Source organism: Pogona vitticeps, chromosome 6 (assembly GCF_051106095.1).
Source record: "Pogona vitticeps strain Pit_001003342236 chromosome 6, PviZW2.1, whole genome shotgun sequence".
NCBI classification, from domain to species: Eukaryota; Metazoa; Chordata; class Lepidosauria; order Squamata; family Agamidae; genus Pogona; species Pogona vitticeps.
The window spans coordinates 111,301,618-111,409,806 of record NC_135788.1 but is presented as its reverse complement, the minus strand read 5'-3'; the positions used below and the strand labels follow the sequence as shown (position 1 = coordinate 111,409,806).

The following is a 108,189-nucleotide window of genomic DNA, read 5'->3' as shown; positions in this document are numbered from 1 at the left end:
CAATGGAAGCAGGTGAATGCTTCAGCACAGGAGATTTTTCAACAGAGGTTTGGCAGCTATCTGTGAGAGATGCTTTAGCTACAGATTGATTGATTCAATTTTTATATTGCCCATCTGACCAATGATCACTCTGGGCAGTGAGCAATCGATAAACATAACATTCCCTCCATCACCAGGAGCTTCAACCTCACTCCTTAAGTCTCTTCAAGCTACAGTATATAATTATGATTCCTTTAAAAAAAAAGAAAACAAGGGGGTTGCAGTAATTTCTAGTAGCATAGTGACTCAGTTTTCCCCAGTAGTAGTTCTACTTCATTAGAAGTAGTGAAGAAAAAAAGACAACCAGGACAAAGATCAAACATTCTCCTTTAAAATTGAGTTCTGAAACGTTGCAAAGAAAGAAGCGACAACAGGATAGTGCAGGTATTATGATTTTTGTCTTAATTAGCAAGCCCCCCCTTTTTTTAATGATTTTTGTCCTAATTAGCAAGCTCTCTTTGAGGAGGAGGATCCTGGAATACAATGTGGTTTTAGAAGAGGTAGCCCTCTTAGTCTGTGCAACCATATCAGGTAAAATCGAAAGAAACAAAACAAAACAAAATTAAAAAACGAAAAAAGGAGACAAAAACATGTGGCGCCTAAAGACTAACTGATAGTATTAAAGACTGGCTAAAAGTTGGTCTTGCCACATGTTTTTGTCTTTTTCAAAATTATGTGGCAGCTGAGGAACACAAACGCAGCTTAAGAACATCAGTACAAAAGCTTCTGGGAATTTTGGTCAAGCTCTTCTATGAAACGTTACAGGCAGTAGTTTTTGAAATATTATTCCTAATAAACGCTTGCAATTCGCCAACCGACGCCCAGTCGCCTCGCCCCTCCACCATTGCTCCCTTATTGACACCTGACGGTGACACTCACGTAATTTTCTCAACTTCAATTTTGATTGGCTGAAGTCCATCATGCATGGAAGCTTGGACGTTATTGGCTAGTTCGGCACAACTTCACATACCCACAAGAAGGGCTTCTCGACTTTTCGTTGGATTGGTCAAAGTCAGAAAAGTCCGTGCCCTTAACCTATAACGTCTTCCGATTGGCTCACAAGCATGCCACTCAAAACCTCGGTCCTACTGCCGCTTGGCTTGACCGGAATTGCAGCTGTTCCTCCCTGTTGGCCGCTTATAAATGTCACGTGCATTCCGGTCTTTGACGGGTCACATTTTGGTATCTTGTTGGTGATTGGAGAATCCTTGCCGGTTATTCTTCCCATTGGCTGGGCATTCGCTTAACTACAGCCTTCCCCCCGCTTCCGAGTATTATTGAAGTCAGCTGTATTCTAATTGGCTTAGCTCGCCGGACAAAAGGAGCGGAATTCTGGTTCTGTGTCACTATCCTTGATTGGTAGGTCCTTCCCATTAGTCCCGCCTTTTGACTCAAGTTCCTCGTCACCGCCCTTCCTCATTTTGATCGCCGTCTCCCGAGTCCCTTTCTCGATTGGCTGCGTACGATGTCCCATTCTGCTCCGATTGGCTGCTTCACCTCCGATACCTACTTTCGTCACCAGGAGCCGACCGCTCCGTTTGTCTTCTCTTTTGCGATTGGGCAAATTCCTCTTCCTCCTTGACGCCCATTGGCTGAATTTCGGTCTGGGCCGCTCGGGGTTGCGCGCGCAGGTAGGGGTGGTTGCCTCTCGTATTGCTGCCGCCGTCTAGGCAGGCGGGGGGAGCGCGAGGCTTTCTGCTTCCTCTCCCCGTTTTCCCTCCCCCCCCATAACTATAGCCCAGGCTTTGGCTGGGTTACTAGGCCGCATCCCCCCTTTGGGGGGGAGGGGGGCCGTTGCTATAATGGAGACTGGCTCTGGGGATCTCCCATTACCCCCACCTCGGAATAATGCCCCTCGTTCAGTGTTTTATACTCTCAATGGGATGGGCACCACGCCTGTGCCATCGGAGGTCTCTACGGCCAGCATGTCAGCTTCTGGCCTGGTAACAGTCAACACTAGAACAATGGAAGCTGTGGAAGCCACTGCCTTCTTGACCACCACGACAACAGCAGCATCAGCATCGTGCACGACTACAGAGGCGACTTTAGCCACGAAGACCGCGGAGATGTCTCTTGTGGCCAACGACAGTGGGAGCGTGGCCCCTCCAGCACCAGCAGCATCCAATGCCATAGCTGTGGATGTAATTCCAAAGGGACATGGACCTTCTGGGGAAATGATGTCTGTGATCAATTCTGTAGACCCCACACCTTCCATGGTAACAGTAAATGGAACAGCAGGTACATCGCCCCACGACGTTGGGCAGATATCCTCACCTGTGGCTCCACCAAAAGATACGACGACGAAATCCCTCCCGATTCCACCAGCATCGCCAACGGTGGTTGTAGTGGCTCCTAGCCCTGTGACACCCCCGGAGAAGGCTTCACCCACAACTCCCGAAGGTTTGGCAACTCGTGATCTCCCTGCCCGGCCACCCCCCCAGGAAATGGGTTCACAATCCAGTCTGGGCACTGTGGCATCCAAGGCCCCTCCAGCTCCCGACACCTTGAGTTACTTGGATTCAGTCAGTCTCATGTCAGGCACGCTGGAGTCACTGACTGGCCCAGGATTCATTGATGATGCTAGCTCTCTTGGTTCAGATTCTGAGATCAATGGATTGGCATATCGTAAGACCGACAAGTATGGCTTCTTAGGGGGCAGCCAGTATTCTGTTCAACTGTAAGTATTGGCACCAAGCTGATGGTCATGGTGGGGCAAATGGTTTTAGTCTTATATTCAGCTTAGGCTGCATCAGCAAGATGTCAAAGTTATGGGTGCTGCGCCCACTTGGGTGTAGGATTTAGAATACATGGGCTTCTCTCCTAGGAGGCACTAGTTTCTGTAGAAGACAGGGTCTGGATGAATGCACCTGTCAGAAATACAGAGCTGGGAAGTATTCTTTCCTAATTTACTGTTCCATTCTTTTCCAACCTGATGTGTGACAGCTGTAGTCTCACATATCTGAAGGCCACTAAATTGAGGGGCAGGGTGCTGAGATACACTGATATGATAGACCCCACCTAAACATGACTCATAAATACCTGTCCTTCCACCTTTCCAGATTGAAGAAGGCTGACTTCAGTCTGATTTCCTGAGAGTACAGCATATACATTTTTCACCCTTGTTTGGCATTCTGAAGCCATCTCTCTTCAGGCAAAATTCTTGTTTGCTTCTGACTCTCATTTGGTCTCTTGCCTATGCTATATTTTGTTTGGTTGGCCTCTAACAAGTACAGGTGGCATCTTCCACAGAAATGGGCATAGCTCGTTGATTTGTTTGTTTTCAGGTGGGATGGGGCAAAGAATCTGTATATACAGTGGAGATACCTCTTGTTGTTCTGGGAACCTGCCATATGCATTATGTGGGAATCACTGATTTCCTGACTTGTTTTGCGAGTACTCTTATTTATTTATGTCTTCCTGAAACCAAATGGTAACATTTTAGCACAAGCATTCTGTTGCGCTGAGTGATTCATTTCTCCAGACCATATATGACAGGGATCTCATCTTTGTCCTTTTTTCCATCTGTGTTTTTCCTCTTCAGTTTGGATGCTGCTCTTGTTGGACTGAAATCAGAAACGCTCTCTGGGTTTTCTGCTTTATTTAAAAGGTGCTGGGCTGGTCCTTTGGATTACTCATTTTGACTGGGCGCCAGTATGTCCTGCATGTTAGTCTTTGTCCCAAACATGTTTTGGTAGAGAGGGCAGGTTGTGCTCCAGCACTGGCCATACTAATGCGGACCCAGATGGTCTGTCTTTGGTTTTTCAGAAGTGTCTTCTGAAAATTTGCGTGTGTGCCCTGAGCACAGAAAGTTGATTCAGAGCAAATCAGGGCCTTAATCTATATAGCCCAATGTTGGGGACACTGATAGACATCAAGCATTTTAGACTGGAGTTGTTTTAGCCCTTCTTGAAGGTGTCAGGGATTAAACCTGGCATTTTCTCCATGCCAAGCTTATGCTTTACCACTGAGCAACAGCCTCTGTCTGTTTTGAGACTGAATCCCTTCTAACTAAACCCTGTTAATGACATGCATCTATGGCGGGTTGAGGAGGGAAAAGATAAGTAAACTCTTTGTTCCAGGCTGGGGCTTGGTAAGGATTAAACAGAGCCATGCGGGATCTCTACATTAGTGGTGGTTAACTTGCACAGACAAAGGAATCAACCATGTGCTCAGCTCTCCCTCTGTCTTCTAATTGCTGGGAGGAGACCAGATGATGAATTACTCAATTACCTCCCTGTCACATCCTCTCTTGGAGATGGGATGCAGGGAGAGATGGACCACTCGGCCTGGTTGCTCTTAATAGTTTTCTGGCACTTGGGAAATTATGCACAGCGAGAGATGGGAGACCCTGTGGGTTACCAGATATTGGGCTCAGATGTCCCAGCATAGCCAGTTTCTAGGATCGGTGAGAGTTATAGTCCAGCAACACCTGGAAGGTCATAGGTTCCACTCTCCCTGATGTTCTGCTTTAGTTACTGAAGAAGCATTCAGGTGCAGAATCTCCTAGGAAGTAGTCATTTACATAGGAAACTTGACTTCTGTTTGTGGTGTATGAATAATATCTTATTTCTTTGCCATTTTCAATGAGAAGCAGCTTTTAAAGCTCCAAATAGTTTTAAAGCAGCTTGCCATACACATGGGGCTGGATTTGGGATGAGGTTGCTACCAGAATGAATTTATGCTGAGTCTGGTGTGTTCTTTGCAATGATTTGTATATACTGTAGAGTGTTGCCCGAGAACAGCTTTCATGAGCTCTTTCAGTTGGAATGTGACCCCCTACTCTTCCCCCCCCCCCCCCACCCTACTGGCTCACACCATCTTAATTAGCTGCCTATCCTGTTCTTTGAAAGCCAGGAGATTCCAGGTGGATTCAAAAGCTTGCTTTGCAGGATGAGCAGTTCTGGAAAGAGTTGTTTGTCTCACACTTTCAATCACACAGTGAAGACTCAATTCTTTGATTATTAGGTGATTTTGCAAGCATATACTGTAGTGACTAGTAGAAAGTTAGAACAGAGCTTTGGAAAGTTACTTTCAACAACAACCACCACCACCAACAACAATCACTACCAACAACAATGTGCAATCAAGTCATTTCTTGCTGACAGTGACCCTTTTCAGGTTATTTTCTAGGTGGAGGGCAATCTGAAATGATTTGCCCATCCCTTCTTCTGGGGGCATCCTGGGATTGCACAGCTTGCCCAAGGCCACACAGGCTGGCTTTTCTAGGAGGCACAGTGAGAAATGAATTATCAAGCTCTACCTAACTCACTGATTATCCAGATTATAGGAGTTGTTCTTTTAAAACTACATTTCCTATAGCTGCCTCTCCCCCCCCCCCCCGAAAGCCGGCAAATTTGCCTTTGTGTCTCAAACTAGAGATCTGAGTAGTCCACTGTCGCCCTTAGCACTGTCAGATGTCCCAAGGAAGCCTGAAAGTTGGGTAAGGTAGGAGAAAAGAAATCTTTCTGCCCAACAGTTGGGCAAGCAGAGGTCCCCTCTTTTTGAACATGAGCGTCAGGTCTTGATGTTCCTCAGTGTCCTCTCCGAAAGATATTTGGGCTAATGAAAAGAGCTTGGAAAGGTTACTTCCCGAAGGAGCCTGTGAGCTACAGTTTAAAAAAAGCAAAGCTGTCAAGTTGTGCTAACCACTGATAACTGTTTTCTCCCAGGAATTTGCTGATGATTCCTTAATAAAGCACTTTATTAGGCATGGCGGTATTGTGCAAAATGGAAAGCTATTTTTGTGCTGTCGGTCCAAGAGACTATAGAGACCAGTCCGATTTGGGTCGCAGAAGATGCTTTTAGATGCTAGGTTACCAAGTGCAAATACTTGGTGGTTTGGCAGTCTGCTTCTGTAGGTTTGTTCATCTACTAGTGAGTGCATTACTGTACAGTGCATTTGTCTCAGGGAATCAGTTTTTCCTCCCAGTTTAATTTCAGCTAGTGTCTGGGAGGGGGTGAAGGCTTTGTTTTCATCGCCTGCGGGGTGGGTGGAGGTGGAAATGATTGTTCAAAGGGTTTCTTCTTGGGTGTGGATTAGCTGCAGTTCTCCTGGACCATCTGTATTCCCTTCTGTCATCGTTCAGCTGCCTTACGGAGCTGGAACCCTCAAGGAAAGGCAGTTATTGTGAGAGGACGAACACTGGAAAAATAATTTTAGGTCTTTGGAGCCAAACTGAGTTAGAACTGAAGAAAAGAAGAATGTTTTGGAAAAAATGAACCAACTCCCACTATGCTTTTCAGTTTATTAACTTCAGTTCAGCCAGGACAGGCTCAAATTGAAACAGAGTGGTTAGGATTTTCCTGAGTTACTCAGGAGAATCAGAGTCCGGTTTTGGAATTCATTGCTACACATTTATTTTTCTTGTCTGCATATGTTAAAATTTCTACATGTTTTAGGCCAGGAGGATTACGCTGGCTTTTTTGTTTTGCTGCATAAATGATGATTTCATTTGTCCAGTGACAATTGTGGGGGTCATCTTTTGTTTTTCATTTGCTAGTTGAAGACCTGTGGTCACTCTGAGACTTAGGCCAAAAACAACAACAACAACAACACTGTTGCAGGAATGGAAGACTGATCTTGAACAGGGAGAAATGTGACCAGCAGTATGACACCTGCTTCAGACAATGAAATAGGGTCTCTCCATTTCTGAAATGTTTCAGTAATTTTTGAGCCATTTTGACCTATGGCTCAGATATTGGGTATGGATACAAATGATCATGATTCAGATTGCTGTGTAGTTGCTCCACACACACAGTCTTGGATGGCCTTGTGTGAGTTTCTTGCAAGGGTGTCATGTGGATAAAAAAAATAAAATTTGCTGCTCGGATTTCCGTGGTGGAAAAAAAATAGGACGTTATTTATTTATAGCATTTACACCCTGCTCATCAGCCAAAAAGACTCACAGATAATCAAAATGAGGGCCTTTCAGCTTCACATCTAAAAAGCCGTGACACGAAAGGAACAACAGATGGGCGTGGGAGTGAAGGAAAACTAGGCAGCTTGAGTGCTTTAAATAAAAAAAAAATTGCAAGGTTCTTACAGCTACTGGACACTGTTGGTCTTATTATAATGACCATTTAGAATGGGAACAGCCCACAGAGAAGAGGAACCAAATGTTGGTAGTCTTTGAGCCGAGCCAGTGGCATCGCCCTGTCTCTGTTTCTTTTTCTTCCGAATGTCAAGGGTGGGCAGTCGTGAAGGAGGCAAAGCCCACTGAGACTGTCCACCACTGGCCAGATGCTCTCACTCACCTGACAAGGCAATACTGGCAGAGTCCAGGGCTCCATCACTTACAAGTGGATGGAGGCTGGTTGGTTGGGCTCCTGGACCCCCTGCAAGTGGGCTAGAACCCAGCCTCTTTGCCTTGGAAGCTCCTGGTTTGCCTGGCCTAGAAAAGAAGGCCATTAGAAGGACCAGCTGTTGGCTTCCTCCTGTGCACATGTCTTCTTCCTCTTCTCTCCTACCCAAGCCCTTTCTTATCTTCCCTAGTCAATGAAGCAGCTCTGCCACTTCCTGTTTGGCAAGCCACCCTTCCTGTTTCCTGCAGGGTTCTGTTATAAGGAGCTTGCCCTGCCTAGTTCCTCCTATGTACAGTATTCACCTTCCCCAAGGTCCCTCGTCTGAAGCTGGGGCAGGGGGCGAGGGGCAGATGGAATCCAGCCCCACACAGGTCTCTGCTTTTAAAGCAAGAACCTTCTCCTGTGGCTTCAACAGGGCCCAGCTAACTCTGAGTCACAGCTTGAGGAAGGGCTTTCCAGTTTCCTTCATGGTAGCCCTGTCATCGCCCTGACGTGCTTGTTTTGTTCTGTGTTTGCCTTTGGAGGTTGGACGCATGATGAGGCTTGCATGAATCTGCTTGCGTACACAGTTCATGAGCCAGGCGGCAGGCAGGGATAGTGAGAAACCACAAGGGTTCTGATGCAGAGACCTGTCGGCGCTATAAGATGAAGAGGGCTGGGTGGATGACGTAGAGGGGACATTGCGTTGGAGAGTGCCAGGGTCCTGTTCCCACAACTTTCCTGGGAGGCCCCCACAAGGCCAGGACAGAGAACTAGGCCGAAGCCTAATTCAGGGTTTATTGTTCAAGGGAATTGTATTTGTCTGCCTTCTCGTTCGCTAAATATAGTTTAATTTGCAAAGATGGGCCAAGTTCAGGGAGCTGAGTACACCCTAGCTCGGGAAAATTGTTCATGGACTGTCTGGTAGATTTGTCCTGCTCTTCTGAGCAGAAGAGATTAGGTGGAAGGAGACTCTGAATCTAGGAAATGAGGTCGTAATTTGGATGGAAATAGTTTGGCACCATCACAGAGCCTTGTCTGCAATGTTTTCTTCGCTCTGCTCCTCCGTCTGGCTGCAACACACGCGTCCTTTGAGAATAGTCTTGTAACTACATCCCTGTGAAACTGCAAGGGCCAGAGAAGAAGCTGGGGTTTTGGTGTATTATACAGAGTATTTGCTAAAGCACACAAACAGCACCGTTTATGCCAGATTAAGCATATTTGCATGATTTTTATAGACTTGCTATATTCTGCCCAGGGCAGCTCTTGAAATCCTTCTCTTCTTAGTTCATTATTGGCTTCCTCATCCATTTTGTTGCTGCAGCGAAAGCACCATCCCTGTGGATGTGGCCAGACAGAGGGAACTCAAATGGCTGGACATGTTTTCCCACTGGGACAAATGGCTGTCGCGCAGATTCCAAAAGGTGAGCAGAGATCTGTCTCTTCTAAGTGCTACCTTCCTGGGTGCTAAAAGGAAGGCTCTCGGCTGGCATTTTGCTTGTTCTAAGTTTTGTGTGTGTATGTTTACTGTATGCTTTAATGATTCTCTCCATCCCCTTGCAGGTGAAATTGCGCTGCCGGAAGGGGATTCCTTCTTCCCTCCGTGCCAAAGCATGGCAGCTTCTCTCCAACAGCAAGGATCTTTTGGATCAGAACCCAGGGAAATTCGAGGTATTTCTGAATGCTGTTTTTTGGAACTCTGAACCAGTGAAACAGGATTTACTCTCTTGACAGCTGGGAGAAGATAGAGCAATGTTCGCTTCTTTTAGTACTGACATTTATATCCCATTTTTCAAGATACAATTTTTCCTAAAGTGGCTTCGGTGTAACATCACCTTTCATTAACAATATCATGAGAAACATTATTAATAAATAAAAAATCATCAGGATCTTTCCTGTGAGAAAGCTGCTGATATGGCAGCCCATGCAGGAAAGGGAGAACCTCTTTGGAACAGGAGCAGGCATTGATATCTGTCTTAGCTGCCTGTGTTTCTGTTCTGGAAAACTTCTCACAAGTTGGTCGATAGTGGGTGGTCTGAGAGGGATGACAGTAGAAGAAAACTCCTGCTTTCACACTTTCCTCCTTGATTTGCAGACCTTAGGAAAGTTGCTTTCTCTAGATAAGCATGTCTAGAAGTTATAGTCAAAAGCTCTGCTGTCTTTAAATTTCCCTGATTTCCAAGTTTTGCTTTTCCACAGTCTCAGTCTTTCTGTGTCTGTTTCTTTCCTTAGGACCTGGAGCGTCAGCCTGGAGATCCTAAGTGGCTCGATGTAATTGAAAAAGATCTACATAGGCAGTTCCCTTTCCATGAGATGTTTGCAGCTCGGGGAGGTCACGGGTGAGACAGTTGGAAGAAGGGGAGGTTTTTGCTCTGCCATCTAAATGATATTGTCTAGTGTTGGAAAATTGCCATACTCCTCTTGTCTGTTATGAAATTTCACCCACTCTGTATGCTAAGTTACCCTCCCATTGTAATGTCTGGTTAGTTCCTCCTGGCACTGCTATCTTTGTCTCCTCAGCAATTACCACTTGCTACTACCATCCTCATACCATGTTCCTTTCCTTGCACCTCCACATCCTAGTATGAGATCCACCCCACCCCCCAACAGAGAGGGGTTCATGACTCACAGTCAGAGCAAGGAGGCAGCACATTAATGCCTCAGTCTTGACACTTTTGGATGAAACAAGAGGACAAGGCAATTGATGCATCTAGAAAGCAGTGATTAAAAGCAACTATTTTACTGCTAATATGTTGCTTTTAAAATGTTGTTTTCACAAGACTTGATGCGTCCCTTCCATTTAACACCAAAGGGAACTATTTTAAATTAACCCATTACTTCCGAACTCTGCCCCTGCCCCTGTCTTTCAGCGATCCAAGAATGTTGTGAGTCAAGGGGCTGACTCTTGTCTGTGACTTAAGAAAACACCCACATGTGGAGGAAAAAAGGGACAAGATGACATGCAATGATGTTTATTTTTCAAATGCCTGATAATTCCTTCCTGTTACCGTTTTAAGGCCTCCTTCTGGGAGATTAAGAAAATACCCTGCAGAATTTTGGGTTCTGTTGCTAGTCAGTCTTAGCAGAGAATTTCAACAGACATTTCTGCAGTCAGACTTAAAATAATAATACAGTGGTGCCTCGCTTAACGAGCACCCCATTTAATGACGAATCCGCATAGCGATGAGGTTTTTGCGATTGCAAAATCGATCGCATTGCGATGTTTTATATGGCAAAACACCGCTTTGCGATGTTCGGTAAGCGTTTCGCTTACCGATTTTTGCATAGCGATGTTTTAAAAACAGCTGATCGGCAGTTCCAAAACGGCCGCCGGAAAAAATGGCCACCCGCAGTGTTTTCGCGCCCTTTCCTCGCTTACCGGGCAGCGAAAATGGCGGCCGGGTGGAGGATTTCCGCATAGCGGTGAGTTTTTCCCCCACAGAAACGCATTAAACATGTTTTAATGCATTCCTATGGGTTTTTTTCCCCCGCATAGTGACGAATCTGGATAGCGACGATTTTTTCGGCACGGATTATCATTGCTATGCAGGGCACCGCTGTAGACCAAAATGTATGGGATATTTTATCAATAAACATCACTGGATAGCATGTTATGAAGACATAGCTCTTCTGTGCGTCTAATTTTGATGCTTGCTATTTTGTGTTTGTTTGCTTACTAATAAATTGCATCCGGTGAAATGTGCAGTGCAGATGAACTGCTTTGCCGAGTGATCTTGGGTGGTTGTGCCCCAGATGGACATCTTCAGGCCTGCCCCAAGCTCACAAGTACCAAGGTTGTATCAGATGCATCTTCTTCATCCTTCTTCTCTGTCACAGGCAGCAGGACCTCTACCGCATTCTGAAAGCTTATACTATCTACCGGCCAGAGGAAGGTTACTGCCAGGCTCAGGCACCTGTTGCTGCAGTGTTGCTGATGCATATGCCTGCTGAGGTGAGGAGCTGCATCGTCCTGTTGATGTGGTGGGAAGTTCCTTGCATGGGCAGAGGACTTCAGCAGACTGAAAGAAATGTGCCCGGCTTTTATAAGTCTGAAGCTTCTGGTGGTGGGAAAAAGTGACTTTTAAAAGTAATTAGAAAATGTTAACATTATGCTAATTAAGGAGCTTTGTTCCTACTCCTTGCATTACTTTTGAAATGTAACTTTATTACACCCTTGTTAGCCCCCGCCCACGGTAACCTACTTGTTGGTAACTACACTGCTTGTAACTTCTTGCTTCCAAACTCTGGCTGTTGTGTATATGTGGCTTTGAAATATGGTATTTTTAACTTGGCCACATGAGGTCTACAGCTGTTCATGAATGGTGGATCATGTTCATTCATTTCTTGTGGCCTTGTCTTGAGTCTCAGCACTTGGGTCTCATTGTGCAGTGTCGTAAAGGGAACATGGTATCCAGGACAGGAATGAAAGGTCTTGAGATCAAACATTGGCCTTCCTTAATCAACCAGGACTACCCTGTTTCCCAGAAAATAAGACCTAACCTGAAAATAAGCTCTAGTGTGATTTTTCAGGATGCTTGTCATATAAGCCCTACCCCAAAAATAAGCCCCCGTTAAGTGAAACCCCGCCCTCTACCTTTGTGCAGCAACCAGAAGAAGATAACATGACTGTATTTGAATAAATGTAGGTTGTTGTACATGAAAAGATAAAATAAAACATCCCTTGAAAATAAGCCCTAATGGGTTTTTTGGAGCAAAAATTAATATAAGGCCTTGTTTGATTTTCGGGGAAACAGGGTATCTTATTTTGTGTGTGTGTAGGAAACAAGCCACGGTCCTAGGAAAGAGTGCCTGGAGCACACACGTGTTCCAGTCCAGATGGCCCATGTTGAGAATTTCTCCCATTTCTCTCCACAGCAAGCTTTCTGGTGCCTGGTGCAAATCTGTGAGAAGTATCTCCCTGGCTATTACAGTGCTGGACTGGTGAGTCTGGCTGCATTCCTGGAAGGAAAGGAAGTAGACCTTTTTGTGTTTAGGCAGAGATTATACACAGGAAAGTCTATACAGAAGACGGGCACAAACTCCCCGGTTTGGCTGTTTGTGCCAGCTTATTTATTGGCCGAGCCAGTGTTTGACGCTTTCTAGACCCCCTTTTCTGCCAGGTACCCACTCAGAGGCAGCACCTCAGCACGAACAGCCTCTGAGCGAGTGCCCTCCAGAGCCAGGTGGTGCTGGGAAGCGCCAGATACGCCTGTTTGGCTACTAAATAAACTGGCACAAACTGGTGAACCAGCATTTTGTGCCCATCTCTATACTGCAGAAAAGTCACTTATTGGTGGGAGTTTCCCCTTGTCTGCTAGTTTACCAGAAATGTATTGTGTATAGTGATGCTATGCCGGTGTATTTGCTTTTTTAGAGATAAAAAAAATCCTGTTGCAGGGTTCTTGGGAAGCGTGAGACCCATAATGTAGGAACTTTCAACAGTTGGAATATATACTTCATAAAGAGGAATAAATATGCCTCTTTGTGTCCCATTTTCATTTCTCCATTGCCTTTGGTCATCTGAGTAGATCTATAGGATTCCCAACAATTTTTTGTTTCTTTCTTTCACTTCTCTTTTCTCAAACATACTTAAATTTCAGTTCCTCTATCTGGTTGAAATTCACCTCACTCTCCCTGCTAAAGAAACCTTTTTTCCCCTGGTTTTCTATTTCTTACCCACCATTGTATAAGTTGGCAATGAATGGGCCACCTGCAACCCCACCTAGTTTTGAAGATCCTGAAAAATAAAATAAAACCTCCAGTTAAAAAATAAATAAATAATGGGATTGCTTTTCTGAAAAGTACAGCTTTTACAAAACAAGAAGCAAATGTTCATCCACACCTGGTTTCATTTTGAAGAGGGGATGTGGCCTGCAGCAGGACATAGAAGAGAATTGCTATCCTGCATTAAAGTCACAGATAAAAACGTGGCAATCTTTCTTGCTCCGTGAAGACTCAAATTGTAGTCCAAGAGTTTCTACTTCTTGTCTTCTGGGTCATGGGCAGATGTTACAAGCTCCACGCATGGGAGGAGGCCTACCGGGGCTATTCTTTGGCTTTGTTCCCAGAAGAAGACATTGAAGGGGAGAAAGGGAAAAGGATATGGAAATGAGGGTGGGGAGACATCTTCAGTGGCGGTATGATTGAAGACGGCACCTTCCGTACTTCTCTGAGTTCATCTTTTTTTTTCTCCTTTGGTGTCTTGTTCATCTTACGCAGGAGGCAATCCAGCTGGATGGGGAGATTTTCTTTGCTTTGCTACGCCGAGCATCTCCCATTGCCTACCGGCACCTGAAGAGATACAAGATTGACCCCATCTTATACATGACCGAGTGGTTTATGTGCATCTTCTCCCGGACCTTGCCCTGGTGCTCCGTGTTGCGTGTCTGGGATATGTTCTTCTGTGAGGGTGAGTCTCTTCCTTAGGTTTTCCCCTTTGCTGTCTGTCAAGCACTGCACGTCTGGGTGTTCTCTTCTCAGCCGTCTCCCTTACCCGGTCAGGAGGAAAGAGTGCAGAAGAAGGGCAGTGATTCTGTCCTTGATGGTAGAAATGTTTTCCTTTTCCTCCTTCCATTCTGAACTGTTTCTCTGTTTCTGAATGGAAGGTAATCTCCTGAGCAATTGCACACATCATTATCATCATGAGCTGTCATGGTTTTCCAGGTACAGAATACTCAGAAGTGGTTTATCATCTCCCCTCCCTTTCTGGGGACACCCTGAGACTGTGCAGTTTCTCCAAAGCCACACAGTCTGACTCCACTCACAGGACGCACAGTGGCGCATTGAACTCTCAACCTCTGGCTCTGAAGCCAGATGCCTAAATCACTGTAACAGATACTTTGCGGATCCATGAGGGCTAGAAACTTGAGAGTAAGATTTTGTTTTATCTGCTGTGAGCTGCTTTGGGTCCCCTATAGCTGGGAACTGGACTGGACCATGGACACAGATCTCCCACCCACCCCCGCATGCATGGACGGGTGCCCCGCCCACTTTAGCATTGGCCCTGCCCCATGCACGTGTGTGCACGCCCCCCCCGCCTCGCACGCACCCTGCCTCCCCACTCGTGTGGGCCCCGCCCACCTGCGCATGTGTGCACAGATGACCCATATAACTGCACAGGCCCCTGCACCCCATGGATGTGTGTGCATGCCCCCGCCCACCCCCACGTGTGCCCTGCACACCCGCGCATGGACACACACATGCCAAAACCGGTCCGTGGTTTGGAAAAATGTTGGGGACCACTGCCCTGTAGGGAGTACAGCGGGAAGCAAGCAAGCAAATAAATAAACAAACAAACAAGATCTGTTGTGCTGCCCCATTTCATTCTGTAGTGTTTGCTCACTAGCAAATATATTCAAGTTTTACATCCTCATAATGCTCTGACTAGAGCTATCTTGTAAAGTTGACTCCATCAGATGTTCAGGACAGACAAAAACCTGTCTTCATGTTTATGGAAATCACTTTCACAGAATGTGATGATAGTCGGTAGGTTCCATCGCTCCAGAAGCGCTTGTCTGATTAGGAGCCCCATCTGCAGCAACTCAGCTTAATCGCCAGTGGCCAGCCTCAAACCCACGATAGCTCTACCACTTTCAGGATCAATGTATCATTTGCTGGGGATACCGCAGGGAAGGGCTGCCTACCAAACTGCTTGTGATCTTCCCAGATGTATCTGGCTAGCTGCTATGGGAATCCATATGTTTGTCTTGAAATACAGATTTTAAACCTTTCATATTGCTGACTTCTTCTGCCCACATCCCTATGCTCATACATTGCCCAGGTCTTCCCATTATCTTGCTAGAGGAGCTTCTTACTTCATATGTTCTTTGCAGCATCAAAGCTCATTGACTGGGGAATTCTTTGAGCTGCGATCCAAACAGGATCTTTTCCAAGCTGTGAATATAAGCTCTGCTAGATCAGACCAAAGGGCCATTTAGTCTACTATTCAGTTCACACAGTGGCCAATCCGTGGCATACAGTGGAACCCACCAGACGTGGGTGCACCTCCATCTCATGTTCCTGAGGAACTGAAAAACAGAGGCATTTTGCCTCCCGGTCCTGGAGGTGATACGTAGCTATCCTGACTAGTCGCCATTTATGGCCCTAACCACCATACCTTTATCTAGGCACCATTCAGGTTGGCAACCATCACCTATCTCTTGTGTTGAATTCCTCTAGCAACCTTTCTTCCTCTTGCCATCTGATTCATCCCGGTTTCCTGCTTGCAGGGGTAAAGATCATCTTCCGGGTGGGCCTGGTGCTGCTCCGGAACACACTGGGCTCAGTAGACAAACTGCGCTCGTGCCAAGGCATGTACGAGACGATGGAAAAGCTACGCAACCTGCCCGTCGAAGCCATGCATGAAGACTTCCTGGTCCATGAGGTGAGAGTCCCATCTTCTTTAGATAGCCATATCATAACACTAGTTTCCTGGGCAGTACACAAGCTCATACAGCATTAAAAATGTAGTCAAGCAGGCAGCAGCAATTGTGAAAACTTAAAACACTCTTGAATCAGAAACAAGGAGTCCGTGACTAGAGGAGGGGAAACAGCGAAGAGTATGCATTGTCTGTTTGATCAAAAATGAAAAAAGCCACGTGGGTCCTGTAAACAATTCAAAGGTAAAAGTGGGTGGTGCTTACAAAATCATGCAGAAAATAAGCTAAGGAAGTTTTAATGAAGGATAGAAGATCACAGTGATTGTAAGAGATAAGAAATTGAAACAAGAAACCGTTGGGTATGCCTATCTTGGAAACAGGTTCTATAAAACTTTGATGAGCCCTGGAATGCTTCTTCTTTTTCTTGTCCCAAATCTAGAGTTGAGGACAGAAGCCTTTAAGAAGAGCTGCTGGCAACAAGTTATATGGGATGCTATGAATTTTTCACTTTGTAGTGTTATTAATTTTTTTTTAACCAGGAAACCAAAATTGAATTGGGTGGGCTGTGAGTTGACATGGAAGAAAGAGTGGACAGGACTATGCTGTTCAGACTTCTTCTCTTACTTTTCAAAATACAGTGGTGCCTCGCTTAACAGGTGCCCCGTTTAACGATGAATTCGCATAGCGACGAAGATTTTGCGATCGCATTGCGATGTTTTAAATGGGTAAAAATCGCTTTGTGATGATCGGTACCCTGTTTCGCTTACCGATCATCGCAAAGTGATGATTTTTTAACAGCTGATCGGTGGTTCCAAAATGGCCACCGGGTAAACAAAATGGCGCCGATTCCTCGCTTACCAGGCAGCGAAAATGGCGGCCATATGGAAGATTTTCGCTTTAAGGTGAGTTTTAAGCCCATAGGAATGCATTGAAGGGGTTTCAATGCATTCCTATGGGCTTTTTATTTTCGCATAGAGACGAAATCGCTTTGCAACGATTTTTGCTGCACGGATTATTGTCGCTATGCGGGGCACCACTGTATAAACTCATTCCCTCTTACCCACCCAGCTACATTTTCAGACACTGAAAAGGCTGAATCTAGTCTCACCAGATGAATTTTCAAAACACACACAGAATCACAGAAGAACTGTGTGTAGTGTTCAGTTTCCACCTCAGCTGACCTGTATGCTTTTATGGGGTAGCAGCACAGCCTTTATGCTCCTGGTATAGGTGCAGATGATTACTGCACAAAGGAGTGTGAGGTGGTTGCTGAGCCTGCAATGCTTGAAATACTTTACAAAGGATGGCATGTGTCTGTTCTTCTCACCCCTGCTTCTGTTGCCCGTTCTGCTTAGGTGATTAATCTCCCTGTAACAGAAGCCCTGATCGAGCGGGAGAACGCTACTCAGCTGAAGAAATGGCGGGAGACACGGGGCGAGCTCCAGTACAAGCCCTCCCGCCGACTCCATGGTTCTCGTGCCATCCACGAGGAGCGGTACCGCATGAACCCACCCCTGTCAGCCAGCGCCAGCCTCTTGAGTCTCACCGGCCTGAAGCAAAGGGTTTCCCTCAGCAGCGCCAGTGGCCCCTCGTTCTCCCCAGTGCACTCCACGGGCACCTTGGCGGTGTCGGCCGCCCCGCCTCCTGCCCCTTCTGCAGCCCAGAGCCCGGTGGTGGTCTCCGAAGGCCTCCGTCCGGTCCTGCCTTCTCCCACCGGGAACAACACGCCCCTAGGAGGCCCGAAGAAAACCGGGGTCAGCAGCAAAGAGGAGAAGCGGAAAGAGAAGGAGCGGGAGAAGCAAGAGAGGCTGGAGAAGGAGAGGCGGAAGCAAGAGAAAGAGCGGGAGAAGAAGATGCAGAAGGAGCGGGAGAAGCAGGAGAAGGAGAGGGAGAAGAAAGAGCAGAAGGAACGAGCCAAAGAGGAAGCCAAGCTGAAGAAGGAGAGGAAGTTGTCCCTGAGAAAAAAGGAGTCCAGATCAGCTCCTCTGCCACCTCCTGATGAGGGGAAAGATGGGGAACCCCCAGGGGCATCAGTGCTGCAAGACACATACTTTTGAATAGGGCTCACGCTTGTCGTTGGCAACACAAGCTCCAGCAACTCCCACCGCCACCACCACCCGGTCAGCCAAGGACCAAGATGGGGGCTGCTCCCAGAGACTTTCTGTGGTAGGGGACCCAGAGGGCAGGAGGAGATGTGCCAAGGGGGAATTGCTGCTGTGCACTGAACCACCTGACTTAGGGCTACAGAGGAGGTCAGGGGATTATATTATTTTGTACACCCCTTTTTTCGTGCCTGAGGTGGATTTGACACTCCCCCCCCCTTTCACTCTCCTCCTCCTGAATGAAGAGGGCCAAAACAAAACGGCCCCTGCACTCTGTGGGGTGATGGGAGACGGCTGCCCCAGGCAGACTTCACTGAAACCAATAGGTGCAGCTGCCCAGCCCCACCCCACCCCAGCTTCCCCTAAAGCTTGGAGTCTTAACCAAGGAGCTAATTGTATCATTAATAGTAACTCCCAACAACATCCTTCGCTCAAGAACTGTATGTAGAATCGTCTGTCCTTAAAACTATTTAACCACTCCAGGCTTCATAGACCACCTCTTTCCAGAGAGGCTAGTTTTAAGAGGAGTGTATAGTCTTGCCTCCTCCCTGTTCCGAAAATTTAACAAACTCTTCCGTTACAGACTGGGTTGGCCCTCATAATACCACCTTGTATTGTTTCTTAGCCCCAAATTTGGTGGGTTCCCAAAAGAAATCCACCTCGTCTTCCTCCTATGGACAGAGAGACACAGACATGGAGGGGGGCTTCCTGCAGCGTAGAGATGGAGCCAGCAGGAAAGCTGCACCTGTTGGCTTTCTTCCTCTTACGCAGCTATGAGAGGCAGGACGTCTATGCCTAGAGGGTCAAGGGGAAGAGGCAAGAGACCCTGCTACCCACTGATGCAGCCATTTTGCTGTTCCTATGCAAGGGGTTCTCGGCAATGGTCAAGGGGTGGGTGCGGGTGGGTGGGAACAAAACAGCTTCTTGGTGCCTGGAAATGTCTGTCAGAATTGTTGAGCAAAAACTAACAATAGTTGGGTTAATGAGGAGTGGAGACACGTTTTGTGAGTCCCCCCCCCTTTTTCCCCCCGTTGGCTGGCAAAAGAGGTTCCTGTTTCTGAGTAAGAAGAGTGATCCATTCTGCTGCTGTTCAGCGTTATCGGTCTGGTCCAAACATTCCCGAGATGCAAGGCAGGAGGCGGATCTTTATGTGTGGCTTTTTGTTGCTTGTAAGCAAGAAAGGCAAACCCATTCCTTCGGCGCTTCTGCCCCTAAGGGAAAGACTCAGGTACCAAGTACGGGTGCCCTTGTGCTATAGTACCAGATTGAGAAGGCTTTTGCCCTTCATTGTTACAAAGGCATCTAAGCCTCCTCCTCTTCCCTCCTACCCATCTTTTGTTGGATGTAAAGGGCACAGAATACGTTTCAACCAGTTGAGAATTTCTTCTTCTTCTTCTTCTTATCTGCATGGTTTTTGCCCAGAGGCTCCCTTGGGAACCACAGTGTTGAGAAGGTCCTGCCAATGGTTTTTTTTTCCAGTTTTAGGAGCTGCACAGTCTCTTTGTGGAATTGACAGGGCTTCTGGAGCTGTGGTGGTTGGAACTGGTTTGAAGAGAGGGTTTTAATTTGTTCGTGTCAATCTACATTCCTAAATGGTGCATGCTCTATTCCCTTTTTTGTTGATAAAAAGCAAACGGATCCATTTTAAAAAAAGCAATGACTGGAATGTATTTACTCTCTTTTTTCCTCTGTGGTACGCTGTGCGGCCACAAAAGGATCCCCTTTTTGTTTCCATGTGCTGGCAAGTGGCTCATTCCACCTAGGATGGTACAGCAGAAGAGAGCCAGTGACATTCCTGGCTTCAGTCCTATGTTGTCTAAGGAGGCTCAGTGTGCAAGTAGTGTACCAGATTATTGGGACTGTGGATCCAGACTTTAGGACTTTTTGGGGGAAATGTGTCACAGGAAGCTAGCAGCTAGGAGTCTGAACCTTTTCGTGGACGTTCAGACGTCTTTCTCTTGGCCGTTCTGCGACATCATTTGCCCTACCTAGGTCATATCTCCTGCGCTTTGGAAATGAAGGTTCTGAAGTTTGCTTCCCAGAAATACATCTGCCCTGGCTTTTTCTTAAGTCCACAGACCGACCCACAACTCAATGTGAGAAAGGCTCAATTTGCTCATCTTCATCTCTGTACATAACTTTTCTCTATAACACATATATTATATATATGTTTCAGTATTGTAATTATGTATACAGATACCCGGGATTTTTTTTAATCTTGTGCTCTTATTTAATGGGACAGACACTGGAAAATTAGGAATTCATATTCTCCCCTTACCTTTTAAAGATTTTTTTTTAGTTTTTTACCATTACCCCTAATCAGGAAGAGCAAAAAAAATTGGAAGTTTACAGCTGACATCTCTTTGCTGTCCTACTTGTTAATAATTTTCTTCCTTTTGTCATTTGTGCCTCATTCTCATTGGATTCTCCCTTTCCCCGTTGCTTTGTTTAAAAATGTTAACAAAACAAAATGAAGTTCCAAGTTTGTCAAGTGTCTTCATTAACCCAGGATGGAGTTGGACTGTTTGTAGTGGGTTGGGGGGTATCCAGATCATTGGAGGGTGGGAAGGGTTTCTCCACTATAGGGTTGTAGCGTCTTTCTTGGCATACTGCAAAATCACTTTCCCCCAAGAAGTCACCCTCTAGCTGTGCTGGACTACAGGTCCCATTAATACAAGATCTGGTGCATTTTAGGGGTTACCAGTTTGAGGAAAGTTCCATGAAATTAGTTTGGGTCAGCTATTAGAAAAGGGATGTAGAATCATTTTAGCTATTTAGGCTGGCATTTTGGTTCATATTTGCTCTTCACAGACATACCCCTTCCTTCTACTGAGAAGTTTGTAGATGATGAGCAGGCAAATGCTGACCAGATAGCTCAGTGAGTTAGATATCTGACGGTGGAGCCAGAGGTTGGGAGTTCAATTCCCCACTGTGCCTCCAGTGAGTAGAGCCAGCCTGTGTGGCCTTGGGCAACCTACAGAGTCCTGGGGTGCCCCCAGAAGAAGGGAATGGTAAGCCACTTCTAATTATTCCCTGCTAGAAAATCCTGAAAGGGGTAACCATAAGTCAACATTGACTTGATGGCACATTATTGTAGATGGCATACTTCAGGGGTCTCAAACTCAATTTACCTGGGGGCCGCTGGAGGCAGAGTCTGGGTGAGACTGGGCCGCATCAGATTTTCCGCCAAGCAGAGCAAGAGCCTGAAGAAGCCGCCCAGAAGTTTCCTTAGCCCAGCTGGGGCTTCAAGGAGGAGGAGGAGGGGCGCGCAAGCCCTCATCGCCAGCCACGACCCCCTCCGGCTCCTCCTTCACTATCACCACCACCGGCAGGACAAAGAAGCGGAGAAGGGAGGGAGTGCCAGTGACCACCTAGCGGGGGGGGGAGGAGGGCACAACATAAAATTTAAAAAAAACCTCACAGAATTTGCCTTGCCAAAGGAGAAAAGCCCCCACCGGTACCTGCGAAATTAAACAGAGCGGGGCAGGGGGCCCCCCACATGTGCACACACACACACACACACACACAGACGTCCAGCAACCTTCCTCTGAGAGCCCCCCCCCCTAAAAAAAGGCGCACTCAGCAGCAGCAGCTACCCCCATCACGACAGAGGAGCAAACTGCGAGGCGAGCCCAGGCAGCCTCCAGAGCCGAGGCGGCTGAAGCAGGAGGAGGAGGAGGAGGAAGCACTGCCAGGCGCTGAGGCAGCCACTGGCCGGGCTGGTGCTGGGGGTGCCGAAAAAGAGAGAGCCAGAGAGCTGCTTCCCTGGAAGAGGCGACGGCAGCAGCTGCTGTTGGAAGCGCTCTTCGAGGACGGGCCAGAAGCGAGCTCTACTCTCATGCATTGCTCGGCAGCGGCTCGGGCGCTCGGGGAAAAGGGCCAGCAGCGCACCTCACTCACCAGATCTCCCCCAAGACAGCATTTCTTGCACCATCTGGAACTGTGCAAGAGGCGCTATCTTGGGAGAGAGCCGTCGAGCAAGGCAAGGCTTTTTTGTCTCTTGATAGCAGAGGATGCGTGGGCACTTGAAGGGGGACAGGCAAGGCGTGGGCCACAAACTATCGTCTGGCAGGCCGCAAATGGCCTGCGGGTTGCATGTTTGAGGCCCCTGATACAGTACTTGGATTTTATCCTATTTTATCTTCACAGTAATTCAGCAAACTAGATTGGACTGGATGAGAATGTGGTCCATAATCACTGAGTGAGCATCAGCCCCAAATAGAGATCTGAACTCTTTATTCCCTACTCTTTTCTACAGCATCCTATAGTCCGTCTCTCCTGGTAGTCTTAATCTTACCAGGCCAAAAAAGTGTAAGTTGAACTGGGTATGGCCAGTTCCATGTGGAACATAACTGAAAATGTTCCTCCCAACTTGCAGAATCCCTCAGCCACAACATGGCCAGCTGGGGCCCATGTTAGCTTAGGGAGATTCCAGTAGCAAAATAACTCCCATGCTCAGCTCCTGAGCAAAGGAGCAAGTGAACATAACACAGTGGGTTCTTAATATTTAACTCACTGCTGCTTAGCAGATACCAAACATTATCACCAAATGTCAGGCACATGCTCTTAGCTGCTGTAATAGAGAGATAGGATGTGAGCTGCTGAATTCTGAAAGCTCATACAGACAATATAAACACTAGTTAGACTGCAATCCTCAGCTAATTTGGACCTGCCACCCTCCTTATGGAGCAAATACATATTTGGGGGCCTGAGGCCTATATTTTCCTCTTACATGCTGCTGTAAACTTAAATCAGATTGCAGTCCTCTGAATCCTGATCATAACTTAGAAATATTCCTTCTTTCCACCGTAACTCTTAGAATCTCCATGCTGGCTGGAGACCAGCTAGTTGTGCCTGACTAAATACTAAAAAGAATTACTATAATGCATAAATCACGAATTTCGGGTGTTTGGGGCCGCACATGGTGTTGGCTGGGGAAGGAATGCCTGAATGTGTAGATACACTCTCCCTCTCAGACTGGGTGAGGTGCAGGCAGTTTCAGAGTCACTGAGGGAGGTAAAGGCTAAAGTTTTGCCCCTCCTGACCAGCAACCTTTACTTCTAGTACTGCTGTAGTGTAAAACTTAAGAGTTGTGCAGATTTGTAGTTTTGAACTACAGTACCAGAATTCCTAAGGCAGCCTGGGGATTTACAATAATTGTAATCGAAATCCATAAATCTGCAAACTTCCAGGAGAGGTAGAAATCCTGATGCGGTGGGGATGTACAACACTCTCTCCCCTCACTGATCAGGGAGTAGAGGTGCCCTCCAGGCTCTGCATCCCTAATATAATGGCAAATGGGCACCTACCCACAAACAAGCATTCACCCAAATATCCTTCTGCTAGGATATTAAGAAAAAGCAATTTCTTAAATGTGGCTACTGCAACAAGCACACACAAAATATACAGCTCAAACTGTCTTAAAAATATAAGTTTATTAAAACTTTCACAATTTAAAAGGAAACAGATGGCGAGATGTGTATGTTTCACGGATCCTCTCTTGCCACAAACATTGGATTGTAATTTCCGCAAAACTCACTAGTTGCAGTCAACCAGTGTTGATTACTCAAAATTTATCAAGCTCTCATCCTCAGGTTGCTGTTTTCTTCTTCTCTCCTCCTGCCACATACGTCTCACTCTCAAAATGTCCTCCCCAAATTCCTGATGGAGCCGAGTAAAGTCCATAATGGGGGATTCCATTTCTACCACTGTTGTTGATGAAGTTTGATTCGAGTCTGTTAAGAATCTTGGTCCTCCCTCCAACTTGGGACGTTGCTGTCTCTTCAGCCTCTGAAACTGCTCTTCCAGATCAGCAACCAAGACCCGGAGATACCCGATTCCTGCTGAACTGAGAGCTCGCACCCACCCCTCCATGGTCTCTTGGTTCTCAGCTGCCCACTTGTAGGATCGGCTGCCAGGAACTCCGCCAGGATAAGAGATTTCAAAGGTGTATGGTTCCGATGCAGATTCCTGCAGTTCCACCGTGCAGCCTTCCAGGATAATGAGCTGAACTGGACCACGATCCCCACTTCGTTCCCGGTAGAAAAGAAGATTACCCCGGAGCTCACACCAACATGGCTGGTAGGATGTACTGCGGGAGCTCTTCTTATATAGTAGGCCCTGGCGGTCTGCAGGGGGTTCCAGAACGGAAGACACCATGGTGCTGGACATAAGGAGCTTCATAGTGACAAACCCTGAAAAAGAACCCAAGGTGTCTTCTATCAGACCATGTTTAAAAGCTAAAAACAGCGAGTGTACAAACATTGGAAATAAAGAAATACCATACTCCTGTCCTCTGAAGAGGCCGGTCACAGAGACTGGCGAAACATTAAGAAGAAAAATCTCCAGAATACAGCCAAAAATCCCAGAAAGCCTACAACAACCAAATACCGTACTGTTTGTATGGCACAGTGGTTAAATACTGCAGCCAAAACTCTGGTCACGACCTGGGGTTCAATCCCAGATAGCCAGCTCAAGATTAACTCAGCCTCCCATCATGACTTCGAAACCCCCGCTGGGGGTTGTGTGGGCGGGAGCGCAATGTGTAGGCTGAATAATTAGCTTGTAAACCACCTAGAAAGTGCTTTAAGTGCTATGGGGCTGTAGATAAGCAGCACAATTTTCTTTTTTTTTAATGGTACGCAAAATAAATATCAAAAACACATACAAAGCAAGAAGGCATGACAGTACATTTGAAAACCCCTCTCAGTCAGTCTGTAAGGGAAAGTCTGACTGAAGAAAAAGGTCTTTCCTTGTAGGAGGACAGCAAAGATGGGGCCAGCTTGGCCTCCAGTGGGAGGGAGTTCCAAAGTCTGGGAGCGGCAGCAGAGAAAGCCCTCTCCTGCGTCCCCACCAAACGTACCTATGAAGGTGGTGGGACCAAGAGGAAGGCATGGACATCACAGCAAAGAATGGGAAAGAGGAAGAATATGGGACAGGAAGAGAAACTGCAAATAGATGAATGAACAACTGAGAAAAGCAAAACAAAATATAATAAAAGCAGAGATTATGGTGCCATGCGAAACAGAGGGTAAAAATAATGGGAGTAAAGAATACTGAATAAAACAAATTGAGCAAGGGAACAAAACTGCAGGATAAAGAAGTGGGAGGAAAGTGAAAGACCCAGGAATGGACCACATGGAAGGGGGAGAGATTAGTATTTTGAGTTGGAAAATAGAAGTCTACAATTTAGAAACAAGGTTTGGCAATGAAGCAGGACTGGGAGATAATCTTCACTTCCATTCTTAAGAAGTAGACAGGTCATGAGGCATGGAGGGACAAGGCGTATGCAGCCCTGGGAATATATATATATATATAAAATCTTTTGAACAAGGCAGGAAAAGAAGGAGTGTGAAGGTAATGCCTTAAACTGAGTGGAAAGTTGGACAGAAAAAAAGGCTCCTGTTATGCAAGAGAAAAAAATGGAGGGAGAGACTTTCCTTCTGGAAAGTTTCAAGGTGGAGCGGTTTGCAATCTGGTAAGAATGAACATTTTTAGAATATCCTTGAAGGAAACCATCAGAGTTCCAGGTAAACCTGAGGCTAGTGAGAGAGAAAACAGCCCTTACCTTGCTAAATGTATCAGGTCTTCCTCTTAAGAGTTCTGTTGCAGGTTACTTTGCCCCTCCTTCATTGTTTGAGAGCGGCAGCTTCCCAGGTATGGTGTGGGGGGGTGGAGCTTGCCTTCACCTGCCTTTTTCCATCCAGGTACTTCCAGAAGTCACTTGCTGCTCTGTTCCAGGAAGGGTGGCGGGATTGACTCATAGCCGCATTGATCAGTTTCTGCCTTTTTTGGCACTTACAGTTCCTCTCCAACAGCAGGAAGAACAAATGGTTAGAAAGAGGAAGTAAGGAAACCCAAATGAGCTCTTTTGAGCACCAACGTAAGTTCTCTCTCTGGTCCTAAAGAGAACCACTGCAAGAAGGGAATGAATTAGCTGCAGGAACACTGAAGAAGAGATGGCACAGGGATTTGAGTTCAGGTTCCCACACTTGTAAAAGGCCCATTAGTCTGAGCTTGCCTGACTATACCCAGTGTATCATATGCTCTCTGCATTGTCTTTAGTTAACGGCAGATGGGAGATACCTGGTACACGGCCTTATTACTGATGTCGTTTGGCGAATCTTTCCTTGCCCTCCTTAAGGTGGTCGCAATGACCAGATAGGCGAGATATAAATAGAATAAATAAATAAATAAATAAATAAATAAATAAATAAATACAGTAAATAAAAATAGATGACAATGCCATCATCTCTTCCCACATCCCATCTTTAGACTATGGCTAAATGTAGAATTTATGGCTTTAACATCAGCCAAGTTCCCCTGCCCCCACCCATTTTGTCTGCAACCTAGCCTGTTTACTAGATGTAGACTACTGGTGAACAGAATATAGTACATTGTTTTGTGACTTTTGGTCAAGTAGACCTAATCCTCTAATGGTTGTTGTGGGTTTTTCGGGCTCTTTGGCCGTGTTCTGAAGGTTGTTCTTCCTAACGTTTCATCAGTCTCCTGAAAAAACCCACAACAACCATTAGATCCCGGCTGTGAAAGCCTTTGCAAATACACTAATCCTCTAACATGGCTGTTTTATGTACAAGTCTCTTTGAACTCTCCTTGATTGTTGTAAAAACTTTGCTTCATTTATCATTACATTTCTGTATATCCCGTTCTTTGGTCATAAAGTTCCAGATGAGGTGCAACCTTGTTCCCCCACATCATTTTATCCATATAACAATCCGGTGGCTGGTTGGAGGTGGTGGAATTGTTGTACTCTACAATCAGATATAAGGTGTAGCACTACAACATCTAGAGAACAACAGGTCCCCTAGTCTTCCTAGATCCTGCTTAGCTCAGTTTCACCAGTGCTGAACAGAGATTATTTTTGCACTGTAACAAATATTTGATTAACAAGGCGCTGGTTAGATAACTGATCAGGATAGAGCACCTCAGGATTTTATTCCTTGGTGTGCCTCCTAGGAAAAGAGCCAACAAGATATGTTGTCACAGAGCACCTCCAGATGGGGCTATAAACCACTTGTGAATACAGTATTTTATAGCTAGGAATGATTGCCATAAATCAGAACAGATTTGACAGCACACTATTATTTGCTAGGGAAGGATTCAGCAGGCTTAGTTCTTTGATCTGAAGACATACCCATTGCAACTCTAATATATGGCAGTGACAGGGCCACACGTAGTAGCAGGAAAAGGTAGCAGCCCTACCAGTATGCTTTAAAAAAGGTATGAAGGTTAGGAAAATTTTTCTTCTCATGGGGACATAGCAACAGGGAACATAAAGAAGATACTGAGACCCTGGCAAGGCTTTATTTTCAAGATTTGCCACTTGTTAAAAGTTTCTGTGCTTTATACTGGACTTTGTAATTCCCACTTAACCAATATAAAAGGTAGATCCAGAAAAACTACTGTGCTGCTTTGTTCTAACAATGACCTGCTCTGTATTTTAGTACAAATGACAGAGATGAGCTGTTTTATTGTTTCCTACATCTTGTATAGATTAAGGGCAGCAAGTGTTACAGAACTTTCAGGGGGCAATTTTTGTTTTTGCATGTCTAGGCAGAAACAAGTCCCATTGAATCCATTTACCTGGAATTTCCAGGTATGCTGAAATCCTATTCAAATTTATCAGATTTAGTCGAGCACAAACATTTGAAGGCTACAGCCTATTTGTCAAACCCTGATGAAACAGTTTTTTTTCCTCCTGCTTAAGTAAACAGATGAAAATTGCCATAATGACTATCCTATTTTCTTTCTGCAAAAATAAATAAATAAATAAATAAATAAAAACCCTCCAATTTCTTGAACAACATCCTAATCCAGAGGTGTTGCCATGCAGGTGACAGCAGGCTAGAATGAATTACAGTAAGCATGGGAAGCTGTACTTTCTGTGACTCGTGGAACCAGACGGAATTAGGTATCAGAACCTGTGAAGGCCACTACTAAATCAGACCAAGTCTAGGATCACCTAGTTTGGATTCTGTTCCTAAAAGGGCGGGGGGATGAGCAAGCTCAGAAACAAGACATCATAGCTAAGGCTATTCTTCTTTATTGGCTATACTGTGCCTGAGATTCCATTTAACCTCACTGCTGCTTCTAGAATGGGTCGCCAATCCTTTCCGAACTTTGGGTTCAAGGTTATCGCTGCCTTTTGTGGAAGTTCAACATGCATCATAAAATTAAGTACATATCATTAAACAATTAAAAATATGTGAGGACCAACATGGTCTGGAGAAGAACTATATTATTCTGATTAACTGGTCAGGCTCGAATAGGACAGCAGTCTAACATGGGGCAGGGAAAGTCCAATTAAAAAAAACAAAAAAACCCTGCTACTACGATGCGTCTTAATCAAGGGAAGCCGGGAGGCGTTTAATTTTAAACGGACATCCTACACCTTTAAGCTTTGCCCACACTTCTTGGAGCCCCCATGAGTGACATAATCTTCCGCCAGTAGTTACGTCACTTCCTGCGCGCCGCGGGAATTCTATTCTGTTCGCGTGCCGTCGCGTCAGCTTCGAATTGCGGCAGGACCCGGATGTTGATTCCTTCACCGTGACGGCGGCGAGCGGGTTGAAAATCTTTCAGGAGGGGAGTCGGTTGGGAAAGTGGAAAAAAGAAGAACGGGTACTAATAGTTGCTTTTTATGGCTGGTTTTGGACTTCCAGGGAGGCTGTTTAGGGGGTGAGAAGAAAAGGTGGTTGTGTGTGTGCGCGCGCGCGTGCACAAGTAGCTGCGCTACATCTTCTCGAATTAATTGCTACTCTTAGGCTGCGGTAGAGATGTAAATTTCCGAAAATTTCCATTCTTTCCGGGGGGGGGGAACTACGCTTAGAAGTGTTTTCATTTTGTATTTTCTTATTATAAGAACTCTGGTGTTTTTTTAGAGGTGTGAAATTTCAAAAAAATAAAAATAAAAAATAATCAAATTTTTTCCGGGTGGAGAAAAAAATGTTTCTTTCCCAGATTTTTTCCGGAAAAAAATGGATTTTGGGGGGAAAATTTTACATAACTAAGCTGGGGGAAGTCAGGGGGAGTCTCCCTCTCTGTGCTGTAGTATAAAGCAACTTTATTGGTAGTTAGTAGTTTCTTTACTGACTTACAAGATCAAGGTTACCTCGGGTTCATTCGCATGCATGGTTGACGGTGATGTGATTTAAAAGGGGCAAAGTTGTTACCCACAGTGAAAAGTAAAGCCTATTAAAAATGATAGCTTTTAGTTCTTACGGAGGCGGCTTGTTGCACCTTTTTCAGAACATGCCTCTTATCATGCTGAAATAAAGTTTTTAAATGCATGAACATGCCACTTTCGGAAGTAAGGAAATTGTGCAGGCATTTAAAAGCTACATCCTTTTAATTATTGGCAAGAAAAGTGGGCTCTCTTGAGTGCAAATATCATCAGCGATTGTGGTAGAACAGACAGTAGGACGTATGTGTCTAGGGCTTTGGCTTCAACATTATAGAAGTGGATGGATGGATTTAAGTCATGTTTGTAAACGCATGCCTTTGCACACGTGGGCAGCAAAGATGGTGCCAGAAATTATTTGTTTACAGACTTTCTCCTAAGATCTGCTTGGTGGAGATAAGCACCTTATCAGCAGTAGAACCAGCATTTTGCTGGTACTGGTTTCCTAAACCTATCAGAATAGCCAAGTCTTTCAGCAGAAAGCTGTGTAGTCTCCACACAGGTCTCTCAGTGCTTGAGATCCTCTCACTCTCTCTATGTACTTTTGAGTACGTATCTTTGTATAATTTTCCTTAGGGCCATCATGTCAAAACGCAAAGTAACTTTTGAAGACCAAGGAGATGAGGATGAAGAAGAAATGAGTTTGCCAAAAAAGAAGGTAAGAGAGGGAGAGAAAAAAATGCAGCTGATTTTGTAACATCTTGGAAACATGACTGCTTGCCTTCTATATATGTTAATGAATTTAAAATGCAATTCTAAAGATGGCAGGGTCCATGGGATATTGTAGGCAAACAGTAGGAGAGACCTTGGTTAGGATCACTGTTCTGTAGCTTGATGTCTAGAGAGAATAAAGCCAACATGAAAGTGTTTGTAGCATTGTCTTATGATATTGACACTGAAAGGCTGTATTTATTTGAAGACTTATCCCATCTTATTTCTGAAGATTATCACCAGTTTGGATCTGCTTAAAGGGAATGGAGGAAAGAACTATTGTTAACTTATATTACTTCTAGTATCAGAGACAGCATGCCTGTAAATGGATGCTGCCAATGAACAAAAGGGACAGTGCATTTGAGCTTGTGAGACGCATTTCGTGAACTGCTGTCACAAGAAGATCCTGCACTTAAGGCTGATCTAGCAGGGGTTTCCTTTTCGTTCTTATTCAGGGCAGCTTCCAACGAGGTGAACTGCCAAATTAGATGAATCTGCAAACTAGCAACTGTCAGAGAATGGGAAAGAAATATATTCTCTTTAAAAAATATTGACTTTATTCACTGTTTGTCTCCTCGTTAGCTGGTTGAACCGGCCATTGGAGGGCCAGGCAGCCGCTTTAAGGGCAAACACTCATTGGACAGTGATGAAGAAGATGATGAGGATGATGAAGGGCGAGGCAGTAAATATGACATTTTGGCATCAGATGATGTGGAAGGTAAGAAAAGGACTCTTTGGGTAAATTGTGATACTGGAATTCAGCATTATGAAATTCTTGATTTTAGAAGTAGCAAGAGCTGATTGTGCTTGAGATACTAGTACCATGTGTATAAGTGCTTTGGTGGGAATGGACTATTTGAATGCCTAAAATCACAGAAAGGTTAACCATTCACAATTTATGCTACATACTGTGTCAGTGATTTTTAAATCATCCTTGTTATTTTATTAATATCCTCTTTGCCCAAAGTAGTACCTAAGGTGAATTGAACCAGATAAGCTAAAAAATTGTGACATAAAAATCCTCCGTTAAATAGATTTTCATATGAAAAGTAAGGTTGCGATTACAACAGTGCAAAAGCCTTTAAGAATACAAGAGAAGAAAAACAAGCAAAATGAACGCAAGAGAAAAAAGCATGCAAAATACAAAAAAATACACACCATTAAAAGACCAATTATCAGCAACCAGTTAATGACCAAAGTCTGGCTAAATAAAATGGTCTTTGCCTTCCAGTGGAAGAAGAACAGAGAGGGATCAGCCTAGCTTCCTGTGGGAGGAAACTCCACAGCTTAGAACTAGCTACTGAGAACACTCTGTCTTGTATCTTCACAAATTGTACTTGTGAGTGTGGCAGGACGTTCACCCTAAGATTCAAGACCTGGTAGGTTTATATGAGAGGATACACCCCCTCAGGTTGTCTTAACCCAAGCACTACATGCTAGTGAGAGGTTAGTCAGAGCACATACTCTCTCTCTCTGTGTAAAAATGTGGGGATCTACAGACTTCAGCTGGACTTGGTAGCCAAGCCAAATGTTCTGGTTGTTAGGACCTTCCATTTTTGCTTGAGCACAGTTTACTTGGTTAAATGGAGATGTTGTGCTAAGCGAGGCTTGCTCCAGGTATGTTACGAAGTATTGCAGCTTTAGCACATGATCTGGAGGAAGTATGTTGGCCACCTGGCATTAAACTGGTCCTCCCATCTCCTCATCTGAAGCCCAAAGCAAAGGCTATATGGCCTGTTTTTGTGTGGGCCTTGTGGTGCTCTAAGAATCTTGGCAGTCCACTAGTGAGCGTTCCATAACCCCGGGGAGGGTGGCAAACGAAACATGGCACACACAGAAATACAGACAGTAGCGTGGAATCCAAAGAGAGCAGAATGATTGCAAAATAGAAGGATGCATGGCTTTTCATTCATCCTACTCCATTGATAAGCATGCTAAACATGTAACAATTTCTGTCCAGTATTAAAGGAAGCTGTTCCGTCAGAAACTGTTTTCCTCCTTTCACTCTTAACAGGGCAGGAATCTGCCACTATTGATTATGAAGATGGTGTCCGAATCACCCCATTCAACTTGCAGGAGGAGATGGAAGAAGGCCATTTTGATTCTGAAGGCAACTACTTCTTAAAGAAAGAGGCGATGATTCGGGATAACTGGTTGGACAACATTGATTGGGTAAGCATGCATGAAACATAGATTCTATGGCTAGCAAGGTCTTGTCACTATTCTGAGTGAAGAAACATTGCTATCTTTATTGTATTTTGGGAGGCTCTCTGGGTCTCTGATCACACAATACAATTGCAGGGAATCGTACTAAGTGCAAAAAGAGATATTGTACACCTAAATTATGGTAAACAGAGACTCTGAAATGACCCGTAGAGGGAGCTATAGTGGAGCAAAAGACATGACTGTATGCTCCAGTGGCTAGGACATTAGTTAATTACATTTCTTTAGTTTGCATTTCATGGTAAAACTTAAATTTTTTCTTCCTGAAACTAAACATGTTTGTTTCTTTATATCGGAGCACTGCACAATTTAAAATTATGGACATAGATGAATTGTAGGTGAAATTAAAAATAAATTAAAATGTTAAAATAATTTAACTACTTTTGACCAGAAACAGGCTCCTTCAGTAGCATTATCTTGGCCATTTGCTGCCCTTTGGAAGCAAATTAAACATAAAGAGACTACCTAACACTTTGAAATTTTTTATTTTGCAAGCATTTACAGTGCAATCTTGTAAAAATGTGTAAGCATTTGTAGTGTAACCAGCCTTGTGGTGCAGTGGTTAAACTGCTGTACTGTAGCCAAAACTCTGCTCATAATCCGGGGTTCAATCCCAGGCAGCAGACTAAAGGTTGACTCAGCCTTCTATCCTTCCGAGGTCGGTAAAATGAGTACTGGGGGGGATGTGTAGCCTTCATAATTAACTTGTAAACTGCCCAGAGAATGCTTGAAGCGCCGTGGGGCGGTATATAAGCAGCACATTTTGCTTTTTTAGTGTATATAAAATGCAAAATATTTGAGAAATGCACATAAACACTTTTCTACTGGGGAATTTTTTAAGTGCATGTCAATTTATATATTAAAACATAAAATAACATGTAGGTTGAAAAATATGAACAAGAACATGTATGTATTTTAACACAGAGCAGGAAGAAACATACAGTCAAATGCAGACACAGGATGACATTAACTTAATGTAATAACCCAAATGTAGTGGCCTGTTACTAGAGTGAACTGGGTTCTTGGCTCATCTCACTTTGGTTTTTTAAATGAACCTTAAATAAACCTTATTAATTTCAATTTCTGTGAGCTAATAATGTTACAGTCAGAACAATTCTCAGAAACATTTGAATATTCACATTTGCTGACACTGGATTGGTTAAAGATGAACTTGTCAATGCCTAACCTCTCCTTTAGGGAGTTATGAGGCTGAATAGAGATTGGCAGGTGGGAGATTCCATCAGCAAACCCAACACTTTAGTCCCAAAATCATACATAAAGGATGCTATTTTAGGCTGCATTATTAGAGGTATAGTCTCCAAATCCCATAAAGTGCTAGTTCTCTTCTACTCAATGCTGTATTTGCCTCATCTTGAGTTCTGTGACACTTTAAGAAGGATGCAGACAAACTGGAAAATGTTCAAAAGAGGGCAACAAAGATGATTAGGGAACTGGAAACTATGAGGAAAGAATCAGAAATGTTTAGCTTTGAGAAAAGAAGACTATGGGGATACAGTATATGATGGCACTCTTCAAACATTTGAAGAGGGAAGGGCAGGATTTGTTCTCTGTCATTTCTGAGTGCAGGGCACATAACAATGAGTTCATATTAGATGAAGGCAAATCTTGGTTAAATGTCAGGAAAAACTTTCTAATAGAGCAGTATGATAAAGGAACCAATTTCCTTGGGAGGTGGTGAGCTCTCCAGCGTTTGGAGGCATTCAAGAAAAAGTTAGACAACCATCTGTCAGATATAGTTAAACTTGGATTCCTGCATTGAGCAAGGGGTTTGACTTGATGGCTTCATAGGGCCCTACATTCTGCTATGTTTCTATGAAGGAATAAGCACAGGGACAAATGTGACGAGGTGAAATGGAAAAATGAGTTTGAATGTGAATTTCCAATAGTTATACTTAATTATTGCTATTATAACTTCAGGAAATGTTAGGTTTTTTAAAAAAATTATTCACAGTCTTAAATATGGCTGGGCATAAATGAGATGGAAAGAATGTTGCTGTTGACTAACTTTATATGTTGTCCTGGTCTACCTCAAGGATCACTTTGCTCAACTAGTACTGGAACATTGTCCTGAACAACTGCATAATATTATTCTTGGAAATATTATAAATGACCACCACAGTTTTCTGTCCGGACCTGAAAATCTATACATTTGGCATTGTACTGTATCCATTTTTTTTCCTAACAGCTTCACCTATTCTTCTCTGTCTCCTTCCTTCCTACTAGGTCAGGATAAAGGAACAGCCACCAGGTCGGAAGAAGGTACCAACAGATTCTGTGGAAGACAATAATGAGGATGAAGGTGATGACCTTGAAGATGTCCAGGTACCTCTGGAGAAGAAGGAATTGCTGGAAGGAATGGTGGATTTAGTGCAACCTGGAGAGACAGTTGCTAGAGCCATCCAAAGGCTGGGTGACAAGGGTGGACCCAAGAACAGTGGGCGTCAGAGGAAGCCCTGGAGTCGCCTTAAAGCCAGTGAAACAGAACCAGCAGAGGAAGGGGAGACCCAGAAGCTTGGGTCACCAGAACGGAAAGAGCAACTGGAACGCCTGTCAGGGCTGGCAGACCAGATGGTGGCACGAGGTGTGTACGAGATCTATGGAGAGACCCGGGAGAAGCTGGCACTGAGGCTCCAGGCATTGCAACATCCTCCTGCAGCATCTGCTGCTGCTGAACCCGAACTCGATATGTTTGCTGAGGATATTGATGAAGCAAAACTGGGGGAGAAGAAGTCAGCTGGTGAGAGTCCTTGCGGGGACTGAGGAGGGACTGGAGTGGAATGTGGGAACACATAATCCAGAGAATCCCAAAGTGCAATTTTTTGCAGAGTTTTTATGACTGTAGGTGAGAAATCCAATGATGGAATGCATTTCCTTGCCTGTAGAAAGTGAAGAGGAAAGGCCACAAAGCCCAGTATGGTTGCCGATGCAGTGTTTCTGCATGCAGGGTGTATATATGGGAAAGCGTTCAAACATGCAGTTCTCTTCAGACTGAGGTTTTGAGGCAGTAGAATCCAACTGTAGCTGCACCATATGATGGTCTTGACTGTGTGTTTTACTTCCAGGAAGTAGAGTTTCCAACTGTGTATATTCTTATGTTCTTCCTCAGCAGGAAGTGAGGAGCAGCAGGTGGGCGATGACAATGCTATTTCTGAGGTGATGTGGGAATACAAGTGGGAGAACACAAACACATCTGAACTCTATGGGCCATTTAGCAGCTCTCAGATGCAGGTAAGAGACTGAAGGTGGGACAGACAAAGTTTTAGTTGTTAATGCACTTCCAGATTTGTTTGTGCATTCTCTCTCATCTTCCAAGTGCGTGTTCGTTCATTCTTGTCTGCGCCTTTCTACCTATTCTTCCTTCTTTGTTGATTGTTTCCTTCTTTTTTCTTTCTCCAAGCTTTCATTTTCTTTGTTCTGTTCGTCCCTTAAATGTTTATAAACTACCTTTTATATATAACTTGGTTTAATTTTTTTTGTCTTTGTGTTCATATCTATATATTTATTGTTGCTCATGATGCCTGTTTGCCACAATTTCCTTGTGGGGCAAGGCAGATGGCATGAGTGTACCTTTGAGGATGTTTGAAGGTTTCCAGTGCGCACCTGACTGCAATCCTGTCTCTTAATGGGGATGGGCTGCGGTGACCAGATTAAGCAAGCGAGAAGATTGTGTGACTGGGAAGGTTTCCTTATTTGGAGTAGCTTCTGTCAAATTGTATCAGGGGCTTTTGAACCCTGATCATTTGTCAAAATGTTTGCTCGTGTTTTACTAATTTATTTATTTTATTTATGTGACTTCTATGCCACCCATCTGGCTGCCAAGGCCACTCTGGGCGGTTTACATATTAAACATGAACAATTCAAAGCAATAAACATAATAGTTATAAAATCAAAGTAAACACACAAACAACAAACATTTGAAGTAAGAATAATTAAAACAATATAAAAGCAGGACAGCAAGACTAATAATGCAAAAGTTAAGACCAATCAGTGTATTAAGGTGTTGTAAGGTCCGGGAAGGCCTGTCGGAAAAAAAACATGTTTTTAACAATTGCTTGAAAATTCCCAGTGAAGGGGCCAGACAGTTTCGGGCAGGAGGTTATTCCAGAGTTGAGGAGCAACTGCCAAGAAGGTCCGGTTTCTGGTTCTCTCTTTCCTGCCCTCCCTCGGGGTCAATCCTCTCAACCACCTGGCCTGAGAAGATCGTATAGGGCAGGCAGATCTCATCAGGAGGTGGCATTCTGTCAGGTATTGAGGTCCCTAAATAATCCAGCTCCTCATTCAGTGTTTGTTACTGTGGGCTTTGGTGATGGTGGCAATAAAAGATTTAGGTTAATTTTACACTTGTCACCCAGAGTTCATGCTAGTATGTCACAGAAGACTTGCCCCTCACATACATTGAGCAAAGCAAAATAAACATTAAAAAAGGAAAAACATTGTGGCACCTTAAAGACTTAACTACTATATTGTAACGTGAGCTTTTATGAACAAGTTCCACTTCCTCAGTCCCAAGACTGGGACTACATGGCAAATATTTGCACATATATTAGAATCTGTTCCATCCTGGCACCTGATCACAGTCTCAAAAGCGAGAGATAGTGTAGCTTTTTTTAAAAAGCAACACCAGCTATCTACTAGAGGTGGGATATTCATATTTGTTTTCTAAGGGAGACAGATACGAATATTGCCACCACAGATGGCTGGGCTGATTGGACCGTTCCCAGCCCCCAGAGCCGGGCCGTCCACTTACTGCTGCTTGTGTCACGGTGTGTATGGCCCGACATAGTTCACACTTTGCTAATTGCAGAAGTAGCCCAGCCGGGACTTGCCTGCTTCCCTCCACTCCTGACCACTGAACTGGCTGAAGGGGGAGGCTCGTCATTCCGCCTCCTCGCTGGAATAGTCAGCACTGCAGGGAGACAGGGCAGCCCCAGCCAGTTTACTTCTGCAATTGACACAGTTCCAGTGATGACAGCTGTGTGTGCCACACCGTGATCAGTAAGTGGACAGCCTGGTTCTGGGGGAGAAGGTCTGATTGATTCTGCCTCCTGTGGTGGCGATATTCGTATTTGTCTCTCTCCCCCCCCCAAGAGACAAATACAAATACCCCAACTCTACTAGCTACCAGGTTTTAAAATCAGAGGTACAGTATTTTTCGGGTGCTCTGGATGGCTCCCTCTGCCTTCCATTACAGACCTGTTTTCCATTTAGGCTTCAGAAGGACCTGTTCCAGAAATAGCATAACTTGCGGCTGTGTTGTGTAGTTTCAGACATAGAACTGATATAAAATCCTGCTTCTTGAGAACTTCCTGTTCCATCAAAAACAAAGTTTCTAGCTCCTGGTAATGTTATTGCTTCTTGTTTGTTTTTGTAGGGGATTTAAGATATTTGAGTGGTTCCTGTGCTCCTTGGCTTATTCAGACCAGTATTGATTCAGTGTATCTTCTGGCTTCATCACTTTGGTGCTTCTCTGTTTTAATTATGATTAGCCCCTTTGGTATTTTCATATTGGAGCATTTGGACGCAATATAAATTGGTCATGTTCATTTCTGGATTCCGTGTTCCTTGGTTCCCATTTTTTTAGTTTCCACATTGTCAGTTTCATATTTTCTGCCACATAATTCCTTTTTCTTTCTCTGTATCTTTTTCTAGGACTGGGTATCCCAGGGGTACTTCCCTGATGGGGTTTACTGCCGGAAAGCAGATAATTCTGAAGGCCAGTTCTACAATTCCAAGCGCATTGATTTTGACCTCTACACGTGATTGGAGCCCGCCTCATGGCCCGCAAGAGAGATGGAACTTGATGCAGACCTGAAAGAACTTGGTGGACATTAGGGGCTGGAGGCCGGGGGAAGGGAGGGTGTTTGTGTGTGTGTGTGTGTGTGTTTGCGTGCTTGCTGAGAAGAAGAAGAGGAGGTTTGATCCATCACCTAATTCTGAAGATACTTCAGATTATGGGAGAAATAAAGGAATCAACCTTATATTGGGCTGGTTGGTTCTCTCTCTCACTTCCATTTCTCTGCTTATATTCAGAGCCTGTCATTCCCTAAAAATTGAAGACAGAATAGGGGTATAGTGTGCTAACCCCTATAGATTCTTCTGCCGTTTTTGATGTCCAGAAAAGGTGTCAAAATAGACTTAGAAGGGAATTTTTCATTGCAAGCTCTAGTGGTGCCTCTTTTTAATTCTATTATTTTTAATTATATGCCCGTTGATGCCTTGGATGCATCCACTGGAGAGATGTTGCTATAATGGAAATACTTTTGTCTTTGATCACTGTTTGGCTCAGATTTTCCTCAAGTATTATTTTATTCTCAGGCATTTCATCTTTCAGCTGTTTCTTTTTCTTTTCTTTTTAACTTGCTGGTCCTGAATGGATCTTTACACCTTATTCAAACAAATCATGAATTCTAACCTGAATTGGTTTGATTTGCCTGAATGTATGAGTTCTGGATTGCGGTGGAATGGCCAGATTTTGTTCCAGAATGAAGCACATTTATAAATCCATTAATGTCTAGAGCACAAACCAAATTGGATGGGGCAAAAATAATAATCATAATAACATCAGCCCTAATTTGGGGGTGGAGAACCCCTTCAAAGTTACTTAGTATGCAAATTCCTGAGCATGACATTTGGGAGGTTTACTCCCTTCTTCAGGAGTCTTATTATCTCTTGAAATGTATGTAAATGCAAAAACAAGTTATAGCTGGTTGTTTTTTTCAGTGCAAGTCGGTGGGTGTGTGGCAGTTTGAATTCACAGATCAGTAGAGATCTGGAGAACAAATTGGATTGAATGGGGCCTGGGTCAGGATAAATCCCAAAGCCCCAAACTGGCCTCTAAATCAGCTTGGGAAACTTGTGCACAACTCCAGTCATAAGCAGCCTCCAGAGACCTCATACCTGTGGCACTTCTCTTCCTTGCGTAGCACAAAAAAACTACTGTTGGAGGCAGGATCACAAGTCCTTCACCCTGGCGTGAAGGAACAGAAACTGAGCACCCTGTGGTTAAGGTTTGCATGTCTTAAACAGTAAGGATCTGGTTCCCCTGATAAATAGCTGAGGAAGTCACTTAAGCGGCTTAATGATCCTCCATGAGTCCCCCCACACACACCCACACACCCTAGGAAGGAAGATTCTAATCCAGTGTATCTTCCTGGCAAATTCATTTTGCACATACTACTCTACATGCTGAGAGAAAAGATTCTAATTTAGCATTTCCCTGTAAAACATTTGTTTTCTGTGTATGAAGAGCTTTACTCCTTGCATTTAAAAAAAACATTTTTATGATCTAACACCTGCATATTGACATGGTACAGTGGAGAGAGAAGGTTGCTGCCTCCATGTCTTATGCCATATGAACCTCCTAGTTCCAGGCGGCTCAGGGTGCATTCACTCTTCAAATACTGGTTTGTTATAAGTGATCCCCTTTTCTGAGTCCATGATATGCATGTTTAAGCCTCTTTAAAGTTGCCTTAGCTTTCCTCAAGCCAGAGTTTTTGAAGTATGCTGGACTACAACTCTGGCAATCCCACAGCCAGCTACGTTGGCTGTGCAGTCATGGGCGATGTAGGTCTAAAAGACATTGTGCTGCCATGTTAGGAAGGCTGCCTTAACTGGATTATGGTAAAGCTCTGAAGTTTTACTGTGGGTGGCAGCCACATTTTCTCTGGGCAACTAGAGCTTGGAAATGGTGGATGTCAATTTGTGTGCTCCAGCCTGTGGTATTCAGAGTAGACGGTCTTGGTGAGAAAGGAGCTCTTTAGTTATAATATCTATGGTAAGCCCTCACCCTGGACCCTTTGGATTGAAAGGCGGTTAAGAAGTATTGGTTGTGAGTGATGTGCCATTAAGTCAAGGTGACCCTAATAGTGTTTTTCAGGAGATTTTGAAGAAATGGTTTTATCATTGCTTCTCCACAGTGTCTTTCCATGACTGAGCAAGGGATTTGACACTTTGTCTGCTAGACCACACTGACTTGCTAGGGATGAACCTGTCCCCTGACCATTTCTTTTACACTTCTGGGGTAAAACGTTCTGAGAGGAGAGCTGCAGTAGTAGGAGCCGGTGTGGTGCAGCAGTTAAGAGTGTTGGGCTGGACCTGGGGAGATTTCAGATTCAAGTTCTGGCTGAACCAGGAAAGTCAACGGGGTGATCTTGGGCCAGTCCTGCTGTCTGCCTGGCTCACCTTGCCAGGTTGTCGTGAGGTTAAAGTGGGGAAGAGGTGAGCCCTTCGAGCTCATTGGAGGAACAATGAGATGTCAACGTATCAAACAAATGGTTGACCTGCTGGATTTCTTCTAGTGAAAAGGAGCAAAGTCTTGTACATGAAGGGAAAAGACAGGAAAGCACACTCCGTTAACTCTGTTTATGGAAAATCCCCTTAACGCTTAGTATAGAAAATAACTTGAAAACCTCCCTGGGCTCCTTGGGTTCAAACACAGTTAAGAAATCCTGGAAATGGATGAGCCTGCAACAATATGTGATCAAAGCAGAAGGGGGAGGGAAGAAAATATTGCAGGCAGACACTGGTGTGGTCAGAGTAGGAAATGAGATGCAAAGTTCTGCAACAGAAAGTGTTGAGAGAAAGCCACAGAGGGATTGAACCAAGCCTCACGTTCAGACCTACAGGCAAAATGAAGCTGACCCTTCCAGCCGTGTTCCTTGTCTGGATTGGGTGGTGTAAGTACAGTACTGGTGAACTGCTTTGGCTTGTAGATGAAAAGTCGGTTGCGAACTAACCAGAAAGGAACCGGGTGGCTTGCTTTGAGCTCTGTCTGCTGGAACTTTGCATGCAAAGCTCTTCCCACCCCGCTTGCGATAGGAAGAGTTTTGCATTTCTTCATTATTTCTTCATCGAGTTGTATTGAAAGATGGAGGGGTGACGTAAGATAAAATATATCGGCAGCCCTCCAAAAGTTCAGGTTGGCTTGGGATAGGCTGAAGGGATTGTAGGGTAGAGGGGGACTAGAAAAAGTCAAGTCCCAAGCTGGCTACTTGACCAGTTTTTGGGGACTTGGTGATCATGGCTCAATCTTCATTTATTGGATTGTGGTTTTATTTTGCTTAGAAGTATTCAAATTATGTCAAAGTTCTTTTACTTAATACACCACACCGTAGATCTTTGGGTACAAGACAGGACAGAAATGTTAAATAATAAGTTGAATAAGAGCCTTGCAGGAAAACTTGCCCAGTGGTACATTGAATGAGGGTCTTTTTACTGGTAATGTAGTATTTGAAATATGTGACACCTCTAGCAATTGTAAATGATTGCTAGCTAATATGAAGCCCAACACTGTGAGATAGGACAAAGTGCAGATTTGATCTTGGCCATGAATTAACTTTTTCTTTTTTGACTGATATGCCTTGTATCGACCAACAGGAAACCTAAGCAGTAATATGGGCAGCAATATCTTGAATAGGCTGTTTTTTTTCCCCTCTCAGCTTCTGTATCTGTGCAGCATGAGCTGATTAATTAGTCCTGGCAGCACTCTGCAAGGCTTTTGTAAGAATTACAAAAGCTGTGTCTACACATTCAGCAGACAATCCTGCACCAGGCTGCTACATCACCTTATGCACAATTCCCTGAATCTAACTGGTAGCTTCAGTGAGTCCAAAATATGGCAGCACATTTGCGAACCAGAATGTAATGGAAGTAAAAATGTTACACTATTGTTTTATTTTAGTGATGCCTGTACTTAACTTGAACGTTGTATTCTCTTTTTTTTAATTGCTGTATTATCCAATTGATTGTGTGTCTTCATAATATCTCCTTTTATTTGTCAAAAACATAAGTTTCAATGTAAGCCCACCTGTGACATTCTTTCTGAATCTAAAGCTGTTGTACAAATAAGTAACCGAGGTGGTAGAATACTGTGTTCATACTATACAGTGAGAGGTTGCACATGGTGTGTAGGGGACAGAGTGACAGATTAGAACTCTGGGTTTGAATCCTGGCTTGGCCAGAGAAACTCATGGGGGGCATGACACTGGCAATCCCCTTCCTTAAATATCTTTAAAATCCTGCTTAAATTTGCTATTAGTCAGTTATGACTTGATGGCACATAGCACACACAATGTACATGGGGCCGTATACCTTGAGACTGAAGATATACTGCAGTATCTTTTAACAACATTCCCATATCTATTTCTGCTACTAAAAATATATATAAAAACAGAAACAATAAGGAGGGTAGTAAACTTGAACCTTCTTCTTTAAAGTGTTTTACCGTATATTCTGAATTTATTTTTAACACAGGGGATATAAAACTATGCTGTTTTATCTGCTACAAGTGGTACAGTCAATTTTACTACATCTGGATTTACCACATTAGTCTTGTACATGTGTATTAGTGATTTCTAAATTTCTAGGTATTGCAAGCCCTTTTTACTTTTTTTAGAAAGCCTTACACTGCCTAATTTCTGCCATACTCATCCAACACTGTAAGGGGGAAAAACAATTCATAATTTTAAACTAAATGTAATCACAAAACCCCCACATCTATCGAGCCTGTGTCCTGAGCACACTCCTGTACTGCAGTGAGTCCTTGACCCTTTGTGCACGGTAGGAGAGAAAGCTGAACATGTTTCATATGCGTTGTCTCCGGCAGATTTTTGGTATCACCTGGCAGGACAAAGTTCCAGAGTACAGTAATCCTAGATCGATCTGGAATTTTTTAGCATGTGTACATGACGTTACTGAAACAGTGACGTCTACGTTGGTTTGTTGTGAGAATGGCTGATGGTCGGATTCCAAAAGACCTGTATTAGTGCAGGGAAATCGCCCCAGAGGGAGACCACAGCTGCAATACAAGTGAATCTGCAAGCGGGATCTGAAGGCCTTAGGAATGGACCTCAACAGATGGGAAACCCTGACATCTGAGCATTCAGCCTGGAGGCAAGTGGTGCATCACTGCCTCTCCCAATTTGAAGAGACCCTTGTCCAGCAGGCCGAGGCAAAGAGGCAGTCCTGAAAGCAGCAAAATCAGGGAGCTGGACAGGTGACAGATTGTATTTGTCCTCAGTGTGGAAGAGATTGCCACCCTCGAATTGGCCTTCTCAGCCACACTAGATGCTGTTCCCAGTCCTCCATGCAGAGCACGATACCATCGTCTCTCGAGACTGAAGGATGCCTAATCTAATCTAGTAACTACTATTTAAAATTATTTTCAAAGTACTGTATGACATTTGAAAATCCTAAAAAATCATGAAAACCAGACCATCTTGCAACCTCCTTGGAGTTTCTTCACATCCTACGAGGGGATTCCACCCTTAATTTGGGAACCGTAGTGGTATATGAAGGAATCACCTGGAATATTATTTTCATGAGCTGCGAGTAGCAGATAACAGTTTTTTTTGAATGTTGGGATATGTGAACTGGGACAATCTAGCTCACCTCTTGCTATTGATGTGTGGAACAGTCATGCACGCATACTCACATACAGCTGCATTTAACTCAAGTGTGAAGAGATCCTATAGCAGCTGTCTTCAGTCCTGGTTGCCAATTGCCATGCTGGCTGAAACAATTGGGACTTGTTGTCTAATTAATATATCTAGAAGTGATCCAGAAGGTTATTCTTGATGGGTACTGAGCTCCTTAATGTGAACTGTTGGCCCTGGTCCTCTACCCCAGATGTGAAGAAACTTCATACCATTTGGAGCAAGGCACAGAGTGAGCTCAAGTACTATGACTCATGAGCCTTCTTGTGGAATAAGACTGCATTCTCAACATGATCTTTGGAAAAAGACCCCCTCCGTGACTCAGTAGTGAACCTTCTACATACAGCAGCATCATAGGGCCTAGAAAATCTCTCCATGTGCCATATCTATGGTCAGTAAGGCTTAGCAGGAACATCAGCAGTTACTCTACTTGCTAGACACATGTTACCATCTGTCTAGATAGAAGCTGAAAAATTGTTTATTATTGGCTCTGGATATTTTGCTTGGTTATTGACACAACACCCCTCTGGACTCTTCTGCAGTCTGCTGGCCACAAAGCAGTTCTAACCCCCTTTCAGCTTGTTCTTGTTCTGCCTTAGTGACATCTAAGTGATCTCTGGTCTTACAATTTTGGCTCTGAGACCTCAGTGCATGGGGTGGTGGCTAACCTGGCAGTCCAAGCTCTGAAATAGTGCCCTCCACCACTCAGCTGCCTAAATTCAACTCTGTTGGGAGATGCTGTAACCTCACATACAATAATTACAGGGACGGCAATGGTTAAAAGAGTGGATAAGACTGGAGGATGAAAAAAATATTCATCCTGTACTAGAAAGCAAAGATTTAAAATAGGGACTTCATGCATACTTATGATATGGGAAAAAAGTGGACAAAGCTTTTGATAAAAATATAAGAAAAGCATTAATGAGAGAGAGTATGGGAGAAATATAAAGGAAAATTTTATTGTGGGATTCCAATGTGGATGTCCCCCCATGAAGCTCTCTCAAAGGAAATTGACATAAAGAATGATAGATGGTTAACATATAAAGATCTACTCTTAGAGGAAGATGATAGACAACTAAGATTAATAACAAGACAAGAAATGAATCAAGTAGGAATAATATGCCAGTGATTTCCACACAGACAGCTATCAGAAAGAATGAAAACAGATAATAAATTAATTGGATTGGTTAAAGAACCTACGGAACTAGACAAGATAATATGGGGAAAAGAAAATCATCAAATCACAATGTTGTATAAACTATTATTGGAAAGAAATATGGAACAGGAAGTAATTAAAGAAAATATGATAAAATGGATGCAGGAATGAGGTAGAACAATTCAGACAGGATTGGTGTACAGCATGGAATGACAGCCACAAACTATTAATAAGTACAGATTTGAAATAAAATAATATGAAAATATTATATAGATGGTATGTGACACCAGAGAAATTGGCAAAGGTGAAGAAAAATAAGGATAAATGTTGGAGATGTAAGACAATAAAAGGAAGTGTATGTGGTGTGGTTGTGCATTTATTGGGAAATTTTTGGAAAGAAATAGAAAAAAATAATAACCATAGATTTAAAAATAAAAATGGAGATGAAACCTGAAACTTATTTGTTCAATATGGTAAAGTTAAACTCAAGACAAGAGACAAAAATTTGTTTATATTTATTAGGCGCAGTCAGAATTCAAGTGACAAAACAATGGAAAAACAAGGAGGAACCTTCAGTGGAGGATTGTTTAATAAAATTACAAGAACTAATATTAATGGACAAACTAACAGACTCATTGAAAGGAAAGAGTAGAATGGAGCATGAATCTCAATGGCGGAAATTAAATAATTATCTCAGAGAGAAAGGGAAGAAAGATTCCAAACCTGTACTAAGTGACTTAGGCTTAAATTAGAAGCAGAACTGCTCTCGACAGAAGTAAAAACAAAGTAAAGCAGATTGTTAATATGGATGTAAAATAAGAATTAAGAAAGGCATTATTAAGATTGTGGAGAAAATAAATGTCTGGTAGAAAATAAGGAAGTAAAAAATGTTAAAGGATTTACTGTTTTGCGAAAGAGATAATAGAAAGTTATTTTGAATATGTGCTAATATTGTGATAATTAGTTACTTATTTTTATAATTTATTTTTTTAAATGCAATAAAGATTAAAAGTTTTAAAAAAATTCCAGGGAGGGAAAGCTTAAATTGAAGAGCTAATGGGAACTATCTCTTAATTTCGGGACTCCATAACATGTGAACCTAGTCTATACTCTTCTGTCTTTCCTCTGTTTTGAATCCAACAAAAAGTTTGACATGTGAGCTGCTGCAGATTATCATTATTATTTTTTTTAATTTTAATTGATTTAAAACCTTTGTCGCCCACCTTCCATGGCAAGATCTCAGAGTGGATTACAGAACCATACAAAAGAATTTAAAATTATAAAAACAATTTAAAATTATACATTTGTGAAACATGTAAAATAAAAATATTAAAACCTGTGCAGGCCAAACTTTTCAACCCCCATGGGGTCCAAGTTAATTAGCATGTTTTGGTGCCCAAATGATGCCAATGTTAGTGCCAGTTGAGCCACCAAGGGGGGGGGGTATTCCATAATAGGGGGTCTGCCCCCTCCCATATCTCCATATAATAAACAGAGCTTAATAGTGGGACACAGAGGAGGGACTCTCCAGCAGGTCTTAGAGACAGGGCACATTTCTATAGGCAGAGACATTTCCGCAAATGTCTGAGTCCTGACCTATTCAGGGCTGGATAGCTCAGTAGTTTAGGTAAGGTTGGGAGTTCGATTCCCCACTGTGCCTCCCAGAAGAGCCAGCCTGTGTGGCTTTGGGCCAGCTTGCCAAAGACTAAGCTAAGGGCCAATTCACTTTGGCTCCTACGCCATAGTGGCCTTACCCAACCACGTGGGGTGGCTACTGTGGACGAGTGTTTCTCCATAGCTGCTCCACTCATTTATCAAAAACCCACATCTTTTAATACTCTTCATTTTCTTCAAAATGGGGGAAGCTGCTGTGTGACAGGTTACGGAGGGCAAGAAGAACCAGTTTTGATTCCCCCCCCTCTCTCTTTTTTTGTTTAAGGAAGTTCATTAGTCACGGCACTCTGAACTCTTTCCCCCGACCCCTTTCCACTCTGTTTGGAATTTCTGACACATTTTATGTCAAAATCAGGACATGACGTGATGTTGAGGGGGGGGGAATCATTGACTGGGTAAAAGGCACTAAACTCTCACACTGTTAGGAGAGGGTACAGCTCAAGGTAGTGTGATGCCTGAGGCGAAAGAAAGGCTATAGATCACTCTCTCTTGTGTGAAGACTTAGCAGGTCAGCTGTGGGAGCCGAGGGCAGGTCTGAAGGGCTCCTTTTGCCGCCCCCCAGTATTTGCTGTCTGAGGCAATTGCCTCACTCTGTCTAATGTTAGCGCCAGCTCTCCTTTCCAGCAGTTGAGGGGAAAGAATGAGTGTTGTGGAAAAGAAGGAGGGACAAATGAACGTGCAAAAATAACTTTTGGATAGAAAACGTTGAAGTGAGAGGAAGATGCCCAGATTACTCCTACTTCCTTTCTACTGGGTACACTAGCAAATAAACAAAAACATAATGAGGCCTAAAGCAGACCTAAATACTAACTGATGGGATGTAGAGGAATTTTTCTTTGCTCCCCCCCTCCCCGTTCGATCCTGACATAGCTGGTTCATCATACATAATAATAATTTTCATTTGCACATTACCATGTACTGTTCAAAGTCTGTCACATAGTTTATTTTCTAAATACAGTAAGCCCCTCCCCCGATCCATGGGATCAGTATCAACTTATTCACTTATCCACAATCTGAATATATTAAAAATATTAAAAGGAAAAAAAAACCCAGAAAAAAACTATTTTCACATGTATTACCAGAACCATGTACTAGAAGGAGCCAGAGACTGTGCTATGAATACTTGTTAGTGAAGAATAGATTTTTTCTGGTTTTTTTCTTTTTACCATTCTATCCGTCTATCCGTCTGTCTATCTGTCTTTCATTTTTTATTAGCAGTGGTTGTTTGGAGCTTGGAACCAATACCCAGTGGAAAAGGGGGGGGGGGGGAATCCTACTATATCTGGAAGTCACTTCATAGACTTGGCAGCAAAGTAGGACAATCAAAGAATAATCAAGTAAAACAGGGCTACTTGGATACAGGTCAAATTTTCTGTGACTGTAGGGAAATTAAATCAATGTGTATAAAATTTATGCCCCACCATGTGCACAAAGGAAGATCCAGCAAATGGCCAAAATAACACTATTGAAGTAGGCCACCTGCAAAAAAATAGTCTAATTATCTTAACATTTTAATTTGTTTTTTTAATTTTACCTATATTTCATATATGTTGATCATTTTAAATTGAGCAACACTCTGATATGAATTTTAAAAAGAGAACAACCCTGTAAAGCAGATATGTATTATCACCCTCATTTTGTAAAGGAGGGTTTTTTGGCTAAGGCTACCACCCAGTACACTGTTGGTAGATGCAAGATTTCAGCCTGATGCTTCCTGCTTCAAAGTTAAGTGTTCAACAACACTTTTTTATGTAGCTTTCTTTGAGAGTATTGGCTACAAACCTCCATCTAAGCATGTAGAAAGTTGTTCAAAGCACAGTGTGAATGACATCCATGGTAATTTGAGTTGTGTCCTGTCCAAAGTGATAATATTAGCAGAGAAAAGAAAACAACAACGGCAAAAGGTAAAAAACAACAACCCTAAAGCATTGTGGCACCTTAAAGACTTAACTGTTTTATTACAATGTGAGCTTCCATGGCTCAAGTGTACTTCCACAGGCTTGAATTTGGTTGAATGGAGAGTGGGATCCAATCCATATAATAAACATCAGAATAGAAATGTCCCAATGCAGCATTCTTGCAATGAAGAATGTAATGTGCAATAAAAAGTATGAATTTGACTTTGCAAATGCATATTATAGAGTTATATGTGTTTTCAGTTCTAACATATGGCAGGAACTCATGGAGCTTAATAGGTGGCTATAAAAAGACTGAAGTATTTGAAAGAAAGGATCTTATTGCAGGATGCTAAGAATTTCTGGATCCAGAGTGTGAGGCTCCCAAGATGGAGGCAATGATAGGAGTGCCGTCGCTCCCGAAGAGTACCCATCACACCCAGACATCTCCCCCACCATCCCCACCGCGGCGGGAAGAGAAAGGTGTGGAGACCCCAGATTGGGGGAAGGAGAGCGTCGGATCCCTTACCCTGAACAAAGGGGTAGACACCCACGATTTGGAGGTGGTCATGAAGGAGTTAAGCATCACCCGGGAACTGGGGCGAGTTCTGGCGGGAAACCGAGGGGTGGAGATTGAGGCTGGGGTAGGGGATATAAGGGGAAAGCCCAGGGATATACCGGGAGGTTGGGAGTGGGTATGGATGGAGGATCCCTGGACCCATAAATGGGAACAGGTCCGGGTTCCTCATGAGGAGGCCGAGAAGCGTCGGCAATTGGGACTAAAACCCCGGCCTTCGTATTGGGGGGAAACGGAGGCAAAGGAGTGGAGGAGGAAGCTTTGCGAGGAGAGGGAAGCCGTTGCCCGGGAGTTGGAGAGGAAGAAGCAATGGCATATCGCCGAACTGAGGAAGCTGGGGGGTTACCCGGCCCCTGGGGGGCAGAAGGAGGAGATGGGTCATCCTGGGATGGCTGGAGCGGAGATGAGGAGACATTACCGTTGATTTCTTTTGAAGAAGATATGGACCCTGGGCTGGGATCTGTGCCGCTTACAACAGGTCCCTGGAACCCAGAGACTACGAACCCGTTTGTAAATAGTTTGTGGACACCGTTGAAACCGAGCCATGTTTTGCAAGAGTCCCTGAATCCCTTTGTAGGGGGAAATCCTGTTGGTGTTGGTGCAGAAATAAATACAGAACCTTTCGATCTACCTCCACCGTCTCGTCCATTTATTGGGGAACAAACAGCCCTTCCAAACGAACCCTCACATAGAGTGATCAGTGAACCAAAACATCATAAAGCATGTAAGGCCGTATCCTGTTCAGGTATTAACATTCTTGCAATAATGTAATGTTTCTTTCTGTGGTGTGTGCACCTTTGAACAACCCATTGTGCAACTTCACCACTATGATCACATCTGGGAAATCTCCTAATCCAGCCTTGATTTTTATGTGTGCTGAGGATATGAACTTGCCTTTTGACATTCTCCTCCTCCTGTTGTCCATTCTAGGTTTTTCTCTGTCTTCAAGTTTCAGCATGATCGATACAGAGACCCCAGTGATTTTCAAAGGCAACAAGGCTGATCAGTTTGGCTATCGTGTCATCCAGACAAGATCAAACAGGGCACCTTGGTGAGAGAAGCAAACTAAAAAATGTTTAACAGAGTTTAGTTTTGTTCCAATCAGCTTTGAAATAAACATTTTTGACACCTCCTACCTCCTGCAGGTTAATAGTGAGTGCCCCCCTCTCAGGCAACCGGACGGGCTCCCTTTTCCGCTGCTCGTATGATACAGAGAAGTGCCAGCCACTCATTCTTCACCATAACTGTAAGTTAGAACATTTGTATGGCTTGGTGAAGGTTCCCCTTGACATTTAGTCCAGTTGCGTCCGACTCTAGGGAGCGGTGCTCATCCCCGTCTCCAAGTCGTAGAGCCAGCGTTTGTCCATAGACAGTTTCCGTGGTCACGTGGCCAGCGCAACTAGACACGGAATGCCTTTACTTGAATCAAGAGTACTGTATATTTAATTATTTTTGTTCACAATAAGATAGTTATCTTTGACAGCATATGTACTTGGAAAGTGTCTGCTGCTTTTATACACTCTAGTGAACTGAAGTTTGGTGACAGTCCTCAGGACTTCCATAGTAACTCTTCCTACTGAACTACTGTTTAGGTGTTCCCTGGGAAGAAGGTATGGCTATTAATTCAGCTTATATCTACAGTGGGAGTATTGCTCTTATCTTGTGCTGAGATTAGGAGCATTGTAGTCAAACACGGCAATAGGGTGCTAGGTCTGGGAACAGTGATGAATGCTCATGAGATAAATCTGTGATTCTCATATTCCAAACCAGAATGTTGAAAAGTTGCTTTTTAAAAAGACTACAACTCCCTGAAAATGAGAGATTTGAATAGCTAAAACTGTGACTCTTGTCGAGGTTTGTTTCTAATATCCTTTATCTTTGTCTTCTGTTTGTCCATCTTTCCCTCTCCTGACCCTCTCTTTTCTTACATCAAAGACACTCCTGGTATATCCTTGGGCTTCTCGCTGGCAGCTGATGAAGTGACTGATTCCAAAATTGTGGTAAGAGAGATTGGACGAGTTTCAAATACAATAGTCCTGCAAACCCAGGATTTGACGGGGCTTGCCAAGAACCTGAGCCCCTTGGTCAGAGAAGAAGTGGAAGTTGCTTCTCTAAATGTGCCTGAGACCGGCTTTCCTCGATTGGGGAAGGTTGGCCTGAAATGATCTCAGTTAATCAACTGGAGAGCCCAAGAACATATGGCGGTTCATCCTTTATTTTCTACAGGCCTGTGGCCCAACTTGGGAGCGCCGGTGTGGAGAATTTGATTATTTGAATGGTGTCTGCTACATCATGAACAATTTTGATCAAAACTTGAAAGTGGTCCGTCCAGCTTTCCAAGGTGAGATCCGGAAATAAGAACTTTGTTTACCTCCTAGCATAGTACTTCTCAAGCAGTGATATATATCTCTGTGGTGAGATGCGAAGTAGTTTAGTTCAGGAGCAGGTGTATTATTTCTTACAAAGAAGAATTTTTTCTCCAATCCATGCAGACTGCAAATGTGATAAATTGTGTCATGTAACAGTTTTCAACCATTGATGGAATTATTGTTTTTATTTATTTATGTTTACTCCCAACAATACTCCCTTCCTTCCTTCCTCCACCTTTCTCCCAGGGCAGTGACCCAAGATGGCAGTCATTTTAGATTCTTAAAATTTACTAATAACAATAAAGACAGAAGAACTGTATGCCACCAGCAAAGAGGGGCAACATCAAACTGAGGAGGGGAAGGAAATGGAACCAGAACCAGCTATACTTGATGTGGGCAATGAACCAACTGCCAAATAACTAAATCCCAGGGGTTGATGACATCTTGGTAGAATTGCTGAGGCCAGTACCAACAGCAATTATCAAAATCTTGTGCCAGAAAATTTGAGAAACCAACACATGGCCACAAAACTGGAAACAATCTGTGTTTATTCCATTACCAAAAAAAGGAGGATTCAAAGGATTGGTCTAACTACCACACAATTGCTCTCATCTCTCCTCCTAGTAAGATCTTACTGAAAATTATATAAAAACACCTGTCACCAGTCATAAAAAGGGAATTGCCAGATGTTCAAGCTGGATTGCATCATGGTCTTGGCACCGGTGATCGCATTGCAAACGTGTGATGGATAATGGAAATATGTTATGAATATCAAAAGAACATATACATGTGCTTCATCGATTATAGGAAAGCTTTTGACTGTGTTGACCATGACAAAATATGGAGAACCCATGAAAACCTTGGAGTGCCAATACATTTGGTGAAGTTGCTGAAATCACTGTTTGAAAATCAGGAAGCCAGCGTATGAATTAACCCAATATGGAGATTCGCGAAGGCTTTCACGGCCGGGATCTAATGGTTGTTGTGGGTTTTTTGGGCTCTTTGGCCGTGTTCTGAAGGTTGTTCTTCCTAATGTTTCGCCAGTCTCTGTGGCCGGCATCTTCAGAGGACAGCACTCTGCGCTCTGGTGTAGTTAGCTTTGGGAGTGCAGTATTTATGGCTGTGAGCTAGGCTTTTGTCTTTTTCTGTAGACGGATGATTAGTGTGTATTGTTGTGGGTGCATTGTTGTGCTAAGGAGAAGAGATTATCAGTTCCTGTGGTTGATGGGTGTCATTAGTTGGTCTTTTGTGTGTAGTGATCCCCTGTCCTTGTGGCTCTGAAAATCTTATTAGGGTCATCGTAAGTCCGGTGCAACTTGGTGGTACATAATACACATAATAAAATGCTTGTAAACATACAAATGTCCTTTTGGGTCAGGGGAGTGGAGTTTTAATTTCCATCATGATGGAACCCAAGTTCTTTGATTGACATGTGAAAGGACTGTATGAAAACCACTGGTCTGTCATACTCATACTTGTTTACTGAGTAGCATGGGTGTTGCCAAGGGAAATGGAGTCAGGAAAGTAGGTGGATGAAATTTTGGCTTAGGCTAGAATTTCCACTTCTTTTTCCTTGACATCATAAATACTCTGCCCTTAGGGTGCTGCTTCAGTTGCAGAAATGTAATAGGTGGGGTTTTTCGATATTGCTGAATGCTCTGTCAGTTAGGTGGCTATTGAAGGCACAAAACTTTTATTAAGGCTATAAATTGGCAGCTCTAGATTAAAAGAGTAGCAGAAGCCCTCAGAGAAAAGCAGAGTACTGTATAATAGAGCAGAGAGAGCCATGACTGGGCACTGGGATGTGGATTAAAGTCATAATTCGTGAGGGAGAGATAGATGGGAATGTATTTCTCTTCTTGGCATTTGGTAGACAGGTTCCAGCATCTTGACACACTGAGGTATTATTAGGCACTGTTGTTAATGTAGCAATCCTGCTTTTAATATCTTTGTACTCACAGTGTCTGTAGCCCCTTTAGAAAGAAAGAAGCTTCCAGTACAGTGGTGCCTCACATTCGCTAGACAGATGTGCTTCACAAAATGATTTTTCCTATGGACAATTGCTTCACAAAATGATTATTCATAGGGACAATTTCCGCTGGACCGTGTTTTGCCTCCGTAAGACAGTTTTTACCCGCAGCTGACTCTGTTTCTGCAAGATGTTTGGGTCCTTGACTCTACCACTGTTTCACAAGACCTGGTTGTTTTCCCCCAATTGGAACATATTAGTTACATAAGACCTATTTTTTTATCCCAAAGAAGATGGGGGAGAAAATATATGCTGCTGGCTTATATACTTTCTGAGGATAAGAAAGTAGATCTTACATAATTAACATGCTTCAATTGAGAAAAAACCATCACCAAAGGGACTATGACTATAAATTTAAATGGTAGAGGATGATGAAAGTAGCCAGGAATCAAAGGGAAAGAAATTGTTTTTTTTAAAAAAACAGAAATTACAAACAAAAAGTCTTCAGTAGCATAAATTCTATACTTGAGCTTCCCACATTTGGCAAATTCATAAGTGTCAATAACACAGCCAAAATGCTATATATAAACCTCCCCTAGAAAAGCCAATTTTATAACATGGCATTTCTTCTGCAAGGCATGAGCTGGATTAGCCCTTGCACCCCCCTAACCCCTTCTGTTCCCTGCCCCTCCAAGTCATGGTGACCCCCTGGCTGCACCTCCCATTCAGTACAGGGCTGCACAGCTCCAGTTCTGCTAGAGGCCAAGAGAGCTCCTCAGTGTTTTGGGGTGTCCTGCAGGACCCACATCAGGGGCTAGGTATTCCTCCCACAATCCTCTAGTGCAGAGGTATTAGCATATGCACCTTGTGCTAATATCTGTGCACTAGAGGATTGTGGGAGGAACACCTAGCCCCTAATGGGGGTCCTGCAGGATACCTCAAAACACCAAGGAGCTCTCTTGGCCTCTGGTGGAACTGGGACTATGCAGCCCTGTACTGAGTGGGAGGTGCAGTCGGGGGTCACCATGACTTGGAGGGGCAGGGAACAGAAGGGGGTATGGGGTGCAAAGATGAACATAACCAATGCCTTACAGAAGAAATGCCATGTTATAAAAGTGGTTTTCTTAGAGAGAGGCTTATCCGTTGCATTTTGGTTGTGTTATTGATCCCTATGATTTCTCCAAATGTGGGGAACTCAATTGCATAATTTATGTTGATAGGTAATTATACTTTAGATTACCCTGATTGCTTAGTTTTTTTCTTATCCTTGTTCCTTCTTATCAGGGTAAAAGCAGTAAGTGCTGGTGATGTGTTGCATTGTATTCTTTCTGTTCTTGATAGGTAAAAGGAGTCATCATTAGCAAATGCTCAGGTGAAAGGAGTCATCATTAGCGGGAGCTAGGGGACTGTTTTGACTCCTTTTACTCTCTTTGTTTCTGGCAAGAGAAAGAGGGGGAAGGCTGTCTGAGACCTATTGAATTTCCAAAGGCAATAAAGGGGAGGGGATTGCCTTTCCCCAGTATGGTATGGGGAACTGTGTTTTGAAAGACAATGTCTTCTATGGACAATTTTCACAAGACAGTGATTTTTTTCCCAATTGGAACACAATGGATTTCAATGCATTCCAATGGAGAAATGGGTTTTATAAGATGATTTTTTCACAGAATCACAGAATTAAAATCGTCTTGCGATGCACCACTTGTACATTTCTGGGCGTGACTCAAGGCCCTGACTGTTATTTTCAATAAATTTTAGGCAGGTTGGGGCCTTGGTTTTTCAAGAGCATTCTCCTCCCACATGCATCTACCACTGTCACAGAAGACACTGTCCCGGTTAAATGATTTGTGCTGGTCCAAATCTGAATTTGCCCTGTCAATTCCTTATTTGTAATTGCCATGGAAGGCAAATACACTGAGAAAATTATTGTATGGGTTTCAAAGGAGCCAGCCTCTACATGGGCTAAGGTGTGTTATGGAGTGGAAAGACATATATTGAGGTTGTTCAGTCATGACTTTTGAATCTTTGGAGGAACTGGGAATCAAGTCTAGCCTTATAAGTCCAGCATTATGCTTCAGAAGGGAGGAAATAGACTAGGAGGTGATTCAGAAGACTCCATATTCTCTTGAGGACTCTATCTATAAACAGTTTGGCTAGAACTGGGTGGGAAGAATGTGAACCACGTCTGCATGAAGCCATTAGTTGCATCAAACTCTTTCAACCCAACCTCACCATGGATTTCCTTGGGAAAAAAGGTAATCGCCACTCCTGGAACCCTCCAGAAGCACAGATTCTCCCTCAAATAGGTGACAACAGCACCACCGCCACCATCTTAAACACCAAAGTACAATCTTTTAAACCTGGACTTCGGTCTTAAAATTTGTTTTGTTGTTTCTTTTTTTTAAAAAAAATACACGTTTTTATTAACGTTCCATAGGAATAGGGGTTGAGGTACAGATAGGGGGTTGGGGTATAAAAAAGTGGGGGGATGGATGGATAGGAAAGAGTAAAATTCCAGAGAGTGAAATAGTATTCTTACATACACCTATACAGTTATGTTAAAAAGCGAAATCATACAAAGAGAAAACAATATAGCAATTTTCCAGCAGGTCTATAGTTACTAATCGTCCATTTCCTTGGATCTTCTCTTTCTTTTTTTATCTTAAAGCTTACTAATTTTGTAAGTTTAATATTCTGCCAAATTTGTGTCCACTGCTCTAAATCAATATTATAAGCTATATTTTGTGCCCATTTTATCATATAATCTTTCACCACAAAGTACCATCTTACATTTTACATTTCCAGCATTTGTTAGAAATATTTTCATACATTTTAGACAATTTAGTTGGAGTCGTATACCATCTATAAAACATCTTATCTGTATTTTCTTATTCTGCTAAGTTTGTGTCCACTGCTCTAAATCATTATTATAACCAATATTTTGTGCCATTTTATCATGTAATCTTTCATCACTTCATCTTCCATTTTATCAACCATTTATATATACATAATTAAATCTGCTCCCAAACACTTCATCAACTCCACACAGCATTTGTGTTGTTTCCATAGCTCTTTGTGACTGATGTGGACCCCAGATCTGCCAAATATACCCACTCTTACTCTAGGAGGGAGAGAATTAATCTGGCAGGGAGAGATTTTTTTTTGTCTATAATTACTGTATTGGGACAAGGAAAGGGGTGAAGTTCTCCCCGTTAAGATGTAGCGACTTGCTAAGCAGACCTAGTTGCATATCGGCTGTGCCACCACATCCATCATGGCTCTTGTCCACACAGAGTGTGTCTCCGGTGTGGATGCTGTGATCTTATATGATGACTCCGGGAGCATCAACGACGCTGCTTTCCAGACCATGCAGACCTTCTTCCTGAATCTAATCAATTCTGTGAATGACCTGGATGTACAGGTGAGATCAGAAATACGCATACAGGAGCAAAATACATGATTGATGGTAGTGACTGGTTTCTGGAACGTGACTGTGTGCATACACATATTGGTTTTCAATTAAAAGGAATCTTTAGTTATTAGAACCACAAAGTTACTGCAAGAAATGTTAACGTCAGTGTAGAAATTAAGGAGTGACTGCACTGACAATACGGGAAAGCCCCCAGGATTTGAAGATATATATTCAGCATGGGTGAATTTGTAGTCCTTGCAAAAGTTACTTATTTGGCCTGCAGCTGCATTTTGGTACTTAGAGTCCAAAGAAGGAACTTTCCTTATGTCTGGAAAAAACGTGTGCCTAACCTCTGCCATCCATTTCTCCCCTTCTCCTGACCAAATCCAGTTTGCTGTGGTCCAGTATTCCTCCGACCCCTTTCTTATTTTTGATTTCACTACATATAATAACACTGGAGGCCAAATAAAGAATACTCTTCATGGTGCCCAGCGGATCAGAGGAAACACTTTCACCCCTACAGCCATCCGCTTTGTGGTGTGAGTATTGAGGGGATTGGGCCTGGGATGATGGCAGGGAGAGGAGGGATAGTGGGCTTTCACCCTCTGCCTTTTTCAGAGCTGACCCAGATGCTGCTGCTGTCCTTGTAGGGAAAAGGTTTTTATTCCTGAGCGCGGCATGCGACCGGACAGCAAGAAACTCCTCATCGTTCTGACGGATGGCATCTCCAATGATCAACGTAGCACGTTCGAGGAAGCCAAGCAGGCTGCGGATGCAAAAGGCATCATCCGCTATGCCATCGGGGTATGTTGACTAAGTACAGTAGTGACACCACTCTTGACAAAGTTTTGGATGACAAGATGGAATATGTGGGGGAGTTTCGGAAAGCTGCTATTTTTGTATTACTTGTGGCAACTTCTCTCGTTCAAGATGTGTTTATGTTTATTCATTTTATATGCCACCTTTCAATTGGGGTTGGAACGCAAGGCAGGATACAATGCAGTTAAACGTGTTTATCACTAAAAACTTACAAACAAACAAGCCCACAATTACGTTTGTTATAGTATTAAACACAATTAAACAGATTTTAGGGAAACTAGATGGGGATTTTATCATACTTCTGGCTAGTGCTCCCAGACTTTGGAAGTCCCTCCCATGAGAGGCTAGATTGGCCCCATATTTCTTGTCCTTCCACAAGCAAAGACCTTTCTTTTCAGGCAAGCTTTTCCTGAGTGGGGGACTAAAGTTCACGCCTGGGTTCAAACCCTTACTTAGCCAAGGAAACTCACTAGTGGGAGCAGAACTGGTAAACCACTCCTTAAATATCTCACTTACCTTGAAAGCGATATCAGGATCACTATAACTAATAGAGTAAACTAATCATTTTGACTCTTGAGACAGTGGAAAATTCTTAAAGGGGATGTTTATTTTCAATAGCAGAAGCTGAAATTCCCTGCCTTGCTACCCCTCTCTGTAAATCTCTAATGTATATTTCAGGTTGGTCAGAACTTCGTTGAAGGACAAGATGAGCTACATAAAATTGCCTCATCAGCTCGCAATATTTTCTCAGTAAAGAGTTTTGACGCACTTCATAGCCTTCAGGAAGAGCTGAAAGAGAAGATTTTCGCCATTGAAGGTTTGAACATTGTTTCCTGATCTTTTCCTGACTCTCCCTTAGAGATCTTTTGCTATTAATTGCAAGCTCCTTCTTACGTCAACTCTTGTCTAGTACAGACTGAGATCTTCTCTTCTCACAAAAAGAATGCTGAGGATAGCATTGCTGCAGGAAATAATGGTACCTGTCTGCAACTGCTTCTTTATTCTTCTTCCTTTAAAAAAAATCTTTATTTTTTTCTTTGTTAAATGTCAGAAAAAGAAGCCCTCTGGTGCTGGAGAGAGGGAGCAGGCAACCTACAAATAATTAGTTCCAATAACAATAAAAGTAAGAGAAAGGCAGGAAAGTGTTCACCAAATGCAGGGGAGTATTGTGAGGAGAGATTGTGGCTTTGTTTATGGTTGTTGCTCACTGTTACTGCTTTTAAACAATATAACCCTGGACTAATGTGATATGAAGGGGGCAGGATTCTGCATCTAGTGTAGGGTGGAGAGCTTATGGCCTTTTTGTTGCTGATGGGCTGCATCTCCCATTGGGGTCTCTGTCCCACTCCGTGAGATCCTTATACAGATTTTGCTGACATCAGTGGTGAAAAAACAATTTGGAGGTGGGTGTGAGACCACCCGTAAGGGTCAGTATGTAAAGTCACAGGGAACTGCATCATTACATCTGCAGTTTGTCTGCCACTGCTGTAATGAATGGGAAGCCAAAGTTTTAAAAACCTTTGCTTGTGTACATGGGAACTGGGGGAGTTGTATCACTCATTCCTAGTGATGTCACTGGCACTGTCCAATAGGTTCTGCCAATCTTCATGTGACTGGGCTTTACCTAACAGTAGCAAGAGCAGATCCAAGAGAACCACTCAGCTGAAGGGAAATCACATTGTCCTCAAGATCTGAATATGATAACGGGAGTGCTACCTGTGGAAAACATTTATCCCAAATTGAGTCCATCTTTCCCCCTTTGCCTCTGCTCCTTTTTTATTGTTTGCTTTCCTTCATTTTCTTTCTCCTCTCCAAAGGGACCTCTGGAGCCTCGCCTGGCAGTTCATTCCAGCTAGAACTTTCCCAAGGTGGATTCAGCACCCTTCTCACTGCTGTGAGTATAAATGGCCACCCATCCTTTTCTGTATTTCCATCAGCTTAACCCTTGATTATCCTTAATTTTGGGCTTTAACCCCCCCCCCGTTGTAATTATGGAAAAATGCCAGCTCATGAATTCCAGCCACAATTAGAAACAGGATTTGCAGGTGGGCAGAAATTATGGGAATGGATTCACTCGGAATAGTGAATGGTTTTTGCTTATGCATCAGTTTGATCTTTGTATGTAGGAGGAAGAAGGAAGTCCCTTAGGGAATGACAGAGTGCATACATCCGTTCTCACATTTCCATCCCTCTTCCCATTGTTCCCCATCTACCCAGGAACATTTGGTAACTGGAGCAGTTGGAGCCTATGGCTGGTCTGGGGGTCTGGAAAAAGGGTTCTTGGCACAGCCTCCCCAAACCAAATTTCTGAATGACTCCACTGCTCACTCTGAGGACTCCTATTTGGGCAAGTAACTTCAGTACCCTGTTCCTTCCATTCCATGTCCCAAAACAGATCCAATTTTCCAGACCAGAAGCCGGCCACCACCTACTTTTCCTCTCTTTCTCTCCGACAGGTTATGCCATGGCTTTGGCTCGTCGTGGCCAGCTGGCTTTCTACATTGCGGGAGCTCCACGGTACCAGCATGTTGGGAGAGTCTTAGCTTTCGAAAGTCAGAATAGCCAGATAACTGCAACTGTTTGGGGCAAACAGGTAAGACAGAAAACCTGGGAGAAGTGGCCTCAGAGCTTCTTTGGAGGTCTGTTCATCCTGTGTTCCATCTAAGGCAGAGGTTCTCAACTTTTTGTCGTCCAAAGTTTTGGACATCATTTCCCATAAATCCCAGCCAGCATAGCCAGTGGCCAGGAATTCTGGGAGCTGAAGTCCAACAACCTCTAGGATGGAAGGCTGAGAATGACTGTCTGGGGCGAAATCTGGATTTTAATCAGATGGAGTTGCAGAGAACCTTGGCATATCAGGTCATATAATGGAATTTAATTTATCTTCACTTTTCTGCACTGCCCTAGACATGCACTCTGTGTATTATTATTTTTTCTTTTCAGGTGGGTTCTTACTACGGTGCTGAGCTTTCCTCAGTGGATCTAAATGCAGATGGAAATACAGACCTCATTCTGATCGGCGCTCCCCTTTACTACAATGGGACACATGGTGGGCTGGTTGAGGTCTGCACCATGGATGATATGGTGAGCAAAATGAAGAAGAGAAGGGGGGGAAGTAGGACGATCCCTGTTTGGATGCATAGGAATTACATGCCTTGTCCACTTCAGAATGTTATGCAAGCTGCCTTCCCCAATCTGGTGCCCTTCAGATGCTTTGGATTAAACTCTCCATCCCCTGCATGGCTGGGCATGATGGGTAATGCAGTCCTTTGCCTCTGAAGGGCAATGGGTTGGAGAAGTCTAGACAAAACGAATCATTTTCCTTCCTCTTGTGACTGGCTTGTTTGTTTATTATATTCCATTTTTCTGCCTTTCAGGGCCAGGGGACACTTTCATTAAAAAAAAAAACAGGTTCAGTTCAAACTCAACATATTGTTCCTGTACCCATTTCCCTGTGTTTTATGTCTCTTCTTACAGGCGAAGGAGTGCCATTTTAAAAGGCAGATAGCCACCATGGGGATTGGGTGCAAGATCAGGACCGTAGCAGAAGCAGCAGGCCTCGATATTTCTTTCCGTGCAATTGCCCTAAAAAAAGAAGATACACTCCTTACACACACACATACTTACACTAGTAAACTGGAGAGGTTCTTTCAGGGTTGTTTGTGCCTACAGAGGTGAGGCAGAAGTGTAACCAAGGAGCAGGCCTTCTTTGCCATGGCATCCTTCCTTCTGGGCCTGCCCTATCATTAAGCAAAGTGAAGCGATTGCCTCAGGCAGCAGATATTATGCAGTGGCAATGGCAGCCCTCTGATCATCAACCACCCCCAGCTGGTCCCTTCGGTTGAAAGACACAAAACTCTCGCACGAGCTTGTTGCCCTCAGGTTTGCTAAAGAGCGCTGTCCCATTGCCAGCTCTTCTCCTTGCCAGCATTATTATAAAAATCAGAAGGTAGTCTTATTTGCCTCAGGCAGCAGTGCATCTTGGGTCTACCTTCTATCAGATGCCAAGTGAAAACAAATAAAGAAAGCCTATGGGTTTTCTTTATTTTTCATTCTTCTGAACTATTCTTTAATATTTCCAAGTATTCTCATGTTGTTCTGCTCAGCTGTACATCCTGGTGAGGTGTATTTTTAATTCAGGACACTTTTTTTTGTTTTTTTCCCCCTTTCTAGCTCTTTTAATCCTGTTTTTGAACTTGTGGGTACCCTTTGATGGCTGTATTAATTCCATTTAAGCTCGGTTTTCATTGCAGATATTGTTTTAGCTGCAATCATTTTAATACTGCATGTGTGGCTCCCCTGGACCTTTGATGAGAACAAAGCAAGGCGTAAAATAAATGAATATGTCTCATTGCAGGGTGGCCTTGTTTGCGTCCAGACACTTCATGGGGTCCCTGGCGATGGACTAGGACGGTTTGGGGCAGCCCTCTGCTCTTTAGGGGACGTGAGTGGAGACGGCCTTGCCGATGTGGCAGTAGGCGCTCCCATGGAGGATGAAGAACATGGAGCCGTTTACATTTTCTTGGGAGAAACCGATAGGTTGAGGGAACAGCATAGCCAGGTAAGCCTGAGGGTGAAAATGGGCAGAATATTCTGCCAGGAGGAGCGAATGTATTGTCCCAGCTGAGCAAAGCGGGGTTTTCTATAGTTAAAAAAACTTGGATCTAGGCTGCTCGTCACCAGCCTGACACTCTCTGAATTTAATTAATTGATTAGTTTTTCATACCACTGGGCTTGGTGAAAATTCACTGCTTTTGGCAGTGAAGATCAGAGAATTTAACTCAGTGGGACTGGTTGCAGCCTGTCTTCACTCCTCCACCCACCAACATGACCATTGCTGCATGGGGATAAGGAGGATGATAACCCCACACACTGGGTGGGCCCCCGATTAGCCTTGGCAACCCACTTTTAGAGAGTCTAACTCTGCTTTGGATTCATGAAAGGCGCCTCGGCCTCCGCTGCCCCGTTGTTGCCAAGGGAATAGCTCAGCTAACTTCCCATCGGGTTGTTGGGAGACAAGAACCTGAAAGATACTTCCACGGTGCAGCAGTTTCATCAGTGGCTTGTTCAATTCTCCTCTTCCTTAGAGCGCAGTGAAAATATGGTAGGATCAGGAGAAAGCACTTATTTGCCTATTTCCCCTGCTTTAGTATTTGGGGGTGAGCAAGGCAATTCTTTTTATAGCAATGGATAAAACAAGTCTGTACAAGAGAAGGCCACAGTCTCCTTATTCACAAGCTGTATTACTAAGGCAAAAGTCCTTTTGTTTAATTAAACCTGACTTTATTAACAGACTACAACGGTGATCAGATGGTTGCAAAGGAGTTCACAGCAGAAAGGGTAGCTTTAACAGGAGCAAAAATGACTTTTGCGTTTGCTGGGGAATCGATCCAGTGCTACAGCTGAACCAAGAAGGTCCAACTTGGGCCTGGATTGAGGTTGGGCTGGAGCACATTTCCCTGTGCATCATGTGATTCCTGGGAAATAGGATGCAGCCCAAAACACTAAGAATACTAGCACATTTTAGGATAAGGCGCTTAATGCTGGTGAGTAAACCTAGGGAGAATGGAATGTCCACCTTTTAGAATAGGTGGAAAAAGCACAAAAGCTGATGAATGGCAAATGCAAATATAATGAAGACGGTTACTCACTCTGGGACCAGATTTGTCCCAAGATTTTTCTCACCTGTGTTTTACCCCATCACTTGGTGACCTAATTTCTCTCCTCCCCCCCCCCTTTTCTCTTTCTCTCTCCTCCTATCTGTACAGCGTATCTCTGCCACTTCTCTTTCTCCCACACTCCACTACTTTGGACAGTCCCTCCAGGGAAGGCTGGACCTGAGTGGGGATGAACTGGTGGACATAGCAGTTGGCTCGCTAGGAAGCGCAGTGCTGCTTCGGTAAGAATTGGAGTGGGGGCACTAATGGACATAGAATGAAGCTGGGAAAGAATTAAGTTGGATTTTAGTAAGGAGGAGAATCTTTTTTCTTTCTATATGTGTTTTTTCATTATGCTGAACTGTAAATCTTTTCCATTTTATTAAAGCCCAAATTAGATGGGTAAGGGATGTATATAAGCCTCTTGCTCAGATGCTGGCAAAGTTTGTTGCTATGATGTGCTGTTTAAGTTGCATCCGACTTAATGGCAACCCTGATAGAGTTTTCAGGGTATGTAGGATATTTAAGGAGTAGCTTGATCAGTTCTACACTCCCTGCTTGAGTGTTCATGGCTGAGCAGGGACTGGAATTCAAGTTGCGGAGCAAATAGCCCATCACTCTATTCACTACAGCACACTGGCTCTCATTGGAAAAGTGTTCGCTCACATTGTCCTGGCATAGTTTGGCCTGTGCATAGTGATAAAAGGATCAAGCTGACATAAAAGGGAAATCTGCTGGGAGTGCTAAGACAATTCCTGTCCTCACTTGTGTGCTGTGATGCTGCCCCTATGAATTAGAGGAGGGGGTGTTTGTGGACTGGGGCAAGCTGCTGCCGTATCAGGCCTCAAGCAGTGTGACTCTCCTTATTCAGTTGTTGGCAATTAATGTTAGAGATGGAAAAAATAGTACCGTATATTTAAATACAGCTCCTTGAATCCCACAGCCAGCATGATGATAATGGCCATGTTTCCAATCACCGAGGGGTGCCTTCCACATATTTAACTGAAATTACAATACAGCTATTAGCTAAATGCACCATAAAATCCATTACTACCTACTGCTGCTGCTGTTTCCTTCTTCATTTTCATTTTAAATTATGTTTTTTTCAACCATGATTTGTACTATGGCTCTCATCAGCATCAACCACCACATCCAGTGGTGAGGGATTATGGGAGCTGTCATCCAGAATATCTGCAGCAGGGGCAAGTTAATCATCCCCATTTGGTCTCTACAGGTGCTAAAAGAGGGAAAGGGTCAGATACAGGTAAATGGGCAGCCAGTTAATAGACTAATTAAGCTGGACTGGATGAGGTTAACAGATGGATTACTACTGTTCTATGTTATGGGACTGTTGGTCTGGAAGTGCTAGCATTTCCATCTCCTCTTGGTTTGCAAATGCATGTCTTCTCCCACTTGCCTCCCAGATCCAGGCCTGTCTTCACAGTCATCTCTTCAATGAGTTTCTCACCCGCCTTGATTTCCTTGGATGACCCTAACTGTGGAAGCGGAAAAGTTTCTGGCATTGGGCCCCGTGGGAACCTCAGTCTTTGCTTCACCCTGAAACTTCTGAGCAAAAAGTCGAGCAGCGGTAAGGCAGCCCAGATGACTCGCATGCTTAGTTGTCGCCTTTATTCTTCTTTGAATATTCTCATGCATGTCCCAAAATCCTTCGGTCAGCGTCAGCAGTGAGTTATTTCCTCCATTTGGGTCATTTCATGCACAAAATGCTCTGCTCCTCATTTCCTCATAATTTTTCTTTACAATCTTTATTGCCTCCTCTACTTTTGTGTCTTATTGAGAGAATGCAAATACTGTATTGATTATTAGCACCTTGAGTCCTGCTGTATGTTGATTTCTCTCCACTCCCCTTCCATATCAGTTGTACTCTTCCTGTGACTGTTTTTGCAGTGTCAGTCTCTCTCTCTCTCACACACACACACACGCACACACACGCACACACACACACGTATGGTTGGGTGACTAGGAGTCCCCGTGCTACATCTGTTGGGTGAATTGACTTAGTAGGCAAAGCCATGCCTATGTCTGCCACAGCTGCCCTACCAATTGCAAGCATTGTGTGCCATGCCATGGGACACACTCCTTTTCCTTTATGGCTCTGCTGACTATGGAGATGGAGAGGGGATCTGCAATACTTCATAGCAGTACCGTGCTGCCTTTCCATCATGTCGCCATGTCACCATACCATCACAAAAGACACCAAGTTAGCAAAACATATCATGAGTCTATCTGCATTCTTTTTGGGCTTTTTAAAAATAGCTATCTTTCTTTATTGTTGCATTTGCAAGTTTTGCCAGCCTATTGCACAGGAAGATCTATAGTTAAAAGTACATTGTCAAAGGAGATAAGAGGGAAGTTTCAACTGAAGATAAATACACTATCTGAAACATTGATGTAGTGCTATGCCACTTAAAACAAAAAAGAGAAAAATATTTGCAAATTTGAAGGAACAAAAAAAACCCACCTCCCACTGCAAACAATTAGAAAAAGATAAACTCCAGACAAGATAGTTATGGACAAAGAAAGAACGCATGCCCAGGACTGACATATGAGTAATCAGAGTGTCCACCCCAGTTCTATTTAAGGCAATTTAAAGAACAATGTGGGTCCCCTGCACAGAATCAATCCAGTTCAACTGAGGCTGTCCCAGGAGGCTGGAAACAGAGACACGAAGAGCACATGGCATGAATTGATACAATAATACCCTGAAACAACTGTAGTCACACCCTACATGTCATCCATTCCAGTTCACTCCACCACTTTCCTTTTGTCTTTTCCTTTCTCTAATAGGTCCTCTGCGAACTACCATCTCTTTTAATCTCCAGCCTGATGCGAATCAGTCTTTGCCACGTCTTATGGTAGAGAACGAGACCCCCAGCCTTGCAGAAACCATCCGGGTTGCAAGTATGCCAGTCTGTGTGGAAAAGATCCTCCAAGCTCCGGTAAACAGAAACATGATTCAATGGTCTTTTTTTCACTGTGGTGTTATCTCTGGTTGTTCCAGACTTGTCTTGGGTCATTCTAGGTTTTGATATTTTTTTTTGCTGTATATTTGAATAGATTATTCAAGTATTTTCATCCACACATGGTGGTGGGATGAATGGGTCTTTGTTGCTAGGTGTACTGGGATGCTCTGTGTCCCCCCCCCCCCCAATACCACTGATATCCACACATCAAGAATTGCTCCCCACAGTTTCTCTGCCAACACAGAATGCCCTCCCCTTTTGCCTATCTTCTCTTCCCTCTCCTTGCCTACTATACTCTCTACTCCTTTCCCTCATTTTACCTGTCCACAGGGTGTTGAGATGTGGAAATCGATGGGCAGAATGTTTTTCTTTTCCTTTTGCCTTCAAAGGGAGATTACAAACTTCCAAAAGAGCTTATAATGCGTATGTACATCTGGAACTTAAATAATGTACACTGTGCTTCTGAAGAAGTGGAATGAAACCCATGAAAGCACACAGAGGAATAAATGTGTTAGTGTTAAAGGTGGCCTGAGAGTATTGTTTTTGTTCTTGCTCTTGTTATAAACACATCAGGAGGTTAGGTTCTGTCTCCTGAGACTTTAGCTGAGCTAAAGATGTTGTTGTTTAAGAGTTTGCGTAATCAGCAACAACTGTGTTTATGAATGGCTATTGCTAATGATGGATATGACCATCATCCGTCTGTCCTTTTTACCTCTCTTTTTTAATTGTTTAACATTCTATTTTCAGCTCTGAGCAAATTCTCAACATAGCAGTTCATCCCTCTGTTGAAATGCATTCTAGTAAATGAAAGGTCATTCCATAACGACTTTATCTGTATCTTAAACCACCAGACTCTCCTACAAATGATAGAATTTTGAGATACACGCAGGGCTGGCAGAATCTTGCTGCAAAGGACAAAGCTGTTAATTCACGATACTTTGAAAGAAATGTATTGAATTTAGATAGAAACTGATTTTTTAAAAAAATGTCTACTAGGTCTGTCTGGATGATACCTTCACTCCAGTTGTGTTGCGGGCAAACTTCTCAGTTCAGGGGGACCCAGATATCTCTGCTAAGAATCTACGCCCCGTCCTTGACCCTGGGACTAACCTTTCTGCCCAAATCCAGGTATTACCTTTTGATTTCTTCCCTTCATGTCCATCACCAAGGGAAAAATGTCTCCTCCATCTAAGGGATGGGCCAGCTCTGAATGACTGGGATCTTGCATCAAACCAATCTGTCTCATTTGCATCCTGTTTACTCATTAAAGACCTCTGCATGGGTTATGGTATCTCATTTTTGCTCCGACGGTAGACTTAGGTAAGGTCAGGTTATGATAAAGTGACTGACCCCAAGCTGATGGAATCTGAATCTACATGTTTCTGGTCTGTGCCCAAATGTTTTGGACACTACTGCAGCCTAAGCTTGGGGGGGAAAGTTACTTTCTTGGACTACAGGTCCCAGAATCCCTAGCCAGTACAGCCACCTGTTGTGCTGCTTGGGGGAGAAAGGTCTGGGATTTATAGTCCCCTAAAAATAATAATTCCAAGCTCTGGGAGCATCATGCTCGTTTCACACCCTTGTCAGTATCTGTAAAAGAGAAATCGGTAAATTTGACTGCAGTGTGGTATTTGATTGCAGTGAGGAAATAGAAACCAACTGGGTTTTGTTTAATGGCAGCGTCAAGAAAGGGAAGGATAGGAGTAGACCTGCCTATGGAGACTTAAAATATAAAGTAAGAAAATCTGTGATGCAAATGTAGGCTTTTCCATCCCCATGCCAATTCATGCTGTTGTGTCTTCCTGAAGTGTGCTTCTTTGGCCCATCATCTCATTCATGCCAGTTCATCTCTCTCTTCATCCTTCACTTTTCACTGTAAGGTTCCCTTCAAGCAAGATTGTGGCTCCAATGATATTTGTGTGTCTGATCTTCGCATCTCCTTCAATTTTTCAGGGTAAGTGATATCCTCTTGAACCATGAGCTTTTAACCTTTGGTTCTCTAGACGTCTGGGAATTCCACCTCCACAAGCCCTGGTCAGGGATTCTGAAAGTTGAGGTCTAGACAATTTGAAGGGCCAGAGGTTGAGAATTACTTGTAACCCATTCCAGACTATTTTGCTACCTTCGTTTCTGTGCCCAAGAACCAAGTGTAGCATTCCAGCCATTTCTTTTAATGTTGCAGGGGATCTAGGTTGTGATCTTTGGCCTGTATTAAGCAGTACATAAAAGCAGGATTCCTTCCAAAATCACAAGGCTGGTTCTCTCCCATCATTTGCTCATGGAAGAACTGCATTGGGAATCGACTAGGCAAGGCATTCTGGGATGTATCTCTCAGAAAACATACTATATCTCCTTTTATTTGCCAGCTTGTCCTGAAAAGTGAAAAAACTTGGTCTGCTCTCCAGATGGCACATAGTAAGAGGTGGTACAACATTCCAGGTTCATATTATATTTGTACAGGAACTCATCCTGGTAATATCAACCATTGGGCCATGTGCTTGGCAATTCTTTTCTCAAAACTCCTAAGCTGGCCTAGCTGGCTGAGGGATTTCAGGAGCTTTATACTTAAAAAAAATAGTATTTCCAAGTTCTGGAGGTAGCAGTGTCTGCTTCTGTTTTACAAACTGGAACTTGAGATTCGGGGTCAAGGACTTGGATGAGGTTCATTCTGTGATTCTTTAGGAGTTGAACAGTTGTTTCTCTCTTGTTGAATTTCAGGTCAAAGGGCCTTAAACTGAGTCCAAATTTCATACTGAACTTAACAGTGAAACTAGAAAATGTGGGAGAGACAGCATATGAGCCAGGCCTTTCCTTTTACTACTCCCCTATTTTGTCCTTCCAGAGAGCTTCAGTTCTTCAGGTGAGTTGGAGAAATAATTTTGGAAGTGGGTTGGAAGGATGGGGCATGTCCCAGATTTTGGAACGGGATGGTATCTGTTCTGAGTGAACACCAGAAAGCTATTTTTTTTCCTTTTTAAAATCCTTATATGATTTTCTCTCTCTGTTTCCTTCTTAAAGTCTAATTGGCGCTTGTCCCCTGCTTGTGAAATGCATGGATCCCAAGGAAATACATCTGTCCGTCACAGTTCCTGCAGTTTCAGGCCCCCAATCCTCAAAAGAGGCATTCAGGTAAGAAATGGAAGCAAGTGGGGTAAGAAAATAAATTTGAGGGTAAAGTCACAGTATTTGGTCAAAAACTGAAAAGCAAAAGAAACTCTAAAGCGTGGGGTTATTGTAGTTCTTGAACCTGTAGGACTGCCTGTGTGCTCCAGTCAACAACTACCTTTTTGTTCTTCAAAAACCAAGTTCATAGTCCATATGTCTTTGGAAATAATCTTGACTTTGTAAGGGGCTAGTGTAGTGAAAGATCACTGCATAGAAAACAGAAGGAAGTTTAGTAGGATCGTCTGAATGTTTTTAAATATATATATATAGGTGTACAAATGGCAAAGCAGACAGTGAGTGTAAATGGGAGTGTTGTCATGCTCAGAATCCACCATTTCTGACCTTTGTTTGATTGTTCAAGGCCTTCCTGCAATTTTCCTTCCGCTCCTCCAGTGGCGACTCTTGGCAGAGCAAGTTTGCTTACTTCACCATCCAAGCACACAGGTGAGGGAAGCCACCCTGTATTTGTCTGCCTCCGCGATTTCTGACTTTGTGTCCCTCACTCCGTTCTCCCCTTCCGTCTTCCAGTCAGAATGAAAATAACACACTGAGCGACAACGAGGCCACAGAACAGCTGCCAGTGCTGCACCCAGTCAATATTATTGTAAAGGGGTAAGTCCAGCACATAGACATACACACACACACTGTTTCCTCTGTTCCTTTCCTCCATCTTCCATCATCACCCACAGCCCATTCCTCACCAAGAACCACGAGGGAAGGGAGAGCAGGACAGCATATAGGCGGTTATGCAATAAACAGCTTTGTGTTTGGGAAGAGGGAACAGTCCTGCCACTCTGAAGGGTGAGGTGACCGCTGTAGGCAGATTTGGAGTGTCATAACATTGGAGAAATTCATTCATTTAGTGACTGTATTTCTGCTTTGAGGGTAGAGGAAAAATATCTGGAATTTTCTGTCTCGCATGACAAAATCATTTGGCTGGCTTTTGGAGGAGTTCTGGGGGCAGGGGACGGAGTCACTCTTGCTCTGTCTTATTCTTATGCCAGCCCTTTAGCAGGGAGCTGCAGCTCCTCCTTAGAAGCATGTACTTCAAATGCCAAAGGTCTCAGGTTGCATCTTGAGCATTTGATTGCGCCTTCGTCAATGATTACACTGGATTACAGCAGCCATCAACCCCAGTCATCCTCAGACACCATTGACTTTGCTGGCAGGAAATGATGGAAGCTGTGTTGTCTGGCACATCTGAAGGGTTGCAGCAAGGCAATCCAGAACAGCTTTCTGCCCGAGACTCTGGAGGTGCCTCTGTAATGTCAGAGCCTCACTCAGAAAGAACAGAAGGGGAAGAGAACGAACAGGGAATGGACATGGGCAAGTGAGGTGGCTGAGGGAACAGCTGCTAAAATGGGATGACCGGACTGCAGACTGGCTGGAGTAATATCCAAAGCAGGCCTCCTGAGCCCCAGCATCCCATCCGGATCTGTCAACAAGGGAGTGAGTCCCAAACATTCTCCTCTCTTGCCTGCATTTCAGAATGGTTTCAGTCCAGCCAGCAAAACATCACCTGATGCAGCTGATTCTGTGGCTTGGTTCTTAGCTGACCACATAGAGCGAGAGAGGAAGAAAAACAAAAAAATTGGGTTTTCTGCAACCTAGCAAGCATGCCCACTGCAGTTCTGGTGGGGAGGTGTGTGTGTGAAGCAGCATATGTGTATCTTAGCATAATGCATAGTGTGCATCACCACAATATGGTGTTTTACTGTGTGTGTGTTTTTAATAAGAAATAAATACATTTATGATTGTGCCCCTACAGCCCCCCATGTAGTCTGGATAGAATATAAGTGGTTGTGTTATACTGTATCAGACCATAAGTGTATCTACACTAGTTGTGTTAGCATGGTACCACGTCACTACTGTGATTCCATCTTATGGAATCCTGGCATTTGTAGTTTGGTGAGGCACTGAGAATTCTCTGCTAGAGAGCTTCCTCTAAATTACAACTCAGAATGTTAGGCACCTCACGAAACTATAAATCCCAGGATGCCTTGTTACGGTGCCAGGGAAGTTAAAGAGCTGTCATGCTGCTATAACTGTCAAGTGTAGATAGTCATGCTTACTGCTATCTGTAGCGGGAATAGGGGCATATGTGGCTTATCAGATGTGGAAACAGCCTTAGCCAATACAGTAGTGCCTCGCTAGACAGTTACCCCGCATGATAGTTTTTTTGCTAGACATTGACTTTTTGTGATCGCTATAGTGATTCGCAAAACAATGATTCCAATGGGGGAATTTTGCTGGACAATGTTTGGTCCCTGCTTCGCAAACCAATTTTCTCTAGACAACTATTTTGAAAGCTTGCTCGCAAATCAGGTGTTTTCAGGACCTAAGCTTCGCAAGACAGCTATTTAAACAGCTGATCAGCAGTTTGCAAAGCAGCTTTCCTATGGCCGATCTTCGCTAGACAACAACAATTCTTCCCCATTGGAACACATTAAACAGGTTTCAATGCATTCCAATGGGGAAATGCTTTTCGCTAGACAATGATTTTGCTAAACAGTGATTTCAGTGGAATGGATTATCATCGTCTAGCAAGGCACCACTGTATAGCCAATAAATAAATAAATAAATAAATAAATAAATAAATAAATTTTGAGGGATTGTGGTATTTGTAGTGCAACAGAATCTGGAGGACCACCCTTTCACCACCACTAGTCTAGGTTAATATACATGAGACTTCCCGTCAGTCAGAAATCTTTCCGCACCCAACTGAAGATCCAGAAGATTAGATCTAAGGACTTCTGCTTGGAAAGCATGTGCCCTTCCACTGAGTTGGACTGAAGACTGCAGACCCCCTTGGTGTTTTCTGTGAACTTTTCTCCTATTCTTTCTTCACTAGGCTTGAATCCACTGCATATCTTAATTTCTCTACCAGGATCCCCGAGAAGAAAATACTTACACACGCCTATGAGGTAATACATGTGTTCCATCCATTTACGTCAATCCTTCCAACCACTTACTTGTCCAATCCATCCACTGTTTTAGCCTATCATCATATCTTGCTGTCGACCTAGAACAACAGCCAACCTAGGAGTTTGAAAGCATGTAAAACTGTGAGTAGATAAATAGGTACCACCCCGGTGGGAAGGTAACGGCATTCCGTGTCTAGTCGCACTGGCCACGTGGACCACGGAAACTCTCTGCAGACAAATGCTGGCTCTACGGCTTGGAGACGGGGATGAGCACCGCCCCACTAGAGTCAAACACGACTGGACTAATTGTCAAGGGGAACCTGTACCTTTACCTACCTAGAAGGAACAACTTCCTCTCTGACTTTAACTTTGTGTCCTTTCACAGCTGATGGGATATCCTTTTTTGGGTGGCTGGGTGGGTGGAATCACAGAACTGAAGTTTGGGAGGACTCCTTGTCTGTCTGTCTGTCTGTCTGTCTGAGCTCTTCACAATATGAGATCCTCCAGACTTGCTGGAATGCAGTTAACCAGATTCCTCGAACTTTCATGCCAACATGCCTGAAGATTCCCAGGTTAGGAGTGCTTATTCTGGCTAGTAAGGAACTGTTTTGAAAGCCTGCAAGTTTACCGAGATGTACCAGCCACACTAGGAACACACAACTTTAACAGCTGCTTTTCACCCTTTTTAAAAACAGCAACAATTTTTATGTCTTCCCTGTCTACAACCTATAATCCTCCCTTCATGCTTAATTTCTCCCATTGCTGTATTTTGTTTTGGCAGGTCAGAAACTTAGGCTCAAACATCACCCCAGTCAATGTGACCTTTAAGCTCCCCTTAAAGACTAAATTGGGTTTCTTCTGGAATGTTACCCCGACCCATGACGACGTAGTGAGTAGAAAACTTGCCGGGAGAAGGATGGTGCAGAAGGGGGTGGTTATAAATGCCTGGACAATAAAGGGTGGTTAGAGAGGGATTGTGGAATTAACATTGGTGCGAGGAGTAGAAGAGCAAAAACTATGGAAGGAAGCCTATAGATGAAGTGGGCAGTGGGGTACACATATACTGTGTACAAATAGCAAATGCAGGGGATTTCTAGAGAATGTGTGTCAGGTTTTTTTGCCTCTTTTTCTCTCCAAAAACATCAAAAGATATAGTATTTTACTAAGACTAGCTTCTTGCCACCGCAGCACACTAGCAGGGCACAGTAGCAGGACTGGTGATAAGACCACGCAGCTTCTGATCCACAGAGATAGTGCTGTAAGATGCAATCCCCTGGCAGCCTGAGACGATCAAACTGGAAAGCTTCCAGGGTACAATTGCCTAGTTGTGCTGATTCCATCCTTTCTGATCAGAAGGAGGTTCCTGTGACTGCCCTTGCTTCAGAAGAAGTGGAAGCTGCCCTTTCCACCCCCTCATTATTCTCTGGTTATGAAGTTAAGGAAAGACAAACCAAACCCTTCTTTCAAGAAAAGGGTGCATGACTGGGTGGGTGGGCTGGCTGATGCATTAGTGTCAAGGCTAAGGAGTGACATAGCACTAAACTCCTCTTCCCTGGCCATATTATTGTAATATAGCCTTCTCCATGCCTTTGAGAAAGGCGGCTTAAAAATAAATAAATATATGCAGCCAAAAATGCATTGCCTATGTATGGGATGGGGTGGGGTTTCAGGAAGGTTGGGGGAACCTTAAGGTTTACAAAAAAAATGGATAACAAATTTTTACCAAACTGTAGTCCCTTCCCCTGAAACTTTCCAGTCAACACCCTCATTAGAAACAGAATGCTAACCGATGGAGACAGAAGAGAAAATCTAGGGGGTGACGGCCACATAGTATGTCCTGGAAACTGATTATGTGTAAACCTGAGCACAAGCCACAACTGCTGCAACATTTTGTTGCAGGTCCCAGTTATATAGGATATTTTCCTTTCCTTTCTAGATGAATCAGTTCTCATGCATGTTCACTTTCAAAAAGGGACTCAAGACTAAGGACCTTAAAAAACCTAGCACGGTAAGAACTGGATTAGAAAATGCAGCTACTTTGGAGTTGGTTGGTGAATGTTTATGGAAGGATCCCTTCCTCTTAATCAGGGCTGGAAAACAGAGGCCTCTGTGGTGTCCAGGGCAAATGGTGATAACAGCAAGGTGATTTTGCTTTTTGACAGAGAGGATGTTTGGGAGCTTCCATCTGCTCTACATTTCAGTGCCTAATTGCCAATCTCTCTCGGGGTGAAGGGATCACATTCAATTTTTCTGGGGAATTTTACATACAAGATGATATTAAGGTAAGTGGTGCCTCCTTCAGGTAGTAAAGGCTATTGCAGGGTAGCATTTGGAAAGAAATGTACAGTATTCTTGAAAGATTTCATGGGCAATGGTTATTTTCTCCCCTTCTCACAACAATACACCCATAACAAAAAAAACCTGATCACCATAATCACCCAATCTCCTGAAAACAACAAAAAGCAGATCCCACAGCTACAAATACTCAGCTATCCCGCACACTACACCAGAACACATGACAGAGTTCTGACTCTTGTCCTCTGAAGATGCTGGACACAGAGACTGGCAAAATGTTAGGAAGAAAAATCTCCACAACACTGCCGAACAGCCTGAAAAACCTACAACAACCAGTTGGAAGGAAGGTTTCCCTTGAAAGTCTTGGGGGAAAGTGTGTGTGTGTGTGTGTGTGTGTGTGTGTGTGTGTGTGTGTGTGTGTGTGTGTGTGTGTGTGTGTGTGTGTGTGTGTGTGTGTGTGTGTGTGTGAGAGAGAGAGAGAGAGAGAGAGAGAGAGAGAGAGAGAGAGAGAGAGAGAGAGAGAAGTTCTTTGCAGTAATTTTGTTTGTTTTTGGTCGGGAAGTGGAGAGAAAAAGCTGAGGATCAAAGTAAATTTCTCCATGTAATTAGTCTGTTCTCTCTATAGCTAGAGTCCCAAAGTCTCAACCTTCGCAGTGAGGCATCTGTGGTTGTAGATGAAACCAGGTTTTTCCAGAGTCAGCCAGAGGAATTTCACTTCACCCAGGTATAACACGAAGTTCTTGCACTGTTGTCAAGTATACACCAAAAATAGGTTGCTTAGCACAGTATTCAGTTGTTTTGTGGCCCCCAGGGTCTGCTTTCAGTCGTTTGGTATATGTGAAACACTTCTAGGTGGTGTTGGACTACAATTCCCATGAACCCTGACAGTTGGGACTGGTCAGCGTTGGAGTCCCAGAGCATCTAGAAGGCCAGTGGTTTTAAGGTCCTTTTGAAAATGGGCAGAGTCTTCTTTTCTCACTTCAGTCAGGCTACTGAAATCTGGGAAAAATACCCTTTGCATTTGAGCTTTACCCAGACATTAAACAGTGAAGTAATGCACCTCTTCTTCTCCTGCTGTGCTAAGCTGAGTACTTACCTGACATGCTGAGTAACCTGTGAGTAGAATATAGTGGCAGAGTAACTATCCAGAGTACATTTGACCCGAATGGTTACAGGGTGGCTTTTATGAGCAAAAATGAACTCTGCTTGTCTCCTTTGCAGATCAACACTGTAGTTGAGCTGATTTCGCCATTCAATCCCGTTCCCATCATCGTGGGCAGCACCATCGGTGGCATCCTGCTCTTGGCCATTTTAGTGGCTGTTTTGTACAAGGTATGCAACCTGTTGTCTTTGCTAGATATTTTAAAAATGATTCAAAAGGTTCATGCACAAACATGATTGCATTCCCCCCCTCCCAAATAAAAACAAACATATAAACATAGCAGGAGAAATTACTGGAGAAGTTACTGTGAACATAGTAAGAACTGATTGGTACAAAGGTGGGCAACATTACGTTTCCCCAGCACCCCTTCATTTTAAATGTATATTTTGCTCAGAGAGGACTCTCTGAGCAAAATATACATTTAAAATGTATATTTTGGGGCTATGGGAGCCATTTTTTTTTTCAGATTATGAGGCCAACCCAGCACCCCAGCAAATATTTTTAAATAAAGAAATAAATTTCACCAGTACAGGGTGCGAGGGGGCTTTTTCTGTTAAAAAAAAAACACCCTACTTTCTTTGCAAGAAATATTTTTGAGGGGTATGGATGGCAAGGAGTAGGCGTGGCCCCTCCACAGTTCAGGGACTGGCATGGGCAGCTCCCTCACCTCTGGAGGTTGCCAACGCCTCCTTAAATCCAACAACGTGGTACATTTTGTCCTCCAGAAGTTATTGGAGAACCTTGCCCATCATTCCTTACCATTGGTTATCCTGGCTAGGGCAGATGTTGGACACCACATTCAGAAGGGCACATGTTCCTGCCTCCCCTCCATCCAGTTTTCCAGTCAAAATCAGTGAGGTAGTTGAGGGGGAAATTCAAGGGAGGGTGGCTCCAGGATATATTTCAGAGAAGGAATGCTGAGATTGTGTGTGGAAGTGCCAGAGTAATTGGCAGTTGTGTGGCTCAGTCAAGTGATAACAATGTTTCAGGTTTTACTGTGGCATGTAAAAGATGAATGTCAGAATATTAAGGAAATAATCAAGGAGGGTCTGGGTGGTCAGCATCTTATTGGCAGTTTCTGTGCGCTTCTTTCTTTGTTCATATCAAAAAGCTGCACAATAAAAAAAATCTGGATCTTCGTATATGGAGTATAAAGTTCAAACAAACTTAAAATGTTAAAATGATTTGATTATTTTTGACCAGAAGTGGGCTACTTCAGTAGTGTTATCTCAGTTTACTAGATCTTTAGTGCACATGGTGGGGCATAAATTGTATAAATGCTGCATTAGCTCAATGGCATAGGTCTCTGGCTGCAGAGCCAGAGGTTGGGAGTTCTTGACAAGGGCTGGACTCGATGGTCCATAGGGTTCCTTCCAAAAGTTATTATTATTATTAACTGAATTTCTCCACATTCACAGAAAATGTGTCCTGTATCCCAATAGCCCCCCTTTACTTCATTGTTCTTGCATCTTCCTACTTCACTTTGAAGTCTATTAAGTGACTTCCAGATGCATATAAGTGAAAGCAATCAAGTCTTGGTCACAAATCACTAGTAATTAACAAGGGGCTACTTGCATTTCTTGTCACAGTCCCTGGAACACAACCAGTGTGTCATCAATGTTTGCTCTTGTGACTTTCACAGTTACACTTGTGCACCCGTGAATCACCAACAAGATTCTGGCCTCTGTGTCTTTTTCTTCTTTCAGGGTGTTCCTATGTTATTTTAGCAACGCGAAGGGCAACACTCCTTTGCAAAGTGGTTTGCATTACTATTTAAAATCTGAAAGGCTATAATTCAGCTGGCTGAGCATCCTTTGCTGAAGCTCATAGCGTTTGGCACGTCCAAACCTAAGCAATCAGAAGGAAGTACAGTTCCAGCAATTTAAGTGTAGCTTAACTTTGGTATGTTTGGTGATCCTACTAAATCAGGTGTTGTGAGAATTACTGAGCTCGTGTATGCATTCATGTGCGTTTATAAACATACACAATCTTGCTGAATTCTTGCACTTTGACATTCACGCCACCTGTTTTTTTTAAAATTGTGATATCCCATCACGTCTGTTTCCATCATAACCGAGAATGACGCATCTGTTCCTTTCTTGGTCTTAGCCCTGTTTTTCTCCCCTCTTCCTCTCTCCTTTCTTCCCAGCTCGGATTCTTTAAACGTAAGCGTTTGCCCCAAACAGATGAGACCGCAGCAGGACCAGCTGACCCCAGTGAACAAGCTCCTCAAGCATCAAGCAGCGGCTAAGCAGGAAAAGGAATTATGGATTTGTCAGAGAGCTGAAAGCCAGGATCCCTGCATTTGCTGGAACAGGAATGGGGAGGCAGGACCTCTGGATTCCCTGAGAAAACAAGAGGGTGGGGGAGTGGAGAGGATGAGGCTGGGGGCCAGGACAGAGTTTAATAATTTAATTAAAAAGATTTTTTAAAAATGAAAAGTAAGAGTGGGATTGGTGCTTGATAGCAATTTTGTCCAAAAAAATTAGAGTATGTTCATACAGCATTGGGAAGAAGTGTATACGTAGTCATAATGGGACTGTACCATTTTGAATGGATGTAGGGGAGTGCATCCACATGGATAACAAGGTCAAATGGCAGGGAAATATTTTAGCTCAATTCAGATGCCCAATGTGCTATTTTCTCTTTCTCCTGACTACTAGAAAACTCTCTTTATCCATGGGAGAATTGCACAAACTTCAACCAGGCGTTCATATACATTGATTGATTTTGATTAATATTCTGCCTCTCTCCCAAATTTGGGCATCAAGACAGCTCACAATACAGGAACAAGCAGCAACAAATAATAACACAAAAAGTGGATAAAGGGAAGCTCTTTTCCCTCTCACACAATACCAGAACCAGGGGACATCTTACTCCAATTGAGTGTTGGGAGGGTGAGAACAGACAAAAGAAAATATTTCTTTACCCAGCATGTTGTTAGTCCATGGAACTCCTTGCCACAGGTGATGATATCTGCCCTAGATGCATTTCAAAGGGAACTGGACAGATTTCTGGAGGAAAAGTCCATCGGAGGTTACAAGCCAGGCTTCTTATGTTCTTATGTAATCATAGTGTTGTGTAACACACAAAACTTGGCAGATAGAAGACAAAATGACATGAAGAAGAATTCTTTTCTGTGTGGAGGTCATATATTAGAGAACAAGGTTTGATGGAGTATGCTCCATTTGCAGCCTGAAGACTTGTGAAGTACTAGCTCTGCTCACGTCCTACCCTGTTCATATAGTAAGGCAGCAGCTGAGTCCGATTTTGATATTGGAGTTTATTGATTCTGCTACACTTAAAGCATGTTCCTGGTCTAATGCTCAGCCTATTTTTCATGTAGCCCAGCCTATTTCCCATGTGATGAGTGGGAGGAAGGCATGTGGAATAACGGACCACCGTTACAGAGAAAGATTCATCACTCACACCATCACGTTCTCACTCACATACCCTTTTTGATGGCCATTAGCACTTTCTGGCTTCAGATGTGAATGGCTTGCTCAGACCGAGGACAAACGTGGCAGTCTCCATGTGGCCTCCTTTGGTTCCCTTCTCAGAAATACGAAGAAGCAAATAAGATAATGAATTGTGTCCTTGTTTCTGAAGGTATCGGCTTTTCCTTTTGTTTGGCCAATTCTTGGTGCCTGTTTTGCTGGAATGGACTGGTGTGTGTGCGTGTGCGCGCGCACGTGTGCAGTATGTGTAGCATCCAAAGAGAAGAATCCCCTTTTTTTTCTTGGCCCACAGCACAATTTTGTGTTGCTAAAGCTGTGAGATGGGCACTGAATGCAGGATCCTTCTCCCGTTAGGTGAATGCACCTGAAGTGATACCTCCTTGGTTTCTTACTTTGGTGTTGGTGGCCCATAGAACAGCATGGCATCAGGACATCGCTAAGACCAGAGGGGCTCACCAGCTGAGGCAGCCATCTTGGTTATCTCCCTGCATTAGTTCAGCCTATGCCAGCCATTCGAGGCCTTCTTTTGGTTTCCATTCCTCCCATGTGTAGGCCTGGGATGGGGGAGGATCCTCTTAGACCAAGTTCCCCAAAACCTGCCAGGAATTCCTGATGCCAGGAATACGCGACAGAAGAATTTCTTTATTAATGAAAAACTCCTCACCATTCTCGATTGGCCATATAGCAGGCAAAACACTTGCTTCAAAGTTGAAGGCCCCTAATGGCCATTTAGTTGATAAGAAAGATCTATGGGGAAAGATGGGCAGGCATTGCTGATTGGCAAGGATAGCCACTTTGATGGAAAGGGCGAGACCAGAGCAGCGGAGAGAGAAGAGAAAATAGTGTCCGGATATACTGTAATCTCTCTATGTCAACCTGTTCTCTGGTTGCATACAGTACTTTTGACATGGAAGAAGTTGAGCCATAGCATGAACTCAGCAACATTTCTCTATGAATACAAAGGGATGTGATTCAGTCCTCTGTTGACATCTTCCTGTAATTTGTAGTCCCCCTTTCTGACTGGTTGTATCATAGGCTGCAGTGCTCACAGAATTGCAGGGGAACTCACAGTCCCTTCCTTCCTGCTGAACGATTACATGTGTTAAGAAATGAGTGTCTTAAGGATGTCTGGTCTTTAGGAGGGGCAGCATAATGCAGCGGTTAAAGGGCTGAACCTTAGGTCAAGGAGACCTGGATTCCTGAAGGACCTACAGTTTGCTGGCCTCCAGAATTAAGTGTTTTGGTTTATTGCAGAAAAAGCAGAGTTTTTCACCACTTCAAAGATGAGCATACTCATTGGGGCATAAAAACAATGCCCATATCTTGGGTTGTCCATCTTTCACATGAGGTTAAAGACGGGAGGATTCAGATCTTGGAAAAAACTACTCTTTTGGATGACATCTTGCAGAATCCCCGGGTTAGTGGCCATGTGGACTCACTGATCATGTTGCCTGCTGGATTCTGAATATTGTCCCCAAAAGATGACTCTTCCAAGGCCAGCATGATCTGCCTCACCTGCATTCTGCAATAGAGCAAGATGAAAATTTAAAACTAATGCCTTTTTCAGAAGTTCTTCGCAGCTCTTGAGCTCCTTCCCAGAAGGAGTTCAGCTGAAAATTATAGCTTGCCTATCACCTTGTTCTAGGTGAGAGACAAAAGGACTCCAAAACAAACAGCAGCTCCCAGCAAAACCAGAGGAAAAAAGGTTTAGTGGCATAAACTGTGCTGTATATTACAGGGCCAAATAAAACTCCTATGAGGTCAGAAGTGGAGGGGTTGCCTGATAAAAGCATCGACAAAATGGAAACAGATCCAGTCCTTTTCACATGGACAGAACTATGCACGCACAATGCTGAGCTCAAGGCAAGGCATGTCCAGTGGTGTCAGACAAATTTGAATCTGATTTTAGCACCTTTCCTCTATTTTCTTCTCACAATCCAAGGGAAAAAAACTATACAAGTCAGGTCATGTTTATTTTCATTTTGATTTTATTGTAAAAACAAACAGTAATGGACATCTTATTGTGTCTTTTCCCCAGCCCACCCGTTTATTAATTCCCCAAGTTAAGCCATCACCCTTATTCCAAATTTTCTAACTGCATCCTCTACCACTCTAGTATCATGTTTGCTCCATATGTTAACACACCTGGCACTACGCTCCTCTCCAGGTGGATGTAGTTCTGGTTTCAGCTGCAGATGAGCAGGTTGGAACAAGTGCCACTCAGAAGCAGGGCGAACTTTCAAGAGGGTATTTGCCAGGGATGGGGACTTGAGTTGCTGGACTCACTCTCAAGTTGGACTTAAGTTGCACGGGTGATTTGACTCTGACTCTTCCCCCCCCCCCCCCATGATGACTCGGACGCAACTCAGAAGCCACCCACCTCTCCCTTTTTTCTGCATAAAAAAGCTTGTTTTTAATAGACTTGGAGTTGGGACTTGAGGATTGGACTTGAACTCGGACCCAAAGACTTGCCAACATTCCTGGTACTTACAGGGCAGAATCTCCCCTACTTGTCAGTTGTCATGGACTAAACTGAAATGGCCTGCACATACATATGGGGCGCTTTGCTGAGACATCTATATTTACTGCCTCTCTTAAATAATGATAATGCTCTGGAGCCAGGTGTGGGTTAAAACCCCGGCCATGTCTGCAAATGAAAAAGAAGGAGAAGAAATCAGGATGACGAGGGCAAAGTTTGAACCGATTCCAAGCTGCAATGTGTAAAGTATTTAAAAAGGGAGAGCATCTCTAAGCATATTCAGAGTGCGCATCCTTTATCCCTGAGAAATCAAGACACATGGCCACACACCTGGGATCAGAGAAGGTGGCGTTCCGGGTCAGTGGGTATGGCATGTAGGCAGTCTCAGAGCCCCATGCCTTTTTTTAAAAAAGAAAACTAAATATGGAACCAAAGGAGAGAAGGTTCAGAAGGAAGTTGGAAGGGGGGTTTTCACGAGCGCACCATGTGAGAGGAGCCAAAATGAAAGGAAAGCAGACGCTCTGGAGCAGCGGCTACCTTCCCTTCTTGGCTCCCTGGCCCCTCCCTTCAGCCATATAAAGTGCATTATTTTGTAGATGTCCAAGGGTCAGCACAGAGCCCAAATGAAAGCCAGGAACCAAGCCAAGAGAGGAGCTACCTTCAGGGATGTCCCCCCACAGAGACACATCCCACCTTCTCCACGCCTCGGGGCAGAAGGGGAGGAGGTGTGAGGACCCTGACAATACATCCAGTCCTGGGCTGTGGAGCGCGGGTAGCTGGCATCCGATTCCACATTGCCAGCTGTGAAACGCCAGTACTGGGTATCCTTGAAGAAATAAGTGTTGCCTGCAGAGACAAAGAAAAAGTGAAAACTGGGCACACATGTTGCCCACCTTGAGAGGAAAGCAATAAACAGCATCTATGGCCTGCTGAGGATCCACACACCCAAAGCAGGAATGGAGAGTTGCAATTCCATTCCTCCATTTCCGTGTCATGGGCAAAACGGTTCACTAGGGGAACTACTAGCTGCAGGAATGTTTGTCAATTCAAGCAGTCTTTGAATATCTCTGTATAATACAACAGATATTCCAAAATTTCCTTCATGGATCATGTTTCTGCTTGGGGATTGGTGCCTGAAAGGTAGATTTTGCTTCCCCTTTCAGAACTGCTTCCAGGGTGCCTTAGCCCATCGAAGGAGTTTAGTCCCTCAGGGTCTTGCTGTTCTACACTGAATTTTGCTCCTATCTTCCTATATGCAAAAAAGTGTACCCCCAGCCCACCCTCACCACAATACTACTGGCTACAGGCCTGTCGTTTCTGTTACTGCACAATATCTTGCTTGAAGAATAAGCTGGAGACAGCTAATTTTCCTAGGTTATTTTTTGGCAAATCACAGCTACCTACTAGTGGTCAGGCATGTATGTTTTGTAAATGGCAGGAAAAAAAGTTGGCGCTCCTTTCAACCTCTTGCTATGACAGAGACTGGTTTTAAAAAGCAAAATAATTTTGCCTGATTTTTTTTCAATCTGTTGCATGGGCTAGTTTTTAAAAAGTAGCCTTATTTTCCCCCTGATTACCCCCCCCAAAATAATTTGAATAATAATATTTTCAGACTGTTCTTTGCAAGCACAAAGGCTGGAGAGTTGTCTTTAAGAGAGTGAAATCTATGATTGAAGGTTTGTACCAAATTCAGCATCACTAACCTGTGAAATTACATGCTGCCTTCCCCCACCCAGTGTTATCACTGGAAGGGGAAAGAAAGAAACACAATTTAAGAACCATCTTGTTAAAAGGTCCCTGCAATATGCTTCAATTCAAACATACCATCATTCCAACGTGTGACATCATCCAGATCTGGAGGTACTCCTTTCCATAGTGCGACAGGCTTGGGGTACCCTGGTTCCACATGACCCAACTGATCATCATAACGCCAGTATTGGTCCTTCTCTAAGAGATATGTCTTGCCATTGTGAGGCCACACAAAGGCAGCACCTATCACAGTACCAGGAGGGAGGCCAAGATCTGATGAGGGACGAGGGTAGCCTGGATTGACCTGGGTATCAGTGAAAACCCAGTAGTAAGATCCTGCATGGAGAAGTTAGAAAATGATGCTTGAGCAAGAAGAAAGTGTAGGGACACTAGCACATTTGTATGAATGACTTCCATTGAATATAATTTTCAATGTCCCCTCCCCAGAGTAGACTATGTCTAGATGGGCGGCATATAAATGCAATAAATAAATAAATAAATAAATAAATAAATAAATAAATAAAATATTCCTCTTTAATAGTCTGACTTGTATTGCATTTTTAACTGTATTGAATTACATTCTGAGCTATCTATTAAAACTCAGAGCTTCCCCACAACTCTTCTGAATTCTAATAAGTCTTGATACAAGCCTTTATTAAGAACCTTACTGAGAAACTTTGTAGAACCTTGTGAATAAAAGAGCACGGAAGTAACTAATTACAAGCAACCATAACTACTTACTTTAGGGGGAACAGGTAAAGCCATAGTAAAAATAATGCAACAAGTAGCCACAAAATTACATGCTAAATGTTAAAAGGGAATAGTTTCTTGTTACTTCAAAAACTATTTTAATGCACATGTTGATAGACTTTTTCAGGTTTTATGCCATTCTCACAGCAATTCCAAGTGACAAGGGAAGTATTTTTAATGTTGCCTTCTTACAGAATTCTCTTTTAAAAGAGAAAATATTTAAGAGAGAAAAAGAGTGGTCTTTTAGACCAGATGGGCGGGGTATAAATCAAATCAAATCAAATCAAATCAATCAATCAATCAATAAAAATAATAAATATTTTCTGCATCTGGAATATAGTAACACAATGGCTCAAATCCTGTTGGTGTAACAATGCTGGTAGAAAGCTGATTACATTATTTGCAGGGGTAGTTTTCAGAAATCAAAAATTTCCTACTCCTGTCTTGCAGTTCCCATGGCTCTTGTATAAACCCCTTCATTGTGTGGGAATCATGGGATGGGAAGAAGTAGTCTTTACTGAAAAAGCTGCCACAGGGATGACATTAACAATGGCAGTAATTCTGGGTATTTTAAGTCATCTTCTCCTCATTCCATGGTTGCTACAGCTTCCACACTATGGAAGGTATTACACAGGAGCTATGGGAACCACAGGACACAAGGAAGAAGTCTTTAATTATTTAAAAAATAATTATCCCCCACTGATGATATCATCAGTCTTCCACAGGCATAGTTGCACCAATGCATCAATTACTTATTCGTTAGGAGTGGAGATGACGATCGCGACAACCTGCTTTTCAAGAAGTAATAAGTAATGCAATGAGTTCTTTAAAAAAAATGAAATTCCACAGTCCATTAAAGAATTGGTTAAGCAACAGCTCTGTGGAACGACTTCCTTTCTGGAGGTCTACAGTGCCTGAGCTTTGGTAGCTGGATGCCGTCTCTTGCTCTTCTTCAATATCAAACTTTACTGCTCTTCCAAATAGCCCAAATGCTCTATGTCTCTTCACCACTGCTGCACATTCATACTCACCAATGAAGAACACAATCTGGCTATCATTGGCACGTTCGTACACAGCATCTATGGCCTTAAAATCCTGGGGAAGTCCATTCCAGAACCGGAGAGTCTGGGCTGGCTCCAGTGAAACCAGATTCCGGGCGGGTTGCATCCTCCAGAAATGCTTCTCTGTGAAAGTGTTATAAAGCAGTCTTCCTCAGCTTGGAAGCCAAACTTCCCACTACACATCTCAATAGATCCCTAGATACACACATTTTGACCCAAAGGGCCTCAGGCTGACAATAACTGGAAAATGCTCTTCGAAATATCACTCTGTTGTACAGCTGGGCAACAATAGGCAAAGCATGTACAAAGTCGCACAGATAAAGCACGTGAAACTCTATTGCAATATTTTATTGCTGGTTGCTGAGAAATAGATTCCTCCAATCCAGCTACCTCAGGTTTGTGAGACTTCTCGTATATGTGTAAAACCTGTCACAATACCTATGTTGTGGTTCAAAGGAACAAATTACACATGATAGAGGAGATCAGTGATTGGATTTGTCAACAAGAGATAAAAAGAAATAAAACCCAAATACACATTTTAAGGTTGGGAATGAGGGAAAGAGGTGATCTGAGGGAAACTGAAGGGCGTCTACTGTTACATTATTCCTTTTATAGTGGTTTCCTGCACATTTTTTATTCATCCAATCCTGCAAAGCATCCCTGGAAAAGATGATGAGCACTATATAGGCCAGTGAGAAATTGTATGATTCAAAAAAAATTATAATGATTATCCTCTGAAATTTCTGTTTTTAAGAGTTAAACATACACAATGTGTATTTAATTTGTATCTAATAATTCTCATTGTTACATAGTTCTGTTACTGGTTTTTGTTTGATCTTTTGATTGTAATAATGGAATATACTGGTATATACGGCACGTCAACATCTTCTGATGTGGAAGGGCTCCTAGATTGATTGACCAAGCGGCACTCTGAAAGGATAAAATGTCCCCATTCCCAAAGGGCACAATTACCCTTCACCACCATGTCTCTGACCTAATTTACGACCACCCTCAAAATGGAAGAAATTTTTTTTCAACACATCTGCAACACAGTCATAAAAGGTTTATGAGAGAGATATTTTTCAATCAGGGAATCATCAAGGGAAAGGGTGAAAGGTAAACAGCTATGGCAGCTTTGAAGGAAAGACAAAGATAAGAGATTCACATCTTTTTCTCCTCACGTGCACTTTGACCTTCAGTGATGGGCTACACCAGTGACTCCCAATCTTGGGTCCCCAGATGTGTGTTGTTGTTTTTCAGACTAAAACTCCCAGAAGCCTTCCCTACCAGCTGTGCTAGCTAGGATTTCTGGCAGTCGTAATCCAAGAATATATCTTGGGAACCAGTGGGCTACACCCATCGCTGTGCGACAACAGCCACGGGAAGTTGGTCTGTGCAGCTAAACTATGCTAAAGTACAAGAATTCCCAAAGAGGGAAATCAATAATAACAAAATCATGGTCAAGGTGAAGTAGCACTTGTCATAAATGAAGAACGAGAAATTGAGATGAAATCTAGAATTCCTGTGTACTTTAGTTGTTCATTTTACACTTTTATTAGTCGCCATTCAGCCCAAGTAGAGGGCCTCTGATGTAATTTACAAGTTTATAATCAAGTTCAGAAATGTAACATTTTAATGATAACTTGTAAACTGTAACATTTTTTTAAAAACCCAACATTTAATTGGCTGCGAGGGAATGCAAGTGTAATTTAATCAATCAGATACAAAATGTTTGGTGGGAACATATTGGACTACAACACCAAGAATTGGACTACAACACCAAGAATCAAGGACCTTGCATAGCCAATGGGATTTGTAATCCAAATGACCAGGTTTTTCCACCTCCAGGCATGCAAAATGTACAAGAGCATATATCTTTCCTTCCTTACTCCATATCAGCTAACCTACGGGAGGGGAAAAATCTTTTGAACTTTACCTACCCTTAAAGAAGAACACTTCCCCACGGATGTTCGCAATTGCATCAAAATGGGCTTTACAACGATCGGGTGACAGTAAGCGCGGTCTGACATGAACAGAGAGAAAAAAATTTGCAAGTTTCGGGATTTAGATTCTGTGAACTAGGAACACACCGCTTAAGGGCTTCTTTTTAAATCAATTTGTAAAATTCAGCTCTCGGGATGGATTTTTAAAATCATAATGAGTCTACTGTTCCCTGTCTTCACTAATACCACCGCTGATGCTGCTTATGGTCATCACCTATAGGGTGGACTGGAATATATAAAACTGTAAAATTATTTTCCTGTTTCAGGATGATCTTCCAGGTCTCTCTGATCTTGAACCCAGATTCTCACCGACCCACTGCTGCTTTCTTTTGCTTTAACAGCCTTGACATAGCCTGGATGTCAGCCCAGCAGCTGGCAATATGTAGGAATGGCTACACTGTGTATAGTCAACAAGTACTGTATTTTTCGCTCTATAAGACATCTGACGATAAGACGCACCTAATTAAAAAAATTTAAAAATTAAAATAAAAATCCGCCCCAGCCAGCTCATCATCCGGAAGCGCTCCCTGACCTGGAAGGGGAGGGGAAGGGCTACACTTCCATGGCTACACTGTGTAGTCAACAAGTACTGTATTTTTTCGCTCTATAAGACACATCTGACAATAAGACGCACCTAATTAAAAATTTTTAAAAATTAAAATAAAACTCCTCCCCAGCCAGCTCATCATCCGGAAGTGTGGCATGATGGCGGCGGCGGAGGAAAGCCAGTATTCGCTCCATAAGATGTACACACTTCCCCCACACACTTTTTTTGGGGGGGGGGAACTGAGTCTTATGGAGCGAAAAATACGGTAGCTGCTCAATAAAAGGAGGGGCAGCAAAGAGATTGTTGGCAGGGTTTGCATCCAAAACTGAAGGGGACTTACCCATATGTGGGCTGGTACGGTGGAAAGTCGGGGATGGGAGGAGCTGTGGGGGGTGGTAATTGTGGACCATTTTGATCTGGATGGGACCCAAGTCGGCGCTTCCCTGCAACCATAAAATATGAGGAAATAAAAAAAGATAAATGATGAAACAATGAATACCTGCCAAAGCTCAGAGTGTTCTTTAACACAGGAGGAATACGAGAATGGATTTGTTGTTGCTATGGGCCGCCAAGTCAGAACCGACTTACAGTGGCCCTAACAAGGCTTTCAAGGTAAGCGAGATATTGAAGGAGTGGTTTTACCGGTTTTACACCCCCAGTGAGCTTCTATGACTGAGCAGGGATTTGAACCCGGGCCTCCTGGGTTCATAACTCTGTTCACTATACCTCACTGGGTATCCAAGAGCGTGAAAAAGGAAGCAGAAATGTGAAAAAGTAAGCTTGGCTGCCAAGAAGAAAAAAGTGCAACGTTTCTGCTCCTTTAATAGTTACCGCGTTTCCCCGAAAATAAGACAAGGTCTTATATTAATTTCTGCTCCAAAAAAACGCACTAGGGCTTATTTTCAGGGGATGTTTTATTTTTTTCATGTACAACAATCTACATTTATTCAAATACAGTCATGTCATCTTCTGGTTGCTGCACAAGGGTGGAGGGCAAGGTTTCACTTAACTGGGGCTTATTTTTGGGATAGGGCTTATACTGTATTACAAACATCCTGAAAAATCATACTAGGGCTTATTTTCAAGTTAGATCTTATTTTCAGGGAAACAGGGTATATGGAGGATGAAATGTCAGCAGGTATAGCTTGCATAGAAGTTGGCACTTGCTGAATTTTCTTCTATTAAGCAACTATTAAGGGTCAGGAACCCTGCCATGACCTCTCTTATTTGTAGTTTAGTATGGTGTTTAGGATTCCAGAAAGTTCTAGTGTATTTCTGTGGGTTACCATCTGGAGAACTGCAAGTATCTTGTAGAACTACAACTCCCAGAATTCCTTAGGATAAAGCCAAGATAGCTAAGTGATATCAAATTGCTACAATGGTGTTGTGCCGAGTATATTAGAAACTCTTTCTACAGCAAAGTATAAACGGGGTTTACTATTTTTCTTCTTCACATCATGACAAAGTTTGGAAAAATTATCTTTTTGAACTACAATTCCCAGAGTACATTAGCCAGTATGACCCGTGACCACACTGCTGGTCATGGGGCTCCTGCAAATTGTAGTCCAGAACAATATCTTTTCCATTTTCTATGATGGGAAGATTTCTAAATCAAGCAAACAAAGAAATTATAGCAGAAATTGCACTGAGACATATCAACTCTGTTCTTCAGGTTGGCCTTCACAGTACCTTGAGATGGCTTCTTCTATTCCTCTTTTAAAATGTGCCTATATTATTGAGAGGGACGGGGTGGTGCTGTGGGCTAAACTGCAGAAGTCTGTGCTGCAGGGTCAGAAGACTAGCAGTCGTAAGATCGAATCCATGCGACGGAGTGAGCGCCCGTCGCTTGTCCCAGCTCCCGCCAACCTAGCGGTTCGAAAGCATGCAAATGCAAGTAGATAAATAGGGACCACCTCGGTGGGAAGGTAACAGCGTTCCGTGTCTAAGTCGCACTGGCCATGTGACCACAGAAGATTGCCTTGGACAAAAACGCTGGCTCTATGGCTTGGAAATGGGGATGAGCACTGCCCCTTAGAGTCAAACACGACTGGACAAAAATTGTCAAAGGGAACCTTTACCTTTACCTTATATTATTGAGATGATATTAGATGTTTGCTGGATGATTATGCCACTACAGCTTCCTAAAAGTCAGCTGAGGGAGGAGAGTTGTGAGGTAGGTGTATTATTAAACTACAAAAAGAAGAGAGAGGGCATGGCCATGGTAGAAGAAATACTGTCAAAAGGAAATGAAAGAAAATTACAGAAGAAAGAGAACTTTCCTAGGGAAAGTTACGTCTCTTACCATAAAGCTGTTCAATTCCCATGACATCATCTAGAGGGAGCTGGTACTGATGGGGCAACCCAACGGGGCCCTGGTAATATGGAATCATGATGGACTCCTTGGCTGATGAGTGAGACAATCCCAAGGCATGGCCAAACTCATGCACTGCTACAGCAAACAGATCCGTGCCATGACCTAGGAGAGGATTAAAAATGTTCAGCTGCGTCATTTCTGTGTGATGTTCTGCTCTATGGATGCTATCTGGTTCTGGAAGTACCTTGAAAGTTATTCTCTGGATCATAAATCCACATCTCTTCATCATCAAAATGAGTATCCCCAGAAATGGGATGTTCGCCAGGAAAGAAAGCATGGGCCAGGGTGCCTCCAGGACCATCAAAGGGGTAACTATCTTGATGATAAGACTGTGTGAAATCCACCAAGATGTCAGCTTGTTCAGAGGATCCTTCCCTGAAGATCAAAGCTGAGGCATTGCTCCAAGCCCTCAAGGCATAGTAAATAATATTCCGGATGTGTTCTTGAGATAGCTGTGATGCTCTGGGAAAGGAACGTACACTGCAGAAGGAAGAAGAACGCAAGAAAAGCTCAGTTATATCCGTCTGAATGCCTGCGTAAACTAGTATCCTCCTTACAATGGCCAACTAGATGCCTCTGAGGAGCCCACATCCATGGCATGAATATGGTAGTCTCCCTCCACATGTATTTTTCAGTGACTGGCATTCAAGGGCATAAAAAGGAAGAAGGGATTAGGCAAAGATAAGAATTCAGACGGGTGCTGTCCTCTGAAGATGCCAGCCACAGAGACTGGTGAAACATTAGGAAGAACAAGCCTCAGAACACGGCCAAAGAGCCCGAAAAACCCACAACAACTAATCCAGACGGGACTGTGAGAAATTTCTGTCTGGAGGATAGAAGTATGGCAAAATGAACAAAGGTACAACTGTAGGAAAGTGATTAGAAGGAGGGAATAAATCATGGCAAGAGGAAAAAAGAGAAACTAAAGTACAGTAAGACAAACAGAAGGGAAGGAAGGAAATGGCTAAGATTACATCTATAGAGTGAAGCTTTATTGTAATACAAACTACACAGTGGGATAACAGTAATAGAAAAGGGTTGTTTCCCTTTCTCCACCCTCCACCCAACCTTTCTCTTTCATTGATGGAGGTGAAGATAATTGGGCATGTCTTACTTCCATGTCAAATCTGTCTTTTTCCAGATGCTGTCACTGAGTGCGTAACGTCTCCTGCGCCGGCGACGCATCAGCTCAGAGGTGCCAATGATGTCAGGAAGGGAGCAGCGAGGCTTGTTCATCATGTCCAAAGTCTTTTTGTCTGAAAAGAAGAGAACACTCAGAAACAGACTCGGGCAACCTACGAATCTTGACCAGGTCATTGCTCCCTGCTCCATTCTCAGATCTGGCTGGAGCAATCAGAGTGCCTGATGATTATATAGGGCAGGGAAACTCAAGGGGTAAAGATAGATGATCTATTTGGAAGCAATACTATTTGATATAAAAGTTCACGTGATCCCCAAACCTGTAAACTGAAACCTCCTGAATTGTGACACCACCCCTCAAAAACAACATCTGTTGGTGCTTCTAGACAGACAACTTCTCATGCAACCCAGTGAAACACGTTCTGTAGCAATTCAATCTTTTCTGAATGGATTTTCTGCGGTAAGAAATATATATATACAGTGGTGCCTCGCTTAACGACGTTAATTCGTTCCAGCGAAATCGCTGTAGAGCTAAAACGGCGTAAAGCGAAAATGAAAAACCAATTGAAACGCATTAAAACCCTGTTAATGCGTTCCAGTGGGCTAAAAACTCACCATCCAGTGAAGATCCTCTATACGGCAGCCATTTTCAGTGCCTGTATAGCGAGGAATCCATCCCTAAGCACAGCGGGAAGCCATTTTGAGCACCCGGCGACCATTTTGAAAAGCCGACAATCAGCTGTTTTGATCATCGTAATGCGAAGAATCAGTTCCCGAAACAGGGAACCGATCTTCGCAAAGCGAAAAAGACCCATTTAAAACATCGTTTTGCAATCGCAATTGTGATCGCAAAAACATTGTCATGAAGCGGATTCGTCATAATGCGGGGTAATCGTTAAGCGGGGCATGACTGTATAGTAGAAGTAGTAATGGGAAACCAGTGGCAGAGTAGAAAAAGACAATGATACCTGAGAGGGATCAGTACTATGCAGTTACATCACTTTATGCATCCCTTTAACTGGGATGTGATTTGATGTGGTTCTCAAAATTTTCTGGCAGGGAGCTTTACCACACTCCCATGAACTACTGCAGAGAATTCTAAATATTTAATGCCACTGCAACTCATAGGATTCCTTAGGATAGAGCCATGACAGCTAAAGTAGTATCAACCACATATGATTTTATAGCGCAGATTCATTTCACCCAGAAAATGTCGTGAACGAAGCCGAGTGATTGTAGGGAAGCCTGGACGCATTTCCCTCTCCCCGTTTCAAAAAAACTGAAATGCTCATGACTGCTGCTAAAGACTTCTCAAAAAAAAAAAACCCACCAACAACAAAAAACCTGGACATCATCATCATGTACTGTCAAGTCAATTCTGACTTAGGGTGACCATTTTCAGGGTCTTCCAGGTAGAGTACTCAGAAGTGGTTTACCTTTCCCTTCCACTGGGGGGCGCCCTGGGACTGTGCAGCTTGCCCAAGGCCACCCAGGCTGGCTCTACTTCACAGGAGGCACAGTGGGGGAATCCAACTCACAACCTCTGGCTCTGCAGCCAGATACCAAACCACTGAGCCATCCAGAGAGAATGTTAGCCAAGCATTACTTCCCTCAGGCTCCTGCTATCCTTCTGCCCCTCCTATTCAGCCATACTTACCCAGCTCACCAGTGGTAGGAAGTCCTGCAAATCTTTGCATTGTTTTGATCGCACTGGCAAGTTCTTCTCGGGTTTGAAGACGAGCCGCCCGAGGGTCTGGTTGAGGAAGATAGCCATAGCGAGTCAACCATTCCTGTGGGAAACACAGTTAGGATTGATTGATCGGTCAATAAACAAGCTGACAAGCACTGGTTACTCTCTCCTTTCTTCCAGGGCTCCTGTGTTTCCTTTCTGCTGTGGAAATACAGCAATGGGGAAAGTGTCATCAGTTGAAGTCACAAGGGCCCTACCAGATAAAGAAAATGGAGTGACTAAGGTGAGTCATTACTCAGTGAGCACATGAAGCAGCAGACCATCATAAAAGGGCAGTAAATTATTACTTACATAATTGGGGGTGGTTGTATTTTAATGGCCAAGAAAAGATGCTTATGGGACTTCCTGCCTCATGTATCAAAATAACCTGGTAAGAGGGTAGCATTTTGCTACACGAGACAAAGAAAATGATGTCTTGTCCCCATTGTATAAAATGAAACCAGCTAAACCCTATTCAGGCACTAGAATATGGTGGTTTCCCCCCCCCCCATCATGCTTAGAGGAGGGTGCCTAGCCCTGCTCTTCCTTCATCATATGACTGACAGAGTCTGAAGAGGAGAGATCTCTGTTTGAAGGGAGACACTTCACACCACCATGAACCCTGGAAATTCTTCCTTCTGTGACGTGTCTCTACCAAAGCAGGAACATCTTCTCTTCAGAATCAGTGTTGCTTGAAGAAAGCAGCAACGGACAGGGGTAGAAGTTATCTGGCCATGGCAAACCCTTGGCACACTAGATGTTTTGGACTACAACTCCCATAGTTCTTCATCATAGTCAGTACAAGCTGGGACTCCTGGGAACTGAAATCCAAAACATCTGGAGTGTCAAAGGTTGATTGTCGTCAATCATCAAACTGCCAAGCTGGAAGGGACCCTATAGATCATCAAGTCTAGCCCCTGCCAAGGATGCACAGTGGGGAATCGAACTCACCCTTGGTGAGATGATGCCCTCTATGGATGTTGAGGGAACTACACATTCTAATGCATGAGGGATATTATTCAAAACTTAGCTCCCACATCTTCTCTAGTATCCGTTACCTCACTTGGTCACAGTATGCCAAATAGGTAGAGTCAGTCCTGTTGTGTGGCCTAAAAATGAGGAAAATATCAGTGAGGCACTGTCTGCCTCTCAGTTCTTTCACTACATGTTTGTCCTTCTAATTAATTTTTGTGATTATGAGGATTCTCCCCCACCCACACACTCTTTAGGGGCTTCCCAGCTTCTCCTTCAGTTTCACTGAAGTAACTGAAAAGGAAATGAAAACTTGTGTTTAAAGGAAGGAACCTTCTAAAAAAAACAAAAACCAATATATAAGAGCAGCTTCTCTTCATTACAAGATGCATATACTTTTCCTGTAACTCTGTGTCTCTTACAGATATATGCTGAATAAAGACTGTTTTTTATTACTGATGCACGTCACTTTCATTTCTCTTTGAAGAAAACGAACATAATTTACATTCGTTTTTCTTTTACACCAATTTCATCACCATACCTTCCTGCAAAAAATCTTAGAAAAAGGAAAAGGAACCACTGTTCTCGGTATGGTTTGCAGAACTACAGTTCCCTATGAGGACTGTTACATAGATTTTTGTGTTTTCTGCGTGCGTGTCTCCAATTTATTTTGTGTATACATGGTGGATGTGGCACAAGCAGGGGACACCTAATTAAAAAATATATATCGATGAAGTGCCTCTTTGCTCTTGTCACGAGCCCCCCATTCAGAAAAGCCATAATATCAGTACATGTACCTAGAACGAGAAATTACAAGGGAACAAAACTTCTTTTGTATATGAAACCAGATGTAAGGAAGAGAGGAAGAATGTGGTATTTTCTTCTGAAATAAGAACTTTGTTTGTTGAAAGAGGCATGTTTCCCCTTCAAATACCCATGCAGAGGGTGCCATCTTATTATAATTCACCTGTAGTTTAAAATGTAAATTTTACTTTCTTGGGCTCCATGATCACTGCAGCCACGAAATTAAAAGACGCCTGCTTCTTGGGAGGAAAGCGATGACAAACCTAGACAGCATCTTAAAAAGCAGAGACATCACCTTGCCGACAAAGGTCCGCATAGTCAAAGCTATGGTTTTTCCAGTAGTGATGTATGGAAGTGAGAGCTGGACCATAAAGAAGGCTGACGGCCGAAGAATTGTTGCTTTTGAATTGTGGTGCTGGAGGAGACTCTTGAGATTCCCCTGGACTGCAAAGAGAACAAACCTGTCCATTTTGAAGGAAATCAACCCTGAGTGCTCACTGGAAGGACAGATCCTGAAGCTGAGGTTCCAATACTTTGGCCATCTCATGAGAAGAGAAGACTCCCTGGAAAAGACCCTGATGTTGGGAAAGAGTGAAGGCAAGAGGAGAAGGGGACGACCGAGGACGAGATGGCTGGACAGTGTAATCGATACTACTACCAACATGAATTTGACTCAACTCCGGGAGGCAGTGGAAGACAGGAAGGCCTGGCATGCTCTGGTCCATGGTGTCACGAAAGGTCGGACACGACTTAACGACTAAACAACAACACAATTTTAAAATGGCACAATCAAGGAGGAGTTATCCAACTAGCTATTAACATTTGGCTCATGTTCCTTTTCTTGTTTATTTCATTTACATCTCCATTGAGCTCAAGGCAGCACACATGGCTCTGTTTCTCCCCATTCTCTCACAAGAACCCTGTAATGGAGGCCAACCTAAGAGAAACTGAATGGCCCAAAGTCCCCCAGTATAGCTCTGATGTGAAGATGAAGAGGAGCTTTCAGAATAACAGTCCAGCCCTCTAATCCCAGGTTTGGAAACACTACATGGGCCCACAAACACTCTCCAAACGGATCAGCCATCATGCCTACATCCAGCCTGGCTATGAGATTCAGGGAGCTGTCCAACCACCACCCCTCAAGTGCTCTAACTTTTGCTTTAACCACTGCACCCCCCTGATCTTTATCTCTTAGGTGTTACCCCTTCCCTTCCTTTCTCTTTCCATCCCAGCAGCTTGGAGACAGAGAAGGTGCTGCTTGCTCATCAAATGTCCTCTGTTTTAATTTCCCCCGCCTTTTCCTAAAAGGTTGCTACTCAACGGCAAAGCACATGTGTTGCATGTAGGAAAGATCAGCTAGATATTCAGCATCTCTGGCTAAATCGGATCCGTAGCAGGTTCCCCTAGACCTCGGACAGCTGCTGACGGTCAGATCATGTAGAGCGATACCATGTGGGCCAAAGGGCTGATTTGGATAAAAGATCAGAGAGCTTCATATGTTAACCCAGACTCTTAGCCCCAGCAGGGGCCACTGCAGAGAGAGCAGGCGCCAGCTTTAAAAGGATAGCTCCCAGCAATGCTGGGGGACTTGTATGAGTGAGTGTCTTACATTCCCAATTCACTACAGAACCCTATCCCGCTCAAAGGCGCCTTTGTTCCCATCTCTAAAAGCCATCGCAGAATCCAAGAGCCGCCCCCTGGTTTCTCTGAACCCCCATGACCTCCCTACAAACGCCCTTCACATCCATTTCTAGGATGGGTCAGGGGTTTTTCTTGCTCTGTGCATCTATCTATATATGTATATATAGATACATCTTCTACCCCTTCCTGCTGTTTCCAGCTGGCGGGTGAATTGCAGTTTTCTTGTAGATAGGTCAAGCTGCTAATGGAAAGTCCTAAGCAGAGGGAGAGAGCACATACAGAGAGGTAGCCACGAGAAGCTAGTAGAGATAAACCAAACGGAGAACTGGAAGATCTAAAAATATACTGGGTGTGGAGAAGAGTGCCATCCCACCCACAGCCCCAAAATGGTAAGGTGAGTGCAGGATATCGGGTGCAAAGAGCAGAGGCTGAGATGTGGGGTGTAGGCAAATGGAAGGCGGGAGCTCCCGGCTGTTTCCTGCATCACCGTACAACCTGCTACAAAGTGTGTTATTAATCATTAATCAAAAAGCACTTCTGAAGATGTGTAGAGCCCTCTGCAATATTCATTGCGCCTGTCCTCAAAATAACCTTGAAAACCTGTGAGTTGCTTCTATTCCAGTTTCATGGAGTGGAAACTGAGGCAGGACAGAAGAAGGGTCCCTGCTGCTTAAGTTGAGAACATTATCCTGCCTGCTAAAGCTTACCCCTCTGAAGTTCAGGGATGGCACAAACCCTTCCATCTTATTCTGTCACTCCTCAGGAATTCGGATATACTATCTATCCATCTGGAAGTCCCATCTCACCTGGTTGAGAGGTCCTACTGACAAATGTACTGTTATGTGCCATTAAGTGGCTTCTGACTTTCCAGGTACTGTATGTGAATTGGTCAAGGAGTACCTGACTATTGCCACACAAACACACACACCCTCAGTGAGTTTCCGTAGCCAAGTAAGGATTTGGACCCCATCCTCCTGAGCACTAATCTGACACTCAGGCCACGGTATCATCACACTGTCACACTTGGTGACAGAGGTATCATTGATAAAATTGTCCAACGCCCTTTTAAAGCATGGGTGGGCAACAGAATTTGTAAATTGCTGCCACAGAGCCCTGAACGTATTGCCTGTAGAGAGATTTTGAGGCTAGGCGAAAGAGGCATGGTTGGGGGTGGGGAAGAGACCCATCTCTTTTTAAAAGTCCTTTGTTCAACCAGCCAATTAGTTCCACAAAGTAAGAAAACGAATTATGGAACAGTAAGACAGTAAAACATATCCAATCTGATACGTTTGGTCCTAATGTAGACCATGCAACCCATATATAGTAATTAGAGCAAGTGTGATAGGTAAGATACCTGCACAGAGAACAACTAAAGGTTACTCGGGCAAGCGAGACAAGTTATGTGCCCCAGGAATCTGCAGGAAAAATCTAGCTCCATTCTAGCGGCCGCTGAGGGCGAGGAGACTCGGTGCGTGAGCTCCAATGCCCATTGGTGTGATACCAGCTGTATTTTCATAGAGGACTCATTTCTTGCTCTCTTGTTCAGGGATGTGGTTGATGTTTTTTAAAATAGATACAGGAAACCCAAATGCCGTTACTTGCACAGAAAATGCCCACCTGTTTCTAAAAGGACACTAATGGTACAATTCTTATGGTAGTGAACCCCATTTCTCCCCCGGTTTGTGGTAGCATTTTATGGTTCACTATCATGAAAAGAGATGCTTTTTTTCATTTCCAAAGCCAAAACACTAACCTATAGTCACTCAAAAACAGCACCTCAGCCAGTGCAGTCCCCCACAGATGTTTCTAACATCCTCAATCAACTCCCATACTGCTGGTGGTTATGGAAACTTTAGATCTGTACTTCTCCAGGGGTGCCATATTGGGAAAATCTGGAACAAAGGATGAAGGGGCAAAGCCCTTAACACAGAGATGGGAGGTTGATCTTCTGAGCAGGACGTGAAAACTGCAGCACAAAGCAGGACATATTCTACTCCTCCAAAGCAACGATTGAGCCTTCCCCAACATGGTGCCCTGCAATGGGGGATTTTGGGAGTTGTAGTCTAACACCTGGAGAGGGCCATGTTGAAGAAGGCTAAGTGTCATCTAGTGCCCATTACTTGTTTTTTAACAATGCTCTTATCACTTCTACAGCCAAATAATGTAATGTCAGATAACTTTATCTATCTATCTATCTATCTATCTATCTATCTATCTATCTATCTATCTATCTATCTATCTATCTATCTATCTATCTATCTATCTATCTATCTATCTATCTATCTATCTATCCATCCATCCATCCATCCATCCATCCATCCATCCATCCATCCATCCATCCATCCATCCATCCATCCATCCATCCATCCATCCATCCATCCATCCATCCCTTCTCCTCAAGAAGGACCCAAGGCAGATTAACATCGTTCAAATGACAATATTTAAAGCAAAAAACAACAAGTATGTAAATACTGAAAAGGATCAAACAAATACCACAGTAATGTAACATAACAGGCATTTGTCCCAAAATAAGAGTGTTGTTGTAAAGGCTTCCTCTGCAGACAAGTGCTCCTGGGTATAACTTTACTCAAGGCACAGGAGCCCCACCAGAAAAAAAAATGTAGTCTAGGTTTAAGAAAGGCTTGTGGTAGCAAGTAAACAACTTCACCCTCACCTACCTCCTCAGTAGACCAGCTTTGCTGTCCTAATAGCTCTTTGCCTGCTATTGCAACCCAAGTGGTGCCTGGAAACTATTAGAGTTCAAGCCTTATTTTAAATCAGATCCATGGATCTGGAGGGTTTTATGATTCAGAAATGTAAATGTATTCTAAGGAAGAAAACCACCCAATGTTGGAGCAGAAGGAGTTTAAAGAGGCTTTTTGAGTCACACATATGATCAGTTTCAGCCACAGGTAATCCCTGTGGGCTTTCCCACCTCCCCACCCCCAATGGATTAATCAATGAAGGAACATGAGCTTGTGGTGAACTTTGAGATGCAAAAGCAAGAAACAGCTCTAGGACCACAATGGGCAGACTTATTGGGAGAAGAAAAATTAAGTATGCCAGAGTATTAAAAAATGACATCAAAGGCTAGCTAATCTTTAAACTCCCTTTGCAGGTTCAGAAAGCCCTTGCAGATTTTTTTTAAAGTGGATTTCTCATAAGACTTGGTGTGGCAGCAGAGTGAAAAGATACTACAAATGATGATTAAAATAATCAAATGACAATTAATGAAAAAGTGCGGTGAAGCTCTCACCTCTCCTCCAGAAGATAATTAGAAACATTATAAAATATATTCTTTTCCAAGGATATTGACAGGAATTGAGGAGGAGGGGAAGGAAGGAAACTGGTGTTAAAAGGGTCGGTGATTTCCTGACTACAGGCAGTTTGTAACATGAAACCCCCCCAAGGAAAATGTTTCGTTTTATCTCTCTGCTACTACCACCTCATGCCCTGAGTGTTCAGAAGTCATGCTGGCCCTTTTTTTTAACCACCAAGTAGACATTATACTTCCAAGCTTACACACAAATATTTTCACAGTATATCTTAATTCCAGCCTCTTAGATTCTTAATTATTTTCCAGAGGGTCCCGATTCTCATATTAATCCCATCATATTAATTCACAAGCTTTAATGCCTTGAACCCCAATGGATCTAGTCCAGCTGTCCTTCTCGCCCCCCTCCCACTCCATCACCCTTTGTTAACACCAGACTCTGCTCTTTTCAGGGTGTGTTTGTGTGAAATCCACATCTCCTGCCACCCACAGCCTTTTTATTTTAAGTCCTTGAATCCCACTCCCTCCCATCCTGCCTTTGTTAGGACCCAGGTGTCCTGAACTCACCAAGCCCTTGTTGAACTCATGGGTACTAGATGATCGTGCATTGGTCTGGCCAATATTCCAGAGGTGGAGAGAAGCCAAGAAAAGAAACAACAGGAGCATCTTTTAAGTCTGGATGTATTATGAGCTACTGCTGCAGCCTTGGTCCTATATAACAGCTTGTGCTGTCTCCCCCCCCTTTCCTGTCTCACTTCTCTTTCTCCACCCCCTTCTGGGCAAATTCATAGGCAACCATTCCTGGTTCCCTTGAGGGGAAAACAGATGGGGGCGGGTGGGAAGAAAGAAAGAAAGGAAGGAAATAGAATTCCCCAGTTTCCCAGTAAGACTGTAAGATCAATAGCCAACTGGACACAGAACTCCTGGGTTCCTGCAAGGCAACATGTTGGCGAGTTAGGAAATGTACTCTTTCTGGGGTTTTGCAGGAAAGTGGCTTATTTTGTCACTGCTTAGGTGTGAAGAAATTTGCCACGTTTGTGTTCTCCTGCATTCTGAAGTGGTGAATTTCAAGTTATTTCCCTTCTGAATAGAAAGATATTTCCAGGTTTTGGTTCATTTTTTTTTTTGGAAATGGTCTGAAAGGAAGCTCTCCCCCGTTTGCAAAATGTAATACTGTAGATGCAGTTGTTCGCGGAAAGGAGAGGATCATGTTATACCTGCTTACCAAACAGATGTTAAAGACTATCTTGCAGAGAAGGGGGAAACAGCAACCCTCATTGAGTATGGCATGGTTGGATAAATACACAGATATTTATTTAAACCTAGTGTTTTATGGGATAATAAGCACACAGGGAGGCAGTGAGGACTTCACTTCTTGAGTTATTAAAGAGAAAATCAGACAATGATTTGTCAGATATACTGTACTGTATTTTGATTTCGGTTCCTGCGCTGAGCAGTGGGTTGGACTTGATGGCCTTATTGACCCCTTCCACCTCTGGTCTAGGGATTCTATGAAAACCCTAGAAGTGGATTAACCAATTGGTTGGTTTTGGTTTCTCCCACAGACTTATTTTCAAACTCATGCTTCATCCCCCACCCCCTAAACAGCAAATGTTGATAAATTTTTATTAAAATCCAACTGAAGCCATTTTCAATTATATCTCTCCTGCGTCTCTGTCCTTCACAATGGAGTAAAAGACAGTGGTGATGGAGAGAGATTAAGATTCCTATAACTCCAAAAAATCTTATTTACGGATGACTTTCACTGTACTTGGAGATAACTTTTCCAAACTTTGCTTTTAAGTCTTTGTGTTGCTGAAGCAACAGGCTGTTAGTAGCACATAGAAACCAGAACATCCAGGTTCTTCTTTCACCTTCATTGGAGAGGTGTGAAGGAAGGAAACCATCTCAGCCAGACTAACAGTCTATCACTAGTTGAGTCAGAATATGATTTCACTAAGGCCTGATCTCTCCACCAAATCTCTCTCCACCCTCCAAAAACAAGGCTGGATGAAATATTTTATTAAACCACTAAACAGGCTGCAGGACTCTTCACTGGGCTGGGCTTTACTGAACATGTGTATGGAAAAAGACAGAAAAGTCTCTTATATGATCTTGACCAAGTTATTTTGCTTAAAAGTTTCCAGAAATTTTAAAACAAGCTTGCGGTAGCAGGTTTTATGTGGGGGGAGAGAATGTAGATTTTTATTGTCTTTTGCCACTCTAGAGCCCACAGATCATTCTCCTACCCACCTTCCCTCCCTCCTTCTGATTTCTCCCTTTCTTCCTCCCCCCCTCCACCTCCTTTCTCACGTCCCTGCTTCATTTCCTCTTTCACACCTGGCTACTTCCAAACAGGTTTGGGTCATCAAAACAGGAGGCCAGATTTACAGTGTGGGAGGAGCCGCTACCAGAACAGAAGCTGGGACGAATGAGATAGAGCATCAAGGCTTTGTTTTAAGTCTTAGGTACACACCTACCGCTCCTCATTACCTGCCTGCCTTACCTGTGTAAAGATTGCCTCTCAGCTGCAGGACGGGGCTCCAGTGCCAAGAAATGCAGATGCCCTGCAAATACATATTTCAGCACAGGAAGGGAAGGGGACCTCTCTAAAATGCTCATCCCACTGGCAAGACAGCTACGCTGCCCATGTAGATAGAGGTACATATCCTATTTGTGTGGATGCAGACACCCCACAGATTCACATGTGCCTGTAAATTGCTTAATATCCACACCCAGCGGTTGAGGTGGGACAAACTAAACACTCAGCTTCTGATGTGTCTTGGTCTTGGCTTTTCCACATAAACTGCTCATGTTGTAACCATTGTGTATGTAAGCATGCACTTGTCAACATTCCCACAGAGCAGAGCTGGGAAAAGTGTCCTTATATTGGAATACAATTCCCAGAACCCTTCTGCTAGCAATGGTCATGCTGGCAGGGGGGATTCTGGGAGTTATAGTCCAAAATGAAAAGAACTTTTTCCCAAGGTAAGGTGGTTCTTAAATGAATGACTCTGTGACTCTCCTTCCTCCTGGGTAGTGGTGTACAAAGTGCTCTCTTGAAATGTTGAAAAGAGAAGGGCCCTCTGACCATGTGCAAAGTGCATGTGACACCACTAACTCCTCCACACACTTCTAGAGCTGGCCAGAGAACCCCCAAGTCAGAATTCAAAACCTTCAAGCAATCTTGGGCTCTAGCAAATGGCCTTAACCTTTGCACAAGTGGCAGAACTTATATTGGAGAAGTGCTGATATAAAAAGCTTATGTCATCCAGGTCAAGCAATGACATATTGGGAAAACATTAACTTGCTGCAACATACAATTATAATCTGCCTTGGGATGCAAGAGACAAAGCTAGGAGACTGAATGAGCCACCCACTTTCTTTATTCCAATTAAGCTCCTTGATTTGCTCAAAGGACAGATAGGCTCATATTTACCAGCTAGGTTTGTAGTGCTTACTAGTGAAAGGAAAGGGGAAAGCCTCTAAGCACCAATCAATATACTTTTGGAAAGGAGGTTCGTAATAAAAGAATTACTCCAAAGGGTCCTGTGGGTATGGGGCTGCACTGTGTTTATTTATTTATTTATTTATTTATTGGATTTATATACCGCCCCATAGCGCTACAAGCACTCTCCGTTTTAGATTGTTAGTATTTTGTATTGTTTTATATTGATCTATTTGTTTTGGAAAATAAAAAAAATTAAAAAATTACAACCTCCTACAATCCTGGGGCTTCCAAATGTGTTAGACTACAACTTTCCAGCATCCTCTGCCATCGTGGAAAATAGAAGCTAGCAGAGGACATGAGGATGGAGCCAGTGTGTTCCGCCCTACATTCTTGCTGTGACTTTAAAAATAGGCCTTTTACTTATTTGGTTTCAGAATAAAAAAAGTAAAAAATAGACTTTAAAAGCTGCATGTTCTCTAACAGGTCTCCCACTTATTTCAGTGGAGCCAGGGTCAAGGGGTTGCAGCATGCTTCACTGATAATCAACTGCAGTGCTGGAAGGTGACACCACTATCCCACAATGCCTTGGACTGCATTTATGTGAAAGGCATTGTGGGATATTGAAGCAGCAGCAGTGAAAGCAAGCTTTCTGGTGCGAAATGGTTAAAAAGAAGGTCGGGAAGTACAGGGCATTTGTCCAAAAGTAAAGTTCCCCTTGACATTTAGTCCAGTCGTGTCTGACTCTAGGGGGCGATGCTCATCCCCATTTCCAAGCCGTAGAGCCAGCGTTTGTCCAAAGACAATCTTCCGTGGTCACATGGCCAGTGCGACTAGACACAGAATGCCGTTACCTTCCCATCGTGGTGGTACCTGTTTATCTACTCGCATTTTTACATGCTTTTGAACTGCTAGATTGGCAGGAGCTGGGACAAGCAATGGGAGCTCACTCCGCCATGTGGATTCGAACTGCTGATCTTTCGACCTTGCGGGCCAGAGGCTTTGCAGTTTAACCCTCATCGCCACCACGTCCCATGGGACGTCCAAAAGTACCTTGTGTTGATGTTGGGTCTGACGTCTGATCCTTCCAACCAAATTCTTTCAGTGTTTCTGCAGGGCTGGCTCTAGCTATGAATATTTTTACGGCTTCCCTCTTGTTCCATGTAGGAAAAAAAGTATCTAATCAAAATTTCTAGTGCTTGACTTTCCCCCAGTAATTAGACCATTAACTACATGACATCTAAAAATTACTGAAAAACAGCCTCACTTTTTTTATGATGTAGTAGAACGTACACATTATTTTAGCTACAGAGGCTTCTGCTACTTCAGATCTGTCCATCTCATATTTGCTTTGGGTTTAGAGCAGTGGTCGTAGGTGCTGGTGGATTCCAATTCTTGTCAGCCCTACCTGGTCTGACTAATGGTCAGGGATGATGGGATAGATCATTCGTCTACATCTGAATTCATTCATTCATTCATTCATTCATTCATTCATTCGATTTATACCCCGCCCCCTTAGACAGCATCTACTCGGGGCGGCTTACAAAAATCATAAAATATCATTGAATGGCAATAAAAACATCACAATCGCAATCGTAATCAAAGGCAATCATAATCATAACACATTTAAACAATAATATAGTATGATCAAGATGAGAACGAAAGAACAGAAAAATATAATTCAAGAATTGACAGAAGGGCAAAGATACTCTCTTCTCTATTATGGAGCAATAAGAACTTCAAAGCAAGGTTAGGATACCAAACAGCTCGATTGGATGTGTATACACAAGTTTTAGTCTATCGACAAAGGTTTAAACTGAGATAATGGTTTCTCAGTACACTTGGTGCTTCCTGCACTGGTTTTGTGTAGTCTTTGGTTTCAGAAACAACAGAAACCCCTTAGAAGATGTGTAATTGCTTTACAGCATGATTTAACTTCAAAGCAGGAAAAGGACAGAGAGTTGTTTTACAAGGCAGCTACCGTATCTGGTTCCAATTGTTATCAGACCACCTAGTGCAAGTATGCTTATGCCAACATGCTGACATTCTGCATTTAGATTTGCTCTCAATTCAATGTCTGTATTTAACCACATTTTTTTTTGTTCCACCTATAGGGCTTCTACTTTTGGGGGCCAGATCAGAGTGATTCCCTGGCAGACAGAAGGATTGCTTTAAGGGAAATTGCTCCTGTTAAAGTGGCCCTTTCTGGTGCAATTGGACATGCAGCTTTCCTGCCCTCTGATCACATCCTCAGATGGTTACACCTCTAGCAATGGGATACTGAGGGGGTGGCAGTTACTAATTCAGAATTAACAAATACAGAGGTAGCAGGCATAGGAGTCTCTTAGTATCTCCATTCTACCTAAGCATGTTAAAGCAAAGCAAAAAAAAAAGTGTGCTGCTTATATACCACCCCATAGTGCTTCAAGCACTCTCTGGGCGGTTTACAAGTTAATTATGCAGGCTACACATTCTCTCCCCCCCCCCCCCAGCAAGCTGGGTACTCGTTTTACCAACCTCGGAAGGATAGAAGGCTGAGTCAACCTTGAGCCGGCTACCTGGGATTGAACTCTGGGTCGTGGGCACAGTTTTGGCTGCAGTACAGCAGTTTAACAACTGCGCCATGAGGATCCTCCCCTGGCAGATCTCCATTTTCTTTCAGACCCTCTTATCATGTGGCAGAGAAGATCGCTTACCTCACATTCCACACACACCCTCCTGAATTTATGAGGATTGGACTCGGATTAAAGGCAGACACCTATATATGTCTACTCCAAAGTAACTCACTCTGGGTCCACTGAGAGTTACTTCCAGGTTGGTGGATCTGGGATCTGGAACCTAAAGGTGCTACTTCAAAGTGGGGAAAAGTAGTTTTAATATGCTGTGATTTGCAGTTTATCAAACTGAATATCTACAAATTAAATCACTGGCACTGCCCAGATGACAATCTGCAAGAGTCAAAAGGGCAGAGGCAGAGACCTTGGTTTGTATAGACCTCTTAACAGCTTTAAGGTGCTAAAAAGGTGCTAATTGGCAATTTCCCTTCCCCCCCCTTTATATATATATATAAATACTAAACTAAATATATATTTAGTTCTTCTAAGTGGCCAAGCAATACTGTGTTACAGTGCTGAGCTGAAACCTTTAAATTTTTATTTAAATAAACTCTTTGGCGATTAGGGGCAATCTCATGAGGGGACCTTACACTTGCTGTGAGTAACCCTTTGCATCAGATCAGATTATCATTTTGGGCAGAAAGTGGCCGATAACTATGTCAAATGATTCAGAACAAATTTAAACCACCTCAGGGCCGATGTAGTCATCTCTGTAGTTATTCCTTAAATCAGGAAGCACTGTAAATCTGGTTTAAACCTTTCGCCTTAACTGCTGCAATGGATAAGTGCTGAAAGAAATTTCAGTGCATGTGGCTTATCTCGAAGATTCAGTGGTAGAGAAAGTTTTGCTTGAAGAGCTACTGCTCAATGAACTCCTTATGTGCAAAAGTAGTGTAAAAGTTGTGATTTTCTTATTTCACCTAATTTTGCCTTCTGTGGAGCCAAATGTCCTGTTGTGACCTAGTTTTAGTGAATACTAGGTCTTACTTATGTATGAATTTTTAAGAAAAGTTCTCTAAGGTAAGCTGAGATGTTTGCTTAATTTCCTTCCAGCAAAAACATAAAGAAATAGTTGAAACAGGATGCTGGGCAGGAAAAGAATAGTTTCCCCATCAGCTAAAATCTATGCAGCATTCTGTGCTAGAAGTAAATGGGTTAAGCCTAACCATACTCACAAACAGAGTCCTCCCCTTGTCTTGCAAACACAGCAGGCAGAAATGGGAACTGATGCAATACAAAACCCAACAAACTTTCCAACTCACACACTGCTAATGATGTTGGAGACGTTATTGCAGAGCAGGAATTGGGAGATCTGGTGCCCTTGAGAGGTTTTAGCCTAGATCCCCGATAATTTGTCCAGAATAGGTCCTGGGGTAATGGATTTTGAGAGTTACAGGTCAAGGTACTTTTAAGAACCAACTAAAAACGTGGATGTATAGGCAGGCCTTCCCTTCCAGTTAATTCCTGTCCTCTTTCCTATTTTTCCCATTGCAAAATCATTTAATTAATTAATTGTTATAAATTTTTCTTGAACTTGTTATGTTTTATGTTGTAAGCTGCCTAGAGTGGTCGAAATGACTAGATAGGCGGAGTATAAATACAATTAACAATAACAATAACAATAACAATAACAATAACAATAACAATAACAATATCAACAACAACAACAACAACAACAACAACAACAACAACAACAACAACAATAACAATAATAATAATAATAATAATAATAATAATAATAATAATAATAATAATAATAATAATAATAATAATAATAATAATAATAATAATAATAATAATAATAATAATAATAATAATAATAATAATAATAATAATAATAATAATAAGGTATCTGAAGGAACAAAGCATCCCAGTTCCAGCTACAGAATAATATTCAAAACTGATACAGGGTCTGGATGCTCCACAAGAAATTAAAAACAGCACAGCTCTTTAAAAACAATTTGCAAGTAGGAAAAACAGTAAAAAGAAGTTAATGCTCAAACTACATGCCTTAGCTAACTTCTTTAAACATGTATATAATTTTCATTGTATGTCTGATGAAGTGGACTTGTCCACGAAATCTGACATTAAAAAATATAAAAGTTAGTCTTTAAGATGCCACCATGTTTTTGTCCCCCCCCCCCTTTTTTGTTGCTATTTTGCTTTTACCTATAATACTTGCACAGGCTAAGTGGGCAATGAACATTATCATTCTACAATGATAATTTTCAATGTTTTCTAATTTAGTAGATTTATAGCTTCAAGGAGCCCAAGTGGCCTACATGGTTCTCCTCTGTTCTTATATTCTCACAACCATCCTGCCAGATCAGCCCGAGGTCCCATCTAGTCCAGCTCCCTGTATCTCACAGTGGCCCCACCAGATGCCTCTGAAAGCATATGAGACAATTAGATACCTGTCTTCTGATACCCCTTCTCTGCATCTGGCATTTTGAAGAACCTTCCTTTTAAGCCTGGAGATTATATGTCCCCATTGTAATCTGCCATGCACTTTTCCTCCAGGAATCTGTCCAATCCCCTTTTTAAGGCATCTAGGCCGGATGCCATCACCACATCCTGTGGCAAGGAGTTCCACAGGATAGACGAAGGCCATCCAGTGAACCTCATGGCTGAATGGGAGTTTGAACCATCTTTTCTAAGTATCAGTCTAATATCCTAATTGCCACATCCCAGTGTCAGTGTTTA

General features: G+C 43.3%; 6 protein-coding genes across 11 annotated transcripts; 4 read left to right on the top strand and 2 right to left on the bottom strand.

Moving 5' to 3' along the window:
- Nucleotides 1–1,656: 1,656 nt before the first annotated feature.
- On the top strand, nucleotides 1,657–20,282 carry TBC1D10B (TBC1 domain family member 10B). Its single transcript, XM_020813532.3, has 9 exons — nucleotides 1,657–2,716; nucleotides 8,645–8,744; nucleotides 8,884–8,991; nucleotides 9,553–9,659; nucleotides 11,158–11,272; nucleotides 12,196–12,261; nucleotides 13,540–13,729; nucleotides 15,549–15,703; nucleotides 17,054–20,282. The coding sequence occupies exons 1-9, from the start codon at nucleotides 1,842–1,844 to the stop codon at nucleotides 17,753–17,755; spliced, it is 2,418 nt and encodes an 805-aa protein (XP_020669191.3). The 5' UTR covers nucleotides 1,657–1,841; the 3' UTR covers nucleotides 17,756–20,282.
- A 2,934-nt stretch (nucleotides 20,283–23,216) lies between these two features.
- LOC110090079 (sesquipedalian-1) lies at nucleotides 23,217–25,505 on the bottom strand. Its single transcript, XM_020813555.3, has 2 exons — nucleotides 25,368–25,505; nucleotides 23,217–23,994 (listed from the first exon to the last, which is right to left on the bottom strand). The coding sequence occupies exon 2, from the start codon at nucleotides 23,981–23,983 to the stop codon at nucleotides 23,363–23,365; it is 621 nt and encodes a 206-aa protein (XP_020669214.3). The 5' UTR covers nucleotides 23,984–23,994; nucleotides 25,368–25,505; the 3' UTR covers nucleotides 23,217–23,362.
- A 2,768-nt stretch (nucleotides 25,506–28,273) lies between these two features.
- Nucleotides 28,274–41,754, top strand: CD2BP2 (CD2 cytoplasmic tail binding protein 2). 6 transcript variants are annotated; one of them, XM_020813520.3, is made up of 7 exons: nucleotides 28,274–28,441; nucleotides 29,577–29,658; nucleotides 30,294–30,429; nucleotides 31,726–31,883; nucleotides 34,179–34,692; nucleotides 35,062–35,183; nucleotides 37,605–41,754. In XM_020813520.3, the coding sequence occupies exons 2-7, from the start codon at nucleotides 29,584–29,586 to the stop codon at nucleotides 37,713–37,715; spliced, it is 1,116 nt and encodes a 371-aa protein (XP_020669179.2). In that variant the 5' UTR covers nucleotides 28,274–28,441; nucleotides 29,577–29,583; the 3' UTR covers nucleotides 37,716–41,754. The 6 variants fall into 6 exon arrangements, with proteins under 6 accessions (XP_020669179.2, XP_020669182.2, XP_078233226.1 ...); XM_020813523.3 differs by having other exon boundaries at nucleotides 28,311–28,441; nucleotides 35,065–35,183; XM_078377100.1 differs by having other exon boundaries at nucleotides 28,323–28,498; nucleotides 35,065–35,183.
- On the top strand, nucleotides 40,498–59,696 carry LOC140701324 (integrin alpha-X). Its single transcript, XM_072976843.2, has 11 exons — nucleotides 40,498–40,630; nucleotides 49,620–49,740; nucleotides 49,835–49,935; nucleotides 50,625–50,689; nucleotides 50,916–51,030; nucleotides 56,318–56,445; nucleotides 56,827–56,975; nucleotides 57,087–57,240; nucleotides 57,934–58,072; nucleotides 59,073–59,149; nucleotides 59,473–59,696. Exons 1-11 carry the CDS (start codon nucleotides 40,498–40,500, stop codon nucleotides 59,608–59,610), a joined length of 1,320 nt encoding a protein of 439 aa, XP_072832944.2. The 3' UTR covers nucleotides 59,611–59,696.
- On the top strand, nucleotides 59,694–77,883 carry LOC110090062 (integrin alpha-M). The gene is made up of 19 exons (XM_072976842.2): nucleotides 59,694–59,848; nucleotides 60,199–60,339; nucleotides 61,613–61,816; nucleotides 63,024–63,154; nucleotides 64,337–64,500; nucleotides 65,721–65,872; nucleotides 66,893–67,024; nucleotides 67,777–67,850; nucleotides 68,615–68,756; nucleotides 68,915–69,025; nucleotides 69,423–69,505; nucleotides 69,590–69,673; nucleotides 71,913–71,985; nucleotides 72,767–72,874; nucleotides 73,922–73,993; nucleotides 74,148–74,267; nucleotides 74,906–75,004; nucleotides 75,502–75,612; nucleotides 77,592–77,883. The coding sequence occupies exons 1-19, from the start codon at nucleotides 59,720–59,722 to the stop codon at nucleotides 77,691–77,693; spliced, it is 2,232 nt and encodes a 743-aa protein (XP_072832943.2). The 5' UTR covers nucleotides 59,694–59,719; the 3' UTR covers nucleotides 77,694–77,883.
- A 2,987-nt stretch (nucleotides 77,884–80,870) lies between these two features.
- On the bottom strand, nucleotides 80,871–100,790 carry MMP25 (matrix metallopeptidase 25). Its single transcript, XM_020813518.3, has 10 exons — nucleotides 99,991–100,790; nucleotides 92,661–92,793; nucleotides 90,978–91,119; nucleotides 90,048–90,343; nucleotides 89,792–89,965; nucleotides 87,830–87,932; nucleotides 86,880–86,962; nucleotides 84,910–85,062; nucleotides 83,204–83,464; nucleotides 80,871–82,225 (listed from the first exon to the last, which is right to left on the bottom strand). The coding sequence occupies exons 1-10, from the start codon at nucleotides 100,087–100,089 to the stop codon at nucleotides 81,987–81,989; spliced, it is 1,683 nt and encodes a 560-aa protein (XP_020669177.3). The 5' UTR covers nucleotides 100,090–100,790; the 3' UTR covers nucleotides 80,871–81,986.
- Between the last annotated feature and the right edge of the window lie 7,399 nt (nucleotides 100,791–108,189).

What these genes read in the sequence shown, in the direction of transcription:
- TBC1D10B (XM_020813532.3), top strand. Translation starts at nt 1,842, where the DNA reads ATGGAGACTGGCTCTGGGGATCTCCCATTACCCCCACCTCGGAATAAT. An exon ending in TGTCGCGCAGATTCCAAAAG is followed by an intron (nt 8,745 to 8,883) that starts GTGAGCAGAGAT and finishes ATCCCCTTGCAG; the next exon opens with GTGAAATTGCGCTGCCGGAA. An exon ending in GGATATGTTCTTCTGTGAGG is followed by an intron (nt 13,730 to 15,548) that starts GTGAGTCTCTTC and finishes TCCTGCTTGCAG; the next exon opens with GGGTAAAGATCATCTTCCGG.
- LOC110090079 (XM_020813555.3), bottom strand. Translation starts at nt 23,983, where the DNA reads ATGAAGCTCCTTATGTCCAGCACCATGGTGTCTTCCGTTCTGGAACCC.
- CD2BP2 (XM_072976844.2), top strand. Translation starts at nt 28,461, where the DNA reads ATGGCTGGTTTTGGACTTCCAGGGAGGCTGTTTAGGGG. An exon ending in CCAGGGAGGCTGTTTAGGGG is followed by an intron (nt 28,499 to 29,576) that starts GTGAGAAGAAAA and finishes AATTTTCCTTAG; the next exon opens with GGCCATCATGTCAAAACGCA. An exon ending in GGTTGGACAACATTGATTGG is followed by an intron (nt 31,884 to 34,178) that starts GTAAGCATGCAT and finishes CCTTCCTACTAG; the next exon opens with GTCAGGATAAAGGAACAGCC.
- LOC140701324 (XM_072976843.2), top strand. Translation starts at nt 40,498, where the DNA reads ATGAGATGCAAAGTTCTGCAACAGAAAGTGTTGAGAGAAAGCCACAGA. An exon ending in TGACTGATTCCAAAATTGTG is followed by an intron (nt 50,690 to 50,915) that starts GTAAGAGAGATT and finishes TATTTTCTACAG; the next exon opens with GCCTGTGGCCCAACTTGGGA. An exon ending in GGTCCGTCCAGCTTTCCAAG is followed by an intron (nt 51,031 to 56,317) that starts GTGAGATCCGGA and finishes TTGTCCACACAG; the next exon opens with AGTGTGTCTCCGGTGTGGAT.
- LOC110090062 (XM_072976842.2), top strand. Translation starts at nt 59,720, where the DNA reads ATGGCTTTGGCTCGTCGTGGCCAGCTGGCTTTCTACATTGCGGGAGCT. An exon ending in ACCTTTCTGCCCAAATCCAG is followed by an intron (nt 67,025 to 67,776) that starts GTATTACCTTTT and finishes TTTCACTGTAAG; the next exon opens with GTTCCCTTCAAGCAAGATTG. An exon ending in ACATACAAGATGATATTAAG is followed by an intron (nt 74,268 to 74,905) that starts GTAAGTGGTGCC and finishes TTCTCTCTATAG; the next exon opens with CTAGAGTCCCAAAGTCTCAA.
- MMP25 (XM_020813518.3), bottom strand. Translation starts at nt 100,089, where the DNA reads ATGCTCCTGTTGTTTCTTTTCTTGGCTTCTCTCCACCTCTGGAATATT. An exon ending in ATGAGTTCAACAAGGGCTTG is followed by an intron (nt 92,794 to 99,990) that starts GTGAGTTCAGGA and finishes TGTTTCCCACAG; the next exon opens with GAATGGTTGACTCGCTATGG. An exon ending in GGAAGTGTTCTTCTTTAAGG is followed by an intron (nt 85,063 to 86,879) that starts GTAGGTAAAGTT and finishes ACACTTTCACAG; the next exon opens with AGAAGCATTTCTGGAGGATG.